The sequence below is a fragment of the Eumetopias jubatus genome, unplaced genomic scaffold (genome assembly GCF_037043125.1).
Source record: "Eumetopias jubatus isolate StellerSeaLion01/CBP00866 unplaced genomic scaffold, mEumJub1_p1.0 scaffold_1, whole genome shotgun sequence".
Taxonomy (NCBI): domain Eukaryota; kingdom Metazoa; phylum Chordata; class Mammalia; order Carnivora; family Otariidae; genus Eumetopias; species Eumetopias jubatus.
This window is the reverse complement of record NW_028274807.1, coordinates 12,550,871-12,695,049: the sequence shown is the minus strand read 5'-3', so window position 1 is coordinate 12,695,049 and position 144,179 is coordinate 12,550,871. Positions and strand designations below refer to the sequence as shown.

Genomic DNA, 144,179 nt, shown 5'->3' with positions numbered 1-144,179 from the left:
GGTTTGCTAGGGATGTGGTAACAAAGTACCATAAAGTAAGTACCTTACACAACAATTGTTCTCTTTCTAAAATCTCTCTCTCTCAAAAAAAAAAAAATCACCTTCTGAGGGACTGGGAGATAGGACTTCAACATATTAACTTGGGAAGACACAATCTGACCTGTAAAAAGCCTCATAGATCTTCAGCAGGCGTGCTTACACTTGGCTGCATGAACTTAGCTGGGGAGAAATGACATCTTCATTTGCACTAACCCTTAACTGAAATTTTGAATTTGATTACAAATGTAGGGCACAAACCATAGGCATTTCCGCCACCGATCAAAATTGCTGATGGATTCAAGTCATGTTGTGGTTGTTGGAAATCTCTCAACATCCTGTTTACATGTTCCTATTTCAAAATCACAAACATATGAGACTTGCCACTGGATCTCATTTAATGTGTGTTTTTAAAGAAATACATAATTGTATATCATCGATGTGGCTTTTCAAAATATTCTCAGCCCTGTATTTCAATAGACTTGGCTTCCTTTGTCATCCTGAGTATTTTCATTTCATGCATTTGGAAACATGATTCTGAGGAGTGGCCCAGAAGATTCATCAGGCCACCCTGAAAAGGGGAAGCACCGGGCCCTATAACTACCGAATTTAATGAGGGGAGAGGGCTGTGAGTGCCTTTGCCTGCCCTTGTCACAGGGACCACAGGGAAATGGTCCCTGGCTGCTCTGGGGTACCTTAGAGGAGACAACACAACAGTCTTCACTCATGAGCCGGACATCCCACACTGACCTGGATGGGGCCTCCATACTCTGGGATCTGAAGAGTATGCCCTAACGTGGAAGGAGCAAACAGCTGAGCTTTCTCCTTTCCCCACCACTCCCCAGTTCTTCCCTGTACAAACCTCCATACTAACACCATGTATCCATGCACACTCCCCCCTCCACCCCAAAGTTAGTCCAACCGAGAGCAAGTGCAGAAACCACCCAACGGTCCATGCTGATGTCGCAGACACAGGGCCTGCCCCTCAGTGCTGGGGAAACGTGAGCCCTCTCCAGAGAGCCGTGGGAGGGAGGGTACCGGACCACATGCAAGGTGCTGGACATCACACCCTTAAGCACCCACAGGCATCCCTAAAACCACATGTGTCCCTCAGGCTCCTAGCCCTCTGGTATATAAGTTCTGTAATGAAGTGCCTTCATCCTGGTCTTTGGAAAGCTTTGGAAAGTTTGGGAATCCACAGCTTAATGGTGACAGGAAAACTTGGAGGTGCCCGCGAATGAAGGAAGAAGGTGAGGAATGAGGTAGTAGAAACAGGATCGTGACGGCCATTGAAAACACATGCTTAAAACCCACGGAGAGTTGCTATAATAGTTATGGGGTGTTTTTTGTGGGTTTGTTTGTTTTTTTTTACTCGGGGTGGGGGCAGAAGTTGCTAAAATGCACCAAAATTAATGGCTTTAAAATAGGAAGCATTATTCTTTTTTTTTAAGATGTATTTGTTTATTTATTTATTTGAGAGAGAGAACATGAGAGAGAGAGAGAGCACGAGTGGGTGAAATGCAGAAGCAGAAGCAAACTCCTCGCTGAGCAGGGAGGCCGACACGGGTCTTGATCCCAGGACCCTAGGACCATGACCCTAGCCAAGGGCAGATGCCCAACTGACTGAGCCACCCAGGTGCCCAGAAGCATTATACTATAGTAAGCCTTGGTCATTCTCCCTGGGAAAGAGCACTTGGAAACCTCCAGTGCATGAAGAGTAGATTCTGTGAAGGTTCCAGAGAAACAGCTGTCTGGTAGGTCAGAGGGTGTGGGGAGCTCTTCCCTGGCTGGCCACGTGTCTTCTGCAGCTATTTCTGCAGACTGCCATGCAGGGGGGCTGCAGAGTGGCTCCCCAGCACTGGGAAGTACCCCAGACCAGAGGCAGCAGAAGCTGCAAGGCCTCTCCCAGCCCACCCTTTGAGGATACAGGGCCCCTTGTATCCCAGGAGCCTGGGAAATGGGATTGGATCCCCAGACACCAAAGAATAACCCTCATGGCTGGGTCCAGAGAGGTCAGAAGGTGGAGGACAGAGAGGTCTGTGAAGCACGGTGTCCCCGAAGCTAAGGAAACAGACACTGGCAGAGAGGAGAGGCTCATGGGGCATTGGTCATCTTTAGTCCCCCACTGTGTGCGGTATGGTGACAAGAGCTTTGCACGCATGGGGTCCATGTGTCTCTGAAGTAAGTTCTAGGCCCCTCACTTACTAGATGAGAAAGCTGGGTTCAAAGAGATGAAGTGATTTGGCCACGTTAACTCAACAGATATGTGTCAGAGGCAAGCAGCACATGAGTTCTGCATGTCGCTAACCCACACGCTATTTAGCAGGCTCAGTGGGAGGGTGAACCCCAGAGGAAGGGGCATTTCCCCAATCAGATTGGAAAGCCTCTGAGGGCCTGAATTACCTCTTAGACTCCTCTTTACTCCCAAAGCCTGTCATGGTGCCTGGCACATAGTATGTACTCGATTAATGTTTGTTGATTGACTGACGGACTGAAGGAATGAATTTTGGTTTCCTAAGGGCATAGCTTGAGAAGCCTTATTTAAAAGTGCTCCATATTCCACACCTTTGAAAGATGTTTTGTAGCTGCCCAAAGTGGGGACAAGAGGAAACTTCCTCTGGAATTTGGGGGTGACATAGGTCCCAAGAAACAAAGAGCAAGAGCAAAGTGGTCACAGAGCCATAAACAACAGCCCAGGATTATTTTCATTTACTTGTTGAATTTATTTACACCAACTTCTTTCCAAAGAGGACTTTGAGATGACCTCCTGCTGTAGCTGGAGCAGTACAAAAGAGCAGGAGACAGAATCCACCAGAAGTACAAGGGCAGGAGATTTGCTTGGCAAGGGGCCCAGGTTCTGCGTGCAGTTCTTGACTCCCAAGAGCACTTGGAAGCTGGGTCTACGCCAAGGGAGAAAGCAGGATGGCAGTGTCAAGAGGGGACGAGAGAAAACACTGGAAGGGATGGGAAAGGAGCACAAGAGGCAGCAGCTACAGAGGCTGAAACTTGGGGGTTGGTGCAGGGGGACTGGGGCAGGTAGTTACCTGAGACTCACATGTGGCCAGTGCAGACAGGAGCAGTTCAGAGGGCACCTTCCAGGAAGGGCGGCGGCTATGCGGTGCTGGACTTCTCCCTACCCAGCAGGGTCTTTCACGATGTAGTGTCTGAGTGTCACCATGGGAGATCCTCCTCCGAAATTCCAGGTTCACAAGCGGACAGGACATTGATGTTCTTGGAACAAAAACCCTTGGAACTAGGGAGTCCTTCTGGTCAATTCTTTTCCCTTTTTATTTTGGGAAATGCAATCGAATAAGGGAGATTAGCATTTAGGTTGCAAGTTGTTGCCGTGCTTCAGTTGGCCGTGTGACTCTTTGGGGGCCAGCAACGTGTGTTCTGAGGCTCTTCCGCAAGAAGCTCAACGCACGATGGTTAAGAGCCTGAGCTTCAAATCAGACAGTCCTCATCTCTAAACCTCACAAGGCCCATCCATGAAATGGCATTAACACAGGCATAACACACGTGCAGCACTAAGAATGCCCAGCACGCAGCCATACCCGGTAAATGCTACTACCATTATCATGCTCATTCCTTAGAGCCCCTGGAATTATAGAAGTTGGAGGATAATTAATTGCTTGGAGGCTAAGGTTCTCCTTTGCACTGGACTTGCCACTAGGGTGATGGTTCTTCACCTGTTAGGAAGGCACCGATCTCTTTAAGAATCTAATGAAAACTATGCACCTCCTCCACAGAATAGTGCTCACATGTGGGTGCGTGCACACGCTTTTGCCTCCAACCTCGAGGAGTTCATGGCACCCCACCCCAGAACTCTTCCTTGGCTAGACCCCAAGTTGGGGTTACCCCATTAGGGAGCTGAGATATGGGTACCCAGTTTGTCCGGGGGACACTACTTCAACACAAAATGGCACTGCAAAGACCAAGCCCAAGCTCCCACAGGACATGAGAATACCTCCCTTCAGTCTGGGGTTCACAGTGGAGACGCGAAAGACTTTGTACATCGAGGTCACCAGGGAGGTAAGGAGAAAAGCATCCGTATGTGACTTCCAGCCTTTCATTTCATTCTACTCATATTTGGGGACAAGGGCTTATTGATATTTTCTGGCTTATGGTGACATATATCTCATTTGTTGACAATTTTCAGATAAATGTACTGCAACAAGATGAAAGAACATCCTCTTAAACCATGCCCTTAAGTTTGGGAAAGGGGTAAAGTACAAACATATGAGCGATTAGTGCTGATAGGAAGAAGGGAGGGTGACTTTTTCAACACCTTGAGGCCATATCGATGACCCTGGAGAACTCTGATTACGTGAAGCAGCGGGGTGATCACAGTCTTCTCTCACTTGGAGAGTGTGGTTCTGTAATCCTCCAATCTTCCGCCTCGAGGTCACACAGGCCCCAGCCGTAAACTTAACTGCGGGAGATCAACCCAGATGACATGGGATGCCTATAGAGTGCAACCTTATAAACCAGTTGAAAGTCTGCCTATTGGTCACCTTTCTTTTTCTGGAGATTTTCCTGGAGAAGCAGTGAAGAAACTAAGGACATAGATGTTCTGCCCTTGGTGAATTTGCAAACTATTTTGGACAAGTGAGTGGATCAGTTTGCCACTGCTGTGTAGTGAACTAAGAACTCGGTGGCTTTAAACACCAGTCATTTATTATCACTTATGTGCCTGCCGGTCTCTGGGAAGCTTGGGGTTGGCTAATCTGGGCTGGCTCGCCCGGACGGCCGAGTCTCGGGCAGAAGCAGCTGGGGTGACTCTGTGTCCCAGGGCAGGTCTGGGGCTCGGCGGAAGCAGCTCTCCTCTACATGTCCCTCTGTCCCTCAGCCTCCTTGAACCCACAGGCTGGCCACACAAGTTCTTCTTACTAGTGTTACCATTTTTACTGTTGTTCTGCATGAGTTGTTTTTTGTTTGTTTGTTTGTTTACTGTTCACAAAAGCACAAGGGGGCAAACCCAAACTTGCAAGGGCTTTTCAAGGCCCTTGATTGCTTCAGGTCCACCAACATCCCATGGCCAAAGTCCCAAGGCCACCTCCATTGCCACACCTACCGCCAGGGGGGCTGGGTGACAGTAGAGGTGGGGGAAGGGCTAATATTTCTCAACAGCAGATTTCTGATCTAATCGACCACAGTGGGAGACAGGCGGAAGCTGAAGGGAAACAGGATGTTTAGCAGTGGTTCTCAACTTTGTCTGCACCTTGGAATCACCTACAGAAGTTTTAAAATTACTAATGTGTGGGTCCCACCTCAGAGACTCTGTTCTGGGGTGCAGTCTTGGCGTCAGGGTCGCAAGATGCAATAAGTTTGAAAACCACTCTCTTCAAGACTCCTCAGAGCCCTTCCTGAAGAACGGTGGCTCTCATCCCTGGCTGCCCATGAGAATCACCTCCAGAGCTTTTCAAAACTACCAGGGCCAGAGACCCTCTGGCATGACACGAACATCCATTGATACTATGTGCCACGCACTGTGCTGGGGACCGGGGACACCAAAGGCAGCCAAAATGGACAGATTCTTCTCTCACAGGGCTTAGTGCAGGGGAGGGACAATTAAGTAATCACTGTAAAGAATGAGCCAAGGGCTCCCATGGAAAAGAACCCGGGGCTGTGAACAGCAACAACAGAGAAATCTACCCTGGGGGGGGGGGGTGGGCATCACAGAAGGCTGCCCTGAGGAGGAGCCCTGGGCACGGTCCTGGCTGTAAGTGAGCAAGCTTAAGTAGGTACAAATTATGAGCTGTGTCAGCTTTGCATCCTACTTCTGTCCCAGACTTGTATGAACTTCGTATGAACAAAGACATCCCTTACAGAAAGACTCAGAGAACCTAATAGGCTGAGAGACACAAACCTGACCTGCAGACCCATCAGTCACCACACGGTGAGAGGGGGGCAGACGATGCCTCCCTCGCTTCCCCTTCCCCAGACGGCTGTCCTACCTAGCTGGACACTTTGAAGGGACCAAGTCCCCACCTAGAAGTGCTGGAGAGAATGGGGGACTGGGGTTGGTGAGGTCACAGGGACGTAGATTTGGATGGTGAGGGGTTGGGGGCCGGCAGATGTCTGGGGCTGGGAGATTTCCCCATGAGGTAGGTGGTTCAGCTCTTTAGGGACTGGGGTGGTGGTATGTGGAGTCGGCTCGCACCGACACCAATTGTGAGCATCTCTTCCCAACTCCAGATTTAGGGACATTCTGTTAAAGGCTCAAAAAAAAAAAAAAAAACCTCCATGGTGGGAGTATTTGCACCACAGAAAGGACTAAATGCTAAAAATCTGGGTTCTCTCTACTCCCACCCATGGAAAGGCATCATTAAACCTTCACTGCATACCACTGGCTGAATGGAAATTTTAGCTTGGGAGTCTTTGGTTATTGAGTTCTGTATCAATCAAGTTAGGGTTCAGAGGGCAAGAGAAGGGAGCAAACATAGAACCTAAGAGGTAGAGGAGAAAACAAACCTAAGGATAGCTTGGGCATTTGACAGGAAGTTTCCATTGCCTCAGCTGTTCAAACCTGGGAATATGGACATAATGACATAGGGTCACCTTCTGCAATGGGCACTTGAGAGGTAACTTTTCTAGTGTTCAGAGCATCATCTGTAAAATCAGGGTAAACCCTGTCTTATTTCAGAGCCAGGCATTTTTTGAGTTCCCCTCCAGTGCTAAAACTTACGATTCTAACCATATCCATCCATCCATGGACAGTTAACTAACGTTACACGAGGAACCCCATAGGCCACACCACTGGTTCTGTCCACAAGCATGGGTAGTGAAAATGATCTGGATTTATTCATTCACCACATTCAAAGTTTAGGGGTGTTGGAATGCAGTGTCTCTTCTTAAGCATACTAAGGAAATGTGTCAAAAGGGAGTCTGGGAGGGGGGTGCAGTCCGTTAAACGTCTGACTCAGGATGTGATCTCAGGGTTGTGAGATCGAGCCGGACTCCACCCCGAGTCGGACTCCATCCTGAGTGCAGAATCTGCTTGAGATTCTCTCTCTCTCCCTCTCCCTCTGCCTCTCAAACCCAGGCGAGGAATCCAGAAGGAAATCTCCCTATTCTGAAAATTCCTCCGAAGACTCCTCCTTTAATGGAAGGCTTTTTCTGGCCTTCAGGCCACACTTGACCTGCATGGACCAGAGCATGATGTCCCAGAAGCAGTTTCAACCAATGAAGACTTTGAGGTTGGAATAACTCTGGGGACTTCTTCTGTGCCCCCAAGAAGGTTCACCGGTCCCCCCACCTGCCCCTCTCTGCGGTAACTCACCGAATAAGGCATTTTTAATTGGCTTCCTTCTCTTTCCCCATCCCCGGTCCCCACTCTCCTGCAGCATTTCCCGGGATCATCTCCCAAATAAACTGTTTGCCTCAAAGCTTTGTCTCTGAGTCAGCTTCTAGAGGAATCCGAATGAAAACATCAGGATTCTAAAAATGTGCTGTGAAGCTTTAACCGAATTGCTGAGCCTTGTCTGCAGCTTGCTTTTCTCCTCCATAAATTGGGTACGCATAAGAATGCCTGCCCCCCCACCGCCCCTCTCACAGGGATGATGCAAGGGCAGTATGAGATGGGAGAAGCATGGGGGGGCCGAAGAGAAGTCAGAACAGACACGGCAGGAGATGTCTCATGTTGCTTTGGAAGACATTGCTCAGAAGGAGAGCTTTCATTTCCTACAGCGTTTCTGGGAAAGCAAAGATTTATTTGACCGAAAGTGGTTTTGGAGCTGGATCTTGCCCCCAGAGAAAGAGAATGAGACAGAGGAAGAGAGGAGGAAAGGAGAAAGAAAATATAATGTCTACCATCTTCTTGCTTATAACCCAACAGAGTCACCCAGGAGATGTGGTGAGGACGTGAGGGCGTGACACTCAGGACCACGAATGCAAACCTATGCCAAAGACTTTAAACAGGACTTTCAGTTGTCCAAGTCACAGAGCCGCAAACACATAAAAATAAAACTGACTGGATGTATAGAGGTTGAAAAACTCCCCCCTTTTCAAAGGAGAATCCTCTTTTGAGACCTATGCCATTATAACAAACAAAACTAGAGAATGAAGAGAAATGTTCGATTGAATACTATTTGGATGAGAAACGACAGTAGGAGGGGAATGTGTGATGGTCCCGGGTGGGTTCTTGGTTTACCCCATTGTCTCTGGGCTCTGCATCCCGGCACATATGGTTCATAAAATTAGCCAAACACTGTCACACATGTGGACAAAGGGGCGGCGGCATCCCCAATTCTGCTTCTGTGCCTGACTTTGAAAGAGTCATCCCCTTTTTAACACTACTTTTGTGCTGCAAGAGATGAAAAGAGGAGGGAAGAATTGCAAATAACCGGTTTCAAACACAGTTCTCACCCACCCTCCAGAACCTCGCTTTGTGATTAGGGAAGCGTGGACACACAAAGTCCCCTTTAGAGACTCCCGGGACACAAGCTATGGCCCCAGGAAAACACAGTCCTTCACTCGTCAGCAGAACGATGAACGCACAGCCGGAAAGAGATCCTGATTCATTCCAGGTGCTGGAAAAACCAGGGAGATTCACACTCCAGAGCAATGGATTGTACTCCTGTAAGCCTCAAAACTTTCTGGTGAGCCATTTAAGATAAGGGATTGGAGCAACCGAGGAGCACAAGATTCTTCTAGCAATGCCACCCTGCTAACACTTTGCATACTCCTGAAAGTTTTTTCTTCCTATTTTTTTTTTTAATTCTTAAAAGCTCTCAGTAAGCCAGGCAAGTTTCAGTCCTGTATACATTCAGATGATGCAGCAGCACAAAGCCCCAGAAGATTTGCAATGGACGCGGCACCTGGTCCTTAACGACAGAATCTGATGTGACGCTCGCAGCATTATTATTACGGTGTCTGATTTGGAATTCAAATGCCACTCAAGACAATGGCCCTTTATTAAGTTCCTGACAGTCATTACCTTGCTCTCTGGCCAGCCACAGCTCATGCACCCCTTATCCTGCGAGATGGACTCATTCTTCACCCTTCCCCACTTAAGAGTTGAACTGACCCAGGGGCCACCCAGGGAGATGCAACGTACAAAACTGAACCCACCCTGCACCCCTGCACCCCGCCACCCTGCACGCCACTGTCCCCGGCTGGCTGAGCCGCAAAACCAAAAGGGCTGTTTCTACGGCTGAGCCAGGTACCTGTTGACCAGCAACCCCCCGCACCCCACCCTGCCATCCAGTTCAAATCCTCTGTTGCTGTCACTGACACATGCCTCCTGGCTCATCTGGGTGGCCCAGCCTCATTAGGAAGGGATTTGGTGCCTGTTAGTTAATTGAGGCCCGTTCCCGCCACCTGCCACTCGTGGGCCTCATCTGCACACTAACAGCTCCTAATTGTCATCATACGGCGGGGTCCCTGCAACAACTTGAGAACAGATCCCGAGCAGCGCGTACAGGCTCTGTGCTGGTCCCAGAGCACTGTCACAATGTATCAAGGGGCCAGATGTGTGCGGAGGGAAGGCACCTTGCGCCAAAGGTGGTGTGCAAGTTTGCTGTTTATTATAAGCCAACAGCAGTGTGCAAGTTTGCTGTTTATTATACGCCCTAGGATAAGAAGTGCAGAGATGGTCTTCTCCAGCAGAGTTCACTTAGGGCAAATAAAAACCCTCATCCGGACAGGCACAAACTCAGCTGAAAACAAATGGCTCAGGCACCCGATTGCACCCGATTGCACAGCAGTTAGAAATACTGTTGCTCATCCGTGTGCAATTCGAGCCCATGCATTTGTTTGTTTTCTCCTACTCAGAGACCAAGAAATGTCTACGGTGTCAGAGCACTGTCCCATGTCCCATTTTCAAAGAGTCTGAGTGGGAAAAAGCGCAAAGGGGAGTACCAATAGCTGACCCAGCCCCTTAGAAATGGAGAGAGAAGCAGGGAAGGAGACACAGCAGGACCAGAGGGCGAGTGTGAAACACAGAGATGAAGAGAGAGATGGGGAAAAGCAGCCTTGAGCCGAAGAGCCTGACGGGACATTGGAGTAGGTCTGGAATATATATGGAGACAAAGTCTAAGACAGAGGGCATGAGGACTGCATCTAAAGAGAGAAAATCAGGAAGAAGGGAAAGGGGGCAGGTTCTCTCATGACAGGAAATTCTAGGATTTGGGGGCCCAGGAATCCACACTTGTAAGGAATCAATCTGGGCTAAACAGAAATCAGACTACGGGGACGCCTGGGTGGCTCAGTCGGTTAAGCATCTGCCTTTGGCTCGGGTCATGACTCCAGGGTCCTGGGATCAAGTCCCACATTGGGCTCCCTGCCCAGGGGGGAGCCTGCTTCTCCCTCTGCCTTTGTCTCTCTGTCTGACAAATAAATGAATAAAATCTTAAAAAAAAAAAAAAAAGAAATCAGACTACGGTAAGAACTAGGAGTAGGTTTCGTTTGTTTGTTTGCTTGTTTGTTTTTCAACTATAAGCACGACACCAGCACAGGTCCCCGGGGTTCTGAGACAAGGCCCCTAGAGAATTCGCATCCCCAGGGTGTTTGTCAGGGTCTCCTCACCCAGAACTGGGAAGTCGTTTTTGCCTAGAGATTTCTAACACATGTCTGTCTTATTATTCTCTCCCTGCTGGACGAGGAAATAAGAAAAACCCAGAAGGAACACCACAAGGGACGTGACACTAAAGGGGAAAAGAAAAGGGGGGGAGAACAGGAAAAGCAAAACACAAAAGCTTCCAGTATGGAATGGAATGTTCGTGAGACACGTGGCCTTCACCAACACAGACTCCACCAATGGATAAAAAATATTCCTCTGAGAGCCGGACCGCGGCAACGTCTCCTCATCCCCCATCTCTGGGCTTTCAGAAACAAATGGAAAGTAACCTAACCCGGTCGCCTAGTTTTTTAAATAAACCAAGTTATGGCAATAATTCTCTCCTTCCGGGGCACCCGGGTGGCGCAGTCGGAGAAGCATCCGACTCTTGATTTTGGCTCAGGTCGTGGTCTCAGGGTCGTGCGATCGAGCCCCGTGTTGGGCTCTGTGCTCCGCTCAGAGTTTGCTTGTCCCGCTCCCCTCTTCCCTCTCAAATAAATAAATAAATAATCTTACAAAAAAAATAATAACAATTCTCTCCTTCCTAAGGAGAGAGAGGGAAACTGAGCAAAGCCCAAAGAGGAAAAAGGTTTTAGAATTGTTAGCGGCAGAGGCCCCACCTCCCCACGGACAAACCTTGGGGCGAGGGCAGTCATATCCATTAAACACCCCAAAGGGCTGGGAGAGCAAAGTGACACTTTTGCCAGAACACAGAGTCTCTTACTCAGACATACTGATTCTTTCGGTTTCCTTCATGAACACATGGATTTATTTATTTATTTTTTTTAGAAACTTGACACCACAGCTTTTCTCCCTAAGTTTTGATAAAGAACATTTGCAGTCTTTCCCCGGGGCCGGGGCGGGGGGTGGGGGGGGCTGCTGCTTACACCTCACAGGCAAAGCCTCAAAATGTCCTTCTGCAGAATCTGCTCACGTGTGCCTCATCCACACTCCATTCTGCCCAAGAGGCCCCCTCTCTCTCTGCCCCGTCTTTCCCTGCCTGCCCCTGGCTTTGCCGCTCGCCCTCCAGCGTCCCTCTCTGGATGTCACTCACGGCTTGTCCCTGCCCGCTTCCTCCAGCCTGTGAACCCCGGGGGCCCAGTCGATGCTGCTTCCGAGAGCTGGCAGATTTCAGAGGAAAAAAAAACTGCCCCAGGAAGAAAGAATGGCAGTTTGACACTGCACTGTCACAGGGAAAACGGGCCCCGCGCGTGACCCAGGCTTGGACACCGATGCCTCGTGCCCAATCACAGCTGAGGCTGCATCTGCCACGGTTCACGGACCCGCCGCTCCATGCTGGGGGACCAGATGCCTCTGTTTATGCTCCCCTCCTCCCAGCCTTCTGCCGGACGGCCGCAAGACAGAGCCGCCAGCCGTCACCGGACTTCATCTGTCTCCGAAATCCTGTCTTTCCATATATGTTCTTGCCTCCACCCCTTTCGGTCTCCCCACCCCCGCCCCCCAGATGACCAGAAGGGGTATCTCTCTTTTTCAAGTTTGACCCAAGAGAACAAAGTGGGAGGAAGGGCTCACCAGGAGGATGTGGCTTCCTGCCACGGGGTGGGACAGCGTGGAGCATGTGGAGGTCCAGCCGGGAGGCCGCCAGCACCCCACTCTGCCTCACCGCGACTTCTGGCTGTTTAGGACTATCACACTGAAGAGCCAGCATTGCATGCCGGCGCTCGGCCTTTTCAGCAAAACCGACCTGTCGGGCCACAAGTCAGAAGCTTCGAGAAACGGCCACAGATTTGAAGTCAGCAGCCAGCTGCCGTTTCTTAAAAGACCCTCAAGATGGGGTTGGTTTTGCACTGTGACTAAGTCATCCCGGGCACACGTGTCACCCCTTTCCTCTCACTCAGCCTAAGGCACGTGACTGCCACAGAGAAATGTCTGGACATCCCTTCCTGACTTGGTGAACTGAGCACACAGAGTATCCGTCCCCAGGGCACAGAGCAAACCAGGCATCCAGGGGCTGCCTCACGGGCTGCCCAACCTGCAGCCCCAGGGAGCCAGGCTGGAGCCCTGGAGTCTCCCACGGGGGACCCAGCCCACCACTCCCTGGCTCCTCCAAACACCACACGCCCGGCAGAGAGGGAGACCGAGTGGATTTGCATTGACAAACACTCTGGTTTCCAAGTGTGGTGGCTGTCCCTCACATGTCAATGGTTGTCCTTCTTGAGGAACACACATCCTCATGCCCGGTCCCGAAACTCCTCCCCTTGGTCATTGTTATGACTCTTGGAAGTGCCTGGGGTTTGTTTAGGTCCTCTGACTCCCCACCATACCCCACACCCCTTCTATCACCCCCTGCCGCGCCCATCTGGACATCTCTCTTTCCAACATTGAACTTCAGAAAGAGTTTCTGCCTAGAAGTTATATCACCCACAGTGGTAGGTTTTATGGCCATTAGAGCTCAGGTACATCACGGGTTATACTACTTTTTCCTGAGGTGGCATGCAACTCTAACAAATACGGATGTGTTCAACTAATTCGTAACACGATAGGGGCGCCTGGGTGGCTCCGTCGATGAAGCGTCTGCCTTCAGCTCAGGTCATGGTCCCAGGGTCCTAGGATGGAGCCCCACGTCAGGCTCCCTGCTCAGCCAGAAGTCTGCTTCTCCCCCTGCTCTGTCTTTCTCTCTCAAATAAATAAATAGAATCTTTTAAAAATTTTTTTTAAATTGTATCATGATACAACCAGGCTTCAGGTACTCGACTAGGTAGTAGGCATACACGGGTAAGTGAATCAGGGCCTCTTCCCTCAAGAAGTTCACAGGGGCACCAGAAAAATGTCACCAATTCATGGAAATGAAACGTGATAGGAGTCATCTGTTGAAAGTGGGATTCTGAGAAGGGACAAGTAAGTTCTGCGGGGCGGGGGGGGGGGTTCACTGGAGGAAGGCTTCCCTGAGATTGTGACATTTGAACTGAACCCTGACGAGTTCAAAGGAAAACGGGAGGTGGGGGAATGGAAGGGGACATTCACAAGGACAGAGAGTGTCATTCTTTCCACTACCGAGCACGTACCACAAGCAAACATGGCACTAGATGCTGGAGACCCAAAAGTGAGTAGGACTCTGTCCCTGCCCCCAGTGAGCCTCTGACATTTGTAGAAAGTGCGCATAATGGTACTTCTGTTGAGAAATATGCTGCGAATGCCACATGGTGATTTAATGGGGTTTTGCAAAACAATTCAGGTGTAACTGAGCAGTTGCCTAAATGTGAATGTCAAGTACGGACCTATACTCTGCCACATGTAGTCCTTCAAGATTCCTGAGAACTGGTATGCATGCCACAGAAAGCAAAAAAGATCCAGAGACAAAATGTATAATCCAAATATTCAAATAATACTTACCATGCATGGAGTACATACAAAGCACCTAAGTGCTCAGCAAATTAAAGAGGTGTATGGATTGGTATATTTGAGTTCATACAAACCAATTTATAAGCATTTCATATGATGTTGTTTTCCAAACTAGACTCTATCAGTAATAATGTAGGTATTATTTTTTAGCCCCCAAATCTTCCTTCAGACCTGGGGAGTTTTTAAATGACCAATAGCATTTTCAATGAACTACTTGAAGATGCATTGTACCCTGAGGATTACCTGGGACCAGCCTCAACCAGGAAACAAATCTGCTTCTTCAGAGCAAGACAGGAAAACAAGGAAGCATCTTTTCACCTTGGAAAAATTGAACTAACACGCAAAACCTAACTAAAAACAAGGGCAAGATAATTTATATCACATATAAACAGAAACAACTGATGGTCATGAGGATCTACTTTGAATTAATAAAAACAGATGCATGTATCTGGTGCATATAAAAGAAGCTAAGAATTTTACAATTTTTGACTTTTTGATTTTACATTTTTTGATTCAAGAAACCAATCCACTGGTATTGCAGGGGCCCCTACTCCATGGGAGCAATGAATTGAAGCTCCACAAGACATCACTCTGTGCCCAGGGACTGGCACAGAGGGGGTGGTCAGTGAATGTTTGTTGAATGAATGAATGCGATGCAATCCTACCTGCCCTGATGACTACAGAGATAAATAAGTCACATCTAGTGCTGTGAATGGGGAAGATACGGAATAAGTAACGGTTAAATAAACAATCTGCCAATAAAGACTTTTTATCATGGAAAGCTCTATCTTTCTTATGTAGACTCAGCGTAAGAAAGTAAAAGGAGCTGTGGGGAAAGAAGAGAGGAAGGACACAGAAACAGAAGGGAACTTTCTTAAAAGATCCCACTGACTCCAATTCTCCCTACATTTCCAATGTGTTCTTCTGAAACGTCACTTTGCAAATTTAATTTCAGCTTAAAATGTTTTAGCAAAAAATAGTCAATATATTTTGGCAAAATGTCATTCATAGAGTTCAAAAGAGTGCTCTGGAGGTGTGATTTCTCATGAAGGGGGCCCCACCACTGAGAGACCCTAACACAACACTTATCATTTTGAAAATAGTTTAGCATCTGAGTCTTAGCTCCCCATACATGCTTAGCTCAGAGTGACACAAACACTGACTAATTAATCCCCATGACAACACAGGGAAGCCCTGAACAGCTCTGGGCAGCACACACCCCATGGGCATCACCACAGCTGTATTTTTAAGAATCTTGTTCTTTCGAGGACTTTCTCTGATCAGCACCTTCTCTCCCTCACTCCCTCCAAAGAAAACAAAACAAAATGAACACCCCAGGAAATGTGTCATGTGTCTGATTTCTGCTCTCTCTCTCTCTCTCTCTCTCTCTCTCTCTCTCTCTTCTCGTCAAAAGCAGAGATGTTCATCTTGAGTGTTGATTACTGGATCCGAGGCCTGTGGTTCAGCACCAAGGACACCGCCCATGCATTAGTGAGCTGCTAGGACAGACCACTCTATGGTAAAATGAGAGCTTTGGTCTAAACACTGCCAAGAAAACAGTCCACCAAGAAAATTACCTGGCCCCAACATAATTCCAGCCTACTCTAACTGCAGTGACATTCAGGCAAGAAAAAAAAATGCGTGCGTCTTAAATGTAATCTATACTGAGCAAACAGCGAGTAAAATGTTTTCATTTATAGTATACCGTAAAAGGCACAGGTATCAAGGTATATGGAATTTCAGAGGGTGGTCAGTACTCTTCATTTCACAAATGATGAGATGGAGCTTCATCAAGATAGTGGGACTTTCCTTGAGTCCAGGGACAAGGAACTGTTTTCTACTGACCGCTCCTTCTAAACTTTGCTCAAATACTAGAAAATCAGCCTGATGTTAAAAATTTTTCCATTTCCCTCCTAAGAAGCTTTCCCCTGTTGATAAATTTTTTTTAATAAGTATGCGTTTGAAAGAATATCTCTTTGGGGATTTATTATAAATTAACAACTTACAAAACTTTTCTATCCCCTTCTCCCAATCCCCACCCTTGCCTCAAGATCCAGAGTTTTCACTTTTGAGACCCTCCCTGTAGTGCTATGCCCTCCTCACACACCATCACATTAATTCTCATGGCCACCCTATAATGCAGAATATATTATTCTTATTTTTACAGGTGAGGAAAAATAGACAAAAACAGCTAAGTAACTTGCCCAAGAGCACACAGTTAATAAATGGTAAAATAAGAATTCTCATCTGTTCTGCCTAGTCCCAACCTCCTTCATCTCCCCCATGACTCCCCAAAAGTTATTAACTGCACATGGATCCATGCCTAAAAGGGTCAGTGATGTATGAGGGAAAAAGAAAAGAACTATTTTTTAAAGTGTCTGCTATTAATGCCCATTTTACTTTAGAAGAGAACGAGTCTTCAGTTTTAAGAACTACTCTAATGAACCTCTTGGTTATGAAAGGTAAGGTCAAGGGCAGGGCTGGGAATGGGGAGGGAGAGACAAAGAGAACCCAACCGTTCTGCATAATAATAAAAAAAAAGTGGATGCTTCAGTTTTCTCTGGATTGGCACAAATGATGGAAGTTTATTGAGAGGAATAATCTAAGAATAGTGGCAGTCGACGGGGAGCTCACTGGGAGCAACAATCCCAGGAATCCAGGGGTGATAGCCAACAAAGGAGTGAGCTTTTGGATGATGCCAGCCCACAGCATTCAAGCCGCCCTATCACTGAGAGGATATAAGTGAAGAGCTTCAACAACAGCGATGATGGAAATCCAGTTTTAAGTTTTCCATTTGTCTGTGCTGGAATTATACTGTAGTATTCCTAAACCTCCAATAAAAATTCACTATACACTAAAATTCATTAGCATCATGTTAAAGATGCCTTGAGAAGTAGAGGAAGGGGGCTGTGTCCATGCTTTGGGGGAGCCATGGAGACAAGGCAGTAGACAGAGTACCAGTGAGGGAACCCTCAGACATGCTGGAAGGGAAAAAACCAGGGGCCAGGGCAGAGAAAGAGGTGACGGGCACTGACATATAGGATGTAAGCTTGTCCCCCCCTCCATCACATACACACACACCAGGAATCCTCGGAAACAATGAGAAGGAGACTGCATTTCTTCTGAAAGAGAGTTCTTTTTAAACTACTGGTTCAGAGGAGTGAAGGCCCCAGTAAACTTTGAATTAGTCAAATGTATTCGGTAGCCTCCACCTCGTAGGAAGAACCGCTCTGGTCTGGGGCAATTAACACAAGCAGGTAAATTTTGAAAGGATAAAATGAATTTACAAATTAAAATTAGGTTTAGCCTCCAGTAAGAAGCCTGGGGGGGGGGGGAAATGGCTTAGAGGAGATATCAGCTTCTTTCTGTCGTATGAGACTCCGGATTCAGACATCCCAGTACTGATGTAGCTTCTCCCAATTTCCTACTCTGCCATTTTAGGGAATGGACATCATCTTCATGGTGGGAGAAAAAGGGGAGGTGGGATGCGGGGGCCAGTTACCTCTTAAGCAACGTCCTTAGAAGCTTCCGTGTCACTCTTCCATTGACATCCTAACCAATGGGCCAGAAATTAGTCATATGACCACACTTATCAGCAAGAGAAGCTGGAAAATAGTCTTAATTCCAGCAATCAGGTACCCTCTGGAAATCAGGAATTCTAAGAGGGGAGCAAGGTTTTTGGGCTTGGCAACTCAAAAGCACTGTCAATGTGACCAGGAAAGTGTCTGTTAAGGTTCAAAGCAGGAGACGTTGGGCAGAGTTACAGCTCAGCCCTCATCCTCCAAATCCCAACTTCTCGTTCACCACAGCCAACCAAAACCAGCATTGAGCCAAGTTTCCCTCACTCTGGGATTGAGGAAAGTTATTTGACAGGTGCCAGAATACTTTTGCTGATCTCTCTAGAATGGCCATTCTTAGCCTTGGCTTTATAAAACCCCAAACATCCCCAAAATTCCTTAGGCAGTATAGTAAAATTAATAAAACATTTTCACAGGAAAATTACATCCATGTTGCTTAAATTGAAATATACACATGCATTAACACACACATACACATTATATATACATATATATATTATAATAGCCCTTTTTTAAAAATAGGGGGACACCAACCCAAATAACCAATAATTGGGGGTCACAGTTCCATGATGGTAGGAATCACAGCTCCAAGGGAAAGTCAGATTTGTTTTGGTCACTCACCCAAATGCCATAAGGCTTCCCAAATTAAATCTTTGCATTCAAAATTTCTGGTGATTATTTTGCTTTTAATTTTTTGTGAATATTGACTTAGCCACGGGTCTTATTTTTTGCTGTAGCATTGAAAGAAACTTAAGGGAGGCAGAAGGCAGTCTTAGAAGAGCCATATTTGCCAAGGCCACAGCTCTGCAAAAATGGTAAAATCAGGAAAAACCGAAGCCACCACTGAGCTGGCCAGTGCAGGATCAGTATTTCCAATCGCCCATGACTCAGGGTTCCAGTGATGGCGGTGGTCATGGTAGCAGTGGTGGTGATAGTAGTGATTTCCTTTTTGTTTCAAATACTCTTCTGGCGGCAAAGCCCTTCTACCACTTTGAGGTTTTGTACCTCATATATTTTTCATCAAAATCACTAATTTTCTTTATTCACCTCCATTACAATCCAGGTCACATAGACTCACTTAAAATTAGGTGGAATTCCCCAAAATGGCGTTACTCTTGCCAGAAACAGCATTGTTAACATGGCTGTGATTTCTGGACCTCGTCTGACAGGTTAACAAGAAATTGACAAAGGATAAGAAGCGTAAAGCTTAAAGATAATACCAGAATAATCATAAATACAAGATACTACCAAAACAGTCATAAAAACAGACCATCGAATGCTGGCTCAAAGGTATCCTAGTGTTGAATCAAATGGATAATAATCCAGAGGAACACGTTTATACTATCCCACATTTATGAGAAACACCGAGAGAAGTCTCAAGGTATTTAGGGACTACAAAGTAAAACCAGCCATCATTTTGGAAGCCAGGCATTTTCCCATGGCTCCTCTATTCCTTAGGGACATCTTAGCTCATCCTGGGGATTCAGTGACAATTTAGAAGACACATTTCCCAAATAGATCAGCTGTCATAGACTGGAAAAATAGGGCTCATATTTTTCATTTATTTCCATGTACTTAATCCAAGCTTTCAGTATAAAAGAATAGGGCGAAATACTTTCAAACAATTAAAGCAGTTCATGTTCCATACATTTAAGCTTCTGTCCCACGAGTTCAAGACTAAAATAAGACTCCATCCACATCATTTCTTGAAGCCCACAGGACACACCTGTAGTCGCTCCAGCTCATTCAGACAGAATTGGAAGGAACTGCCGTGAATTTCACAGAAGTCACTGCTCTGTGACAAAGTTCACGGCTCCTCATACCACCTGCCTTCCGTTCCCACCAGAAGCCATCATTCCTGATTAAAGCAAACACTGTCAATTCGGCTGCAGCCTGAGCAGCTCCAATCCCCCCTGAAAACATTGCCAAAACAGATTTCTGATTGGGTCACATTAGGTCACAGTATCCACGGGTGGACAAAATGTAGTAAAATTTTTATGGGCCACTAGAGACATATTGGATCGGCGTGGAACAAGCACTGTTCAAAGAGCGCTGTTGGCTTCGCCAGCTCCTTGGCATATGGAAACTTCCCCAAGACTTCTCCAGCATCCTCTGCAGCCCATTGCCTCCACCCCCCTCGCTCCTCTGTCAGTCCAGACGGTGAAGCTGATTTTCTTTCAGCTTCATGCCTCACACGGAACAAAAGAAATTTCAAAGTGGGTCTCTCTCTTTTGTTAACACCAGCAAGAGCTCTTTGAGGAAGAGTGGGTGGGTGCTGGGGGGTGGGCAGGGGGAGCAATGAGGCAGTAGCTTTTCCAGAAACCGTAATTTTTATCGAATGCCTGCCAGCCCCCACCAGTATGCATTAATTTTGAGAACTGATACCTAGGGGAAACCTTACCATTTCGCCCCCTGGTTTTCTGGAAGGTGTGGGTGGTCAGCAGGGTACCCAGTCCTCCCACTGGGCCTCCCCCTTCGCAGGCAGACACTGAGGGGAGTACTCCGGATGATGGAGGGCCTTGAACATCCTGCAAAAATATCTATACCTGATCTGTTGGTCCTGGGAGCCACTGAGGATGTCTGAATGAGGGGGAAGACTGCTCTCAGGCTCACTAGAGCTTTTAAATGTCATCAGCAAAATGGCTCCTGAAAACTGCAAATACCTTCCCCACATCTATAGGGTCACCTGATGGGGGCTTCAGTCATGGGAACCGGAAATTTTTTTTTTATTGTGGTAAAAAACAAATAACATTAAATTTGCCATCTTAGCCATTTTTGAGTGTATGGTTCAGTAGTGTTATTGTTCACATGGAATGTTCACATGAAAACCAGAAGTTCTTAATCTTACTTACTTACTTAATCTTACTTAACTTACTCAGTTCTGTTATCTTGGACCTTCAGTCTCTTCCCTGAACCTCAGTCTTCTCACCAATAAAATGGGCAGAAGTGTTTCTTAGGCCCCCATCCATGCTCAAACAAGCAAATTTTTTTAAGTGATATCTGAAGAAACACCATTTACGGCTTAGGCCTCAAAAATCATTTGACATATTTCCAGAAGGAAGATCTTCCAGTTCCTTATTTTCAAAATGAAAGGCTCTGGCTCCTTGAGAACAGTCCAAGGAAAGGCAGCTTCACTGACAGACTGATTGACAGATGAACTTCCTATTTTTAAAACAGTATTTTGATTCACAGTGTGGCATATTTTACATATATAAAACTTCCAAGATGGCTGCAAGAGTATCTCCCATCCCACAGGATCTTCTGTTATTCCTCTATGGTCTGTGACTTTGATAGTCCTTGCATCAAGAGGCGGGGGTCTGTGCCAAACAGGCTTGTAACTCACTTGTAAGCAACAGAATGTGACAGAAGGCTGAGTCATAAAAGGTATGCACCTTCCACTCTGTCCACTGGGCCTGAGCCGCCATGCTGCAAAAAGACCCATGGGGTAGCCATTTTGTAAGGAAGCCCAAACGATCTCACACAGAAAAAGCTCCTGGAGAAGCATGTGAAAACACATGCTCACCGAGACAGAAAGAAGTGTAGAGACTGCTCCCAACTGTTCCAGATGCCTGAGGTTCCAACTCAAACCACTATCTGATGACAAGTACATGAGTGACTCGAAGACAAAACCACCCAGCTGACCCTTTCTTGAATTCATGACCCACAGAAACTGTGAGAGAAAATAAAATGATGGTTGTTGAAACCACGTGGTTTGGTTGGGGTGATTTGCTGCTCAGCAATGATAACCATAAGTGGCAAGACAACAGGTTGGTATCAGGACCAGAGAGGTTTAGTGACTAAGGCTCAAGTCATGGTTCCTGGCTGTCTTCCCCAAATAGCCACTAGCACAATGGCACACCCTCCACCCAACCTAGTGTGTGGCCCTCCTCCTTCAAAGCCACTGGAACTGACTCCCTTGCTCCTCAAGAACTGGCAACTTACACCATCTTCCCCAGCCTACCTCTACCCCGAAGCTTAGAGTGATGGATTCTACACATGCCCCAGTGTATATAACAATCACCTGCAATACCTCTAGCCACTCCCTGCCTCTACTCAGACTCTGATACAGTGGGTTTAGATGGAAGCCAGGTACATCTGAATCCAGGTGGAGAAATCCATCCCAAGAAGATCAGGAAGAAGGATGGGTTGTAGAACTTTTGCTTGAATCCAATCTTCAAATGCTTGGCAGCTCCCTTCCCCCTCACAACAGGGATCTTTTCCTGGATTAATTCTGAATGCATAAGCGTTAGGTCCCCCAGGAAAATGTTTTCTCTGGAAAGTTCTTCTTGGATAGAGATCACTGTCTGGGGCTAAGTGGGCAGAGAGAGGCATGAAAACCTAGAGCTGAGAGCATCCAACGGCTCTCCCAGGACATCTGGGACATCTTTGGCTGAGAGCTAGGGAAATGGGGTCACCAACTGCCCTGCTGGCCTGCTCTATATGGACCCCTCCCCTTCCTGACGCTCATACGTATCACCTGACCCACTGGTCATTGTGCAGTGAGAGATTTTTTGTGTCTTTCCAGCAGAATGGTGCCTAGCAACGCTTACCTTTGCTCATTGCGTGACCCACACGTTCTTCTCTCTGTGGTCCCATATTCAGCCCCAAACCGGAAGGAAGCTCACATTCCCAGAGGGCCTCACTTCTCAGGTTTTGATGTTACCTCCAATTGAGGCTAACCACTCTCACATTGTGTTTTTGACATGACAAATTACCAGCTCTTCAATGTAAACATTTAAAATGTCCCGTGCTTGACAAAACCCTGTTTGGCATCCTTTTTCCCCACCCCCCCCATATGTTAGGAGCTTCAGAAAATAAAGGGAGCCTCACTCAAGCTCTGATTTTAAGATACTCCATTCATAATTGCCTATCTGCTTTCCTCATACAGATTATCCCTTTTTCTTCAGGTTTTTGGATGTTGGCTCCACCATCAAACTTAAGCTTGCTGAAGATGAAGCCCTGAACCCCTTTTTTTTCTGTATTGCCCTGCAAACTGTCACGTTCACAGTGCCCATGGAGCTGCTGATGTATGACGCACACCACAAGGTGGTCTCATTTCTTAACTAGCTGGGCAGCCTCTCTGAGCCTCAGTGTCCTCGCAAGGAATCAGGGTGATAATGTGGCCTACGAGAAGGGTTGTGGGGCCCCTTAAGCATGATTCTATGGGCAATATACCTAAAACAATGCCTGACTCATAGAAGATGTTTGTTCAGTGAAGCATAGTTATGGCTTGAATGTGTCCCTCTGAAAAGATATGTTGAAATCCCAACCTTGGCCTCTGTGAATGTGATCTTATTTGGCAATAGGATCGTTGCAGATGTCATCAAGGTAAGATGCGGTCCTACTGGAGTAGCAGGGTGGGCCCTAAATCTAAATTTCCTTATAAGGAAAAGGCAAGATGGAGACACAGACCAGAGAGGGAAGAAGGCCACGTGACCATAAAAGCATAGACTGGAAAGATAAAACTACAAGCCAGGGGACCCTAAGGACTTCTGGTCACCATCAGAAGCCAGAAGACACAAGGAAAGATCCACCCCTGGACACTCTGGAGGGAGCATGGCCCTGCCAACACCTTGATTTTGGACTTTTAGCCTCCTAGAACGTGAGACCATGGCTTTCTGTCATCTTAAGCCACTCAAGTTGGTGCTACTTTGTGATGGCAAAATTAATACACACTTTGGTATTAGGGAGGAGGGTGTGTTTTTGAAAAAGAGGAGAGGAGCCTGCTTGAGAAGGGCCTGGGTGATGAGGGCAGTGTTCATGCAAAGCAATGCACAGGGGAGGTCCGATCCCCTCCTTGACCTGGGAGCCGAGGACACCCGTTTCTCCATCCTGGCCCTTCCTCCCAGTACTTCCCAGCAGCCTGATTGCCCACCGGACCAAAGACCATGAGAAATGCGGGCAAACTAAAGTTTGTAGCAATGCTGATTTAATTTAGAATTTAGCCTCAAAAGGTATTTCAGGGGCACCTGCTGTATGCAAGACACAGCGTTAGTGGTAGTGATTTAAAGGCAAACAGATGGGGCTCCTCCCCTGGAGGAAGTCAGAGAAACAGAGAGCCCTGCTCTGCGGAGGGGATGAGCAGAGCGCTCTCGCCGGCACGTTATGTCCAAGTCTCAAAGAACTTAGGTAAGATCAGCCAGGCCAGAGAAGGCAGCGGCATCCAGGCCGGCGTATGAGTGAAAGCACCGAGGCGTGAACCAGTGTGGCAGGTGCAGAAACGTGAAAAGCAGCTGGGCATGAGCAGACCAGTAAAGAGAAGGGAAAGAACAGGTGGGGCTGGAGAGGCAAGTGGGGGCTACGGGGCTTAGAATTCCGTCTCCGGGCATCGGGATTCTTCTCAAGGACTTAAAGCCAAGCAGCCGCAAAGACAGATCCTCGCTTAATCTCGATCATCCTGGCTACAATGTGGAGGACAGGGAAATAGAACTGGAGTAGAGGTGAAGCAACTGCAGGAGCTGCTGTAACATAAGGGGTGTTGGACATGGGCTCCCCCCGCCAAAAGCAGGGCCTATGACAAGCGCTTATTCTGCAGACAGTGTAGGAAGTGATCCCCAAAACAGCAATGGGGGGGTTGCTGGGAGAGGAGAGAAGGAGTCAGGTCAAGGGGGGTGTCATTAGGCGGGTTGCCGTGGTGGACAGTGGGGGCTAGATCCCCTGGGGCCCTGCGGAGGGAGTGTGTGGGAACCCCAGAAACATCCACTCAGAACACGGACGGAGGAAATATTTACCCATCACCTCCCACCTCCTACCGGTCAAGGTTCTCCTGAAGGAAGGTTAGCTTCCTTGAGCTTCCAAGTTTACACACAAGCCAGAATGGCCAAGCGAAGCCCCGCCAGCTTGGGCAGAAAGCAGGAGGGTCCCACTGCGCGGCTGTCAGGCCACACCCGAGAGCTGGTCGTCACAGTGACGCCCAGACCCCAAAGGGGAGCCAAGAGAATTCGAGAAGGGGCACACAGGGGAGGTCAGGGAAGCCGGCTGGGTGGGGGAAGCGAAAGGAAGACCAGTTTGTGGATTAGGTAATCATGTGGGTGGTGCTCCGTCCCCTCTGTGGATGCGGCCCTGGAACAATGAGGGGCTTCCTTCGAGAAATGCTACATTGAGAGGACTATGGGACCCTCACACGATGGGAGGTCAGAGAGGTCAGGCCGGAGGCGGGGCTCAGGATTGGAATGAGAACCCCCAGGGAGGGCGCAGACAAAGCCAGGAGCCTCCTGACCCCAAGGCAGGGCCCGCAGCTACCTGCAGGCTAACAGGGCAGAGAAGCTAATGAGAAACAGAAAAGAAACAGAGCAGAACCATGTCACAGAAGCCAACTGAGCTAAATGCAAGGTACGGTGCCCTGGAAGTTTTCATGTGTAAGACCAGATGAGTCAGCTTTCCTTCCCTCTCCCTTAAAAAAAAAAAAAGCCCTTTATCTTTCTTTTAGGTTCTCAGTCAGTGCCTGGCCCCACCTTCCCTGCCACCAAGTCCTGTCGCCTTTCCCCCAGGGTGACATCCATTCTTGCTCCCTCCCCGCTGTCCGTTCTGAATGAGTCCCGAAAGGCTTCCTGCTCCCGCCTCCCTACACCTCTCCCTCAGCCCTAAAGAAGCATCCTGAGCAGGGTCTCCTCCCTGCTCTTTCTCTTGCCCCTGAACATTTTCTTTTTTTCTTTTTTTTTTCTTTTTTTTTTTTTTTTTTGCCATCATTAACAGTGCTGCTCTAAATGCTGATGTATTTGTCTCCTGGTACACTTGAGGAAGAATTTCTCTTGAGAACACACTTAGGAGTAGAATTTCTGATTATGTTCTTTGCTTTTCTAATTCTCAACATTTTTTCTTCTGCTCACCCGCAAACTCCACATTCCAGACAAGTACAATCGCTGCATTTCTAGGACAGCCTGAGCCTTTTTCCACGTTGTTTCCGTTGCATGGAGTGCCTTTTCCCTCCATTTCCCAGTAGTCCAAATCCTGCCATCCTCCGAGGCCAGCTCACATACCATCCCCTCTTCCAGGAAGGCCTCCCTGACTCCTTCGCACCAGAATTATTCTCTCCCTCCCCTGTGCTCTGGGGCACCTGATTTGTTCTCCCCCTCCTAGTTTCCCTTGCTATTACTGCTTTCTCCCTGGATGGTGCGTGGGGGTTTTCCTCTCCCAGGAGCAAAAACAGTTTCTGTATCACGATCCCCCTACTACTAAGGTGCAGTGGACACCGTGCCTGTCCCAAGACCAACTTTGTTTTCATAGCTTTCTCATCTCTGAACTAGGAAAGTGTCTTATATTTGAAAGGGTACCATGGTTTAATCGGCAGCTTTTTTTCTTAGTGCTTCCTAAAATAGCAGCATGCTTTAAGAATCCCTGAAGATTCCATTAAATAGAGTAGGAGTTGCTCAACCAATATTCGCTCAACTAGATGAGTTTAGGTCACTTTAGGTAAGAGAGAGAATCTGGACCCACTGTCTGGATTAGAACTCATCACAATGCAACTCAGGGCTTCCGTACAGTCCCCCGACCCTCACCTGTCCTCACCTGTCCATCTGGATGATGATGGGCATGCCCAGAAAGACTTCACACATTCTGAACCCACCTGGGAAATGACTTTCTTCAAGACCTCCTTCTCACCTGCAGGATCCCAGCTGCAGCCATCAGCAATCTCAATAACGGACCTTCCCCTCTGTTTGGCAACCCCTTCTCCCTCACCCCTGCTTCCTGGAGCCCCTTCCCCACCCCAAATAAACCACCTACACCCAAGCCCTTGTCTCAGGCTTCGCCTTGGGGGAACCTAACTGAGACTTTGGGATTGCCATAAAACTGTCCTCATGGGGGCTGTGCCTGCTCCCAACAAAGGGAAGTGGCCCCGGGGTCTGCGGGCAGCTGAGGGAGGGCCCAGCGCTCACCGGAGAGAGCTGCCTCCCTCCTTGTCCTTCCCACCCACCCTACCTGTCCCTGCCTGTCCTGCGGGCAGGCTAGAGAGCAGGTTTACCTAGACTTGCGACAGCTGACTGTGGCCCCATGACGAGGCACCAAGGGAGGGAACATCTCCAGGGACTGTGGGGTGGGAGGCCAGGAATCCTGCCTGGTCTGGGAGTCAGGGAGGTGGGGGACTGGGGCAGCACAATGTGCTGGGAACAGATGGGGCTTTCTGGGTACCAGCGTTAATTAACCGGCTCAGCCGCTCGGGGCCCCGGGCCCAAGCATATTGCCCAAGGCCCCAGGAGGCTGAGCACACGAGGCCGCGCACACAGGCAGGAGCCCCCCAAGCCCTGAGACCCCAGCCCAGAGACACGGAGAGGGCAAGCCCCAGGAACTGGTCAGGTCTCCACTCCCCAGGCCAGGGAGCAGCAGCTTCTAACACGGATCTGGTCTTCTTTTTCCACTGGTGCCAGGATCCGAGGGAGGAATAGAGGGGAGGGAATCAGGGGTCAAAGTGGGGGACCCCTGCCTAAGGGGTTGCTGCCACCACCCACTCGCACTAGACTGATGGGCCCCAGATGATAAAAACGGAACTCTCAGAGACTCGTGTGTGTGTGTGTGTGTGTGTGTGTGTGTGTGGAGTGTGAGTGTGTGTATGTGTGTGTGTGATAGGCATTGGACAACTCTTCAGTCACTCCATCTCCAAACCCAGGTGGCTGCTAGCACCCCCGCCCCACCACCCACCGCTCAGGGAGGCCCCTGCTACCTCTCAGCGGTCCCCCCCGCTGTGTTCCCTCTCTGGCTCTTCTCTCACTTCCAAGTACAGAATTCATTTTCAGTGTTTCTGCTACCAAACCAGAGACAACATGTGTGCTGTTTGGGGAGGAAGCCGAAAGGAAATAGTTCAAGCCTTTCATTGGAGTTGAACGCATTGAGAAAGACATCTCTGGACTGTTTTTTTGTTTTTGTTTGTTTTTTTGTTTTGTTTTGTTTTTGTGATCAACCCGTAGACATGGGAAATGGGCTGTGTATTATGTATATCAATTAGTTAATAATCAACACTTGAAATTTGACCAGGATCAAGGTACATTTTTAAACTGTGAGCAAGATTCTCCTAGACACAAAGCAACCCATACACACCTCTGCCAGGGAGCTTATCAAGGCTGATTTGCCTGATTCTCTCACAACTCTGGGTTTTTATCTCTGAGTCCACAGGGCATAGCACATTTGTAGCTCATAGTAGGAATTAGTACATTTTTGTTGAATAAATAAATCCTCTCCTCAAAATACAGTCCCAGAATTTACAAACAATAGTTAATGTATCCACTGTTACTGAATGGGGCAAGCATGTCCCAAGGAGCAAGTCAACAGTAAGTGATAAAATAATGCTGGAATTAGCATTGGTCCACAAGCCAGGATCCAAAACACATTGCCCTTGTTCTATCTCGTTGTGTGTGTGTTTTTAAAAGTTCTTCCCTTGTCCATACTAAAGTATTTTTTTAAGATTTTATTTATTTTTTGACAGAGAGAGAGACAGCGAGAGAGGGAACACAAGCAGGGGGAGTGGGAGAGGGAGCAGGCTTCCTGCCCAGCAGGGAGCCCCATGCAAGGCTCAATCCCAGGACCCTGGGATCATGACCTGAGCTGAAGGCAGACGCTTAATGACTGAGCCACCCAGGTGCCCCAATACTAAAGTATTTATGGATAAAATAATCTCTTGTCTGGATTAGCTTCAAAACACTCAGCAGGCTGGGAGTAGGGATGGAACCAGACTAGCTGTGTGGATATTTGCTGGAGCTGCCAGATAAGAACATAAAAATTCATAAAACTGTTCTCTCTCTGTTTGAAGCTAAACGTTTGAAGCAAAAATATATTGGAAATTTTTCACTATTTTATATATATATTTGTTTTTACCTGGTCCCAGGAAAAATTTAATTGAAACCAATAGAAATTTTAGAAAAAATTAAGCACACAATTCACAAGGTTGGTGTCATACCCTTCTAGGACCCAGATGTTCACCCCCGTCGCCCAGCCAAGGAAGGATACTATGCACAACACCCGTGTTCAGAAATGTTCTTTGCTGCTTTCCTTCCAAGCCACCGTGAGTGATCATACATTCCATGACTATTTCAATGACTTCTTCTACTGATTAAAAAGCAAAAACCAGCAAACAATCCTAAAGACAGGCTTCTATTTGTGGCTCCACACTGTGGGAAATAATTAAACCCTCTTGGAAAATCATTCTCAGAAACAAGTGTAACAGGAGACATTCACAACCAATTTCTAGCAAAGTTCCATTACTTCAAGAAGTCCGTGCACAAAAATGTGAAGCAGGGAGAGTCAACGCAGGTGCTCTTACTTTCGATGATGCTGGGTTAGTGTTAGGAAGCATCTTCCATGTTTGGTTTGTAGGATGCTTTCAGCTTTGGCAATTTATTAAGGTGTTCAGTCTACATCTTTTCTGTGCAGTTTGGAAATTCCATTATTAAAAACAATTTTAAAGTATCTGGAAATGTCGACCTTGATTATAATTTCAAAAGACAATTCAGTACCTAAATATTTACTATGTAAATAGTATCCAAATAAGTACCAATGACCTGAATGGTAAAATAAGTCCTCATGCTTGGGCATTTTAGTGGGCTCCCAAATGCTCTCTAAAAGACTCAGGTTGTCCTGTTAAAGTGATCATCAGCAGATTTCCAAAAGGTAGCATATAGCAATGTCACATAACCCGTCTTTAGCCTGGGATTTGAGCAAGCAAAATCATTTCACAAATGCTGAGACTATATTTCTAAATGCATTCCAAAATGACCTTGGAAATCCAGTGCAATGAATATCATGTTTCTGGAGTTAGGAGGGACGGGATTACGAGAAAAATAGATCCCAGGGACTGGGGGTGAGGAATAGGAGAGATGTCATTTAACGGTACAAACTTGCAACTTGCAGATAAATCCGTGCTGGAAATCTAATGCACAGCAGAGGGATTATGGACAATAACATTGTATTATACACATCAAACTTGCTAAGAGACTGGATCTGAATTATTCCCACCACAAAAAAAGAAGTGATAAATATGTGATGTGCTAGAGGTGTTAGCTAACACTATGATGGCAATCATATGGCCATATGTAAATGTATCAAATCTGGGTCACCTGGGTGGCTCAGTCGGTCGAGCGACTGACTCCTGGTTTCGGCTCAGGTCATGATCTCAGGGTGATGAGGTGGAGTCCTATGTCGGGCTCTGTGCTCAGTACAGAGTCTGCTGGAGATTCTCTCTCTCTCCCTCTCCCCCTGCCCCTCCCCCTGCTCTCACATGCTCTCTCTCTCTAAAATAAAATAAATAAATAAAATCTTAAAATAAATAAATAAATAAATGTATCAAATCAACCTTAAACTTATGCCATGTTATATGTCAAATGTATTTCAATTTAAAAAAGGAAAAGCAGCACATCCATATTTACCACTAAGACAAAATCAATGTAAGAGAGAGAGCTCAACTCCGAAGGATGGAAAATTAAATTTAGTTTTCACATATTATTGTTGATCTCCCAGGCCTCTTCTTCCTTAAAAACCTCATCAGCTCAAGTCAGCTCTGCTCGGAACCCTCCAGGGGTTCCCCTACCGCATTCGGAGTCAAAGCCAAAGTCTTTGCAATGCCCTGAGGCCCTATGAGATCTGCCCCTGTCCACCTTCCATCCCCAGTCCCTCTTGCAGGTCCCTCATCTGGGACCTACAACTCTCCCCCAGCTGCCTCTGCTCCCTGAATACCCACCTCCCGTGTTCCTCAGACACACCAGGGCTCTGTCCTGCCTGGAGCACACACCCCAGGACATCCCCATGACTTACTCCCTCACCTTCCTCCGTCTTGGCTCAGCAGATGCTTTCTCAGTGAGACTTTCGCACTTAAAATTGTGACTTCCACCCAGCACTCCCATCCCCCAGACCCCGTACCACTTGACCCCATCAACACTTATCCCCTTCTTACCTAAGATACCATGCGTACTGGTCTCCCTCCACATGCCTGACACCCTCACAGTAAGTAGGTAAGCACCAGGAAGACAGTACTTTTTACCTCCCAGGGCTTAGGATGGTACCAGGCACAGAGGAAGCATAATCTGTGAATAAATTAACTGAATGAATGGATGGTCATGAAAGAAAGACAAAAGCTTAAGATGAACATTTTTAAAAAAATATTTATCTATTTATTGAGAGAGCACTAGTGGGGGGAGGGGCAGAGGAGAGGGAGAGGGACAGAATCTCAAGCAGACTCCATGCTGAGCACAGAGCCCGACTTGGGACTTGATCTCATGACCCTGAGATCATGACCTGAGCCGAAACCAAAAGTTGGATGCTTAACCAACTGAGCCACCCAGGTGCCCCTGAAGATGAATCTTTCAAGAACATTTCCTATCTCCCATCCCACTCCTGCTCTCACTGGGAAGAGGAAGTTGACACAGTAGAACGAAAGATCTCGAATTTCCCTGAGGAAAGAGTCATCCATTAAGACTTTGCCCAAAAACTATATTAATAGTAAAACATAAAAGTGGACATTTACCGAGGATCTCCTACATCCCAAGTCCTGTGAAACCTGCTGTACCTGCCTCAACTTCTTGAAACCCAGCCTCTGAGGTACTTGGGTCTCCTCTGTGGATGTGAAACTTTGTGTTTGTGGTAGCTATTCTGACACCAGCTTGTGCCTTACGACGCAATTCTGACACAACCACCCACAGTTACCATAAGCTAAAGGCTCTGTCCTCCACGGGACTGCCCTGGCTGCAGATACCAGCCACGCTTCGGGGGTTCCCAGGCCACCTGCACTCAAGTGGCTACAGACTCAAGCATTGATGTGGCCCCTTCAGGTTTGATGACTCCCTAGAAGAGCTCACTGAACTCAGGAAAGTGCTATACTTAGAATCACAGTTTTGTTATAAAAGATACAAATTGGGACCGGCAAAATTAATACACATAGAGGCCAAGGTCTGAGAGGTCCCAGATGCAGAACTTCTGTGCTCTCTCCCCATGGAATCAGGTGCATCACCCTCCCAGCACATGGATGCATTTGCCAAACAGCAAGCTCCGCGCATCCTCAACGTCCAGCTTTCCACTGGGGTTTCATTGCATAGGCACGATTGATCGACTCATTGGCCAAGTTTGAACTCAATCTCCAGCCTCCTTCCCACCCCCAGAGATCAGGCTTGCCCCAAACCCAACCCTCTAACTCCATGACTGGTCTTTCTGGTGACCAGCCGCTATCCTGAAATCACCCTATCTCTTAGTATAAACTCAAGTGTGACCCAAGAGGCTCACGAATAACAAACCACTCTTGTTACTCAGGAAATTCCAAGGATTTAGAGGCTCCCTCTCGAAACCAGAAAGAAAAGCCCGTCAAATTCTTTATTATACCAACAGGAGCATCACATCATCTAAACTCTCTCTTTTTTTTTAAGATTTTATTTATTTATTTGACAGAGAGAGACAAAGCGAGAGAAGGAACACAAGCAGGGGGGGTGGGAGAGGGAGAAGCAGGCTTCCCACTGAGCAGGGAGCCCGATGCGGGATTCGATCCCAGGACCCGGGACCATGACCTGAGCTGAAGGCAGACACTTAACTGACTGAGCCACCCAGGTGCCCCTAAACTTCCTTTCAAGGTGCCATTCAACTGGCAGAAAGGCACCCCAGTCCATCTCTTGGCTAAATTGTCTCCAGGATTAAGTCCTGTTTCCAGAAGGGCCGGGGGCACATGTGGTCCCAAGGTGATAGGGAAGGTGGAAACATGCTTCTGGTCATTGGCCACCAGATGTTGCAGCTACCGTACCTGTAGCACTTGGCCCACAGGGGCATCTGTGAGGCTTCTGAGGCTGAGCCCCCCTGGGCCCCAGCATCTCATTTTCTGCCTGGGCTCTTGCCACCTCTCTAGGATCTGTCTAGAGCATGGCCCAAGCTTCCTGGACTCTTTCATTCCACAAACTTTTTTCTTGACCCCCTGATGGTTAGGGGAGAGGGGAGCAGAGCCCTTCTCTATCACGAACCACAGATATCTGTGCACCCATTTCTCCAACTATCCACTCCCCACAGCCTGAAACATCCTTTTTTATTTCAGAAACAAAAACCTGGTCTTACATCATGTTGCTTTTTCCTCGATCTGAGAGCTATGTGTCTGTGCATTCCAGTCCTCACCAAGGACTGGCTTTAGAAATCCAAAGGCCGGTTTTCAACCCGGTATCGTGTGCCCCCTCCCCCACGAAATGCAAATGCACACACACCGCCCATGAAATATCCTGACCACAAAAAAGATGAACCCGAGTCTAATCAAGCCTCCAGCTAACACTCACCTACTGACAATGTGACAAGAAAATGGCCTCGTGAAGAAGCAAACAGACAAGTGCAGAATGTGGGACATTCTCCAGGACCACTAATCTGGGTTGTACAACAAATCAAGGGGAGGGAGATTAAAAGAAAAAGAACAATGGGGGCTTCTCTAGATTAAAAGCCACTTAAGAGTCATAACCACCAAATGCCAGGTGGAGGCCTTGCCTGGATCCTAATTTGTACAAACCAACAACAAAAAGACACTTTGGGGACAGGAAGGGAAATCTGATTATTGACGGGATCTATTGACCGGAGGATGCACCCAGCATATTACCAAAAAAGTGGTATCCATTTCGTGAGGTAAAATAATGGCATGTGGTTATGTAAGAAAATATTCAGTTCTTAGAGTCATAGATACTGAACTATTTAGAGATGAATTGATGGGAAGTCTGGGATTTACTTTAAAATACACTAGCATATTAAAAGGGGGTAAATAAAATAAAAACGCCAAGATATTTTCTAAAAAACCAGTTTCACTGATGTATAATCGATACACAATAAAGTTCTCTCTTTTAAAGTTTCACTAGTTTTGACAAACATAATACGGTTATGTAACTGCCACCACAGTCAAGATAGAGAGCATTTCCTTCATCTTTCAAGGCTCCCATGTGTGCGGCAAAATGTTGGTAACTATTGGATGTGCATGATGGCTATATGGCATTTACCGTATTATTTTTTTTTACTATTGGGTATGATTTAAATTTTTATCATTGAAAAATGCCTGATTTCTTTACTTTCTGCTGACACCTGTCTCTTGGAGCATGAAGAGGCCTCTCTGCAGATGAGTTGAAAGAGTGAGGGGAAGGGAGGGGAGGAGATGTGCTCCCACTTTGAAATGGGAAGGAAATAGAAAAAACAGCCAAGGTAGAGTGAGCTTCTGAAGTCCTACAGTCTGATGGTGCAGGGGTGCTCTGGGGCATGAGGAACACCTTCAGTTGCCCCACCTGGAGGCAAGCAAGCTGCTGCACCTGGCTAAGGGCTGCCCAAGGGAAGGTGCCAACTCCAGGCCCCTCCCAACCTGCACCTGCCCATGGGCAGCTCTGATACACTCAGGACAGTCACAGCTGTGTGTGTCAGAAGCCAAGGCACAGAGAAGCCAGGTGAGAATCACCCAGGGACAGAGATTTCAGGGGATCGTGCAGAGCACCTGTAGTGTCCCTGACACGAGGTCAAGGCCAGACGTACCTATTTGGGGGTCATCTGGATATAGATGGTATTTTAAGCCCTGGGACCAGATGGACTCCCCCAGAGAAAGAGCGTCGAGGAGAGAGACTGCTTTGAGGAGCTCTCCTATTCACAGGGAGCGATCATGCCTGACCCAGGCCAGCCCCAGGAGCTCCTCAACTGTACTTCACTTCCTTTTTCTCGGCCATCTTTGAAACAGGTAGGAAGTGTTTACCGTGATCCATGCACTCATCCCTCCCACAAATTCCTCCCACTCATCCCATAAAGCGCCAGCACTGGACTAGCCCCGGGGAAGCCATGACCAGTTTTCCTACACTTGTCTGTTTCTGAGCAGCTCGCAGTCCTGAGGTGAGTGACTATGTGGTAGGTGTACTTACGGAAGTGAAGAGGGACATTTGCTGGCACACGGCGGAGAGAACCCCTGACTGGTCCTGAGGCTTGGCCCTCTGAGGTGACAGAGCTGGGCCCCAAGCATCTGGCCTGGCCACTGGGTGGCTTGAAAGCAAATGGGCCAACTGACTTCCCCACCAAGGGTTTAATCTGAGTTGAGTCTCCCCCCACCCCCAGCCGCCTCAAGCCCTGCAAGACCGTGTTCCTCTTGCCTCACAGGCAAAGGCCAATTCTGACAGGGCCAAGCTTGTCTGAGGGCATCATCTGGCCAACCTGTCGACAGGGAATGTGAGAAACCCTATCTGATATGGGAGACTGGCTCAGATTTAGGTTCCCCGCTCTCCTGGGTTTTGTGTTTTTCACTTCTTTCTGGAACAGTTCTTAGATATCATTGCATTTAACACGATGACTGGCCCAGTGCCTGGGGCCTTCTGGGCTTCTGTGAAAGTTAAAGGAGGGATTAGAGCACGAGTCACGGTGGGTGATTTCCTGCCTGCACCAAAGACGGCAGAGAAGAAAGTGAAATGTCTGTTCAGGAGTTCCTGGGACTGGCCTATGGCAGGCATGGTCATTCCTTCAACTCAGGGACATCTGGTCACGATCCACTTGGCATTCTCAATATCCCACATGCCCCAGGCAAACTGTGTAACTCAGGGAAAATTTCCATCTACTTACGGGATGGCCACCTCCTCTAGTTTCCGGCCCACATTAAGGTAGACTCAAGTACGCAAGAGAGAAAGATGGAAGGTCAATGGAAATGAAGTCAACTTTGGAAAAAAGAACATTTTGAGGGCAATGGAAGTTTCTGAAAATCTATTTCTACCATGAAATCTCCCCAGGGGGAAGAGAACCTACTTCTCATGTGCAGAAAGGCCCAGAGGACAAGAAGCTTTTGGACAGGTTCACACTCTACGGAGGCAAAAGTGATTCACCCCTGTTTCTCTGTGAACTTACCTTCACGGCAACTACCACTACCATGTACTTACTCCTCCCTTTGAAGACTAATATTTCTATTTGCTTTACATTTCCCCAAGCACTTTCTCATACATTATCTTCTCTTGTGAGGTAGCAACTACACGGTCATCTCCACTTCACCAGTGAGAAAATGAGCTCAAGGTCATAGAGCCGTACTCAGAAGTCACCAAAAATCAACTCACTGCATGATCCGTTGGCTGAGTGACCATCTTCCTGGATGCTCGTGTTGTAATTTGCTGAATTTACAGATGATTTATGGAAGTCTATTTCCCTGTAGATTTATTTCTTTTTTAAGCCACATAGACTTTTTTATTTTTATTTTATCTTTTTTATTTTATTATGTTATGTTAATCACCATACATTACATCATTAGTTCTTGATGTAGTGTTCCATGATTCATTGTTTGCATATAACACCCAGTGCTCCACGCAGAACGTGCCCTCTTTAATACCCATCACCAGGCTAACCCATCCCCCCTCCTCCCCTCTAGAACCCTCAGTTTGTTTCTCAGAGTCCATAGTCTCTCATGGTTCTTATCCCCCTCCGATTTCCCCCCCTTCATTTTTCTCTTCCTACTATCTTCTTCTTTTTTTAAACATATAATGTATTATTTGTTTCAGAGGTACAGGTCTGTGATTCAACAGTCTTACACAGTTCACAGCCCTATAGATTTGTTATAGCTTCATTCCAGTTAAAATACTGCCGTTGGTTTGCCCAAAATTTGTGGGTCTGGCACAGCTGAAGGCTGGCACTGGTCCTTCCCATTTCTGGGCTCAAGCACTTGCCGGTTGCATCATATTTCTATGCAGATGCGTGAGCTGTGCCGTGTGTGAATTTCACCATCCTCTCTCTGCAGACTATGTCCTGCCCCTGCTTCTGCTTCTCGCAGCAAAAGCAGAATCCACTCAGACCTATTTCAGCAAATGGGTTGTTTTCAGAGTTAATTTTCTGCAAACTGACCTTGAGCCTTAGTAACTGGCAGAAGCAGAAGAACTTGAACTCAGAATGCCAGGCAGTGGGTCTCCAACACTAAGTCGACTTCACTGAGCCTCCTATCACATAAGCCCTTCGCCACCCCACTGGGCCTTCGGATGCTCATTCACGCTTCCGGCCCCGGCCTGCCTGGTGTCCCCCCCCCGGAGTTCTGGCTCCTCCACTCTGGCCTCAAGCACTGGCCATGCAGGCCTGCACTGAGCCTTCCTGTATCTGCTCTACATCTTCCAGCACTGCACCACATGCAATTAGGTGCCTAATAAAGGCTCAGCGCTGCTGATGACGGTAATGATGATGTGACACCTACGGTGATGATCACAACTGGGAGCAATTGAATGAAATTATGCAGAGGGAATGTGAAGCTAAACGTCAAAATCTCCTGATGCTGAAATTTACAGAACTGCTGATTCCTCCCTCGGGTTTGTTGGAAAAACTCTTCCCTGGAGACAGCCAGCCTGTCTTTCTATATCTATAGGAGGGCATTTATAGCCAGTATTGCTAAGCGCAGGAAAGGGCTTCCAAAGTGTGCTTCCAGAGCCAGGGACTGGCTTTGTGTCCTCTTTTATGTGCTTCCAATAGTGATTCATCAGAAATCTGTAGAAGGCGAGCATCGTGGCTGCAGTGATTTCAGCTGGATTCTTCCTACTCCTCCACTGAAGGGTGTGTTCTGCCTCCCCTCGACTCTGAGTTGGTCTTATGAGTTGCTTTGACCAACAGCATGTGGCAGAGGTTATCCTGTGCCAGTTCCAGTACTAGATTTTAAAGGGTTGGGAACCTGAGTGGCTCAGTCGGTTGGGCGTCTGCCTTAGGCCCGGGTCGTGATCCCAAGGTCCTGGGATCGAGTCCTGTGTCGGGCTCCCTGATCCAAGGGCACCCTGCTTCTCCCTCTGCCTCTGCTTCCCTCCCTCTTTCTCTCTCTGTCTCTCATGAATAAATACATAAATAAAATCCTTTTTAAAAAATAAATAAAGAGCTTAGCAGTTTCTGCTTCCTTGCCCTAAGCCAGACTCTGGCAGGATGAGAAGCCGTGCAGAGAGGACCCACGGGATGAATGGCCACATGGACAACTCAGCCCCAAGTGAACGTAGCCACACGTGTGATCCCAGCTGACATCACTTGGAGCAGCAGAGCGGAGTCCTGTCGGACCTCCTAAACTGTGGAATCCTGAGAACGAATACATCATTCCTGTTTCCAGTCACGGAATTTTAGAGTGATACGTTATTGCCAAAGTACACATGTTATTGCTCTGTTGGAACAAGAGAACCCACTGCAGGGAACCCTCTGCAGAATCAATGCCTCTAGAGGAACGCCTGCGCGACTCAGTTGTTTAAGTGACTGCCTTCGGCTCAGGTCATGATCCTGGAGTCCTGGGATCCAGTCCCACATCAGGCTCCCTGCTCGGCAGGGAGTCTGCTTCTCCCTCTGACCCTCTTCCCTCTTGTGCTCTCTATATCTCATTCTCTCTCTCTCAAATAAATAAATAAAATCTTTAAAAAAAAAAAAAAAAGAGGAACTCCATTCAAAAGCCCTTCCCGCCAGGCCTGGTCCATCCTGGGCATACATGCAAAGAACAGTGTAGTCAAAGGAACCCTGGTTTCTGTTGGAAAAGCTCCTCCCAGGAGAAGACCACGAATTAAAGAGCACCCCTGACTCCAGGCTCTGCCCAAGCCTTCCCAGGGGTCATGCGCCCCCATACTTACAGGGGCTGGGCAAGGCATATGAATCAGTGGAGTGGGTGCGGTGTTTGCAAATTGATCCTGTAGAAATGAATAATCTTCACTTCCAAAAGGACCAGTGTATTCTCCCATTTTTCTTGAAACAGGCATCCTTCCCTGAGTGCTTCATGGTGACTTGTGCCAAAGGCAAAGGTAAAAGAGAAACAGCCTCAACCATGAGACAGCAGCAGGGGGTCAACTACGCATGACAAGTGGCACTTGGCCCCGGGCTGGGGGAGGGGGGGGAACAGGGGTGGTGGGGTGGGCGATGCTGTGGGGTGCTGCCCAGATGCCCCTGCAGGACTGACACACTGCTGTCTGGTGTGGCTCTCGGCTGTGCCTCTAAGCAAGGTCACTCTCTGGGGACTGCCCTCAACAAAAAAATAGCTATCTTGCCCAAGGTCATGCCCCTTCCCAGGAGGGCCCACATCCAGTAATGTTCGATAGGGGATGTAAAAGTCTGGCTTCCGCCCTCAGGCAGAACAACGCAGACAGACCTTCCTACCTTCTGTGGGATGGGCTGAGCTCTTGGTTGTGACTGGTCTACCCCATCATCACGACTTAGCTTCTCCATCCAGTCCTTCCCCCCTCCTCCCCACAAGCTCCCCACTCTCCAAAAAAAACTCCTGACTGCAAATCCCCATCTCAGAGTCAGCTCCCCAGGGAACCCCACCAAAACCAGACGGGGACTAAAATGACCAGCCATGGGAAGCGGCTGCTCAGTCATTTTCACCTATCATGACTGAGTTAGATCTTGCCATCTTTCAAGAGAAGTCATAAATCTAAAGTTTTATGTGAAATCCTGTAATACTTAAATGTGGACTTGCTTCGTTTGCTATCGTATTTGCCACCTCTGAATTCCGTCCTCTTCACCAAAGACCCCGAGGTTTCCCCATGAAATCTATGCAGCTTCTGGAGCTCAGTAAAGCAAAATGTATGTACTCCTGCATTCCACATTATCGTCTCAAATTCTCAGATGATCGATCAAATATGAAAACAAACAGTAACAGGTTGACCTCAATGCAGGCTAGCAATCAAGCCATGCAAACTAGCATGTCCACTGCTGAAATGAACTGAATGTTCTTGTCCCCCAGAGTTCATATGTTGAAGTCTTAAACCCCATATGGTGGTATTTGGAGATGAGGTCTTTGGGAGGTAATTAGGGTGAGATGAGGTCATGAGGAGGAGGTGCTCATGATAGGATTAGCACCCTTACAAGGAGAGGAAAAGACACAAGAGAGCTTGCTTCAAAAACATAGGTGATGCTTGCCTGGTCTCAAAAAAAACATAGGTGATGCACCTAACCTGAGGAATTGGAGATTAAGGAAGGTGTCCTAGGGAAATGACATCAAATCTGGGACCTGAAGAATGAATATGAATGAATTAGGCTAGCAGTGGTAGTGACAGTGGTAAAAGAAAGCTCCAACACAGAGCAGGATGTGCAAAGGCCCTGGGGCAGGGCCCCCCCCCCCATACAGGAGTGAAGGGAGTTCTATGTGGCTGGAGCACCATGGGTGGAGGAGGGAGAAAACAGACATAAAGCTGAGGACATGAGCTTAGCACAGGTCATACAGGTCTGTCAGTAGCCTAGTCACTTAATTTAAGGACTAACACCATGTTGAACATCAGAAATACATAAGGAAAAAAGTAGAATTATTTGATAAAGTCAGGGACTGATATTTAAATTCCAAGTATTCTAATAATTATATCAGGGCATCTGAAACTGCCTGAATTGATACCCATTCATTCATTCCACAGATTTTTTTGACACAGATTTATTTGACAGCCTACTACATTCCAGGCCAATCCCAGCTCAATCTGATGAAAGAATAGATGGTATAGCCATGTGTGTTTCCTGTGACCTGTTAGGGGGATGCTGCTGTCTTTTCAATGGAAAAGTCCGGTCACCTTGTGGTCAGGAGGAGGTGCCAAAGTCATGCCATCAGGGTGGTGACAAATGCTAGATGGCCAGAGTCACAGAAGTGGTGCCATCAAGCTACTCAGTCATCACCGTCTTGGCTGTAAACAGGCAAAGCCAGCCGGCGGCCTTCTTGCTGTGGAAGCCCCAAGGCATCAGCGTTTCTTCACATGGAAGGGGAAGAACCAACAAGCCTTTGGATGGATGGCTTGAAAGAGGCAGATGTATGTGAGAACTGAAGAAGGCCTCATGATGGGCGCAGACCTTTGGGGAGACCGCCCCCATCGTGGCTTCCGGTTTCTCCTTGACTCTGCTACTGGGAGCATCTGTAAGTTACTGCCGGCAAGACACCGCAGAGGATGCCTGAATTCTGCTTTGTGGAGATGTGTGCACTGGTCCCAGACCATCGGTTTCAGAAACAAGTTAAAATATAAGGCGAAAGCTCCAGAGTTGCCTTGCTCAAGATGGACATGGCTAGCAACTTTGCGTTCAAACAATGCAGGACAAGGTTGGAGGGCAGACTAGTGAGAAGCTGGGAAACTGAGCTGTCCTCACCTCACAGGAGCTGTGCCGTGTGACCCACCTGCGATTCTGATGTGGTAATTTCCAGTGCATGCAAAGAGGGAACTGACCCATGATTTGAATGATGCAGTGTAATGATGCAGAATAATAACGGGCTGTCAGCTTGGACCTCTGTAACGCAATACCACGGACTGAGTGACTTAACCAATGGAAATGTATTTCTCACAGTTCTGGAGGCCGGGAAGTCCAAGATCAAAACGCAGACGAGGTAGGCTTCTTCCCTTGACTCGTAGGTAGTAGCTACCATCTTGCTGTCTGCTTACATGACCTCTTCTTTGGGCACTCGAGGAAGGCGAGAGAGCAGGCTCTCTGGGCTGGGTTTGCCTATCCAACAGCAGGCAATGCCTGTCCCCAGCAGCCACGGCCAGGTTCAGGTGCAGCCACACAGAGGGCCTGACTCAGCCCCAGTGCCAAATTCCGCACTGATTGGCCCTCCTGGGTCACGTGCCGCCCCACCCCCACTCCCACCCCGCGCCGGTGGCTTAGAGTCCACCCATCTGAACCAGCTCCCGGGACTGCCCCGCGCCCATAAAAGGTGGGTTATTAGAAGTGAGGCAGATGCCTCGAGTGTGTCTACTGTAGACAGGTGAGATCCCATTAGCAGGGAATGGGAAGAGGCAATTGCAGGGGGAGCCACATGAACGGGTAATGGGACCAAAGTACAAACCACTTAGGAGCGGGAACAATGAGGTGGTGACATGGGGATTGATTTAGTGGAAGTGAAACCCCAGTCAGGCTGGAGGCAGGTCATGGGAACTTCAGGGGCAGTATTTGCATGTTATCTTAAGTGTGCAGGGGCCAGAAAAGGTTCTGAAGCAAGGGTGGCCGTGATTAGAGCTTGTGTCATGAGGACTGGCCTAGAAGCCCCGCAGGTGGCAGCCTGGGAATTAGCATTTACTGAGCTAAATGCTCAGGGGGACCAGGCCTTCAGCTCGGTACTTACACACAGTGTCACTGGGTCAGATCCTTACAGCAACTCTATTATTAGCCTATTTCACAGATCAGTAACCTGAGACTTGGACTGGGAAACCACTGACCCCAGAGGAACCTTAACCCTTGTCTGGTGCTCAGGGTTATCCATCCATGTTACTGCATGGCAGAGACAAGGAAGGCTCAAGACATCTAGGTGAGCTGGGGCAGGATGGAAACGGGTGGTAGGAGAAGGTGGGGTCAGATGGCGCTTGGGTCCAAGATGGCAGCCAGGGAGTCTAAGGGACACAGGAGAGTCTGATTCCATCCCGTAGGGTGGCTGGCTTCCAGGGGCCCACGAGCTTCCCAGGCATAAAGGACCTCCAGCCTTTTGCAGGTATCTGAGCGCTGGCTGGGCCTTCCTGCACTGCCCCCAGGCTGCTCTAAGCAGCCCTGCTCCCCTCTGGCCAGGCCCCCGCCCCCACCACTCAGAGGGGTTCTCTAGAGTCAACTAGAAGGCGTGGGGGAGGGGCTATCTCATGAGTTTTCATCTCCTCATCCGAGCCAAATCCCTCTAAGACCTGGGGAGCTGCCCAACCACTGAAACTAGGAAGACGAGAGTGAGAAGGGCCGAAGCCTTTCACATCTACAAGGTCCCGCCCTGTAGGCACTGTTGTGGCCATGACTTGAGGAGAGGGAAGGAAGGTGACCTTGGGAGCACAGTGTGGGCTGAAGAGTGTGACCTGGAAGCCAGACTGCAGGGTTTTCCTGTTGACTTAGCTGTGTGACCTCAGGCAAGCACCCTAACTACTCTGAGCCTCTGCTTCTCTACTCTAGAATGGGATTACTGATGGCACTTAAATCCTAGCATTATTGTGAGGATTAGGCAAATTAAAGGTAGAAATCATGACCACAGGGCTTGCTCAGTGAGTGCTCATTATTACTTTCTGAATTAGCTCCTTCATCACCCGATCTAGTGATGCCCTTTCCTTCTCAGCTGTTATCACTCTGTGACCTTATTACATCTGTGGTCGGTTCGCTCGTGTGCTGTCTGCCCTCCTTCGTGCGTGCCTGGGCTGGAAGCTCAGTGTGGTCAGGAAACTCTTCCTATCTTCACTGAATCTCCAGCGCCTAGAAGAGCACAGATCAAGCACCTGCTTAGCCACTTGTGCAGAGGCTGCTAATATCAGGGAGCTAAGATAGTGCCTCGAACAACGTTAATACAAAACAGAACACAAGAAGGCTCTGCAGGATGGGTTCGGAAAGCTACGGGACTTCAAAGGAAAGAGAAATAAGTCAAATCAATGGAGAGTTCGAGGAAAGGTTTTGGCGAAGGAATACCTTGGGAGAGGGGTCTCAATTAGGAGGGGAGTCCCAAGGGATGAAGATGTGGTGGGAGGTGTGGCTGGGTGGGGCAGAATTAGTAAGAGCAAAAGCTTAGCAGGTGGCCAGTGGTGGTGTCCTTGGGCTGGTCCGCAGGGACTGGCCAAGGCTGAGATTACATAGGCTGGTGGCGACAAGCTTTCGGTGTGCGCTTCAAAGGGTAAAATGTTCTCTGGGTCCCAGGAGGATTGGGGGTGCAGGCGCCTCCTGCTCAGCTGCATCTGGACCTGACCCTTCCCTCGAGCGTGCTTGAGTTGGGACTGATCCATGGGGCCACACTCAAGTGGTTGAAAAGATCTCAGTAGCTCTACATGTTTTTTTTTTTTAAGAACATAGAAGCTGGGTTTTCACTTCTGAGTTCTTAAACAGAGAATACATCCCACCTTTAGGGCAATGGGGCTCCCCAAACGTATTCGGCATTGGGACAGACAAGCACGCTCCCCAGAACACCCAAGAGCATAGTGCACTCATGTCTGGGGAAAAAAAAAAATCTATCTCTTCTGCATATATTCACCAAAAAAGGACTCAACGTTGTCTGTATAGAAGGCAGAACCAGTTTCCTAGCCCAGGAGCGGATGTTTTGTCATTCATAGGGTAGAAAGGATGCCCTTTTCATCAGTGTGTTTAATGCCAAACAAGCAGTGAAAGTTAAAATAATTACCTAGGAACCATTGTCTATGTTTCTGTCATCTAATTAGGTAATCTGCCCAGGTGTTTAGCACCAAGGCCTCTGTGCTTTAATTGGAAAAAGTCAAGGACAGAAACTAATTAGCAGCAATAATCCAAACCAGAAGTCTAATGATATTAACCACAAATCACCATTGCAATCAGGAACCTTTCTTCTAAAACATTTTCAAAGTAGGGGAGGAGGAGAAAACAGAGTAGTTTTGAGCTTTAGAACACTGACTTCTAACCACCAATTCCCAGCAACCTTGATCCGCTCTCTCCAAGAAACTGAAAGAATCATGATTGACGACAAGACAGTGGAGATTTAGTGAATGAAGACCTCATCCACACCTTATTTCAGACGAGAAAGAAAGAAATACCATTGTAGGTTCGATAGTGCTCAGTTCTGTTCCTACTTTGACACCCCGCCCCCCCCCCAAATCCTCCCCAAGTTAGAGATAAGGACCTACATGTACCCAAAACTTTCAGAGGGCAGATAGATTTTTATGATCTTGAAACTCTCCTAATATTTCCCTTTCTTTCATTACTGTTTTCATTTCAGTATGAGAGAAAAATAATCAAATTCCACAAGAAGAATCCCTAATTCCAAGGTGGCTTAGTGGACTACTGGGTCTCTAGAAAGCACCACCAGGTTGTTTTTATTATGGGCCTTTTCTGCTTGTATCTCAGTCTCTTTTCCAGAATTGTTCGTTTCCTGTGGCTTTTTCTTTTTTTTAAGAGACCTGCTGGTTTGAAAACACAGGGAGAAACAGAGCACACAGTCCTGATTTGTTTTGTTTTTATCAGCTAGCATAAAATGATCTTGGAATAATTTTAGATTCCTAGCACTCTGACATTTTAAGTGATTAATTAGATCAAAACCCAAACTGGATGAAAAGCCCAATTTGGGATCGGGCTGAAGACAAAAGAAGCCCTCCTCCAAGGACTCGGAAATTCAAACACAATCCTTATTTGTCTTAACCGGAGGGTATCTTTCCACCCCCTGTTCCCTCCGTTGGTGACTTGAGTTTTGTTAGGATTGCTTCCAGATCCCTCGAGGTTAGCGCAAACTAACTCAAACTTGGGCCCCACCCGGAAAAAGAACTCGAATTATTCTGAGGTCCATTTCTCCCCCGATATGCCTCTTCTCGTTCGCCACCTTCATTTCCACTATGCCTCCTCAAAGCAATGCCCCACAGACAAAAATTCTTTCACGAAAAACCTAACTTTTCAAAGAGCAAAATCTAGAGATCTGCACAAGTCAATATCTGCCTTTTAGAAATAAAAAGAAAGAAAGAAAGAAAGAAAAAAGGGTTTTCACCGTCTTTTCCTGTAGAATGTCATGACTCCGCTTCGTGAAAACATCCCTGCGTCCCAAGCACTGGCCCTCTAGAGGTTGCGGCTTAGAAACCAGGGTGTAAATAAAACGTGTGTATAAGGTAATGCTCCCAGCAGCTGCCTTGGGAGGTGCTCCTGGCTTGTGTATTTATTTATTTTTTTTTCAGCCTCTCTTTGTTTGACCCGTGCTGGGTTTCTCCCGAGCCTCGCTATCAAACACAGCTCACGTTGAAGGGTTAAAATAATGCGATCATCATGGGACTGTTCCTGAGGACCAGGCAGAAGATACCCACAGCCGACTTGTGGCAGTTGTTATGGCCCCAATTGCCATCCACCAGGGAATTTGCTTATTTCTATATCACAATCTCCCACCTTGATAAAAAAGAAAAAACACACCCATTTCATTTGGACTGTGTACTAAGAATAATTGCCACCAATACTGATTGGTCCTCAGGGACCCAGCTGAATTTAAAAATGGCAGACTGAAATCCCAGCTGAGGTAGCCGCGCAGAGATTGCTGCTTATTTGTGACATGTTCCTATGTTTAAAATTATCTGTGAAAACTGTGAAATTAACATCCCCATGTTGAGAACAATATGGTGACATGCCCAGCTGAAACACACAGCTGTTTTTGTTCTGTTGTTAACACTGGCTTCTGTCGAGTGCGCCCCACTGCAGAGCTTTCTGATAATGCACAGCCTAAGTTCGTTTGTTGCCTATGTATTTTCAGGATTTGGGACAAATGTATGAGGTTTTTCACTTTCTTCTGCCGCACATTTTGTTTTCGCGGGTTTTTAACCTAGAAAGGCTCTCGCGGTGGCCTCTGGCTTGGGTGTAACTGTTGGGCTCTCGTGTTAGCTTCTCCTTCATCATGCACGCCTCTAAGGCAGGAGGCTGGAAGCAAGACGTTTCCTGACAAGTGCCTTCATCTGGGAAAAACAGAGAAGAAAATGTGCTAGAATCTTAACCACTAAATCCGTGTGATTATGGTCGCAAGGTGCAAACGGGACAAGGATGGAACTTTCACATGTTTCTGCAATTAATCACAGCTAAAAAAGAATGCCTACTCATTCTTTCTTAAATCGTGCAGAGATGTGCTTTTAACCCACACAAAACATAAATGACTGTAAGGATGGAGAAATTTCAGGACACAGATGAAAACCGCAGAGAACTACGGCACTCTGCTTTCTGTTTGTCCAGCGGTTCTTTGTTTCCTACGTTATTATCAGCTGTTGCAAAATCTCATCTTCTTTCCTCTCTGGTGTGCTCCCTTTGCCGCATCGTACACAAATTAAATGATCTGAGCAACACCACTTTTTAAAAACACGTGCATACAGAGAAAAACTGGAAAGATATACACCAAAATTCCCAGAGGCCCTCTCTGTCTACTAGGATTACCTGCGATTTTAATTGTTTTCTTTTTGCTTATCCCTGTGTCCTCAATTTCCTACAATGTATATGTATCGTGATTGCAATAAGGAAACAACTGTTTTAAAAAATGCAACTGGGATGAGTAGCATGACTTCTGTAGTTTGTGTGCAAATTACATGTAATTTCACTTTACATTATTTAATGTGACGATATTTATAAACAAAATAATATTCTCACCAATCTTCCTACTTACATTTTATATTTAAAAATTCGCTTTTATGTTACATTTTTTCAAATTCAGCCTGATATAGCCCAATGAGTAATTAAAATACAACTGTCCTTTCTTCTTTTTATGTACTTATTGGTTGGTTGGCTGCTCTGTTGGTTGGTTTCATTTGATCTTTGGTGGTAGGTTTTCCTGTTTTTCACTTTTATTGAGCATTTTCCTTTATTGTGATCTTGAAGTTTCTAACAAAGGGTCCCAAATGCACAAATCCAAGTTGTTAAGTAATGAGCAGGAAAGCCTGTAGAATGTGAAAAATACAAATGCAAGACACACACAAACACACACACACACACACACACACACACAGTAGGTATGATTTATTTCACGATCCGAAATTTTGAAAATGGTTTTTTAAAATTGCAAACCAAGCCAGCTCAACGGATGTGCTCCTGGTGCCCTAGAGAATTGCAGAGAAGTCTCCATTCACTTATTCTCCCATAGAGCCACGAATTAATGTGAACAGCAACTTAATTTCTTTTCATATAGGCCTTCTCACTTTTTACTGAAAACAGAGCATAAGAAACCAAGATAAAGTTTTATTTATTTATTTTAGTGAAAGAGAGCGTGCGCGTGGTGGGAGGGGCAGAGAGAAAGAGAGAAAATCCTTTTTTTTTAAAGATTTTATTTATTTGAGAGAGAGAGAGAGAGCACGAGTGGGGGGAGGGGTAGAGGGAGAGGGAGAGAATCTTAAGCAGACTCCCCACTGAGCACAGAGACCAATGCTGGGCTCCATCCCAGGACCCTGAGATCACGACCTGAGCCGAAATCAAGGGTCAGATGCTTAACCGACTGCCACCCAGGCGCCCCAATAAAGTGTATTCCTAATTACTTGGGAAAAGCCACTAGCTCCAGGGGTACTTTAGAATCAACGTATTTAAAACTGTTCTGAAGCTGAGCTCACAGTGTTGATGTTACTTGTACAAAGTATTTCTGCAGAGCTTGTCCTCGGGTGGTTTGGCCCAACCCCCAAACTCCCTCCCCACCTCAAAACTGTCCCATTTGCAGTTTGGGACCTGTAGACTCACTGCAACAGGCTGGCCTCCGTCCCTGCTGCCTGCCACTCACTGCCACACTGGGAGGTTCCAAGCCAAGAGGCAAGGAGAAAGCTCTGTGCCTAAACTCAGCTGTAACGACCTCTCTCCTTGGCAGGGCTTGCTCTCATGAAATGCCGTGGAAGCTTGGCTTTGTTGGCTGTTATTGATTACCTTACCTTGTAATGAGAGGTGTTTGGAAGTACCAGAGAGAAGACAGCAAAGTGGCCCCTCGGGTTATCTTGGCTCAGTCAGGTGGTCTGTTTGCAGTCACCATGCCCTAATTAGAAAACGCAAAACCTTCAAGTCCTAGAACCTCCCTTTCCAGCCTGGGCTCTGCAAGAGGTCAGTTGCCAAAAAGTGATATAACCCGGTTGTTATGTCAGCAGCTACATCCTTGCCAGTTGGTGTGGTTTTGTAAAAATAAATAAAGCAGAGGAGGAGGATTTCCCCTTATTTAAATTTGTAAGATTAACAGCTTGACGATGAGCACTGACCCACAGAAGTTACGCCAGAGACTCTTCTGGGAAGAAGCGGGAGGGGCTGCCCATCTCACATCAAAAACAGCACTTGGAAAACTGCAAACACTGCACTGTGTTGAGGTTGCCTGCAAAATAAATGACAGGTTTCTCCTAGACATATTAGACCCACAAAGGAAAGATTAGCTTCCCCCCCCCCGCCAGGAGTAGATGTACGATACATTCACGATGCAATGTACATTGCATTGGGTTTTCTTTTTTTTACTTGAAATGACTTTTTTAAGGAGTATTTAACTCAGGAAATTCTAACCTGGCAACTACATCCAGGTGTCATCTATGGCAGTAACACAACAAGGCCACCAGCTGCCATTGTGTCCTGGTGCCCCTGCCCAGGGCCCAGGAAGCAAGGTGAAGGTTGACAGAAAAGGGACGTGGTGATTCGGCTGAGAAGGCCGTCTCCTCCAGCCATGGCCTGTCCAGGGCCACTGGTCACACAGAGACTCACCAGATAGAATACAGAACACCCAGTTAAATTTGAACTTCAGATAAATGAAACTGATCACTCTATGACATACCACATACTCTAAACAAGTAAAGTTTATTTTCTGTCTCCCCCCCATAAGCTCCACAAGGCCAAGACTTTCATCTTTATTCTCAAACCTTAGACAAGTGTTGGCGGTACCACAGGCCTCAGTAAGTATCTGTGGCTTTGCATGACTAATGATGACCACGTGAGGAAAAAACAAAACTCTGACATGAAAGTGGAGACTGAACTAAGTGCCTGGGTGGCTCAAGTGGGTAAGTGTCTGCCTTCGGCTCAAGTCATGATCTCAGAGTCCTGGGATTGAGCCCCACATCGGGCTCCTGCACTCCCCTTGCTTAGGCTCTCTCTACTGTCAAATGAATAAATAGAATCTTTAAAAAAAAAAAAAAGTTTTAACAGGTGCCGAGAGCAGACGTCCAGGGCCTGCCTTTTGTGGTGACCTTGAATTCTGTCTGACAAGTTCCAAACACCTGAAGGCCCCTCACTGACCACACCTTGACAGAGCGTAGGACACAGATTCGCCTTCTTCCATTCTATCCCTGGAAGGTATGCCAAAGCTTACTTTAAAAAAAAAAAAAAAATGATTTTCACAGTAGAAACCTTCTAAAAGATTGAATTCCGAATCTGTATGTGCCTGTGGGAAGGTACCCGTGACATCCACTCTCTAATGTACTCCATGTTCTATGAATTATGAAAGGTGCTAAAAAGAACTAACTTGGGATCATTTCCATTATCAGGCTGCTGCTCATGAGCACCTTTTAAAAATTCGCATGAAGTCTCAACCATGACCATTAAACAGAACTCATGCTTACCTACATTTCAAATAAGTCAGAATGGGATGAATTTCCACCCATACCAACTATTTCTCTTCCCTCAGGTGTATGGGAAAGGAAAGTAAATCATCCGTGAAGCACAGATATATACAAATGCCCTTTTATTAGAAAAACCAAAACAGGGGCCGCCTGGGTGGCTCAGTTGGTTAATGGTCTGCCTTAGGCTCAGGTCACGATCCTGGCCTGCTGTTGGGTTTCCTGCTCAGCAGGGAGTCTAAGCAGATTTGTCCCTCTCTCTCTGCCCCTCCCTCCCGCTCATGCTCCCTCTTGCTCTCTCTCTCTCAAGTAAATAAAGTCTTTAAAAAACAACAACAACAACAGTTTAAATCTGGCCTGTGATTAAGAGTAATGGGCATTCAAAATTCAATGACAATTTAATTCTTTGGAAATATCACCAACTAAGTATCAATGATTGATTTGGTTTGGTTCTAAACATAATTACTTGCTTAAAGCTATGTAGGACCAGGGCACCCTCAGTGGAGTGAAAATAGCAGAAGTTTATAATCCAGGAGACCCATGTTTAACCTCACCTCCGTGGCTTGGCTTCAGGAAAGAGATTTTTTTTTTTTAATCTCTGGGTCTCCATGTCTTTGCCTAGAAAGTGAGAGAATTGAACCAAATTACTTTGTAGATTCTCTCCAACGCTGCCAGCCTATCAACACTCCCTTTAAAATAAGGTGCCCGCGACCCCGAGCCTTTCTTCCTTGAGAAACAGCGCCACCTTCAGGTCACAGTGACCATAACAGAGGGGTTGCGGCGTTGCTGGTCCAGCCAGCAGGGCAGGTATTTGCCAGACCCACAGAAGCCCATCCCCTGGTGTCCTCCGGGACGCGGTCACACATTTGTGAGCCTGCCAGCTGGGCTAAGATCACTGTGTATGGACATGGAGCCAAGCTGAGCTAACTGGCCCACCGGGGACAGATGCATGACCTTAGTCTAATTACCATAGCTCCCGCCCCCGCCAACAGAGCTCACCCACAGAACAATTCCTGGTGGAAGGAAAGGAAGCAAGGAACATACCGGATTAACTGAAGCCTATGGACCAATGATAAGCATTTAGCCAATTCCACTTGAGACAGTTTCTGCCTGTTCTTATCTTAGGACGATGACATGTGGAGATATCTCTTGTTTACTTTTATTAAGAAAGATGACATAACAGAGTCTTTAAGCAGAGCAAATATTTATTGAGCGATGGCTCAAGGCCAGCACTGTGTTGAGGGCTCTCATGAAATCATTTTTATCAAATTCCCACAACAGCCCTTGCAAGATAGGCATTAGGATCCACGTGTTTTGACACAAGGAATTTGAGAGCCAGAGAGCCGGGAATGACAGTTCTGGCCCCCAACCTTGAACATGCAGACACACGCAGATGACACATGGTCCTCCTGAGCAAGGAGGGACCCCAATCAACCAAGAACATGGGAGCGGCTTCCCCTTTCCAAGAGCTTATCTCTGGCACCATGTTGCTCTGCCAATTGCGATCAGCAGTTTGGAAGCCAAAGCAGTTGAAGGACATGGTTTATTTCTTTGAAGTGTGACCTGTATGCAGAATAAGGCCCTATCTTTGCCAGCCGTGCTCAGCTGCAGGGACCCAAGCCACTGATGGACACAGCCCAGTAGAAGTCGTGAGACGGTGATTTGTTACTAAGTATCCATTTCTAAATGACGGCACTTCTGAGAAATAGAGTAGAGAACATGTAAGATTGTCCCTTTGATAATATCCCATCACTCCCTAAATTCCAGAGGTTTTCTTGGTTGGGCAAGGCGCAGAGAAAGTGCCCGCCCAGGGAATGCATCATATGTGGAAATGGGTGCCTTGTGCAGCACGAAAGAGAGAAGTAGGGAGCCACGGTGCTCTGGGCTGTGTATCTCACACCTGCCTATATTCACATATGCCTACGTGATTTTAGTGGGCAAGACCGATTTTCAGTCTTTGTATCCCCCGCTACGCTTGACAGAATACCAGGCACAGAAATATTTGCTGATGCGTTAAGGAAAGAATGTATGTTCTCTGTGCAGAGAACAGGAAGTATAATATCTGGGGAGATCAGACCTATTTGGGAGGACAGCTGAGTTATTTGAGGACAGAGCCCAAGGAAGGAGCCCAGCTGCCAAGGGGCTGGGGGGAAGTGCCTATGAACTTTGGATTCTGGTTGGAAGTAGGAGGAAATAGAAGGGAGCCAGCCTCGCTCGGGGCTGCCCCGAGCCCACCACAGGGGCACTCATCGAGCATGAACTGGAGCAGAAAAGGAGAAATGTCTATGTGGCATGTGTCCCTGAAAGAGTGAGGTGCAGCAAGCCCCAACAACACCAGCAGCAGCTCAGCTAATCCTGATTGGAACCTGGTATGACCCTTTCTCCAGACCCACTAATGACAGTAGCTTCACAGTCCGTTGTCATCCATCAGTGCCATCATGTTTCTCGTCCTGCTAGCCTTCTCTTTTTCTTCTTTCCACCCCACCCTCAATCACCCCTGCCTCCTTTTTAGAATTTCTGCTCTGCAGGAAACTAGGACAACAGAGAATCAGTGAATATCTCCCTGAGGGGCAAAGCCAACCAATGGAAACTGGTTTAACCCAAATGGAGAGACCAGTGCACGGAAATAAACAGGTGAGGATGAGAACCGTTACCTATGAGGAGGAGGGAGTAACTGGCAAAGGGGCTTTAGCGCTTCGTGATTGGGCATACTTGCCATTCCTTGAATGAGCCAGGCTCCAGGACCTGCCCACCCACAAAGCCACGTTGGGAAGTTTGGGAAAGACATACACTGTGGACCAGTGCAGCCCAGGTGTGGGGTTGGCATGCAGAGGATGCCTTCATGGGAATTGGGTCAAATAGCCCCACAGCTGGACTTGAGCCCCATGCACCACCCCCCCCCCCCACCCCGCAATGCTCTGATGGTGGTGCACGCCGCCTTGGGCATTTACTCGGGCTGTTCTGTCTTCAAGTCTCACCTTCGAGGTGACTGTGTCAAGTAAGCCTTCCCAGCCCCTCACAGCTGACCTTGCTCACTTTCCATTCTCTTGTCACCCTGCCACCCTGACCTTCTCCTTAATTAGCCTCATCACAATCACAATACCTGTGGGATTGTCTGTCTCTGGTAAGTGTGGAAGCTCCCAGAAAGGAGGGTTTGTGTTCCTCGTGCTCACTGCCGGAAGCCCTGCACGGGCCAGGCACATGGGATGCACTCGGTAAATGCTTCCTGAAGACGTGAATGATGAAATGAATGGAGTTTCAATTCAGGAGTCATCAGAAGCTACCTGATCCTTCTCAGGGGAATGGTTTGACCACACTCTCCCCTCCGTGTAGCCTGGACATGCCAGGACAGTCCCTGTATCAAATGCTGGGTCCTCTGATCGGAATGGGATATGGAAGCTGAGGCTGAATGGGCCAGCCTCTTCTGCACGTACACCCCTGCCTTTCTCATTCACACCCAGAAGACATGCACTGGGCGCACATTACAAAAATGTGCTTCCCGGACTTACCAGAGAAGCAAACTCCTCACATCATCCAGGCAATCTAGAACAGTCGAGTGACTACCCAAGTTTGGAACACACAGGCTGCCTGTGTTTTCATGGTGTCCAATCAGCTTTTCCTCCTTTGAAAAGTGTTTATTGGGTACCTACTCTGTGTACCAAGCACAATTCTAGGGGCTGATTTTTCTAATCTCAGGGTAGCTTTGGGGAGCACAAGCTGGGCAGATTGCCCTCTGAAAGTGGTGAAAAGCTTGACATTCTGACTGCAGTACACCAGACTTGGTCCAGACGTGCTGTCCTGTTCACGCCTTGAGCAATGCAACCTGACCACCACAAGGAGAGTGCAGTTGATAGCATTAATCTGATTTACAAGCATTAACCTGTGTGTGTTGAACAGCCACAAACCACAGCAGGACAGTGATTTCCTGCTTTGAAAAGGGTACTTGCTTGTGGACTATTTCCAGGAGCTCTAGACCAGGTTAAAGATCGGCAGTTTTATAAGGAGGCATTAGGAAACTATGTGTAATATGATTACAGACTGATTTCAGCCTGATGCCCAGCACAGCTTCATCTTCCCTACAGGTTGGTGCATAGTTGTCTCCGAGCCCCAATCCTCCCCACACTGCCCTAGCCATGCAGCACCCCCCCCAGAACCCCCCACCCCACATCTCCTCCTCCCAGCCCCGCACCACCCCTCCCCCCACCTTGGCACAGTAGGGAGCTACCCCAGTTGCTGAATATTTTTAATATCAACCCCGATTACAGGTGAAGAATTCTATAAAGATTCCATAGTCTATTCCATAAAGATTCTATAAAGGATTCTATAAAGTAGCATCTAAGTACTTTGTGTTTAATTCTGTAAGGCGGGAAGGGGAAGAAAGTCCTTGTTTTCAGGGCGTTTGGCCTCTAACATGACGGCCAGCAGAGGGAGTCATTTCCCAGCATAAAAGTTGCTCCGAAGCCCAAGATGGCCACTGTGTTAGGGCGTTGGTAACCAAGTGCGGAAGACGGAGAGGCTCAAACAATAGAATTGTATTGTCTCACACTTCTGGAGGCCAGAAGTCGGAAACCAAGGAGTCAGCAAGGTTGATTCCTTCTGGGGCCTCTCTCCCTAGCTCGCAGACGGTCACCTTCTCTCTGTGTTACCCAGTCTTCCCTCTGCGTATGTCCTGTCGCCATCTCTTCTTCTAAGGACACCGCTCGTGTTGGATTAGAATCCACCCTAATTGCCTCATTTTACCTTAATCACCTCTTTTTTTTTTTTTTTAAGACTTTTATCTATCCGACAGAGAGAGAGCAAGCCCAAGCAGGGGGAGCAGCAGAGGGAGAGGGAGAAGCAGACTCCCCACTGAACATGGAGCCCCACAGGGAACTCGATCCCGGGACCCTGGGATCATGACCTGAACCGAAGGCAGACCCTTAACTGACTGAGCCCCCCAGACAACCTCCCCCCCCTTAATTACCTCTTTGAGGCCCTTATTTCAGTTATGGTCACTTTCTGAGATACTGGAGGTTAGGACTTCAATATGTGGATTTAGGGCAGACACAATTCAGCCCAAAACAGCCACCTTGTTTTCAATTCTGTTACCTTTTTAAAAAGATGTATGTTTTTTTAAATGTTTTCTCCACTATTTTCTAAGAAATTTGCTCACCTGAGGGCGCCTAGGTGGCTCCGTCAGTTAGGCTTCTGTCTTCGTCTCAGGTCATGATCCCAGGGTCCTGGGATCGAGCCCCGCATCAGGCTCCCTGTTCAGTGGGGAGTCTGCTTCTCCTTCTTCCCTGTCCCTCCCCCCACTCGTGCACTCTCGCACTCTCTCTCTCATAAATAAATAAGAAATCTTTTTTAAAAATTTGCTAACCTATACCGTTTTTACTCCTGTGATGATAAACACATGGTTCAAAGGTCTTGTCCCACCACCGTACTGGCACACATGGATGGTTTGCTCAGATTGACAGAACGCGGGGACGCAGGCACCCCTTGGGGGAGTCACGCAAGTTCAATATCTAAGGACATAGAAGGAAGTCAATGATGTCAAGACACAAGGATAGTGGCTGGCGGCCACCTACAGAGGCCAGGTCAGGTTCCTGAGGCACGGAACGGGGAGTTGCAGATGATGCCATGATAATAAGAGCCGTCCCAGACATCCTCACACCTATTCTCAGAAACTCTCTCCTCCCTCCTGATTTCCCCTTTCTTACTGCAGCTTCAAAGCCACAAGGCTGGGGCAGTTCTGCTGCTTGGTTAGCCTTGAGTCAGTCAGGGAAACCTCCTGGGCCTGGGGTGCCTCATCAATCTTCCAGCTAGACCTTAGCAATCTGACTATAGGGGAGCATGCTCTGCTCCCCAGGCAAATGGAGCCTTGTCTGATCCACTCTGACTTAGAGCCTCAGAGCTGAGACAAGCAAGGGCAGTTAGAGGTTCTTGAGGGGTCATGCTAACTGGACCCTAGACTCAGAACATTTTACCCAGCAGTCTTAGAATGTGGTCTACCCAGTTTAAAGATTTGTCTTAAGGATGAACAAATGCATCTAAATAGTAACCAGTTGTCTTACCCTATAATCAATTCACTGGAAGTAAATATTATTTGAAAATTATTGTATGTACTTCCTTATGCGTTCGTGCGAGTAAATATTATTTGAAAATTATTGTATGTACTTCCTTATGCGTTCGTGCGTCAGGGATTTTATGCAAAATACACTGTTACAACCCCCAGTATAGTAGATGTGATCAGGAAAGGACAATTATTTGCTTAAAGTGCACTTGTACTTACTGGGCATACAGGACATTTGAGGTAGAGTTTAATTTTTTAAAGAGATTAAAAGCCAGAGTCTGGATCCAGAGGCCAGCAAGCCTTACCACACCCTTCCGACTCCCCGGGGGGACAGGGAATTGTTCTAATGAATTAAAAGTTCTGAGTCAACATTGATTCACCCAGCCATTCATTCTAGATCCCAGAAGTCAGCTGGGGCCACTTTCTTTTTGGAGATCGAAGTGTGATTGGCTCAGGTCCATCAATATCATGACCCAGGTTGTGAGGTCCCTGGACCTGTGTTCTTAGAATCTCCCTCTCTTCACCCCAGTATGATCTTAGGACTTCTTTAAGCTCTGCCAAAGGAATCCACTCACACACACAAAAGGCATGATAAGCCCTCTGGAAAATGTACTGTGGCAGGGGGAGGGTAGTGTTTGGTGATTGCATTACATATTCCACAGCAAACAACCTCACAATATGTGCTTAAATATTCAGCCCTTGCAGGGCTAGGGGGAGGGGGGAAGTAGCTCTCTCGTGCCTGAGTGCCCTTTTCCTCCCTGCCCTTCTCCCACTTCACTGGAGACCCCCTCCTCAATCCTGGACCTGCCCACTCCCAGGGCGACGTCCAGCCCACAGAGCACGATGGTGGACATATACAGAGAAATCCAGCTCTCCCCAGCGCCCACGCCACAGGTTACTTCCAACCCCATCTAGGGGCTCCCCTTAACCTTCTTTCTAACATGATCCGCCCTCTTCAAAGAGTAGCTAAGGTTCTGTAGAGCTTTTAAGTTTTCTGTTTCTCTTAACAATCCACGTGACCAATTCTCATTGAATGCCTTCTACATCATGGTCACTATGAGGGCTCTGGAGCCAGACTCTAAGGTTAGAATCCTGGATTCACCACGTCCTGTGTGACTTTGGGCAAGTTACTTGTCCTCTCTGGGCCTCTGTTTTCTCGCCTGTAAAATGGGGAAGGTGCTAACAGCTCCTGGCCCTCCGGGTTGGTGGGGGCAAGTGACTTAGTATGTTGGGAGCGCGCAACAGCGCCAGCATGGAGTAGGAGCCTCGGTGGCGCTGTGTGGTAGGCGCGGGATGAGCCGGGGAAACACAGCCCAGGGGCAAGTAGCCCCTCAACCTGATGTCAATGCGCTGTGATGGGGGAAGTACAGGGTGCTGTGGGCTTGACAGGAGGGTCATCCTGCCCGCATGTGGGGACAGGGACAGCTGAGCAGAGTCCAGGAAGGGAAGGAAGAACAGAAAAGAGGAGGCTGAGGGTCTTCCAGGGACAGGGAAGAACAGTTGCATGCACACCCCCACAGGGACAAGGGAGAACAGAGGTCAAGAGGGGACACTAATTTAGCCTCGCAGGGCAGAGAATGGGATGGGGAGTGGCCCAAAGACTGGAGCAGGAAGTGGGGACAGGAAGAGGTGGCCTTTGGCCCGGTGGAGGAGTCTGCCTTTCATTCCAAGGGTGATGGGAGCCTCAGAAGTCTTATGCAAGGGAGCAAAGGGGTGGAATTGGCATTTTAGCAAGATGGCGCTGGCTGCTGTGTGGAAAGTGAGTGAGAGCGTGGGATTATATGGGTTTTTCATGTTTGCCTGTGACCCATAGGACGTGAAGCATGCTGCCCCACAACCAGAAAGAGGCCCAAGGTTTGAGGGGAATGAAGTTTATTCATCTTGAAGAAAAACAATATGAGGGGCATCTGGGTGGCTCAGTCAAACATCTTCCTTGGACTCAGATCATGATCTCAGGGTCCTGGAATGGAGGCCTGCATTGGGCTCCACGCTCAGCAGGAAGTCTGCTTCTCTCTCTGCTCCTCACCACACACACACACACACACACACACACACACACACACACACACACACACCCCACACCCCACACACACCATTCACCACACATATACTACATGCACACATGCACCATATACACCACACACATACCACACCACACACATACCACACCACACACACACACCGTTCACTGCACACACCACACATATGCCATATGCAATGCACACACTTGAAACAGTTCAATATTTATCATTATTATGTTCAGTGTGCTGCGCTATGTTCTATTCTACTTTTTTTCTTCTTTCCATTCTATTCCATTTCATTTTTTTTTTCTAATGATGTCTGAGACTCACTAAATTGGTTTCATAAACTATTAGTGGTTCCCAAGCTACAGTTTGGAAAACACTGACTTAGAGGGAGGCACGGGAAGCCCACAGGCTGCTGTGAATGGGGCTTCAAAGCAGAATGGGCCAGAGGGTGTGCTGTAGGCATAGGCAGGGTCCCAGCCTGGGCCCCAGCTCTGACACACAGCCCCCTGCCATGGTGGTGCATGAATGGTGGGACTCAGGGCCTCATAGCTTGCTGGGAGAGCTGAAAGGACAGGGCCCCTTGCTGTATTTGCATGGCTAATCTGACCCTAAGAAGATTTGATTTTTTAAAAAATTTTTATTTAAATTCAATTTAATTGGGCGCCTGGGTGGCTCAGTTGGTTAAGCGACTGCCTTCGGCTCAGGTCATGATCCTGGAGTCCTGGGATCGAGTCCCACATCGGGCTCCCTGCTCAGCAGGGAGTCTGCTTCTCCCTCTGGCCCTCTTCCCTCTCGTGCTCTCTATCTCTCATTCTCTCTCTCTCAAATAAATAAATAAAATCTTTTTAAAAACATAAATAAAATAAATTCAATTTAATTAACATATAGTATATTATTAGCTTCAGAGGTAGAGTTTAGTGATTCATCAGTTGAATATAACACCCAGGGCTCATTCCATCACGTGCCCTCCTTAATGCCCATCACCCAGCTACCCCATCCCCCCACCTCTCTCCCCTCCAGCAGCCCTCGGTTTGTTTCCCACAGTTAAAGTCTCTTATGGTTTGCCTCCCTCTTTGTTTTCATCTTATTTATTTTCCCTTCCCTTCCCCTATAGTCATCTGTTTTGTTTCTTAAATTCCACATATGAGTGAAATCATATGGTATTTGTCTTCTCTGACTGTTTGCTTAGCATAATACCCTCTAGTTCCATCCATGTCATTGCAAATGGCAAGATTTCATTCTTTTTGATGGCCGAGTAATATTCCATTGTGTGTGTGTGTGTGTGTGTGTGTGTGTGTGTGTGTGTGTGTGTGTGTACCACATCGTCTTTATCCATTCATCTGTTGATGGACATCTGGGCTCTTTCCATATTTTGGCTACTGTAGACATTGCTGCTATAAACATTGGGGTGCAGGTGCCCTTTCAAATCACTATGTTTGTATCCTTCAGATAAATACTTAGTAGTGCAATTGTTGGGTCATAGGGTACCTCTATTTTTAAATTTGAGGAACCTCCATAATGTTTTCCACAGTGGCTACACCAGTTTGCATTCCCACCAACAGTGTAAGAGGGTTCCCCTTTCTCCACATCCTCGCCAATACCTGTTGTTTCCTGAGTTGTCATTCTGACTGGTGTGAGGTGGTATCTCATTGTGTTTTTGATTTGTATTTCCCTGATGCTGAGTGATGTTGAGCATTTTTTCATGTGTCTGTTGGCCATTTGTATGTCTTCTTTGGAGAAATGTCTGTTCATGTCTTCTGCCCATTTCTTGACTGGATTTTTTGTTTTTTGGGTGTTGAGTTTGAAGAGAACACAGGCAGCAGCCTCTTCAACCTCAGCCACAGCAGCTTCTTGCTAGACACGTCTTCAAAGGCAAGGGAAACAAAAGCAAAAATGAACTATTGGGACTTCATTAGGATAAAAAGCTTTTGCACAGCAAAGGAAACAGTCGACAATACTAAAAAGCAACCTATGGAATAGGAGAAGATATTTACAAATGTCTTATCAGATAAAGGGCTAGTATCCAAGATCTATAAAGAATTTAAGAAAGTTTGATTTTTAATTGCACTTTGCTTACAGTGGCCTGTGGGTTTCCTGTGCCTACTTCCAAATCAATGTTTTCCAAACTGCACTTTGGAGTCTATTAGTGGGTAATGAAATCACTTCAGTAAGTCTCAGACAGCATTAAAGAAAAAGAAGGAATGGAGTGGAATGGAATGGCGTAGAGTGGAATAGAATGGAGTGGAGTGGAGTGGAATGGAGTGGAATGGAATGGAATGGAGTGGAGTGGAATGGAGTGGAGTGGAATGGAACGGAGTGGAGTGGCATAGACTGGAATGGAATGGAATGGAATGGAGTGAAGTGAAGTGGTATGGAGTGCAATGGAGTGGAATAGAATGGAATGGAGAGGATGGAATGGAGTGGAGTGGAGTAGAATGGGATGGACTGGAATGGAGTAGAGTAGAGTAGAGTAGAACGAAATGCAGGGGAATGGAGTGGAATGGAATGGAGTGGAGTGGAATGGAATTAATAGAATAGAATAGAACAGAATAGAATAGATAGACTAGACTAGAATTGAATAGGCACATTTCATGGCACATGGGAAGGATAAGTACTGACTTGTTTGGGATGTGTGTGTGTGTGTGTGTGTGTGTGTGTGTGTGTGTGTGTAACTTTTACTTCAAACCAACCATTAAGTAAGTAAAATTGTAAATACAGGGCAGAGAAAATCAATCATGTCCAGTGATCCAGACACAGAATTTACAGAATGGAGCAACTCAAGAAACTAGAGACTGAAAACTAAAGAAAACATCCAGTGCCCACAGCCTGTGACTAAATCTGCCAGATGATGCCTCAATGAGAGATGAGTAGTTTCTTCCCTGGGCCAACTTTCCTCGTTAATGTTCAATCCAGCTGTCCTTTCCTCCTGTTTCCAGTGGGCCTGAGTAGGACGGGGCCTACAATAATGGAGTGACTCACCCTCCTGAGAATCACCTCAGAAGACCTCAGGCCAAGATCATTCTTTGCTTTCCTTCACAGATGCCTCTACCAGCAATGGGCCATTGCTCAAAACATGTGGGAACCTGCTCTGGGAATTTTCCACAAAGTTGCAACTCGGTCCTTACTATGTCAGGGGTTTTCTGAGAAATGGCAGCATTACTGGACTATTATTCAGCAATAGTTGGGTTTGTCTCTTAAAAACAAAACAAAGGGGTGCCTGGGTGGCTCAGTCATTAAGCGTCTGCCTTCGGCTCAGGTCATGCTCCCAGGGTCCTGGGATCGAGCCCTGCATCGGGCTCCCTGCTCAGCGGGGAGCCTGCTTCTCCCTCTCCCACTCCCCCCGCTTGTGTTCCCTTTCTCAATGTGTCTCTCTCTGTCAAAAAAAAAAAAAAAAAAAAAAAAGCTAATAGTCATCATCAGGGAGAAGGAAGTCAACTCCTTATCTTCCCCACAAAGCTACTTCTCCTCCAGGCTGTGCTTCCTCACTCCTTGGCATCACCCCTTGGCCTCCTGCCCTCAATGCAGTCACCATGCCCTACCTTGCGCAGCTCCTAAATACCTGCCAAACCCATCTGTGTTTCTCCTCCGCCAGGACCAGGGCCAGCGCTCAGCCCCAGCCCCCATCGTCTCTGCCAGGACAACCGCAGCAGCCTCCTCACACATGTCCCTGCTCCCAAGTCCCTGTCCTTACAGCAAGCAGAGTCGCCTTCTGGAACAGCAGCTCTGGTTCTCCCACTGTCCTGCTCCAACTCGCCGATGATGTCTTACCGTTGCTCTCAGCATCCAGTCCCAGATCCTTCCCTCCTTGATGGTACTATACATGCTAGCTAACATCATCACTTTTTCATCACTTAAAATAAAAACTTTGGTGACAAAGAAACATTTTTGAGACTTATCAGCTAAAAAATATCTACTGCTTCTGATCAATAAATAAATAAACTATAATCATTATTTTTTAACAAAGAACATTTTATTATGTCAACCAAATCTTTACTCCATGATTACACAAGCAAACACCAAAATCTCAAACACCCACACCTTATCGAATGCACCGTCTCTTATCCCCTCCCCCACCCCAGTAGCTAATGCTATTTCTCTGGTATCCCAGTATTTGTTTGATTGTCACATCGTCCCTAACTCCCCAGGATAAGTGCTCCCATACATTCTCATGGCTCCTGGTCTGTCTCCTTTCTAGAACAGATCACAACTGTCAGGAATTGTCTGGTTGCATTGCACTTTATTGAATATGTTTCTTCGCGGCTCTGGAAACAGCTCCGTGGGATGAGGAATGAGCCAGCCTCACTCACTGAGGGTCCTGTGGCTCCCGGCGCAGTGCCTAACAGAGTGGACACTAGGGAAATAGCTAATAAGTGGATTCCAGTTCTAGTTTCAGATGCTGACTCAGCAAGAGTGCTGATTCACCCGAGATAAAGCCAGGGGAAACTTTAAGGAGAAAACTGATAAAAGTATGAGAAACTCCTGGGGAACGTGGTTGTGAAAGCATGGGGGGCTTCGGCCAGAAGGCAGGAGGAGTTGGTAGGCTGGCTCTGAAAAAGCTTACACAGAAAAGAAACCACGGGCTCTGGGCTTCTTCCTCCCCAGACAATGTCAGGGGCAAACAGTGACTTCCCTACACCCATCCCGACCCAGACCTGTGGCCTGGGTCCTCCTGGTTATCTCCAGGAGGAAAATCAGGGCACCTCAGTAGTCCTGTGCTTATGAGGAGTTAAGAAAAACAAGTGGGGAAACACACATATAGTTGATTCCCTTCTCTGACAGCTCCCTTTTCAAACCTCCATGCCAAAGGAATCAAAATCCAAAACTCTTCCTAACACTGTTTCTCCCTGGGACAAAGGGTGGAGAGCTAACCTGAGGAATTTGTTTTGTTGAGTATGGACGGCAGGGACTGATCCATCCCCACCAACTCCCTGGGGCACATGGAGACTGGAGGCCAGCCTTCATGGGTATTGCCGGAGAGAGACACCAATCCCCCACAGCCCTCCATGGAAAATAAGCTCACAGGTCAAAATAGAGATACACACGTGAGAAGCATAACCATTTTCAAAACAAACAAGCAAGCAAATAACAACAAACCCTGGATCAGAGATTCCATCAGAAACGGAAATGTTGTTTAAGGTAAGATGTTAAAATTAGCCTAATAAATTATTAAGAAATAAGAAGTGGGACACCCGGGTGGCTCAGTTGATAAGTGTCTGCCTTTGGCTCAGATCATGATCTCAGGGTCCTGGGATCGAGTCCCACATCGGGCTCCTTGCTCAGCGGGGAGCCTGCTTCTCCCTCTCCCTCTGCCGCTCCCCCTACTTGTGCTCTCTTGCTTGGTCTCTTTCTGTCTCAAATAAATAGAATTTAAAAACAAAACAAAGAAGTGAAACAATAATAAGGCAACATAAAAAGGGAACTGAGCCTAAGGAATAAAAACTATAAATAGCTGAAGTAAAGAGCACATTGATGGAAATAAAGAGCAGACTGGATGCAAGTCAAGAACGAGTTGGTAAGTTGGAAATCCATACTGAGGAACTTCCTTAAAAGAAGGACACGATAAAATAGAAAATATTAGAGAAAAGCAAAGAAATATGGGTGATTTATGTGTAAGTGCTAATATCCCAATAATGAGACCCAGAAAGACAGAGGAATGAAATGAAAAGAAGAAAATGGTTGAAGGAATAATGGAGCTAGATTTCCTAATTAAAAAGAAAAAAAAAGAAATATCTCAGAATTAAAGGGCCTATTCAATGAGAAAAAGGAAAAATAGGGAGCAGGGGGACTCACACCTAGACACCTTAAATAAAACAGGGAAATATTGTTAAAAGTCATATATGAAAACCCCACACCTAACATCATCCTTAATGGGGAAGAACTGAGAGCTTTTCCTCTAAGATAAAGAACAAGACAGGGATGTCCACTCTCATCACCTCTATTCAACATAGTACTGGAAGTCCTAGCCACAGCACTGAGGCAAGAAAAAAAAAAGGCATCCTAATGATCAAGAAAGAAGTTAAACTTTCACTAATTGCAGATGACATGATACTCTACATAGAAAACCCTAAGGATGCCACCAAAAAACTGCTAGAACTGATAAATGAATTCAGTAAAATCATAGGATACAAATTTAATATACATAAATCTGTTGCACTTATTTACACTAAAAATAAAAGTAGCAAAAAAGACAAGAAAATAATCCTATTTACAGTTGCACAAAAAGAATAAAATACCTAGGAATAAACTTAACCAAGGAGGTAAAAGACCTGTAGTCTGAAAACTATAAATCACTGATGAAAGAAATTGAAGAGGACACAAACAAATGGAAAAATATTCCATGCTTATGGATTGGTAGAACCAATGCTGTTAAAATGTCCATATTACCCAAAGTAATCTATAGATTTAATGCAATCCTTATCAAAATACCAACAACATTTTTCACAGAACTAGAACAACCATTCTAAAATTTGTATGGAACCATAAAAGACCCCAAATAGCCAAAGCAATCTTGAGAAAGAAGAACAAACGTAGAGGTATCACTATCCCAGATTTCAAGATATATTACAAAGCTGTAGTAATCAAAACAGTATGGCACTGGCACAAAAGTAGACATTTAGCTCAATGGAATAGAATACAGAGTCCAGAAATAAACCCATACTTACATGGTCAATGAAATTACAACAAAGGAGACAAGAATATCCAATGGGAAAAAGACAGTTTCTTCAACAAATGGTATTGGGAAAACTAGACAGCTACAAGCAAAAGAATGAAACCAGACCACTTTCTTATACCGTACACAAAAATAAACTCAAAATGGATTAAAGACCTAAATGTGAGACCTGAAACCATAAAACTCCTAGAAGAAAACATAGGCAGTAATTTCTTTGATATTAGCCATAGAAATATTTTTCTAGATCAGTCTCCTGAGACAAGGGAAATAAAGGCAAAATTAAACTATTGGGACTACACCAAAATAAAAAGCTTTTCCACAGTGAAGGAAACCATCAACAAAACAATAAGGCACCCTACTGAATGGGAGAAGATATTTGCAAATGAAATATTGAAGAGGTTAATACCCAATATATATCAAGAACTTACACAACTCAACACCAAAAAGTAAATAATCCAATTAAAAAATGGGAAGAGGACCTGAATAGGCACTTTCCCAAAGAAGACAAACAAATGGCCAACAGATACATGAAAAAATGCTCAACATCACTCATCATCAGGGAGAAGCAAATCAAAACCACAGTGAGATACCACCTCACACCTGTCAGAATGGCTAAAATAAAAAATATAAGAAACAACAGGTGTTGGCAAGGATGTGAAGAAAAAGGAACTTTCGTGCACTACTGGTGGGAATGCAAACTGGTGCAGCCCCTGTGAAAAACAGTATGGGGGGTTCCTCAAAAAATTAAAAATAGAACTACCGTATGATCCAGTAATTCCACTACTGGGTATTTGCCCAAAGAAAACAAAAACACCAATTCAGAATGTTATATGCACCCCTATGTTTATTGCAGCATTATTTGCAATAGCTAAGATATGAAAGTAATCCAAGTGTCCACTGATAGATGAATGGATAAAGAAGATGTGTGTGTGTGTGTGTGTGTGTGTGTATACACGGTACTATATGTACACACACACACACACACACACGCACACACACACTGGAATATTACTCAACCATAGAAAAGAATGACGTCTTGCCATTTGTGACTACATGGATGGACCCAGGGGGTATAAGGCTAAGTGAAATAAGCCAGATAGGGAAAGACAAATATCATGTGATTCCACTTCTACGTGGAATTTAAGAAACAAAACAAACGAACAAAGAAAACAAGAGAGACACGAATAAACAAACTTAATACAAAACAAAACTTAAATACAGAGAAAAAAAACTGGTCATTGCCAGAGAGGAAGTGGGTGGAGGGATGGGTGAAATAAATCAAAGGGATTAAGAGCACTTTCATCATGATGAGCACAGAATAATGTGTGGAATTGTTGACTCATTATATGGTACACTTCAATGAATATAACACTGTATGTCAACTATACTTTTAAAAAAGTACTCAAGAGTTGAGATTTAACAAAAATAATTTTTTAAAATATAGAACTATCAAAGACAAAGAAAATTCTGAAAGCTTCTAGAGGAAAAAATCATTTTATACAAAGGAAAAAAATCCGATTCTTGGTTTCAGCTCAGGTCATGATCTCAGGATCACGAGATCGAGCCCTGCATCAGGCTCCATGCTCAGTGGCAAGTCCGCTTCAGGTTCTCTGCCTCTGCCCCTCCCCCTGCTCTCTCTTTCTCTCTTTCTTTAAAAATAAAAAAAAATGTTTTAAGAAAAGAGTTACAGCAGGAAAAGAGAAATAAACCAGGACTGTCTTAAGCAAATCAAGATGTATGGTTAACCACGCCTTATAAAATAAATCAGAAAGTATTATTCAGGATGAGGAAGATTTTTAAAAATTATAAAAGTTTTAATTCCCCAATAATATATGAAGCAAAAAAAACTGAGAAACAGAGGAAAAAAGAGACAAACAAAAAAACAAACTTTCGACTCAGAGAACGAATAGGAGGTCACCAGAGGGGAGGTCAGTAGGGGGATGGGTGAAATGGGTAAAGGGTATCAAGAGGTACAAACTTCCACTTAGAAAATAAGTAAGTCACAGAGATGAAAAGTACAGCATAGGGAATATAGTCAATAATATTGTAATAATATATGGTGACAGATGGTGACTACACTTATCGTGGTGAGCACTGAGTAATGTATAGAATTATTGAATCATTATATTGTACACCTGAAGCTAATATAACACTGTATGCTAATCGTACTTCAGTAAAAAACTTTTGATAGAAATACAGGGAGAAATTGATCAAATCCACCCTCACAATAGGAGATTTTAACACACCATTCTCAGTGAATGATGGGTCCAGGAAACAAACAAAAAAATCAGCTAAAATATAAAAGATTTGAATATCACCTAAAAAATACAGAGGGTCATGCAACCAAAACTTAAAAAACACAGTTTTTCAAGCAGACATGAAATATTTACAAAAACTGCTCATATACGAGGCCATAAAGAAGCCCCAAGCAAATTTCAAAGAATAGATATCACACAAACCAGACCTTCTTGACCAAACATAACTGAGCTAGAAGCTCATATAAACAGAAGTAGTTGCATGTTTGCTGTTGGGGAATAAACTCATGTAAGAACACTGGGGAGAATGTTTGGCACATCCTTCTAAAGTGAAATATTCACATACCTTACGATTCAACAGTTTCACTCTCAGAAACATCCCTGAAGCTTGTGCCCCGTCAAATAGGCAAAATATACAAGGACATTTGGAGCACGACTGCTCAATAAGAAAACCCTGGCGGTGCCCAGCGGGCTCAGTCGGTAGAGCATGTGGCTCTTGATCTGGAGGTTTTGAGTTCGAATCCCACGTTGGGTGGAGAGATTACCTAAATTTTGAAAAAAAACCTTAAAAAAAAAAAAGAAAAAGAAAAACCTGTAAACAACCTAGATACTCATCAAGGGAAAGTAGATTCGATGATTGTTGTGCTTGTTTTGTCCTGCTGCATAACAAATTAGCACAGATTTAGTGGTTAAAATGACACCGATTTATTACCTCAAAGATCCATAGGTTAGAAGTCTGGACAGGCCGGAGCTGAGTTCTCTGTTCATGGTCTTCCCAGTCTGGTTCAAGGTATTGCACGGGGCAACCAGCTCATCTGAGGCTGGGGTCTGCTTCCAAGCTCACTGGTTGTTGGCACAGTTCAGTTCCTAGCCATGGTAGGTCACAGGCCGCACTTGCTTGATGGCTGTCAGCCAGGGCATCCTCAGCTTCTGTAGGCCACCTGTCACATGGCCCTGTCCACAGCATGACCGTTTTCCTCTGCAACGCTAGCAGGGAAATATCACTGCGGCTTGAAATCTCTGGCTCTAGCCCCAGATTTAAAGGGCTCGTGGGATTAGGTCAAGTTCCACTGATTTGGGACCTGGATTACATCTGCCGAATTCCATCACAGCAGCACCTAGATTAGTGTTTGACTGAATAAGGTGTGTGGACACCAGGGCCTAGGCGGCCACATTAGAATTCTGCCTTGCACCGTGGGCTGTCCGGACGATGAACATTATGTTGCAGCCGAATGGAACGAATTATAGCCACCTGCAACTGTTGAGATGATCCTTAGCAATTTTATATTATATGGAAGAGTACAGTCCCAAAGACCCTAAATTAAAAACAACTAAAAATTGTTACGTGCTTTCAAGGGATACATGCTCGTGTAACAAAGCAATATAAAAGAGAGAAAGCAGGGAGATGATAGGCCCAGGTTTGGGGAAATCAGGTGAGTGGGATGTGGGAGGGTTAGATGTAGGTTACTGTTAGGGGCAGAAATGAGAGCGGGTAAGTGGGTTCATAGGATGTTATTATATTATTTAAAATAACTAATTTGAAGCAGGACAGATACGGTCCAATGATGGGAAAATGTCACGAAGCATTACAATGATTCCGATTCTGCATACCTGAGGCGTAATTAAAATTGAAGACAAAAAATTGTTAAATGAAAGAATATATTATGGAATTAAAAAGTGTGTTCCCTCAGTGGCAGGGGAAGCAGCTGGGTCCAGACAGCACCGAAGAGGCAGTGACTTATTTCCACTCTGGGAAACTTCCAAAATACAAGTAGAAATTACCGTTTGTTAGGAAAGCCTTGTCTGAAAATATCTGTGATGATCAGGTACCACTCTCATCCGCTCAGACCTTGAACTCTTGTCTTAGCCCTGTTTTCTGTTTCCTCTCCTCCCCAACGCCGATGGTTCCTGGGCACCAGCATTTAAACACACCCAAGGGGGCACCTGGGTGGCTCAGTCGGTTAAGGGTCCAACTTTTGATTTCAGCTCAGGTTGTGATCTCAGAGTCCTGAGAACGAATCCCAAGTCGGGCTCCAAGCTCAGCGCCAAGTCCGCCTGAGACTCTCATTCTCTCCCTCCGCCCCTCCCCTGCTTGTGCTCGCTCGCTCGCTCTCTGTCTAAAATAAATAAATCTTTAAAAAAAAAAAAAATTCCTTCTCTACCCCTCCCCCCACTTGTGCTCTCGCTCTCTCACTCTCAAAAAGTAAAAATAAATAAAAACTAAACTAAACACACCCAAGGCTCTCCCGTGTGGGGGGAATAAAGCAGGACCTTTCTAACCCCTAAAACCCCTCCAGCAGCAACACTATCTCTTCCCACACTTTCCTGGCAAAAATCCATTGCAGGGCGCCTGGGTGGCTCAGTTGATTAAGCGACTGCCTTCGGCTCAGGTCATGATCCTGGAGTCCCGGGATCGAGTCCCGCATCGGGCTCCCTGCTCAGCAGGGAGTCTGTTTCTCCCTCTGACCCTCTTCCCTCTCGCGCTATCTCTCATTCTCTCTCTCAAATAAATAAATAAAAAATCTTTAAAAAAAAAATCCATTGCAAACAAGTCCTCTGCATTCTGCGTTTCAGTCCTCAGGCCACCCACGGCCACCTGGTTTTCCCCCTTCCCCACCGCACAAAACCTGCACTCCACCAAGTCACCCACGACAGCTAGGCATTTAATTTTCCTGACATTTTGGCACCTTTAGACTTATCAACCACTTCCTCCATGAACCCTTCTCCCGTGGCAGCTGTGGTTTTTCTATCACTTCCCTGACTGGTCCTTTCCTGTCTCATCGGCCGGTTTATTTTTCTCCACTGTTCCCTAAAGGCTAAGGCCGCTGGTAGCTCTGTCCTCACATCCCCAGGTCCCACTCTCCAGGCTCTCCGGAGTAGCTCATCTGTACTCAATGTGACAGTCTCATCTCCAAATCCTCCCCTGTGCTAAATCTTCCTCGATGTGGGTGCATAGAACCAACTACCCCTGGAAACGTATGCAAAGCCCTTGTACCTTGAACCCTCAGTACCCCAAACTGAGCTCACCATTTCCTCCACCCCCCAACGTCTGCTCCTTCCTTGATGTATACTATATTAGTCAGGGCTGTCCAGAGAAACAGAACCAATGCAATATGAAGAGAGACAAAGACAGAGAGACCTGTTTTCAGGAACTAGTTCACGTGATTGTGGAGGCCAGCAAGCTGGAGATGTAGGGAAGAGTTGACATTGCAGCTTGAGTCCAAAGCAGTCTGGAGAGAGCACTCCTTCTTCCTAAAGCGACCTCAAGTCTCTTTTCTTACCACCTTCAAGTGATGGGGTAAGGCCCACCCACAGTATGGAGGCAGATCAGCTTTACTCAGCGTCTACTGATTTAAATGGTGATCACATCTAAAGAATACCTTTACAACAATATCTAGACTGGCATTTGGCCCAAACCCAGGTACCACGGCCTAGTCAAGTTGCCGGAGGAAATTACCCTTCACACATAACACCTTGCAAAATGGCACCACCATCTAACTGATGCCTAATCCAGGATCCTGGCAATTTGCCCTGACTCCTTATGTAACCATAAGTCCACACCAAGTTCCACTTACTCGTCTCCTGACATATTTCTAACCCATCCCTGTCACAAACGTCCTGGCCCCAGGGCCCCATCACATCTGAGCTACTACCAGAACCTCAGCCCTGCACTCTGCCCTCGCGGCCTCACCTGCCTCAAACCCTCGCTAGACACAGTGAGGAGGGAATTTGCTCATCTGTACATTGGACTGTCCTGATTTCCAGTTCCAGACTCACCAGCTGCCACAAAGTCTGATACAAGCATGATCCCGTGTTGACTCAGATACTATGAGTGGTGTTATTGGTATGTGCTTTTCCAGAATACGGAACAGGTGGTAAATTTCTACACAAAACAGAGTACAATTGTTCCTCAATTTACACTGCAGTTACGTTTCTAGAAATTTCAATTATATGAAAACCATACTATCTGAGTCTGCTTGGGCCACTAAAACAAAATACCTTAGAGTGGGTGGCTTACACAACAGGTATCTATTTCTCATGGTCATGGAGGCCAGAAGCCCAAGATCAATGTGCCGGCCAGTGGATTCCTGGTGAGAGTCTCTTTCTCTTCTTCTAAGGGCACTAATCCCATCATGAGGGCTCCATAGTTCCCTGCAGCGTTCACTCTAGGGGACGCTGACTGAAACCTCCCCAGTGAGATCGGGAACCTCAGAGGGCTGCCATACCCAAAGACATAGCTTAGCCAAGGTGCCAAAGGAAATCACCCATCACACATAACACCTTGGAAAATGGTACCACTAGCTACTGTTCCCCAGCATGCACCAGGACCGAGGGTCAAGTCTGGGCAGTTTGATAGGCTCTTGCCAGCCTCCTATGAGCTGCCTGCCCTGTTGGGCCACTCCCCTAGAAGATCAGGGTTTCCTGGGAACCCCTCAGCTCCCCATGCTCATAGTCCTCCCAACGGATGGCTGTGTGACATTGGGAGAGTCAAGGTATGTGAGAAAACAGTGAGGTTGAGGGATTTTTAAAAAATGAATCCACATTTGCATAGTAGCTCACTAGATGAGATTCAATAACACTCATGCAAAATTAACTCATTGCCATAGTATTATCTCAATAGACTCTAGGAATCACTTGGTCCATCAGCATGTTCTGGATAAGAAAGTTGTTTCAAATCCCCTCACTTTTATTTGTCTTTCCCTTCGAGCCCTGGTGGCACCCATTTCTCAAGCAAGCTTGGGCGATGGTCTGGGCTCCACAGGACTGCAGCTGCCCCAGGACCTTGGGACCTTACTCATAAAGAGCCTGGTATCATGAAGGTATGACAGAGCCAAGCCCTGGAGAATGATGCTAGTCTAAGAAGAGAGTAAAAGAGGAAGGAAATGACTCATTCTGAGAACCAGAGGTGGGGAACGGAAAGTCATGTGCATATGCATATTAGTCTCCAAGCTGAGGTTGGTGTGAAGGAGGCAGGGCCTCTCTGTCACACCGGGCCAGAAAATGCCAAAATGCCGAGGCTGCAACACCCTGAACTATTAGCAGAGAGATTTTGCAGCTGAACCGGAAGCAGCAACCCCTCCATGCCGCATTTCTCTCCACCTGCCTGGGCTGCAGAAGGCAGCTACATGCAGAGAGAGAGAGAGAAACCAAGTGTGGTCAAACAATGGTTTAGTCAGTCTCGGGGTGGGGGTGGGGGAACGTGTGTGTTTTTGGGGGGGGATTGGCCCTCACTGTCCTCACATGTGCAAGTTTGAGCAAGAGCTCATGGCTTATAATGGGCACAACAGCCATCAGCAACCTCAGCCAGGACCTGCCAAGAGGAAGCTAGAGCTGAACATTTGGCCTCAGAAGTAAACTTGGCTAATGACACGTTCATGCTAGAGTTGAGACCAGATCCTGTTCTCCAGGCCCCTGATTTGGTGTTCCTTCCAGTGACCCCCTGGCAGAGTAGAAAGGTGTAGGAGTATGGATCTTATGAAGGGAAGGATTGAGCTCACTAGGACTCTCTTCAGCCCAGAGAAATGCCGTCACTGGGTCACCTCTCATCATGAAGCCTTTGTTCTATGAGGGTATTTCACATCTAGAATGTTCTTTCTCCACAAACCTCCTTCATGACACTTTCTGCTTATCTCATTAGCAGATTTTGCCACATACTTCCTACAAAAAGCATACTTCCTACAAAAAGCCATATGTCAGATAAACTCTTGCCTTTGGCCTTCAACTCTGTCCACTCTTTCTGTCTTCCTCTCTCCGTTTACAAAGGACAAAAGGTCCCTGCTCCTTTCTAAAACCAGCCCCTTCAGTGTTCTGGATTCCCCTCCCATCTCAACAACTTCACTCTTGCCTTTATCTCTTTTTTTCCCCATTATCAGTTTATCACTCTATGGGATCATCCTCAATAGACTATGAACATGCCTGGTAATCTCCCATCTTAAAAATACCCACCCCTGGGGCGCCTGGGTGGCTCAGTTAAGCGTCCCACTCATGGTTTCGGCTCAGGTGGTGATCTCATGGGTCGTGGGATCAAGCTCTCCATCAGTCTCTCACTCAGTGGGGAGTCTGCTTGAGATTCTCTCCCTCTGCCCCTCCCCCCACTTGTGCATGCTCACACTCGCGCTCTCTCTCTCTCAAATAAATAATCTTTTTTTTTTAAAATATCCACCCCGGGGCGCCTGGGTGGCTCAGTCAGTTAAAGCATCTGCCTTTGGCTCTGGTCATGATCCCAGAGTCCTGGGATCAAGCCCCACATCCGGCTCCCTGCTCAGCGGGGAGCCTGCTTCTCCCTCTCCCTCTGCCGCTCCCCCTGCTTGTGCTCACTCTCTCTCTGCCAAATAAATAAAAAAAATCTTTAAAAAATAAAAATAATAAATAAATAAATAAATACCCACCCCTTTACCAGAGGGGAGGTGGGGGGGGTGAGTGAAATAGGTGATGGGGATTAAGGAGGGCACTTATTATAATGAAGACCAGATGTTGTATGGAAATGTTGAATCACTAAATTGTACACCTGAAACTAATGTTACACTGTATGTTAACTAACTGGAATTTAAATAAAAACTTAAAAAAAAAATGCCCACCCCTTAAAACAACGGCGAGATATAACTGCACACCTATTGGAATGACAAAAATTCAAAACAACAATACCACCAAATGCTGATGAGGATATGGAACATTCAGTCCCATGGTGGGAATGCAAAATGGTATACATCCACTGTGGAAGACAGTTTGGCAGTTTCTGACAAAACTAAACATACTCTTAAAATATGATCCAGAGATTACACTCCTTGATATATACCCAATTGAGCTGGAAACATGCTCATACAAAAACTTCCACACAAATGTTTATAGGCTTTATTCATAATTGCCAAAACTTGGAAGCAACTAAGAAGTCCTTCAATAAGTGAATGGATGAACAAACTGGAATGTGCAGACAATGAAATATTATTCAGCACTAAAAAAAAAAGGAGCTCTCAAGCCACGAAAAGGCATGGAGAAAACTTAAAGAGCATTGCAAAGAGAAAGAAGCCAATCTGAAAGGGCTAGGTGCTATATGATCCCAACTATACATCATGCTGGATAAAGCAAAACTACGGTGACAGTATAAAGATAAATGGTTGCTAGGGGGTCGAGAGCAGAAAAAGAGGGATTAGTAAGCGAAGCACAGGAAATCATACTCTGTGTGATGCTATAATGGTGGATCCATGTCGTTATTCATTTCGTTATCCATGGATCCATGTCGTTATTCATATTCAACTCATGGAATGCACACCAAGAGTGACCCTAATGTGAAAGATGGACTTTAGTAGATAATCATGATTCAGTATTGCTCAGTTGGAACAAATGCATCACACTAATGCAAGATGTTAATATGGGAAACTTGAGGAAGGGGTAATATAGGAATGCTCTACTTTCCACTCAATTGTTCTGTGAATCTAAAGCTGCTCTAAAAAAAAAAAAAAATCTATTTACTTTAAAAAAATAAAGTAAAACTATTCACTGTGTCCCATGGGCCACCCTGGCTCCCACCTCATTTCTCTGCTCACTTTGACACCAAAACATTTTCAAAGCTGCTTTCTCTCTCCTTTTCCACCGGCTGTGTTTGTTCACAACCCTGTTTCTCTTTCTCCATATTCCTCTCTCTCTCAGTTTTCTGTGGCTACTAGAAGAAATGATCACAATCTTAGTGGCTGAAGACAACGTAAATGTATTACCTTACAATTTTGGAGGTCAGGAGTCCTAAAGTCAAGGACAGGCCTGCATGCCTTCTGAAGACTGTAAGGGGAAATCCATTTCCTTGCTTTTTCTAGCTTCTGAAGGCCACCTGCATGCACATGCACTGGCTCATGGCTCCTAACCCCCATATTCAAGGTCAGCTGTGCAGCCTCTTCCAATGTCTGGCCCCTCCTCTGTACTTAAATATTCTCTCTCTGATTTTGACCCTCCTGACTCTCTCTTATAGGGATCTTGTGTTGACCTTGGGCTCATGAAAATAATCCAGGATAATCTGCCCATCTCAAAACCCTTGGTCACATCTGCAAAATCCTTTTTACCATCTAAGGTAACATAGTCACAGATTCTGGAGATCAGGAGATGGATGGATTGTGGGGGTGGGAGGGGCAGGTGGACATTATTCTGCCTGCCATACTCTCTAACTGGACTCCTGAGACAGCTCTTGTCAAAAGGTTACTGGAATCAATCTCTTGGTTTTCTCCCATCCAAGTAACCATGCATGACAGTTCCCTTGCCTTACTTCTCTTCTGGATGTCTAAACATTGGTGAGGCATAGTCCTTGGCTCTCTTCTCCATCTGTTCTCTAGGTGACCCAACACATCTGATGACTTAACATTCCAGTTCTATGCCAATCATGTGCAGTTTTATAATTCCAGCTCATACCTTTCCACCGAAGTCAAAAATTGTAAATCTCCCTATCTTCTTTGTATGTCTTCCATAAATTTTCACTTTTAAACCATCGCCACGTTACAGAAAAGTCAAGCTATGATACAAAGAACTTTTTTCTGAGCCATTTCCTGGTGCCCCATCATCCATAAATACTTTCATGTTTATTTCCTACAAGTAAGGACACTGTTCCACATAACTACAATACACCTTCACAATCAGGAAATTCACTTTGTTGCATTAATACCACCTAATCCCCTGACCCCCTTCAAGGCCACCGGTAGCCATAAAAGGATCCAGTTCAGAGTCACAAGTTGTATTTAGTTGTCAAGTCTCTTTTATCTCCTGTAGACTTTGAGCTTCATGACCTTGACCTTCATGACTTTGGGATACTATAGGCCAGCTATTTTCTAGAATATCACTATATTCGGTTATGCCCCTTTGGCAGGAGTGTCACGATGAGGTACTGCCGTATTCTTCCTGTTGCTCCCAGTTGAGTAGTGTGCAATTTTGCTTCGTCCCAACATTGAGGGTGTTCGATTATATCATTTGATTAAGAGGACCTCTGCCAACATTTGCCACTGTAGAGTTACTCTCTTCATCTTTGTGATTAATAAGCATTTTTGTGGAGAGATGCTTTGAAACTTGGTAAACATCCTGCTTTTCATCAAACTTTCAATTTATTCAATATAAAACAAGGAAACCACCACGGTGGACTCATGATTTCCCTTTTTATTCAGTGAGTCATAATCCATTACTAGCTTTATTTTGATACTCTAGTTATTCCCGATTGGGCCAGTCCTTTTGAGATGCCCTTATCATTCTTTGAGAACTGCCTTGCTTTCCTGAATAAGATGTTCTAGACCTACTTGTGCTTTCACCAACCCCCCCCCCACCCTGGAATCAGACATTTCTCCAAGGAACCCAGTTTCTGTTACTGGGTAATTATATTTAGAATCAAAGACTTGTGAACGAGGTATGCCTGATTGGAATGTCGCCAGGCCCCTCTGAGGGCAGAGCTAGGGAGGAAAATACACACATATGTGCATGCATTTGTATCTTAGACGGCAGAGTTAGGGAAAAAAAAATATATCTTTATTTTATAATTATAGATATATTATCTATAAAAATATATATTCATACATATATTTATATTATATAAGATATATACATTCTCACGTGTGCATTTATATCTGTATTATATATACTTTATATATTATAATATATAACATAGTTATATAAAACATCTAATTATATTATATACTATTACCTCTTTATATTGTATGTGTCTATCTTTCTTTTTATGGATCTATCTATCCATCTAAAGAAAACCATGGGTTCACATCAACACCTCCAATTCTAATCCAACACCACAAAGTTGGTTCTAGGTTCTCCCTCTCAATATTGTAACTTCTTGGGGTGCCTGGGTAGCTCAGTCAGTTAAGCATCTGCCTTCAGCTCAGGTCATGATCTCAGGATCCTGAGATTGAGCCCCACATCAGGCTCCCAGCTCAGTGGGGAGCCAGCTTCTCCCTCTCCCTCTGCCTGCCCCTCCTCCCCCACTTGTGCTCACTCTTTCTCTGTCAAATAAATAAATCTTAAAAAAAAAAAAAATACTTGTAACTTCTTTCTCCAACAGTGAGAACCCTAGCTCCCATTAGCCTTAATATATTTATAGTGTGATTGATCTCCCCCAGTCTCCGATCTCCCCTGCCACCCCCTTCCCAGCACGGATGCCCTCCTCAACCCAACTGGGCCCGAAGACCCCACTCCAGGCTGTCCCCATGAGAATTCCTTCTTTACCCCTTTGGTGCTTCATACTGCCCCCTACCCCAGTGTGGATGCAACCCCCATTCTCTGGCATGCTCTGACACCTCATACAAGATTTCCCCCATAGATGTCCGCCTTGCCCTGTTTAGAATCTGATACCCGTGATGGATCTCCATGGCTCCCCCATCCTTCACTGACATGGCCCCTGCCCTGCTCGGCCCCATTTAATGGCTTTAGGACTCTATCTGCCTGAGTATCAGTAAGCCTCTCAAACTCAACACTACAAAACAGAATGCTGGGTTTCCATCCTCTACCCGTAGATCATTTCTCTCTCTTCCATGTCAGTTCATGACCCCACTAGCCAGCCCGTTGCTCCAGCCCTCAACGTGGTCATCCATGACTCCATGCTAGACTGGCTCTTCCCTTTCCTTCTCTGGCTGATTCCTGCCCCACGGGCTTTTGGACTTAGCTCTTCTTCCAGCCTGGCTCTCTAAGAACTCTTGGCCTCAGACTTCCATTGTTCGGGTCTCAGCCTAGATGTTCTCAGCTGAGGGAGGCCCTCTCACACCAGCTTGTCCTGGAAGCTCTCCCAGGCACCCTCCAGCTTACCACCTGTTGCTTTGTCCTCATGTCACTCTGAAATGATCTTATTTGCTTATGGTTTGTGTCTGCACTGCCACCCTCCACCCACTAATATATAAGCCCCACCAGAGAGCAGGAACTTGGCCTGTGTCTAGATACTGTGCTAGCTCCAAAACACACAACAGTACTTGGCATGCGTGGTTGCTCAATAAAGATTTCTGAGTTAATAAACAAATGTGCATTTTTTAAAATGTAGTAGACTTTATTTACAGATAAATAGAGCATATAGTACAGTGATTTCCCATATAACCCTCCTCCTCCACACATTAACATCTTGCATTAATGTCATACACCTGTTAAAAATGATGAGCCGATAGTGATACATTATTATTAACTAAAGTCCGTAGTTTACATTAGGATTCACTCTTTGTGTTATGCAGTTCTGTGGGTTTTGACAAATGTATAAAGTTATGTATCCACCATTACGTATCACATAGGATAGTTTGATCACCCTGAAACTCCTCTCCGGTCCACGTATTCATCCCTAGCCTTTTCATACCAGAACACTGGAAACCACTGATCTTTTTACTGTGTCTATCATTTTGCCTTTCCAGAATGTCAAATCATTGGAATCATAGAGTATGTAGCCTTTTCAGACTGACTTATTTTTATTTAGATTCCTCCATGACTTTTTGTGTCTTGATAGCTCATTTCTTTTTATTATTGAATAATATTTCATTGTATGGATGTGCCAGTTTGTTAATACATTCACCTGTGAGGGAAATCTTGGTTGCGTCCAGATTTTGGCAATTATAAATAAAGCTGCAATAGATTTTTGTGTGAATACAAGATTTCACCTCATTGCAGTAAGTTCATGGTTGGTGGATCATATGGTAAGAGTATTTCTAGCTTTGTAAGCAACTGTCAAACTGTCTTCCAAAGTGATTATACTATTTTGCATTTCCATCAACAAGGAATGAAAGTACCTATTGTTCCACCTCCTCACCAGCATTTGATGTTGTCCGTGTTTGGGATTTTAGCCATTCTAATAGGTACATAGTGGTACTTCATTGTTGTTTTAATTTGCAATTCGTTGATAACCTATGATTTTGAGCATTTTTATATGCTTATTTGTCATCTGTATGTCTTTTTTGGCGAGGTGTCTGTTCAGATCTTTTGCCCATTTTTTAATTTGGTTGTCTTCTTATTATTGAGTTTTAAGAGTTCTTTGTTCATTCAGATACAAGTCTTTTGTTAGACGTGTTTTGCAAATATTTTCTCCCAGTCTGCACCTGGTCTTTTCATTATCTTAGTCGTGGCTTTCACAGTTCAGAAGTTTTTATTTGAATGAAGTCCAACTTATTGATTTTTTTCTTTCATGGATTGTGTCTTTGGTGTTGTATCTAAAAGTTACTACCAAACACAGGGTCATCTAATTTTCTCCTGTGTTATCTTATAAAAGCTTTAAAGTTTTGCATTTCATATATATACAGGTCTGTGATCTACTTTGAGTTAATTTTTGTGAAAGGCGCAAGGTCTGTATCTAGCTTCTTTTTTCTTTTCTTTCCTTTTCTTTTTTGTTTTTTTGTTTTGTTTTGAATATGTAGTTGTGTCAGCACTGTCTGTTGGAAGACTATCCTCTCCCCATTGAACTGTCTCTGCTGCTTTGGCAAAGATCACGTGACTATATTTGTGTGGCTCTATTTCTGGGCCCTTTATTCTATTTCATTGATCTATTTGTCTATTCTTTCCCCAGTACCACACTGTCTCGATTATTGTAGTTTTATAGTAAGTCTTGAAGTCAGCTAGCTTCAGTCTTCTGACTTTGTTCTTCTTTAGCAATGTGTTGGCTGTCTGGGTCTTTTGCCTTTGCACAGAAACTTGAAAATCACTTTATTGATATCCACAAAATAACCTGCTGAGATTTTGATTGGGATTGCATTGAATATAAACACAATTGGGAAGAACTAACATTTTAACAATAATGACTTTTCCTATCCATGAATATGAAAATCTATTTATTTAGATTTTTAAAAATTTCTTGCATCAAAATTTTGTGGTTTTTCTTATGCAGATCCTCCATTTATTTTGTTAGATTTATACCTAAGTATTTAATTTGGGGATGCCAATATAAATGGTACTGTGCTTTTAATTTCAAATTCCAGTTGTTCATTATTGTATATAGGAAAGCAATTGACTTCTGTATATTAACCTAGTATCCTACAGCTTTGTTATAATCACTTATTACTCTCAGGAGTGTTTTTTTGTTTGTTTGGGAGTTTTTTTTTGGTCAGTTCTTTGCGATTTTCTACATCATCATGTCATCTGCAAACAAAGACAGTTATTTCTCCCTTCCCAATCTGTATACCTTCTACTCCTATATTCTTTAGGACTTCTAGTGGGATGTTGAATAGGAGGGAGGAGGGGAGACATCCTTGTCTTGCTCCTGATCATGGGAGAATGCATCCAGTTTTTATAATGTTAGCTGTAAGCTTCTTGGTAAATACTCTTTATCAAGTTAAGGAAGTTTCCCTTTATTCCTAGTTTGTTAAGAGTTTTGTCAGGAATGAATTTTGGATTTTGTTAAATGCTTTTTCTGCATCTATTGATACACTCATGTGATTATTCCTTAGCCTGTTGATAAACAGAGCATATCAATTGATTTTTGAGGGTTGGACAGGCTTTACATAGCTAGGATAAATCTCACTTGGTCATGGTCTATAATTCTTTTGATACATGGTTGGATTTGTTTTGCTAATATTCTGTTGAGAATTTGTACTTCTATATTCATGAGAGTTATTGGTCTGTGGTTTTCTTTTCTTGTATTGTCTTTATCTAGTTTTGGTATTAGGGTAATGCTGGCCTCACAGAACGAGTTAGGAAGTATTCCCTCTACTTCACTTATCTGAAAGAGATTATAGGAAATTGTCATTTCTTTAAATATTTGGTAAAATCCACAGTGAAACCATCTGGGCCTGGTGCTTTCTTTTTGGAAGATTATCAATTGTTGATTCAGTTTCTTTAATAGATATAGAATGATTTCAACTATCTATTTCTCCTTGTCTGATTTTGGAGATTGTGTCTTTCAAAAAATTGGTCCATTTCATCAAAGTTATCAGATGCATGGGCACAACAAATTATTCATACTATTCCTGTATTAACCTTTTAATATCCATTAGATTAGTAGTGATGGCCCCTCTCTCATTTCCAATAGTAGTAATTAGTGTCTCATCCCTTTTTTTCTTGGTTAGTCTGGCTAGAAGTTTATCAGTTTCATTTATCTTTTCAAAGAGCCAGCTTTGGTTTTGTTGATTTTCTCTACTGATTTCCTATTTTCAGTTTCACTGATCTCTGTCCTAATATTTATTAATCTTTTTCTTCTACTTGCTTAAGCTTATATTGCTCTTCTTTCTCTAGTTTCCTAAGGTGGAAGTTTAAATTATAGATTTGATAACATTCATATATATATATATATATATATACACATATACATATACATATATATATATATATTTAATGTTATAAATTTTCCTCTAAGCCTGCTTGCAGTGCTTCTCACAAATTTTGGTAAGTTGCATTTTCACTTTCATTTAGCTAAAATGTTTTTTAATGTCCCCTAAGGCTTCTTCCTTGGCCCATGTATTATTTAGAAGTGTGTTGTTTAATCTCCAAATATTTGAAGATTTCCTGCAATCTTTCTATTACTGATTTCTAGTTTAATTTCATTGTGACCTGACAGCATACACTGTGTGATTTCTATTTTTTCAAGTTTGTTAAGGTGTGTTTTATGGCCCATAATGTGGTCTATTTTGGCAAATGTTCCATGTGAGATAAAGAATAATGTATATTCTGCTGTTGTTGGATGAAATACTCTATCAATGGCAATTAGATCCAGTTGATTGGTGGTGTTGGTCAGCTCAGCTATATCCTTACTGATTCTCTGACTGCTGGATCTGTCAATTACTGATAAAGGGGTATTGAAGCCTCTATAATCATGGATTTGTCTATTTCTTCTTGCAATTCTATCAAATTTTGGCTCACATATTTTGACACTTTGTTGTTAGGCATTCACACCTTAAGGACTGTTATATTTTCTTGGAGAATTGATCCCTTTATCATCAGGTAATGCCCTCTTTATCCCTGATAATTTTCTTTGTTCAGAAATCTACTTGTCTGATCCAAATGGCCAACAGACACATGAAAAGGTACTCAACATCACTCGGCATCAGGGAAATAAAATCAAAACTTCAATGAGATACCACCTCACACCAGTCAGAATGGCTAAAATTAACAAGTCAGGAAATGACAGATGTTGGTGAGGATGTGGAGAAAGGAGAACCCTCCTACACTGTTGGTGGGAATGCAAGCTGGTGCAGCCACTCTGGAAAACAGTATGGAGGTTCCTCAAAAAGTTGAAAATAGAGCTATCCTACGACCCAGCAATTGCACTACTGGGTATTTACCCCAAAGATACAAATGTAGTGATCCAAAGCGGCACATGCACCCCAATGTTTATAGCAGCAATGTCCACAATAGCCAAACTATGCAAAGAGCCTAGATGTCCATCAACAGATGAATGGATAAAGAAGATGTGGTATATATATATATGATGGAATATTATGCAGCCATCAAAAAAATGAAATCTTACCACTTGCAACAACATGGCTGGAACTAGAGGGTATTATGCTAAACGAAATAAGTCAATCAGAGAAAGATAAGTATCATATGATCTCACTGATATGAAGATTGAGAGAAACAAGACAGAGGATCATAGGGGAAGGGAGGGAAAAATGAAACAAGATGAAACCAGAGAGGGAGACAAATCATAAGAGACTCTTAATCATAGGAAACATGGGGTGGCTGGGTGATGGACACTGGGGAGGGTATGTACTATGGTGGGCACTATGAATTGTGTAAGACTGATGAATCACAGACCTGTACCCCTGAAACAAATAATACATTATATATTAATAAAAAATACACATATTTAAAAAAAAAGAAATCTACTAGTCTGAAACTGACACAGCTACTCCAGCTTTCCTTTGATTAATGTTAGCCTGTCATATATTTCTCCAACCCTTTACATTTAATCTATCTGTGTCTTATATTTAAAGGAGATTTCTTATAAACAATATGTAGTTGGGTCTTACTTTTTAATCCACTCTGTCAGTCTCTGTCTCTTAACTGGCATATTTAGACCATTCACACTTAAGGTTATTATTCATATAGTTGGATCAAGGTCTACCATATTTGTAATGGCTTTCAATTCATTGCACCTGTTCTTTGTTTCTTTTTTTAATCTTCTACTCTTCTGCCTTCTCTAGTTTTACTTGAGTGTCATATAATTCCATTTTCTTTCCTTGGTTAGTATATCAATTATACTTCTTTTAAATATTATCTTCAGTAATTGCCCTAGAGTTTTCAATATATATTTACAACTAATCTAAATCCACTTTCAGATAACACTATACAACTTCATGAGTAATGCAGGTACCTTTCCACAATATATTCCCAATTCCTCCCTCCCATCCCTTATAACCTTACCATTATATATTTCATTTATCCATAAGCTCTAATCACCCAATACAATGCTGCTATTATTATTTTGAACAGTAATCTATTAGATCAATTTAAAATAAGGAAAATAAAATATTTTATCTTACTTTTATTTATTCCTTCTCTAACACTCTTCCAATTCCCACATAAGAAAAGTTTCCAATCTATATTAATTTTCTTTTCTTTCTGAAGAACTTCTTTTAACATTCCTTGCAAGGCAGGTATATTGTGACAAAATCCATCCATTTTTGTTTGCCTGAGAAAGTATTTCTCCTTTATTGTTTGAAGGATGATTTTGCTGGATATAGAATTTTAGGTTACTGGGTTTTGGTTTCTTTCTTTTTTTTTTTTTTTTTTTTTACATCACTGTCTTCTTGCTTGAAGTTTCTGAAGTGAAATAAGATGAAATTCTTATCCTTGCTCCTCTATAAGGTAAGATGTTTCATTCTTCTGGATTCTTTCAAGGTTTTCTTTTTGTCTTTGACTTACTCTGGTTTGAATATGTCAAGGTGTAGATCTTTTGGTATTTATTTTTACTATTCTCTGTGCTTCCCGGATCTATGGTTTGGTGTCTCTCATTAATTTTAGAAAATTCTCAGCCATTATTATTTCAAATATTTATTCTGCTCCTTTCTCTCTTTCCTAACTTTCTGATAGTCCTACTACGTATATGCTATGCTTTTGTAATTGTCCCACAGTTCTCAGATACCCTTTTTCGTTTGGGAGGTTTCTAACGACATATTTTCACACTCACTGGTTCTTTCCTTGGCTGTGTCCAGTCTACTGATGAGTCCATCAAAAGCATTCTTCATTTCTGTTACGGTGCATTGTTTTGTTTTGTTTTGGTTAAATTTCTAGCATTTCCCTTTGATTCTTTCTTAGAATTTTTGTCTTTCTACTTACATTACTCATCTGTTCTTTCTTGTTGTCCATGTCTCCATTAGAACCTGAGAAGTTATGTTTCCTCCTGAACACCAACCCATTCTGACACCAACTGGTGTTTTAGAAGTCAATTCGATTCTGACACTGACTACCCAGAATCAGCATCAGACTTCACAGGTTTAAAGCTCAGTCCTGCAAGACCACCCTCACTTCAGATACCAGCCACAAGTATTGGGTCCCCAGTTTACCCACAATTCTCTCTGACTTGGCTTCAAAGTCAGGGGTTGCCATGACCACCCCCTCAGGTTTGATCATTTGCTAAAATGACTCACAGAACACACCAAAGTGCCTTTGTTACTATTACTGGCTTATTATAAAGGATACAACTCAGGAACAGGCAAAGAGAAGAGATGCATAGGGCAAGGTATGGGAGGGGGGTGCCCAGACCTTCCATGTCCTCGGTAAGTGGTTCACCCTTCCAGTTCCTCGATGTGTTTGCCAACCCAGAAGCTCTCCAAAACCTGTCACTGATGGGCTTCTGTGGGGGTTTCATCATGTAGGAATGATTGATTATTAACTCAATCTCCAGCCCTTCTCCCTTCCCCAGAGGTTGGTGGGAGAGTTGAAAGTTCCAGACTTCATTTATTACAAGGCGTGGTCTTTCTGGTGATCCATCCTGAAACTACCTATGGCCTCCAAGTGTCACTTCACTGGAACAAACACCTTCTTCGCACCCCTACCACTCAGGAAATTACAAGGGATTTAGGAGCTCGGCATCAGAAACTAAAGACAAAGACCAAGTATCTTTCTATGATAATACAGAACCCTTACTATATTAATCACACTGCTTTTAAATTCCTAGTCTCATCATTCCCAATCCTCTGCCACATCTTAGCCTTGTTCTCAAGCTTACTTTGCTTCTTCAGATAGTGTTTTTTCCTGCCTTTTAGCATGCCTCATACTTTTCACTGAAAGCTGGACATGATGTATCAGGTAACAGGAGCTGAGCTAAATAATCCTTTAGTGTGAGATGCTATGTTTACCTGGCCAAGAAGCTGTGTTTAATGTTTGCTGTACCTGTAGGTGCTAGAGGCTTTGATTTCATCTAGTGTCCTCATTTTTGTTTCCCCTGTGGTTTTTGGGTTTCCCTAGAAACTCCCTCTTAAATAGAATTGTAATCTACTGTTATCATCCTAGAGTCCTGTGGTTGTGGTGTTAAGATACCGTGAAGGGGAAACATCCTATAATCTTATGATTAAATCTCAGGGCTTGTTTTTCTTTCTGATGGGCCTGAGACTGCACTGTGACCTTCAGAGGAGTTTCTTGGAATCCTCACCCCCTTATTTTCTCTCCTCTTGTGGTAGACAGGAAGGCTCGAAGGGGCTGAGCTGTCTCATTAGCTTTGAGCTGGATCAGATTGGGCTCTGGTAGAATGACTGATTCCCCTTGAAGGCAGGCTTTTGTACGGAACATTCTGGGTGTATTTCAAAATGGTTTCTCCCTCCCTCCCAAACAGGAGGGGAATTTCATGTTCACCAGGAGAAGCCCAGCGGAGCACCTGGTGGCAAAGATCAAGAAAGCGGGAGAACCCCACTAAGACTAGGCTCCGAGGAGTTTTTAACTCTCGAGTTAGGCCATACTCAGCCTTCAGCAGTGAGTCAAATGCAGTTTAAGTTTTCCCAAGTTGTCGGAGATTTTCGCTCCCTGTACACTGATCCTCTACATCTATCTGTCTCTCCAGTTTTCCCACTACAGTTTGCCCTGTGACCTCCATTCACTGATGGATCTAAGAAGAGATTTTCAGTCGGTTCAGATTTTTTCTTGTGAGACATGGAGTGACAATTTCTAAGCTCCTTACATCGTGAAACAGACTGTGTTTATTTTTTAAAACCTTTTCCCTCATCATATGAGTAAAAATATTTACTTAGAAATTTGGAAAGTAAAAAAGAAGAAAATAAAAATCAGCTCTAATAGCCTCGTCTGCAATTAATCATTGCTATCATTTTGATATATTTCTATTTGTTGTATTTCCATTTGCATGTATGTTTATGTTCATAGTTTTATTTATTTATATACAAGGATGCATAAAGTGCCTGGAGTTTTGTATCGACTTTCCCCCACTGTCAGGGACTATTTCTGCAGCTTCTCTGAAACTGCTACTGAAAATATTTTGAAAATGTCCTCTTTTCCAGCTACAAGAAGTATGAAGCATCCTCCCCCCTTTTCCTCAGAGGCCAGAAGGCTGACAGTGAGATTGAATGCTCAATGAGAATAATTTAGGGGATTAGTGTATTTTTCTTCTCTTTCAAAAGGATTTTTAACATTTCCATATTAGTAGCTTTAATGTTTAAAATACACACACATTTTGGAAATTGACAGAATATAAACAACAAATAAACAAAATAATGAGGACTATCTATCTTCCCCCTATACCTACCCTGAACACGTAGATCAGTGGGGGACTGGGGAAATAGGAACACGGAGGGAAAGACCCACAGATAAGGAGGAGGGAAGTGAACTGACAGTATTTGCGAAGGCCTGCTCGAATCTGGAACTATACCAAGCCTTTACAATCCAATGGTGGCTATTTTTATCCCTGTTTTATTGATTTGAGAATTAGGATCAGAGCGTTTTATAGAACTCGTAAGTGGGGGAGCCAGGAGAAAATCCATTCGCTCATTCATTCATTCTTTCTTTCATTCTTTCATTCATTCATTCACTCATTCATTCCTTCATCGCATTTTAGAGTGCATGAAAGGTACTCGGCGTGGTTCCAAATGCCACGCGCTGTTCTAGCCCCTGAGGATCCCGCAGTAAACAAAAAGCCCAAACCCCTGGTCCCTTCCCCTACTCGGGAGGGGAGGGTGCGGTGGGAGTGGTGAGAGCCGACTCGATCAACGTCAGTAGAGGAACCAGTCGGTGCTCCGCCCCCGGCCCGCGCCCTAGGTTTCCACCAGCCTCCCGAGGCCGGCGCTCGGTGAGCTCCTCCGCATCGTACCCTGCAGCCATCCGGCGGGAAGGAAGTCCCGCGGCTCGACCCCGGTGTCCTCGCCCGCCCCCGGGCCCTCGGCCCGCTCCACCCACCCGCGCCCGCCGCCAAAGCCGCCGGGGCCGCCGGCAGCGCGCATCCGAGTGGCTGGCGCCGGGGCCGGAGGCGGAGAGGCGGCGGGCGGCGGCCCCGAGGCTGGCACCCCTGCGGGGAGCGGCGAGGCGATCCTGCCGAGGTAAAGAGGCTGGCGGGGGCGGGGGGTGGGGACCGCTGGTGCGCCTGACTTCTTGGCAAACGCCGCTTCCCGAAATCCCCGGCGGACTGCCGGCCTCCCGCGGACTCCGCCTCCGCCCGCGCAGCTACTTCCCCGCGGGGCCCCCGCCCCCTCCATTCCCTCCGCCCCCCACACCCTCCTCCCTATTCCCAGCCCCGGCCGCCGGGCGGGTCGACCCGGGCGTCCCCCGCTGTCCCCCATTGCTGCGCTCCTCGCCGCCGCCAGGAGCTCTCTGTCTTTGCACCCCGTTCCCACCAAGGATGCGTGGGACACCCGGGCACTGGCGGCTGCGACATGTGAGCCGTTGTGAAGTGTGAGGGTCAAAAGCCTCAAGATCCACTCGGCCTTGCAAAACTGGGTTACCCTCTCGGGCCTCGGGGTCGGGGTCCGCGGCGCGCCCTCCAAGAGAACACTTGGAGTTCCACCAGCCTTTGTGGCTGTGCCGAGAGGGTCCCCGCGGGGCGGCGAGGGCTGGGGTGTCCGGCGTCCTTCCAGACCCCTCGCTTGGAAGCTGGGGTGGGGGGAGGGAGAGGAGACAGGAGCAGCCCTGCCCCGGGGCTGTGGCATAAGGGGAACCCGGTGCCAGTCGATGCTGGAGTTTGGACCGGGAGAAATCAGCCGGTTAAAGCATCAACACACTTAGGTAGTTAGCGACGGCTTTATTGAGCAACCCTCGGAATCCCGGCTCATTTTTTCTTATTTATTTATTTATTTATTAGATTTTATTTACCCATTTGACGAGAGAGAGAGAACAAGCAGGGGGAGCGGCTGGCAGAGGGCGAAGGAGAAGCAGGCTCCCTAGGGAGCAGGGAACCGGATTCGGGGCTCGATCCCAGGAATCTGGGATCATGACCTGAGCCCAAGGCAGACGTTGAGCCACCCAGGCGCCGCTCATTTTTTTCTTTTAATATTTGTTTGATTTCCTTGCTTTTGTTTGGGAAGAAGTCTAGAAGCTAGTATAACAGGCCAGAGGGGTCAGATCTGAGCCAGTTTGAGCAGGGAGGTGCAGAGCAGGCCCAGGGAACCTGGAGTCCGGCCATGCTCCCCAGGTATCCTACTGAGCCTGGGGGCTGAGATAACTCAGGCCGTTCCCTGTCCCACACCTTGGCAAGGTTTCTAAGTACCCTCCCCTCCTCTCAACTTGCTGTTCAGATTTGGGGAACAAAGCGGTGGAAGCAGAGGCCACACCGAAATGAGCCCTAAAGAAAACATCTTTTAAACTCTCCTAGCTGTATGGGCTTCGTTGATAAGGTTTGACCAGTTTGTTCCAGGAAACGGCTTGATCTTTCAAGTTCTATAGTTCACAAGCTGGCTTAACATTGTTTTAAAACGCCAAAAATCTTCGTGGCTCTTTTATTCTTACCCGCATTTCCTCTAAAGTTCCTCATGTGTTTATTTAAAAGTTAAAGAAAATCTCCCTGAAATTTGGTTCCTGTGATTTGACAAATGGTAATTTGTCTAAAAAAAAAAAAAAAAAAAATTAGAGGGACGCCTGGGTGGCTCCGTAGGTTAAGCGTCTGCCTTCAGCTCAGGTCATGATCCCAGCGTCCTGGGATGGAGCCCCGCATCGGGCTCCTTGCTCAGTGGGGGGCCTGCTTCTCCCTCTCCCTCTGCCTGCTGTTCACCCTGCTTGTGCTCTCTCTCTCTCTCTCTCTGACAAATAAATAAAATCTTAAAAAAAAATTAGAATCACAACCCCAGAGATAGTCTTAGAGGTGACACTTTTATTAAAATATATATTTCATCCCTCCCACTTGCATACAGAGCCAGATTAACTCATTTTCCTGTTATATTTATAAACCTTCAAGCTACGGAAGAATCAATAGCATTTATCTTTTTTGACTATCAGTCATCGTATGTCACCAAAACTAAAATGCCAAGATGCACTTTTATTTTATGTAGCCAAGTAAGAAAAACACACATTCTGGTTTCAGAGATGTTGGGATGTAAGAAAAAAATGTGCATTTTATAATCTGTAAAATGTAATCTGAGCAGAAGCGGAGCCTGACAGTATTTTCCCTGAGGACTCTTCATTCCTTTCAAGAGTGAAACTGGTTGGTATGCAATTCGAGAAGAATAAAGGAAAACTAGTTAGTTGAGAGAGCTAGTGGGCTGGAGTAAGAGTCCTGAGAAGTTGAGAGAAGAGGAAAAAAGTTACAGAGTAGTTGAGAGCCACTGAACATTTTCTCCAGAGCGGGCAGGAAAATGAGGACACTTAGTTTCCCCATAAGTCCAAGTACATGGGAGAGAGAATCGTAAGCATTGTTCTTCTTCTTGTTGTTTTAATTATGAGGGTTTTTTTTTTTTATATATATAGTTAAAACCTGGGGCACCTGGGTGGCTCTGTGGGTTGAGCATCTAACTCTTGGTTTCGGGTCGGGCCCTGATCTCAGGATTGTGGGATCGAGCCCCGAGTGGGGCTCCGAGCTCAGCACAGAGTCTGCTTGGGATTCTCTCTCTCTTCCTCTCCCTCGCCCCCTCCCTCTCTCTCAAATAAATAACATCTTTAAATATATTTAAAATTTGAGTGTACCCCCCCACCAGAAACCATACTGGTGAGTCAACAACAATCTTCAAAAGGCTCCTTAATAAACAGGACCTTGGCATACTTGACTTTCTCCTTCTCTGACAAAGGGGCAGTGGTCAGAGGCCATGAGATGGGGAAAGTCAGCTGGGTGAGTGGGAGCAGAGCCAGCCAGTGCCAGAATCGGGAGAACCAGCCAGAGGCCCGGTGGTTGACCCTCCCTCACCTCTCCACCGGAGGCAGGGAACAACACCTTCCAGGAGAAAGCAGGGCCCGGGTATCCGACATCTGGCTCCCTCCAGCCCAGAGCCAGTCCTTCAGGCTCGGGAAACTGCCCAGTCTTTACCGAACAAACTGGAATCAGATGTGGAAGTTAAGGAGGCAAGGACGTTAAGATTTCACTCCACTGTATCACAGTAACAGATGACAGAGTCATCCAAGTACCAACAAGGTGACCAGAAGTAGTTGGGGGGGGGGGGTTGTGGAGGGAGGGGGAAAGGAAGAGAAAACAAACAACATAGCTTGCAAGGAGTCTTACTAAAAAAATAATATGACTCCTGGGTTAGGAGAAAATTTCTTCCAATAGCCTTATATCCTACAACTTGATAAAAATATGAGTTCCATAGAATAAACTCAAAGACGAGACTGTTTTAAAGTGGGATAGAACAGGAGATTGCAGACTTTAGGGGGTAAATTGAGCACCATGGGAACATAATCACAGAAGTCAGAGTAAGAATAGATGCTGCTGAAAGTAAAAGCATTTTTAGTAGAGAAAAGGTTTGATTCAAGCCAGTGAATGCAAATGAAAAGAAAGGTCAAGTTAATTAGGAAGAATCTGATGTGGAAGATAAACAAAGCACAAGACCAAGCATTAGAATAATTGGGATCCCTGAGATACTGAAACCAACAAATGGGACAGAAAATGCACGTAAAGGTAAGAGAAAAGAAGTTTTCTTGAAATGAAGAAAAAAATGGTCTCTAGGCCAAAAGAAAACTTTCCAGGAAATTGCCACCTTCCAGGAAATTTTCCTATGGGAATGCTCAGCAGCAAGATACCTAAAACAATTTAAAATAATTTTTAAAAGGAAAGAATTATTTAGGAATCCAAGAAGAAAAAGTAAACAAAAAAGGAGCAAACCAAATCAAGCTGGCCTCCAACTCTCTGGTGCTTAAATGCCAGAGTATGGGGGTGCTGAGAAGTGTTCTCAGTGGAGGACACTGTCCCCAGGAGGGCATTTTATCCAGCTAAGATGTCATTCCAGGTAAGTTCAATTGGCAGGCCTTCTCAAATATGAAAGAGCCAAGGGAATTCAAGACCCAATGAGCCCTCTTTGGGGGAAAACTGCTGGATTAGAAAAATCCAGCAAATTAGCAAATTAAGAGAGAAATGAAAACAAAGAACCCAAGCGTAGAGAACTCATGCTCGAAAAGATTGTTGGTGACTATTGATCGGAACGTAGAATTAATGCCAGACAGCTTTGGAATTGTAGGTAAAATAAAATGTGATTGTTATATCAATCCAGACACGAAAAACAAGCAAAAAAAAAAAAGAAGGAGGTAGGGAGGAAGATGGGAGGAAAAGGAGAATAAAGTTTTCTAGTTTGAAAGCGTGGATCAATAAATATGGTTTAATAGTAAAAGATGCTGTGAACATATAATCCCCCAACTTCCTAATGTCTTCTTCCGTAACTTTTTTTTTTTTTTAAAAACATTAGTAGGCTATCTTAGGGAAGTTATTCTTTCCTAAAGAGAAAAATAATTCAAGCTGCAACAGTTCCTTCAGTCTTTCCTTCAGGGTTTTTTTTTTCCCCCCAAGTACAGTTAAATTTAGATAGAAATGCTGTCTGTGTGTGTGTGTGTACTTGCGTGCATGTGCATGCATGCACGTGCATAGAAAGATCTCTGGGATCATGTTCACCTGTTAATGATGGAAATATCTGGATGCTGGAATTTGCACTTTTATACATTCTTAATTTTTTTAATGAGCACACAAAAGAAGTGCTACAGAAACAAGAAAGACATTTGAAACATCAACTAGAAACAAACATGCCAAGATATTAACAATGATTGATGCTGGGCAGCAGAAATAAGGATGCTTGTTAGTTTCTTCTTTCTACTTTTTTGTATTTTTTTCCTAATTTCCGGGGGGGGGGGGATTACGTAATTGCTTTTGTGTAGTATTTCTGAATCCAGTCCATTCATTACTCGTTGACGACCAAAGAAAGACCCTTATGTTCCCCACTAGGAGACTGGGAGGCAGGCTCCTTGAGGGCTGTCTGTCTGTCTGTTTAGGAGGAGTTGGAATTCAGGCAAGAATCACTTCACCCCATAGGGTCCAATTGAGCGGGGTCCTGAAAATCAGCCGTGTTGAGGGATCAGAGACAAGGGTCGCTCCAGGAGGAATGGAGAGGAGAGCCAGAGCTGGGTGAGAGGCACCCCGAGCTGGGCGCCCTGTGCAGGGCAGTGGCTCCTGGGAAAACTGGGGAGGCTGAGGACAGCCTTGAATTCAACCCAGGGCACTTGATGCCTTGTTAGATGACAGTGAGCCACAGACTGCGTGGGGCCCGGAGCAAAATAGAAATGCAGAACCCCCATGTTTACAGAGCAAGAGGCACAACTGAGGGCCCTAAACTATAAAGCTTTTTCTTTTCTTCCATTGTCTCTGTCTCTCAACTTGTCACTTTTCGTATTTACCATTTAATGTCGTCCTGAGTAAAAAAAAAAAAAATTTACATTAATAGCAGGAATTTCCCCCATTCTACTTTATATTGTGCAAAACCAGATCTAAGAGCCTTTCATTCACATGGGGGAATCATTGAATTACACAATTGGCATCTCAGGGAACATTTGGAGAGGGTACCTCAAACTATCCAGAAGAGACAAACACAGGCCAAACTCAGGAAGGAAAAGGGGGTTCCCCAGGCCCACAGCCCCAGAAACATTCCCTTATGCCCAGGTGTATGGTAGGGGCCAGTGCAGCTCCCGGCAGGTACCCAATGCCACTGCGCCCCTTGCAACTCTGGGCGCATGTGCCCTGGGGCCTGAGGGATGCTAGGATCCCCCTCCCGCTAGCCAACCTGCACCCCAGTTTGGGCTGGGCTCTGGGGAAGTCCAGCCCTGAATCCCTCCTGCCCAAGGACCTGTTATCTCAACCCACTGCATACTAGCAATGTCTAAAGGTCTTTAAACCTCTGCCCTTGGACATGCTAGGTACCTGGATCAAGGCTGACCTAGATGCCCACCCCCACCAGTCCAGCTAGCTGCCCCCCTGGGTGAGGCAGGGCATGGCCAGCCTGGGGGGAAGGGCAGCTGGCCCCCTCCTGTCTAACACACCAGGAGGGCATCCAGGCAACACGATGTGACCCAGCTGCCGCCCCCACACAAAGTTCATCAGGGTAGAGAGAGAGGCCAGACAGGGCCTGGGACCCCATCCTGCAGGGGAGGTGGGGGCGAGACCCAAGTGTGAGCTGAGGCTACCAGCTCACCGTGTGTCCCACTGTCCCATCAGACTTCACTAACAAAACACAAATTCAAAGATAAAATTATTAAGAATTTCAGGACAGCCACGGGAGAGCAGCAAAGCGAGTATGGATCCCTTCTGCCTGCGAGACCCAGGACGGGGGAGGTGGGGGAGGAGCGAAGCCAGCCCTGGCTGGCTAGGAGATGGGAGTGACAATAGCTGTGCTTTAGGAAGGCTGATTGGTAATCAGGGAGAGTTTCCAGGCACTTCATTCAACAATTCCAGGAAGGATGTTGAGACAGGAAATTAGATTTTCCAAACAACCAGGAATCTAGTTACTAGACGTTGGGTTGGAAGTGGGGTATGGGTCATCAGGAACAAAGAAGGAGAGGAGACATCCCCTGGCCCACAGAGGGTGAGGGACTTATAATTGTGTAATTTTGTGTGTGTGTCCGCCGCGGAAGAAACCAAGTGTTCTATAGATGCAGAACAAAGGTGAAGATGTACCACCATCAGGAAAAGACAGAGGGGCGAGGGGCCACAGGGCAGATGGTCAAGTGCAAGGGAGTGTCTCTCCCCACCCCTCCATGTGGAATTCTACACTCTAGATGTGCCCAGCATCTTAGGGAATGCCCACAACCATGCAGGCCCTCTGCTGGGGAGTAATGGTGGTAGACAAGGTCACACGTCACAACGATCTCTATAGATGTTCTAAATGGGCACGGTATAGTGGGGTAAGTTATAGGCAGAGGTGCCTGGACATCTCATGGGTGGTGGAGTCTTCAGCAGGGACAGCAGTTTTAACCTGGAATGTCTTGGATTCCTCCAGGAGAGCACCTTGGGTGGGACCTGTTACCCTGATAATCAAGAGGACTTTCTTAATTTGTGTTGAGCTCGAACTCAAGTCTGCCGCTTTGTGGTCCTTTTTCAGTTTCCACTTGGGGCTTGATGCTGCTACAGTGTTGGGGGGGACAGAACACCCAGAATCGATAGGGCCCAGTTGCTTGTGTGGAGACAAAAGCCCCAAGGCAGAGAAGGAACAAGACCCATTGCGGGGGGTGGGGGGGCTCCATAAAATTCACAAAGAATTTCTCACCATAGAGTGAGGAACGCTTTCGGACTATGACTCAAAATGCAGATGCCAAGAAAGAAAATAACTTTAAATCTGAAAACATACAACTCAGAAACTAATGCATGAATTTTTTTTTTAAGCCAGCATGAGGGACACCTGGGTGGCTCAGTTGGCTAATCGTCTGCCTTCAGCTCGGGTCATGATCCCAGTTTCTTGGGATAAGTCCCATATAGGGCTCCTTGCTCAGTGGGGAGTCTGCTTCTCCCTCTGCCTGCCGCTCCCCCTGTTTGTGTTCTCTGTCTCTGACAAATAAATAAAATCTTAAAAAAAAGAATCAGTTTTCTGATTCATATTAAAAAAATAAAATAAAATAAAAAAATAAAGCCAGCATGAGCAAATCAAAGGGCAGGTTGACAACAGAAGGGGAAAAGATGTGATTTGTATCAAAGACAAAGGGCCACTTTTGCTCATATTTAAAAAGTTCCTGCAAACAAACCAGTAAGAGAAAAAAGCTACACAACTCAGTAGAAAAATGAGCAAAAATACAAACAGTTAAGAAAGGAAATGCAAGTGACTCTTAAATGTATGAAAACGGACACTAACTCAGAATAAGAGAAATATAAATTTGTATTAGTCTGAAGAACATTTTTTATTTATGAATTTGATTTTAAAAAGTCCAAGAGCGGGGCGCCTGGGTGGCTCAGTCGGTTAAGCGTCTGCCTTTGGCTCAGGTCATGATCCCAGGGTCCTGGGATCGAGTTCCGCCTCGGGCTCCCTGCCCAGTGGGGAGTCTGCTTCTCCCTCTCCTTCTGCCCCTCCCCCTGCTCATGCTCTCTCTCAAATAAATAAATTAACAATCTTAAAAAGCATAAAATAAATAAAAATCCAAGAGCTTGATGGCAGCCTTGGTGAGGAGCTTGTGGCGGAAGGAAAAATTCTCACATATCACAGGTGGTCATGCAGCCACCAGGGCAAGAGAGTGGCCATTTCTATTCAAATTACAAGTGCAGAGCCCCTCTGTGTCAGGTGTCTTCCATCTACCCCTCCAGACCCAGCCTCCCCACTGTCACCCCGTACTTTGCTCTGGGATCCTGTCTTGTTAGGGCGCAGCCCCCAGCACCCTGGTCCTATGACTTCTAATCGGGATCAGCCAGTGATGGGCCCCAAGTAAGAGAAGGGAAGAAAGATGGTGAAGGGTATTTACCCTCCCATCCCCTGCCACTTCCCTGCACTATCCTTTTGGGCTCCCACAGGGTTTTCTCTTACCAAATTCCAGCACCTTCCCTTTGCCCAAGCCCAGGATGGTAACAGCCTCCACCGTTATTAGCTCCAGGTACTACCTTCTTCCTTCTTGTTTGCCTACATCCTGCTCACACATTTGTAAATAGTCCCTTGATTAAAGTCTTCCTCAAAATATCCTAATTCAAATATCTTTTTCCTGCTGAGACCGTGAGTGGTATGACTTTTTGCCTGCAATCCTACTTCTGGCAAGTTTTCCTACGCTTAGACTCGCACACGTGCAGAATGGCGCGTGTCCGAGATAATCCACCGCAGAAAAGACTGGAGGCAACTCAGACATCTATCGTGGGGCCTGATTACCTAAATGGTCCTGTGTCCATAGAGTAGACGATGCAACTGCTTTAAAAAAAAAAAAAAAAAACGAAAATTCTCTTGGGTGCTGATGATCTCCCAGATATATATCGTCCAGTAGAAAAAGCAGGAGTAGGGACAGGGAACGTACCTCTGATCTCTTGTGTTAAAAAAGGGGGAGAAATAACATATATTTGGTTTTGCTTGTGCTTAAAGATATTGTGAAGGACTCACCAAAGCATTAATAAAAAGTAGTTTTCTGAAGGAAGCAAGACCCTTTGCTATTTACTTTTGTGTGTTTTTGGAAACAGATAACTCTATCGCCTATTCCAAAGTTAAATTTAAAACCTCTTCCTGGGGGCTCCTGGGTGGCTCAGTTGGTTAAGGTCTGCCTTGGATCCCAGGGTCCTGGGATCGAGCCCCGTGTCCGGCTCCCTGCTCAGTGGGAAGCCTGCTTGTCCCTCTCCCCTCTGCTCGTGCTCTTTCTTGCTATCTCTCTCTCTCTCTCAAACAAATAAATAAAATCTTAAAAATAAGAATAAAATAAATAGGGCGCCTGGGTGGCTCAGTCGGTTAAGCTACTGCCTTCGGCTCAGGTCACGATCCCGGGGTCCCGGGATTGAGTCCCGCCTCGGGCTCCCTGCTCGGCGGGGAGTCGGCTTCTCCCTCTGACCCTCCCCCCCTTCTCATGCTCTCTCTCTCTCATTCTTTCTCTCAAATAAATAAATGAAATCTTTTTAAAAAAATAAAATAAAATAAATAAATAAAACTTCTCCCTGACCAGACAGGGAATTGGTCCCAGGTCTGGCTCCCAGGAGGGCAAAGGAATCCTAGAAGTGGAAACATCCTGCTCCTTTCTTGTTGTCCTGTCTTCGTCCACTTTTATCTTTGTCACTTAATTACATGCCTCAGCATTGGGATCACCTAATACCGATTTCCTTTCAGATGTGAAAGTAAAGAAAAGACTTAATAACCAAGATGCTTTGGAGCCAGAATGCTTCCCCGGTTAGATCACTGAATCTGTTTCTCGTGGGTAAGTGTTACTTTTGTTGGAGCTCTTGTAGGAGCAAGCCAGCCAAGTCGCCATCACCTGGGGTCCTATTGGGGAGTGGCAAATGGATGTCCCTGACTAGGGGCCCAACATCAGCCTGTCCAATGCCAAGAGCCAAATGGAACGTAGATACGAAACCTGCACTGAGGGTCTGGAGTTTCCACCCTACTATTAATTTTAGGAAAACAAACAAACAAGAATGACTCCATAATGATGGAGAGGCACTTTGTGTGCCTCCAAGGCACTTTGAAGAGGAATTTCTCTTAATACCCTCATTCTAATCCAGGGCGGAGCTTCTCACTCTACTCCCCTACTTAGGAAGAGGCCAAACCCCTTACCTCCCACTGCTTCGCCAGACTGAAAAGTTGGCCCTGAACTTTGGTTTCTGGGCTTCATTTATTCTTGACTTTTTTCCTGTAGTCTTATGCCGCTTTTTCTCTACCTTTCTTTTGATTCTATTTCAGCGTCCCTGGGTCATCTGTTCCATAGTTTACCAGTAGGGGATCCATGAGGGGGACACTTCTCCCCTATGCAGGGCTGCCCATGCCTGTAACCCCTCCCTTCCCAAGTCACTGTGACAGCCAGAAAGCAAAGGAGAGTCCCCAGTTCCCATCACCAGCGATTTTCTTCCTACGCCCCCCTTGACAAATGTCTTAACCTTTAAAGTGTATTAACTGACAATATGCGTATTCATGTTCTGAGACTTTTTCCAGACACAGCTAGCTGCTTCTCAGGGCTCTCTCCCAACCCATCAGCCCTGTTATTCACAGCAACCCCCGGATAGATCTCATTTTGGATTCAATCAAGTTGAAACCCATGGACCATGTGCTGATGATACCCACATCAATCCTCCAAGAACCATTTGCTTGAGCTTTTTTTTTTTTTTTTTTTTTAGCACAAGGAAGTCTCAATCCAACGTTAAGATGTGTACAAAAGAATGCCAGACTCAGAGTGAGAATTACAAATTGAGGCTGGAGAGAGTATTTTTGCTTGTCTAATATATTTTTCTTCTTCCTAGTGTGTATCAGCCTTGTGTTTGGTGTGGTATCTTCGTTGCCTGGTAAGAGATTTTCTTGGCTTGACTGAATTTTGTGGAAGGGCCAGAGTACTGGGGCGACCGTTCAGAAGTCTAAAATGTGGGGAATTTGATTTCTGATCCCAGATGTGTTGCCAATTTTGTTTGAATCCTTTTTCTTAGATTTTCTCAAATACTCTCTTTTTTTCCCCTCTGTCAAAGGAGCGAAATTTAGCCAAATTTGCACATTTGTCTCTCAAAACTCTTGTAAGAAATTAATACCAAAAAGAAAAAAGAGAAGAAAACACTAGAAGTCATTTTAAAACTCTTTAAAAGAATATTCAGTTTCAGACCCCTTAATAGAAGAATGAGGAGGCACAGACTGTCAAACAGAAAGCGATCCAGAAATAATTTCCCCTTAATTTGCATTCTTCCCCGTGCTCTCTGGTACCTGGTGCCAGATAAAGGAAAATACTCTTTTTAAACCAAACATCTTGCCTACACCTATAAATCTGTCCACATAATCTCACTCTGCATTAACTCTATATCCAACCTTGTGATGAGCACAGGGGATGAAGAGTTCGCAGCCGAGAAGCAAAGTCCTAGGTCCAAACCACAGGCAACTTAGAGGATCATAAAAATTGAATTTGAAAAAAAAGAAAGAAAAGACCTGAATTTGAACGGGATTTGACCACTATAGCTTTCGAATCTCACTTGCCGCTGCCTCTTCCCAGCTACATAACATTATCTAACTCTGCTTCTCAGTTTCACGGTCCGTAGAATGGGTCTCTTCCTAGCACTGACTTCAGCATTGTTGCTCAGATTAAGTGCCTGGAAAGGGCCAGTCTTGACATGCATTATCTGTCCTTTCCTTCGGTAACCAGGGAATAAATGCAATGGGAAGTTTAGCAGAGGGAAAGCAGGTGGTGGGCCGAGCCACTTAGGGGACTATAAGAGGAGTTGGAGTTGAGAGAATGAGGTGGACACGGATCCTTTTGATCTGAGGAACCGCTGAGAGTCCATGATAACCACTGAGAGTCCATGAGGGAGCCCAAATCTTGTTTCCACAGTGCTGAGTTCTGGTTCCTAAGCTTGCCTGCCCTAACAATGTGTTGCTCATGAATTAGTTATGTTATTTCATGTCTCGTGTCCACTAGAACCATGTCCTTCCCATGTTCCCAAGACCCTGGGGTTTCTCTGCTGGGCGTGTGGGCTCCAGATCCCAAGGGACCGATTGGACAACCCTGGGTTCCAGATTTCAGTGTTCTTTTTTCTTTCCTGTTTCCTCTAGATTTATCAGATAAATCTTGCACTTTCAAGGTGACATTACGCAATTTCCGGGTCATCTTATCATGGGAATTAAAAAACCATTCGATTGTACCAGATCACTATACATTACAGTACACAGTTATAAGGTTGGTTTGACATTTCATTTTTTTCTTGTTAAATATATTCTATTTCTATTAATTGGGGAGTGGGGAAGGGTCGTGGTCTTCCTTGTGATAGAGCTCCTCTCTTCTCTCCCTCTCTCTCTCTCTGTTCTGAGTTCAGAGCTTTAAAAGTCCAAGTCCACTTTTAATTGAATTGAGTATTTTAACAACCTCAAACTGGTTTTGACAAAGCTTGTATTTATAGTCATTTCTATGGGTCAGAGCTGCAGAAGCAAAATAATTACTATGAATGGTTTTCACAGTTATTTCTCTAACTCAGTCAGTCTGGACATTTAAAGCACAGTTTTTCAAGAAATAAATAAATGAATGAATGAATGCACTGTTTTCTGAGGACAGGAGTCCAAAGATCTGGTGACCATATTGATGTTAGGTTCACTTTTCTTTACTCAGGGAGCCATGTGGCACATCAGAAAGCTGCCTGGCCGAGACCAGGAGAGGCCCAGGTCCACAGTCTGGCTTGATCACTGATCGGCCGTGACCTTGGGGCACAGAGCTCAACTTCTCTGAGCCGAGTGTCCTACTTAGGGGTGCCTGCAAAGATGAATGACATAATGGATGGAACCCTCGATGGCTCACTTCTAAGTTGTTACTTTGATCCAGTTGCCCCTCCAAGTGTTCTTTTGTTTGCTGTTTATTTGGCTAATAGCTGTTACTACCACTGACTGACCCGGTAGAAGACCTCTTGCAAGTTTCTCTGGTGCCTGCCAAAGTCTTAGTTTCTCTCTGTGTTAGGCGGTCCTGTGTACCACCCACTTACCTTTCTGAAGCTCAAGAAATCAGATGTCTGTCTTGTCCCTACATAGCACAGTCTGACTTGGGACTGGACCATGTGATCCTCAGCTGGAGAGAGGGTTTCAGGGAGGATACTCGTGGTTGTTCTGTGGCGTCAGGGAGATCTGGGGCCTCTACCACGAAAGCGTAAGGTTTGCTCATTCATTCATCCAGCAAATATTTACTGAGCACCTACTGCCTGTCGGGTCGAACCATGAACCAAAGTCCTTGACCTCCTGGGGCCTAGAGCAGATATTCTGAAAGTAGGCAGAGATATCAGTAAACAAATAAAGATATAGTGTGGTAGGTGCTGGTAAACAGTGTGCAGAAAAATAAAGACAGACAAGAAGGATTAGGAGAGAAAGGGTGGACACGATGGGGTAAGGTGTATTTCCATTTTAAATAAAGTGGTTAGGGAAGACGACTCGATACAGTGATATTTGGGCAGAGCCATAAAGAAATGAAGAAGCTGGGCATGCAGTTAGTGGATTCTCATCACATAAATGCTGAAGTTTTCCTTTTATCATTTCTTTTCCTTTCAAAGTAGACCAGACCATGTGAAGATTGTGGAGCACTGTTCAAATATCACAGCATCATTTTGTGACCTAACGGATTTGTGGGAGGTCCTGCCCGAGACGTATGCCGTCACAGTTGATGGATTCAGAGGGAACACAGCACTGGTCACGTGTTTCATCGATTTCTTCCTGGCAACACACAGTGAGTGGATCTCTGTTTATCATCTTCAGCAGCAGCAGCAGCAGCAAGTTCATCAGTATTCGCTTTGCCATGAAATAGAAAGGTCTGCAAAGGGTGTCTCAGACTCAGGCCTAGGTGCACCGCCTGACCCTGCCGCTTTCCTAGCTCTGAAGTAGTTACTTTGCTTCTCTGAGCCTCAGTTTTCTTATCCAGAAGGTGGGATGATGATCTGTACTTTGCAGAGGATTCCTCTATGCCTGACTGAGGCAGGTATTCCGGCAGCAATGGCCACTACTTTCTGGTATATTTCAGAAGCTGACAGGAAGTAGATAGTGAGGTCCAGATGGCCTGTATCTGAGCTGTCGCCACTCTCTGGGCCAGTGTTTTCCTTAATACTGCGACCCCTCCCCCGGATCATAACCCAGTAGCTCTTAATCTCTGTCAGTTCCCAGACTCAGAGAAGACCGGAACCCGAGAGTGGGTCTGCCTCTCTCCTCTTTCCCTATGACTGGAGTCAGCTTGCTACGGCACTTGCCTTAACATTCCCGGTGTCAGTGGTCCTCAGCCACACTCCAGCACTTCTTCAGTGTCTTATTGTGCAACCTCTTTCCAAGAGAAAGATTCTATTTCAGCTCCCCGTTAAAGGCTGTGTGGGTGTGCACTCACACGTATGTGCTTAGCAAAGTGATAATGACCGAATCCCACTGTCACAAACAACCTAGATAGGAGAATCACCGGAATTGTGTATATATGTTTGTGTGTGTGTAGAAATGTACATATCTGTGTGTGTATAAAAAAAAGAAAAGAAAGAAAAGCACAACTTCTAGATCATGGTATGCAGACTATTGCAGAAACGATATTAAAGTCAGAAAGATGTCGTTTTTCAAGACTCAAGATGGTAAATATAAAAAATATGTAAATACCCAGGTTTAGGGGACATGCAGTGAGTGTACTGTGGTGAGGTCTTTCTGAAAGCATTTGGTAGTATGTGTTAAAGCCTTAACACCTGCTTGCTCTAATCCAGAATTCCTCATTAAAAATTCATCCTAAAGAACAATCGTGGATAAATGTCATAGTTTAGCTCCTAGAATGTTCATTGATGCAATGATTCTATTCAGAAAAGTTAGAGACAATCTCATGTTCAAAACAGCAAATCAGTTAAATTATGGTACAATCAGTCACTTAGGGGAATAGAATCAACCATGAAAAGTCGTGATGAACATCAGGGGTCAGCCAACTTTCCGTAGAAGGCCAGAGAAGAAATACTTTGGACTTTATGGCCCACACATCATACACTATATCACCTATTCTTCTTTCATTGCTTTGCAACCCTTTTTAAAACTAAAAACCACTCAAAACTGGCAGGCTGTGCAGAAATCCAACCCACAATGGAGATAAATATGCATTAATATGTTTATGAAATGAGTTAGGTGCAATATATACCATGCAAAACTGTGGGTAAGAATGATTTAATTTTAGTTTAGATGGGTGTGTGTGTGTGTGTGTGTGTGTGTGTGTGTATACTAGTTCAGTTTATATACATATGTATACATGTTTACACACACAATAGACAAGACAATTAACCACATTCAGGGACAATTGCGTACTGTGTTTTCGGCTATTTCTACAATGGTTGGGTATTATTGTAATACAAAAAGAAGTCATTTTTACTTTCATGTTTAGAATACAGCCTGAAAATTGGGAAAGACTGACTTCCATCCCAAAACCTGTCCTCCATTTCTCCATTAAGCAAATCACATCACTTTTATTGTTCTCAGTTTTTCACCAATTAAAAAAAAAAAAAATACAACCCATGACTCAACTAGGACCATAGGCGGGTTAAAGAGAATGTAATTGTCAAGAAGTCAGGTTGTGTTACAGCACGGGGAGTGGTATGGTTAGACATTGGGATTTGTTTCTGATTTTGTTTTCTAAACAGTATCTTTAGAACCACCAGGGTTTGATATTGTTGACTTTATGGACCACATTAACGTCAATGTGAATTTCCCACCTGTCATTCCCAAGATACTACGTGGAGAAGTATTACAGTTTTACTTATCACTCATCATCGAAGAACAGTCTGGGGGGATTGTCAAGAAGGTAAGTGGTGAAAACAGTTCTGAGTTGGCCATGAATATATCTGACTCTTTTCTTTTAAAAAAAAGACATTTGTAATGACTAGAACAATTAAGGCTAAAGGGTCTGAGGCAATGGGGTCTGACTTTAGGGAAGAAGTCTCCATAGTTCTCTCATTGTGGAGATAGGTTGACTTAGCCTAGCAGTGTGGTCTTCTTTCCAAGAATAAGTCACATGCACAACATCAGGGGACACACAGGAAAGAGAAAGGAGTGTGGTGTAGACCCAAGAGGACAGGCTCATTTCAGCACACACTAGGGCAGAATTCCAAATGGTAAAGTGAGTGCAAGTAGACTCTGCCGTGAGAGCAGCTTGCATGGGCGTAGCCCTTTGCCAAGTATAAACCCTTGCCCGTAATACCAGCCTGCAAGTTATCAGGGGCAGGGGCTTTTCAGGCAGAGGGCACCAGAAGTCAGAGGTCCTGAGGCAGGAGTGGACCCAGTGGATTTGAGAAACAGCAGGGAGCCGGAATGGAGTGACCAAGACAGGAAAAAGAAGGAGGTGAGGTCAGGGAGGCAGTGGGGCCCGGATCTTGTGGGGCTTTGTGAGTCTATGTCTTTGGAGTGTCACGAAGCTACTGAAGGATGCGAGGCTTTACCAGGGCATCCTGCCTGGTGTATTGAGAAGAGATCATAGGAGCCACATTGGAGAGAGGGAGGAGAGAGGTGGGAGACCAGTTAAGAGGCTATTATGATGGCAATTACTCAGTAGGAAGTAACAAATCGTGTAATATAATATCCACTTGGATTATAATCAACACCCTAATCCTTTGATTAGGAAAAGGGTACAAAAATAACAGAGGGAAGAAACAAGCTTATGTAGCTCGGAGACTGTATCAAGTTTCTTTAAATTCATAATCCAGTCACATCTAATTTATATTCAACCCATGAGCTACTAACTCTGTTTGAGATTGTTATTTCTAAAATAAGAGCAGTATGCTTATTAAGATATTGACAACACTATAAGGGGGAAATGGTGGTTAATGAGCATTTTCTTCATTAAAGAAAAATGGTCTTTGGACTAAATTAGATCAAAAAAAAAAAGAAGAAGAAGAGGCTACTGGTGGAATCCAGGTGACAGCTGGTGGTGACTTGGGCCCTTGGCAGTAATGAGAAGTGGTCAAATTCTACATATGTCTTGCAAGTGGAGCCGACAGTATTTTTGGATGGATTGGACGTGCAGCGTGGTGAACAAAGAGACAAGAGCATCTGGATAGATGCTCTTCCATTCATTAAAATGGGGTAGATTACAGACGGAGGGGATGGATGGTTGAATCTCAGTAGCTTAGATTTGGATATGTCAAATCTGAGGTGCGCACAAGGCATCCAGGAGGAGATATTGAGCAGGAGTTAAAGTCTCCAAGTCTGGAGTCCAGGGGAGAGCGTCTAGCTGGAGAAATGTCCGGGGGAGTCATCGGCTTCTTTGAGTATATTGATACCTTGAGGAGAGATGAGATCACCTGGAAGCGGAGATGCAGAGAGAAGATGTTCAAAGTCAGAGCCCCAGAGGACTCAAAATGTAGAGATCTAGCAAATGAGGAAACAGCAAAAGAGACTGGGAAGGAGCAACCAACAGCTCTAGGAGGAGAAGTAGGTGAGAGTGATAGCCTAGTAGCTGAAAAGAAAGTTCCAGAAGGAGAAAGTGATCTACTGGGTCTAATGCTATAAATGGAACATGTTAGACATGGACGGTGGATTGATGATTGGACTTAGCAACATGGAAGTCCTGGTGACCCTGCTAAGAGGGATTTCGATGGACTGTTGGGGTGAGGATCTGGTAGGAATAGATTCCAGAAAGAGAAGGAAGCGAGAAATTGGAGACAGTGAAGGAAGCTAATTAATTCTTCTCAGGAGTTTTTCTATAAAGAGAAGGAGAGATACTCTGTGGTGGAAAGTGGGGTCAATGAGGGACACTTTAAAGTGGAAGAAGTTACAGCACGTTCATGTGCAGATGGAATGTTCCAGGGGGATTGGTGGAGCCATGTTGTAGAGAAGATGAGGATGGATGGAATCTCATGAGCACAGGAAGGGGTTGGCCTTGGCTCAGAGCAGCGACTGGGCATCCGAGGCACAGTGGGGCTGGCAAAATTGTCAGGCACGGAGGCATATCTGTTTGCTTAGGGAAACAGGAAGCAAGCATTGCAGACTTCATCAGGATCACACAATGGCAACACCAGGTGTGGGACCCAGATATTCTGACTCTCAGCTACCATTGGCTATTCCTCTTTCAGGCAGTTTCTACTTCTCTCCCCCTTTTCTTCTTCATTGCTTCTTGGCCATGCATGAGATTTTAGTTCATTAGGACTTTTTCTTTTTCTTTTTTTTAATTCTTCCTCCTTCTAAACAGAAAGTTGAGAAAAACATTATTACAGAAGGCTGTATTTGAACTGCTGGAAATCCTAATTCATAGAACCTACGTTATGGAGAAGTTGTTTTTCTTGAAAGAACCTTCATATCGTCTCTTTAATTCCAAACTGGAACAGAACTACCTGGGAAGGAAGAGGCAAGGTGTTTTAAGGGAGAAGATAAGAAATTAGACAGCAACCACAGTTCTGCCACAAACAAGCTGTGTGGCCTTAGAAAGTTAACTAACCACTCTGAGCAGTAGTTTCATCATCTGGAGAATGGGGATAATGCCAACTTTGCAGACCATTTTAATAATCACATTCATTAATATATATGAAAGTACTTCTGAAGTGTAGACACATATCATTAATGAAAAAAGATAATCTTTTTTTATTTTCTCACTTTTGCTAGGTTATCTTAACTCAAGACAAAATAATCTTATAAAAATGACATCATGGAAACCTTTATTCCTCGTTGAAACTTTTTCTACTCATTTATAAAATGAAGTCGCTAGACTAGATTTCATGGTTTGAAAGTGTGCGTGGTATACACCTACATGCAGTTTTGTGATCAATTGCTGGCCCCAAATAACTTAAAAATCCTTTTTTTCTTTCAAACCCACGATATTTCTATCCCTGTTTAAGATTTGAAGACGAATCCCCAAAGAGACTTTTCCAGCCTGCCTCTAAATGAAATTCTCAGTCAAAGTCTTCCGATTTTTTGCTTCTTTTCGCAGCATAACCCCACACTAAATGAAAACGTCATTGGAAATTTCACTTACGTCATCGACAAGTTACTTCCAAACACAAACTACTGTGTATCTGTTTATTTTAAGCCTAGAAATCTGGGAGCAATCCATAGATCTCCAGTAAAATGTACCCTCCTTCAACCTGCACAGGAGACAGGTATAAGTTTTTAAAAATTCATGTGTTGCTTTTACTCTGCGGGAAAACCTATTTAATGAGAAGAATCTGAAAGTCATGGAGCATGGACGGAGATGTGTTCTATTGGTCAGTCTCAACCAAGTGCTGGAGTCACTTTGAAGGTGCCATACCAGAGGGACAGTCCCATATCTACCTTTATAAAGTCAGATCCTCCTGAAGTGGAAACGCTTCTATTTCAGGGAGTCAGGATGAAATTCAGTTCTGGGTGCCGGTAGCGTGGCCATTACCCAAGCCAAGGGCTGGAGGAGGCAGAGTTGTCGGAAACAATTGCAGGCAAAGATATCAGAGGGTCAAATTATGGAGGTTGGGTGTGGCTCATTGATGTGGCCTGCCTCTCAGGAAGGTGGGCTGTAGCTCGAAGACGGAAGGAAAACTCACCAGTGTCAATGAGATAGTCCCTGATGAAGGCTGAGAAGTCCTTCTGTTGCAAAGGCATCAGAATAGTAAACAGTGTAGTCCCTCATCCTTCCCTGCCAAATGGAGAAATTTGCAGTGAGAACAATGAGGCTTAGGAACATTCACTGCTGCTGATTTGCCTAGGAAGTAACTAGGTCTCTGACTGTTTTGCCAAAAGTGAAAATCTCCACCAAAGAAGCCTTTCTGAATGTCCCAACCCCGAGGAGAGTTTCTTTAACATTCTGATTTGCCAGATGACGACAATAAGGTGAGACAGAAGGAAGCACAGTCAACGAACGGTAGGGCTGATTTGTGGGTTAAGGGAACTACACTCCACAGTGCCTGGCACCTGGTGCATGAAGGTGCTCCCTGTGATTTTTACTCTCCTGTGTTTCTCAGGGTTGGATGATGCACAGACCAATTTTAAAGGAAAAAGTATCTCCTTTAGAGTATCTTTAAAGGGGAAAGCATTAGCTTAAATCATTATTATAGTGTCAGTTAAATACAGGCAAACCTAAACTTGCATATAGATTCTTTAGGCCTGTAGCTCTTACAAAAATGTGAACCCCAAACAAAGTTGCATACTTACTTCCTAATACCTATTCTCCAACATGAGCTACGTGTCCAACGATGCGATTCATTTCTGACACTCTCTGGAGTTAGTGTAGGCCCCCCCACACAAAGGGGCTCAGTCCCCCAAGACTGCTCCCTTCGGGTGCCGGCTGCAAGTCTGGCCACCCAAACTTCTGTCCCTCCTGGCTACAAATCCAGAGGTTCCCACAACCTCCCTTCAGACTTAATAGGGCAGGAACTCCTGTCCCCTTGGAGTTAGGGGGCACCACCCTCCCAATACTTTCATGTGTTCACCGACCCAGAATCTCCCCAAGCCTTGCTGTCCAGAGTTTGTACTGGGATTCATTATGTAGCCATGATTGATTAAATCATCATTCATTAGTGACTAAATGCAATCTGCAGCCCCTCTCCCCTCCCTGAAGGACAATGAGGCCAGAAGTTCCTAATCTCTAACCACTAGGTTGGTTTTTCTGGTGACCAGCCCCCATCCTGGAGCTATCCAGCACCCTGCCTTACCTCACCTCGTTAGCATAAACTCACATATGGTCCCCAAAAGACACTCCTATCACTCAGGAAATTGATGTTCTGTGCCAACAACTAGGGACAAAGAGCAGATATTTTGTATCATTATTATTATTATTATTATTATTATTATTATTATTATTCCATTGTCCTATAAACAAAACCAATTGAATGGAGAAACTATTTTTCTCCTCTCCTCATGCACGGAATACTCCTGTGTTCCATCGGTGTGGGGGCTTTCCCCACACCAAGCAATCCTCCCACACCAGCTCTGTGTCTTCCAATTTCACTCAGTCCTGCTACCATCTACCTGGAGGTAGAGACTCATTCTCATAAGACTGCCCCTACCGCCCCTTCGAACACCAGTTGCAACTCAGAGTTGCCACCTGGGTGTCAGACTGGCTAGCTGTAAATTGGAGATTCTCACAAGCCCTTCCCTGGGTTTGATAATTTGCTAGAATGGCTCACAGAACTCAGGAAAACAATTTCTTTACTGGTTGATTACAAAAAGATACAACTCAGGAACAGCCTGACCCAGGCTGCATAGGGCCAGGTATGAGGGGAGGGGCAGGGAGCTTCTCTGCCCTCTTAGAGCAAGCACACCACCCCCCCCTGCAACTTCCCAACCCAGATGCTCTCAGAACCCTATCTTTTGAGGGTTTTATGCAGACTTCATTACAAAGGGAGGACTGATTAAATCCTTTGCCATTGACAATTAATTCAACCTCCAGTCCCTCTCTTGCCCCCAGAGGTCCAGGTGTGGGGTTGAAATTTCCAGCCCTCTAATCACCAGTTGGTTCTCCTGGCAACCAGCCTCCATCCTTAGGTGCTTTCCAAAAGTCATCTCCTTAATAGTAAACTCAAGTGTGGTCACAGGGGGCTTGGGTATGAACAATAAGAGACATTCCTTCACTTTCCTTGCTCTTATCTCTTAGGAAATTCCTAGGAAATTTCAGAGCCCTATGCCAGGAACTGGGGACAAAGACCAAATATATATTTTTTTATTATTATAAATCACAATCTCACCAATAAAAACTCAAAGTAGTAATATGACACGACAGACGGTGGTTTGCAGAAACTCAGTCCCCACCTGGAAGACCAATGTAAGTCCGAGACCAAAGGCATGCGTTCTTTGGAGGTTGACATGCTCTGTGGTGACTCAGTTTCTTCCTGACTTTTCTGTCTCACCCGCTAAGAAATGGTCGTGCAACAGCACCTTGTCATGTCGTTTCATCTTTACTTGGTGTGAACACATCATTTTGCATATTAAATCAGTCTTCCTTCTTGTATCGTTACCCAAGACATGCAAATGCAGGTGTCCCTCACAATCCAAATAATGATGTCTCAATTCTTATTGTCTGAAACTCAGGAACCGAGTAGGTACACATAACATGGACTCCTCACTGTCCAGATTTGCCATCTGAACTACCTTCAACTAGCCCAGCTTGGGAACCAGACAGGTTCAGATGGTGGGAGATTCTTGACGGACAACCTGGGACTGGTGTTAACTTCCTCAGACTCGGGGGTGAACACTGCTATCTTAGGGGAGTGCTCATCTGGGGAGAGTTTAGTCTAGAGATCTAGAGAAATGTCTCCCCTCTGGTCAAGTCCTAAATTAACTGGTTGGCTCTTTCAGGAAGGCCTTGAGGGAGAGCGGTGTCCATCCATTTGACAGATATTTATTGGGACCTACTATATGCTGGATTCTCTTGTAGATTCCGGGGAGACAGCAGCGAACAAAACAAAAAAAATTGAACATCCCTGACCTCGTGGAGCTTACATTGCCGCAGAGAGATGGGAAAACAAAATTTAAAAAGCTACTTGCAGTCAGAAGGTTGAAATTTTCCAAAAGGAATTTTGACGAGAAACTTAAGGGGCACTCAGTAGGACAGAGTGGGTTCGGTAGAACCCTGGTGTGGCCGAAGTCCAGCCTCAGAATGATCCAGTTCTTTCTTTCAGACGAATTCTTCTTCTCCACCTCTTCCCACCTGTAGGGCATATTGTTAAATAACAGACATTCAGGTATATTTTAAAGACCTAATTAGCTCTACTGAACGATTTGGGAATTGGGCAGCATCCCATCTAGCAGGTAGAGAGGTGTTCCAAAGGGCTACGGAAAAGGAAAGGTTTTTAAAGGCAGGACAAGGAAATCACAAAGAAAGTGAAGTCACCTCCCTTTGGGGGACAAAGGGGTCTTATATTAGGTGGATTACCTCATGGTGCAGAGCAGGAAATTCCAGAAGGACCAGTTAAGATTACAGTCCTGGGGGAAATTGAAAATGCAATCAGGTTAGCTATTAAGCCCCAGTGTGGTGGCCTGGGCCAGGCATAAATGACTCCATTTTGGGCCTGGAGTTTTGTTTTTTAACAATACTAACAGGTGGCGACTGAGCATTTGAGATGTGACCAGGATGACTGAAAACTGAGTTTGGTGGGGTTTCTTTTCAATTTTGGTAATTAATTTAAAGTTTTTTAAGATTTTATTTGTTTGACAGAGAGAAAAAAAGAAGAGAGGGAGCACAAGCAGGGGGAGTGGGGGAGGGAGAAGCAGGTTTCCCACCGAGCAGGGAGCCCAATGCGGGGCTCGATCCCAGGACCCTGGGATCATGACCCGAGCCGAAGGCAGACGCTTAACCAAATGAGCCACCCAGGCACCCCTCAATTTTGGTAATTTAAATGTAAATAGTCATGTGTAGCTCATGGCTACTGTGGTGGAGAGTGTTGTCGTAGAACATCATTAGAAACTGGAAGACAGGGGCGCCTGGGTGGCTCAGTCAGTTAAGCGTCTGCCTTCAGCTCAGGTCATGAGCTCAGGGTCCTGGGATCAAGTCCCACATAGGGCTCCCTGCTCAGTGGGGAGCCTGCTTCTCCCTCTCCCTCTGCCCCTAACCCCCGCTTGTGTTTGCTCTCTGTCTCAAATAAATAAATAAAGTCTTTAAAGAAAAAAAAGAAAGAAACTGGAAGACATTTTACTGTGAAAAATCTGCCACTTTTACCCTTGGAAAATATGTATACTTGGATTACTTTCCATTCCTCTGTGTTGAACAATAGTTTTTCGAACGTCTGCCCCTTTGATACCTCATTCCATCATCAGCCCGACGTGCGTTCATTCCCATCTGTGATCATTAATTGGAATTTATTTTGAAATAAAGTCATTTCATTTTTCGTCAACAGGGTCATCAGAATCTGCCAAAATAGGAGGAATAATTACTATGTTTTTCATAGCTGCTGTCTTCATAAGCACCATAATAATATTGAAACGGGTTGGTTATATATGCTTAAGAAATGATTTACCCAAAGTTTTGGTATGTAGTCTCTTTTTAAGTTTCTATCTTTATTTTTTATTTTAATTTAAGGATTTTTATTATACTCTCAAATATCTTCACAGCAGAAAAAAAATCCCATTTTCTAAAAACACCAAGCTGTTTTATCACTGAATGATACCCCAATATATATGTGTCTATATTTCCATTTTCTGTTTTCTGTTTATACTTTGCCCACGTAATATTTTTAATGATCACCTCATATTCCATTGTCATTAACGTATTATCTTTCCCTTAATCATTTTCCAGCTGTAGGGCATTTGAAATGATTTCTTTTCCTTTCTTTTTCTTCTTTGGCCTTGGTGAATAACGCAACATGTTTCATTAACATTTTTTGTAAAGATCATCTTTCAGTTTGGATTATGTCAGTGGAACGTGTACACAGGTGGATTTATCTTAAGAGATATAAAGGATTAATTTATACTGCCAGTGGTGACGTGTAGGTGTACACATTTTACACATTTCTCCAAAGCTCTGCTGACATTGATTAATCGTTTTTACTACTTTGGTTCATGTATCGTGTGTATAAAGGTCACCGGCAGTTGCTCTCATTTGTGTTACTTTAATTATTAGTGCAACCAGCGCCTCTGTTTGTCTTCCTTTTTCCGTCTGTGCTTCCCAAGGTGCACGCTTTCTGCTCAGAGCCTCGACCACTCAGACAAGTCTGGGGATTGATCTTACATATTTCCAAAAACTCCTCATGGCTTTTGACACATTTGCCCATTATGTATCATTTTCTCTACCCCATTGCTGTCTTTCCATATTTGTTCTATGATTTTTCAGTCAGAAAGATCTCATGTTGCTCTGAACTCATTTCACCTTTTCCTTCTCATTTTTTTAACAACCACATATTTAAGTATTCCTCCACGGTCGATAAAATTATACTCTTCTTTTCCTTGTTCTTATTTGTTCCAGTTGGGGGAGGGATTGTTTATTGGGTAGAGTGTTTGTGCTGTGGGAGATTTTAATTACAACTGGTATTTGAACCCAGCCAGCATTTGGCTGTGCCTTAGGAGATGTAGATGGCTCTGTACTGCGTTTCATCCACACTGTGATCCCTGCCTTTCAAGAATGGACTTTTTTTTAATTAATTAATTTATTTATTTGAGAAAGGGGGAGCAGAGCATGCATGGGTGCGCAAAGCGGGGAGGCGCGGAGGGAGAGGAAGAATCTCAAGCAGACTCCCCACTGACTGGGGAGCCCAGTGCAGGGCTCTGTCCCATGACCCTGAGATCATGACCTGAGCTGAAACCAAGAGTCAGACACTTAACCGACTGAGCCACACAGGCACTCCAAGAATGGACATTTTTTTATCCTCGGTGTAAAATATCTTTGGTCTTAGGCAAATCCTACTCCAATTCCTATTTCTCACCACAATCTTGAGATAAAAAGGCCTTTCGCACCACACCCATTCCCTCCTAGATAAATTCCTGCCTGGATTACCTAAACTGGTTACTAATCCTCACTCCAGGTCTCCCTGGAGTTCCTCCCCTCCCCTCCCCTGCATCCAAATTATATGCTAAGTATGTATGTATATATATATATATATATATACACACCCCCATTATTTATTGTGTTGACCCAAGTACTGGGAGGAGGTGATGATACCTTGTGTCTTTCTAGTATTCCTCCATTAAAAATTGTTACTCTGACTATAGACGTGGGGAAACAAACTGAGGGTTACAGAAGGGAGGGGGTAGGAGGATGGGGTAACCAGGTGATGGGTATTAAGGAGGGCACTTGTTGGATGAGCACTGGGTGTTTTATGCAACTAACGAATCATTGAACGCTACATCAAAAACTAATAATGTATACTATACAACGGCTAACTGAATGTAATAAAAAAATAATAAAAAAATTAAAGGAAAAAGGGTAAATGACTAAAAAAAGTAAAACTCTAGGAATGGCAAAACAGAACACTCAATGCCTAGTGTATTTGTGTATATGTGTTTACTCAAGAATACGTTAAAAATTTTTAATGGCATCTTTTTAAATTTTTTTCTTCTTTCGTTTTTTTGTGGGTTTTTTTGGTGTTTGCATTTAATAAATATTTATTGAGTACCTACCATGTGTCCACATGCTCTAGGCACTAGGGATACAAAAGTGAACAAAACAGAGGGAAAATCCTGCCCTCGTAGATCTTAAAGTCTGAGGAGTAAGGGTAGAGACAATGATAACTTATAGCCCCAAGGGGCTCTCACTTCTGGCGCCAAGTGCCTGGCCAAAAAAAAAAAAAAAAAAGAATTTATAGATGATATAACCAGTGAAGTAAAAACTTCACATGAATCTAGAGATCAATTATTAAGATTAATAAGTCTAACAGAGTTAGTACATACGAAATAATCAAAATAAAAATAAACATGAAGCTGCTTTTCAACTTCCAAGAAATTAAGTACACAAATTATAGTGTAAAACTCTGTGAATTTTCACAAACTCACTGCATCCATGTAACTCATGCCTAAATCGAGAAAGAGACTATAATCAGCCTGCCCAGAAGTCTCTCTCCTGACACCTTCTAGTTAGTACCCCCCCCACCAAGAATAACCACTGTCCTGATTACTAACAGCATAGATTAGTTTTACCTGGTTTTGAACTTGGAATCCTACAGTTAAGTGGAATCCTATAGTTTTTTAAAAATACCATTTCAGGGGCACCTGGGTGGCTCATTTGGTCAAACATCTGCCTTCAGCTCGCTCAGGTCATGATCTCAGGGTCCTGGTGTTGAGCCCCACATCTGGCTCCCTGCTCAGCAGGGAGTCTACTTCTCTCTCTGCCCTTCCCCACTGCTCGTGCTCTCTTGCTCGCTCGCTCACTCTCTCTCAAATGGATAAATAAAATCTAAATTTTTTTAATAAATAAAAATAAAAATACCATTATAGGAGTAATAAAAAATATTCTTAAAACATTTAAGGAATCAATCTAATAAAAGACATTACAGGTCCTTTGTGGAAAAAATTATAAAACCTTATCGAAAGACCATAACAAAGATTTGGTCAAGTTGAGAGCCCAGAACCAGACCCACACATATGGAAACATGACTAATGATGAGTAGATATTGCCATGGGGAAAGAACTGGCTGGTCAATAAATGTATCTAAATGGGAGAAGATGAAATTGGGTCTCTACCTCACACCATACACAAATATCAGTTCCAGGTATATTAAAGACTACTGCGAAAGGCAAAACTGTTAAAGGTTTAGGAGGCACGGTAGGAGATTCTATATGACATTGGGATAAGGAGGATTCCCTCCGACACAAAAAGCAGAACCATAAAGGAAGAACACTGATACTTTTTTTTTACATTAACATTAAGAATTTCTTTTCATCGAATGTCATTGATGATGTAAAGCAATAAACCACAGGCTAGGGGAAAATATATGTAACAAATAATCATAATAACATAAATAATCAACAAATAATCAGCATCCAGATTATATAAAGAGCTCCTATGAATCAATAAGAAAAAAGATGAACAACCCGATAGAAAAATTCACCCCAAGGCTGGGTTGGGTAGTAGGGGAAGAGCAGGTTTGTCAAATTGGTCAACCCGGGTAGGCACAGGAGAATAGACAGGAGGACGGTGCCGATGACGATTCAGGATTGACCACCTCCTCCCCATTAGCCTCACCATAGTTGTCCTAGAGACAGAATCCACCAACACCGCAAGACTCAGCCTGCCTTGTATTCTCCAGCGCTCGCCCTGCTCAGCTGTATCCTGGCAGTGTTCTGTTCCAAGAGCTGGAACAGAATGAGCTCTGTGAGTCTCGACATTCTCACCCCCTGACTCTTTAGGGATCTTCTCCATCTTTGAGGTCCTCCAGTCCAGGGAACCCCGATGGAATTGGCTCCCCAGTGACTCTCCTCACCCATGGTTCCCTGACACCCCTCAAGAATGTCTTGGCAATCCAGAATCTAAATGGATCGATGCCCCTGACATGCAAGAAGCAGCGAGGGGAGCGGGGTAGGAAGGAGTAGAAGCCAGAACCTCGTCCCTGCTGCAGGCAGCCTACCTAGCTTGAAATCCAGCCTCCCCCACTCACTATTCATGAAGCTTAGGCAAGTTTCCGTACCTCTCGACCTCGTTTTCTCACCTGTAAAATGAGGAGAAGAAGCGTAAGCCCACTTCATGGCACGGTTGTGAGGGTAAAATGCATCGTAACACGTAAGCACTAGGACCAGTGCCCGGCAAATAGTAAACACTACGTAACTGTTAGCTCTTGTTACTGAGTTTTATTATGTCAAAAAGTTCAGAACAAACAGAATTGATACTTTCTCTCTCTCTCTCCCTCTCTCTCTTTTTTAAGAATCTTTACAACTTGTCAGCCTGGGTTATCCCTGAGATGCCACCAGTGGAAGCAGTGGCTTTCGTGGAGATGATTCACGTTAACCGGAAGAAGAAGGTGTGGAATTACAATTACGACGATGAGAGTGACAGCAATGATGAAGCCGCAGCCCCTGTGACAAGCACCGGTGGCTATACCAAGCATGGGCTAATGGGTGGGCTTCTCCGTCCCACCTCTGCCTCCTTGGCCACGTGCGGGGACTGCCTGGAGTCCGACACTGAGGAGCCTGACCTGTCCGAGCGGGACTCTGAGGCCCTGATGATACCAGGGCCCTGCCCCGGGTGGTCGGAATGCGCAAGTGGGGCCTACGAGGGGGGACGGAAGCTGCTACAGGACCCCCTTTCCGAGGAGGACAGCAGCTCCATGGAAGAGGCTGGGGACAAAATTATCTTCAATGTAAATCTAAGCTCTGTGTTCGTGAGCGCCCTCGATGACGACTCGGAAGTCCCTCCAGGGTTACCAAGTTTTCCAGAAGAGACGTTCGACCCAGACGATTCCCACCAACTGGAAACAAGTTTTCTGGCGGCCCACGGGGAAGGGACACAGCCACCCTCCCCCACCCCCTCTGCAGAGTGCCCGTGGCCTGAAGATGTGCTTTCTGATAAAAGTGACAGTTCTGAGTCGGATGTTGACATCGGAGACGGCTATATAATGAGATGAACCCCCAAAATATTTAATGAACGTGGACTGACCAATACCTTCAGGGTTTCCCCCCCTGCACTGTCACTTCCTCCCTTGTGGTCTGCAATGTCCCCCAGGGAAGGTGTTGGAGACTGTGGCCTGCTCCTGGGGGGCGGGGGGAGGGCTGGTGACGTCATCTATGCAAATTATATGCAAATAACCAGTTGGGAGGGGAGTCAGAACCGGACCTGTGGATCCTTCAGTGCGTTGTTTACATGTGGTTTGCAGGGGTGGTCCAGGGCCCTGCAAGATTTCTGGGAAATAATGAAATTAGCCAGGGTGGGAGTGGGGAAAGCAAAGAAAGACGCTCAGCAGGGTTCCAAGCAGGTGCAGGAGCAGTCTGCAGTTTGAGTCCAGCAGGCTCAAGGAAGGAGCCAGAAAGCAGGCAGGAAAAGAGAAGAAAAGGAAGGCGGCCAGAGGGAAAGGCAGGGGACCCACAAAGAAACAGAAGCACATGTTAGAAGGAGGGAAAGTCCAGCCCAGTCTGGGGCTCCTCCCACATGTCACATTCTGTCACCTACGCTCAGAGAATTCGGCTCTTGGCCACTTGACCAGCCCTTCTCAATTTGAGTGAGGAAGACAAACTCACACACATCAATAACTCTAGCATCAGGCAGGTGACTAATAGGAAACATTTGCATGAGAGAAGGGGATAGAATCTCAGTGCCAAATTTTAAAATTAAAAAAAAAAACGAGAACAAATGCAAAATTGTTTCAAGGTCTTCAGAAGAGATAAGTCACAAAATTCCTGGAGAGCCTATTTAACAATTTAAGAAGTGATATGTGTGCTGATTCCAAGTGTCCTATGTGGGACCAAAGTTCCTGTGGCGCTGTGGGGAGGGAGGGAAGTTCTAGAACATCATGTAGCAAACCAGACAAGAACTGGGGCTCGGGTCTGACTCTGCTGCTATTTCCCTGTGTGACCCTGGGTACTTTGCTTAGCCTCTCTGAGCCTCAGTTTCTTCATTTAGGAAATAAAAGGATTGGACTAGGTAATCTCCAAGATCCTGTGGTGCTAGGAGAAATACTAGAAAATACACAGGAATGAAGACTCCAGTGGAGGTGCTACAACCCTGAGAAGACCCCAGGGTGAATCAACTCTATGGGACCTCCTAGCTCATTCCGCTCGCCCCAAGAGCAGGCTTCTCAGACCTTTCTTCTAGATCAATTCAAAAAGGGGAAAACAACTATTATGCATCCTAGTTCAAGGACTTTGAAGAGATTATTTTTATAACTGTTCAAAAGTAACTCAAAGGAGAGGGATGTGAGAGGAGAAGAGATTATTTAACAACATGATGAAATTCCATAGGAAAGGGACTTTTTCATGTGACCAGTTCAATTCTCTGCCCTCTTAAATCATCTCTCATATTTTGAAAGCTTTCCAGAGTGATCTTTTGGAATACCCTTTTTATGGCAGCTTTTATGTGTGTGTGTGTTTTATATTTTGTGTAATTGAAGTTGGTGAAGGATAAATACTTTTTAATACAAACTTGGTAATGTCCTCAGAGTTGTTTCTCATTAGAGAGTATAAAAATGCAGCCACTTTGTGGTTCTGCTGGCATCTCTAGGGTTAAACAAAAGTCCCTCTGTGTGCCAATGCCAGTAGGGGCCAAGGGAACAGTCATCCTCAGGGACTGTGTTCCTGGTGGTCAGACCTTGAGCAGTGCCTTACATCACTCTGTATTTACCCTGCTCTGGGTTTTCCAACCTCACCACTGCCCAAGCTTTGAAAGAGGAAATTAAACTTCTCTCAAGCAGTCTTGTGAGAGTAACAAGTTTTTGCCCCATAAATGACTTGGTTTTGTGGTGTTTATCCCTGGGTGGGAGGGGGTAAAGAAGACCCTTTCAAACTGTCTTTGCTAATGGAGAGCTTTAAAATCAACCTATTTGCCGGGAGAGGAGATCATAGAGAAAACTTGGAGAAAGTTTTCACTGGAGAAAACTTGCGGAATACTGAATGGTGTCAAGAAAAACCGCCACCACCCATAACGCCAGATAGAACCTCTGGGTGGGCGTTGTAGTGTATTTATTTAACCTCGAAAAGCATGCATTTAATGTTGGGGGAGGCGTCTCCCCAATCGGGGCACTGTACGTACAGTCTTGCTACTAGTCTTTTGCAACCCCCCCCTTTGGGGGAAGCAAGGTCCCCTCCCTTCGCGTCTCCCTACCACCCGCCAGGCCCCCCGGGACACCGCCCTCTTCCCCAGCAAAGCGCGGCGGTGGACTCCGGCCGGGGCGGGGCCCAGGAAGGGGGCGGGGTCTGGCCCCGCCCCGCCCCGCCCCGCCCCTCCAGTACCCGGAAGCGGCCTCCGCGAGGGGTGGGGAGGACCGGCCAGCGCTTCGGGGTGCGGGCTCGGGGGCGCTTGCCCGGCTGCTGGCGCGCCCCACCCCCACCCCCCCGAGCGCCCTCCCGGCTCCCGGCGCGGCCATGCCGCGGAGCCTGCGGAGCTGGCTGGGCGGCTGCCTCCTGATGTCAGGTGAGGGGTCCGCGGGGAGGGGACGACGGCCCGACGTGCGCTTGGGAACTGAAGGCCGAGCTACGATGCCGGCAGCGATGGCCCCAAGGCGACTCCTGAGCGGACCCCAGAGGCGCACTGGAAGTGATCGGGTGCCGGGTCCGGCCGTCAGGGCTTCCCATTAAGTACTCAGCACCCCAACATCTGAGGTCTGCCCCTCAACTCCACAGCTCTGTGTCTTCGGAGTTCTAAATCCACTGAAACCTTTTCTGCCCTCCTCTAAATTTCCTGCCCGGGTTCAAACAACGATGGGCCCCTCCTTGCTTTCTGATGAATTCATCCCCAGCCTTCCAGGATGCCACAGGCTCCTGGTTTTCCTCCTACCTCTCAGGCTGTTTCTACCTAGCATCTTCCACCTCTGCCAGATCTCTGTATAGCCCAGTTCTTGCCCGGGCCCTCCACCCTCCCCTCTCGCTATCCCTGTAGGGGATACCAGCAGAACCCAGCTATAGGCCCGTGACTCAAATGTGAATCTCTGTTGGCACCCTTGGGTCATGGGCCGGTGGTGGTTTATCATACTCTTCCGTCTGCTTTTGTTTATGTTTGATATTTTCTATTAAAAATTTAAAAATGATTTCTACCTCTAGCCCAGATCTCTCCTTTATGCGCAGGCTCCTTTCTCCAGCTGTCTGGGACATTCCTGTGTGCATCTCTCTGCAGCATCTCAGACCTAATGCAGCTGAAATGGGACTGTTGATGTCCTTGCCCCCAGCCCCAGTCGGCATCAGATGCTTAAGCCAGGAATGAATATTAACTTCTCCACACCAAAAGTATCAGCAAGTCTAGAGTCTGTACCTCTGGAAATATATCTAAAATCCATCTACCCCACCTTTCTCCCACCACCCAAATCCTGGTCACCCCTATCTGTCCCCACTTCATTCTTGCTCTCTGTCCCACCCCAACCTCCAACAGCCCCCCCACCCCAGCGGTTCTTCAGATAAAATCCAGACTCCTTAGTACAGCTAATGCGTGTCTCTTTTTCCTTCACCCACATGCCCATTTGAAGACATGGAACCATAGGGGAGACCCAAGTGTTGGATATAGTCATTTACTTGTGCAACTTTTTTGAGGAACAAAGATGCAGACTTTTCCCTTTTATTTTTACAGCATTAGGAATCGTGCCACCTCCTGAAAACGTCAGAATGAAGTCAGTTAATTTCAAGAACATTCTACAGTGGGAGTTGCCTGCTTTTCCCAAAGGCAATCTGACTTTCACAGCTCAGTACCAAAGGTGAGTCTGGGGTGCTCTTGGTGGGAAGGCCCTGAGCTGGTCACTGGGCCGGACCACAAGAGAGTCTGACTGCCCTCACCCGCATGACCATGACAGCCCATAGGGAACCTCACTGCTGACCTTTTTCTTTCTGTCCGGGAAATTCTTGTGAAAGTTCTGTTCTCTGAAAAGAGACAAGTCTTTTTTACTTTTTCTTGTTGGGATGGTTCATCGTTTGATGACCGCAGAGCCACTGGTATATACCGACATTTGATCATGTGGCTAAGGATGTCATTGGCCATAGTGGTAGCCTGTTGCAACACAAGCATTTGTCACAATTGATGTTTTTTAAGAGAAAAAAATGTCACTGAGATCATCCCCACTTAGGAGAGCAGTATTGCTCGAAGTCAATGATTTGCAAGTGGGAGCCATCCAGGAAAACCGAGGTATGCAAAGCAGGTTGGCCCTTGCCGTGCTACCACCCATCCCCTCCAGCAGATTATAACAGAACACCACCGTGCTGTGGGGTGCAGATGATTTGTATAGTGGGTGCTCAGTTACTCTGGCTGTGTCCTAAAATTGAAAGTAAGACAGCTAGCTACTGGCTGTGAAAAGCTCTAGCCCCTGAAAGCATCAGAAGGAAGGGTGAGTGTCAGCAAGACAATTATCTCAGTGGTGTTCTGACCTCCCAGGACCTGCCCTGCCAGTTTTTCCCTCTGTCAGCCCTCCCTCAGCAGCTTGCCATCATACACCACCGGCTGGATGCAGGTGATGCACCTTTAGGCCAAGTGCAAACAGCAGCAGGGGGCCAAAGGGTGATGAGCCAACACACCTGCTTCCAACGTGACTCAGACACATACAAAGATAGGCAGTCCCTTCGATGAAGCAGAAGGAACCATAGGTCCCAGATCCCATTAATCCCACACTCCTTCTCCTCCAGATTTCTTTTACAAACATATCCCAGGCCTGCTGATGCAGAGAAGACGTAGGAAGATGAATAAGCTAGTCTTTTTTTACTTTTTTGGGCACTTTTTAGTTCGAAGTAATTCCCCACTAACAGAACATTTTAAGATTTCAAGGACAGGGGCGCCTGGGTGGCTCAGTTGGTTAGGCGTCTGCCTTCAGCTCAGGTCATGATCCCAGGGTTCTGGGATCGAGCCCCACGTCGGGCTCCCTGCTCAGCGGGGAGTCTGCTTCTCCCTCTTTGCCTGCCACTCCCCCTGCTTTGTGCTCTTTCACTCTGACAAATAAATAAATAAAATACAGTGCAGAGAACTTCCAAATAGCTTATGTCCAGCTTCACCAACTTTTAAGGTTTGCTACATTTCCTTTCTCCCTCTCTCTCTGTCTTACATCATGCCCTTTGTCACTTAATATTTCATGGTGAATTTCCAAAGAGCAAGGATAATCTTTTACATCACCATCTACAGCTATCAAGGTTGGCTATTTAACATTGGGGCAGGACTTTCATCTGACCTACAGTCATTAGTCCAATTTGTCAGTTTACTCAAGGGTTTAGGACAGGTGATTCTGCTGCCTATTTTTCCCTGCTGTCTATTTTCTACCACTGATTGGTTTGATAATTTCATGTCTGTGTCTGCAGTCTTGACAGCTCTAGAGATTTCACTGTGCAAAATTAACCTCCCTCTCTCTCTCCCCCCATCCGTTTATCCTTTGTTGTTCCATTCTATGCCCTTGTAGTAGAGGTGTTTGGTTGGGATGTCCATCTTGTAGGTACGAGTTCCTAGTGGCTTCCCAGCAACCGAGAATCAGGTATCCTTAGCACAGAAGTGCAGACTGAGCATGAGATGTGCTGGGAAAAACAAAGCATGTGCTGGGGGGTGTCCTTGTGTCTAGATCAAGAAAGTTGATCTAGAAAAATCTGATTACTGTTTTCCATAGCTTGTGAAAGATTTGTTTAGAATTCAGCTTGAAAAAAAAATTTAAAAAAAAAAAGAATTCAGCTTGAGAGGTTGGGTAGCACAGACTCTCTTATATGTGTACGTGGGGCCGGGGTGACCAGAGGAGCGCTTGGGAGGATGGATTGGTGATTTGACTACAGAAACATCTTTGAAAACCTGAGATGTAAATGTGGAGAATGGGTTATATGACCTATTTAATGGGGAGAAAAAAATATATATATTTTTAAAGATTTTACTTATTTATTTGACAGAGACACAGTGAGAGAGGGAACACAAGCAAGAGGAGTGGGAGAGGGAGAAGTAGGCCTCCCGCTGAGCAGGGAGCCCATTGCGGGGCTCGATCCCAGGACCCTGGGATCATGACCTGAGCCAAAAGCAGACGCTTAACCATCTGAGCCACCCAGGCTCCCCAAGTGAAAAATATTTTTAAATGCCATAAAAATGACCTGGGGAGAGAGAAGTTATTGCAAAACAACTGCTGGAATATTCCATGTTCCAGCCACTTGACATGCTAGTTTAAATGAAGGAAGTGGCCACGTGTAGGGAAGCCCCCTTCATGCCGTGACCCCTGGAGTCTCCAAACGGTGGGATGTTAGGCAACCCATGAAGAGTTGATTGACGAATGTTTGTGGTATAGTACGTGAAAAGAGCAGATTGTAGAATAGTCTGAGCCCAATTATCTCTACCTACTTTTAGCCAGAAATTGTTCTGGGCATCGCCAAGAATGTGGTGAGGTGTGGTGCTTAAGACTGTGGGCTCTGCAAGATGTCCATCGACAGATGAATGGATAAAGAAGATGTGGTATATATACACAATGGAATATTATGCAGCCATCAAAAGGAATGAGATCTTGCCATTTGCAACAACGTGGATGGAACTGGAGGGTGTAATGCTGAGTGAAATAAGTCAGTCAGAGAAAGACATGTATCATATGACCTCACTGCTATGAGGAATTCTTAATCTCAGGAAACAAACTGAGGGTTGCTGGAGTGGTGGGGGGTGGGAGGGATGGGGTGGCTGGGTGATAGACATTGGGGAGGGTATGTGCTATGGTGAGCGCTGTGAATTGTGCAAGACTGATGAATCACAGATCTGTACTTCTGAAACAAATAATGCAACATATGTTAAGAAAAAAGAAAAAGAAGATAGCAGGAGGGGAAGAATGAAGGGGAGTAAGTTGGAGGGGGAGACGAACCATGAGAGACGATGGACTCTGAAAAACAAACTGAGGGTTCTAGAGGGGAGGAGGGTGGGGGGCTGGGTTAGCCTGGTGATGGGTATTAAAGAGGGCACATTCTGCGTGGAGCACTGGGTGTTATGCACAAACAATGAATCATGGAACATTACATCAAAAACTAATGATGTAATGTATGGTGATTAACATAACAATAAAAATTAAAAAAAAAAAAGACTGTGGGCTCTGAAGTCAAGCCGATCCCAGCTCCATTGGGCAAGTTTCTTAGGTTCTCCATACCTGCGTCCCATCTATAAAATAGGAGTGATCCCCATTCTGCCCTCCTGGGCTTGTGAATTCAGTGACGTAATACAGATAAAAAATACTTCCTGCCCTGCCTGACACCTAAGTGCTTGACTAGTGGGCTGTTACTATTTTTATCACCTTCATTGTCACCCCTAAGGGCAGCCAAATCGGTGGAAGGTACACTGAGGAACCAGTCAGACAAAACCTTCCCTTTTTGCGAGACAGGAGCCTGGGTGTCCTTGGGTCAGGTGGAGCTGATTACACCTCAGGTGGTTGTGAGGTGGTCACACGCACCTGCCGGTCTTCCCAGACATCCTTTTCCTTCTTCAACTTCACGTTTCTGCCACCCTCCCTTCAGGGGTGGGTGTCTGGGCTGGAGCTCTGTTTTAAACATATTGTATAAAACAAATCTGTATAAGAACAAATCGTTGCATAGTGTTTCCAGAGTAATTGCAGCAATAGTCATTTTCGGGACACTATTTGGCTAATCTGTGTACACAGTATTCACAGACCATGTCCCTCTGCTTTCATAAACAGCATAATCAAGGAGGGAAGCTTTCTTGGTCAAATATATTGAATACTCAACCCCATTTTGGAGAGGCACGTGCTCATTAAGATATGAAAGTCGCTGAGGGAGTTCTGTTATGAAGACAGACACTTCTTTATGTTTAACCTCGATTCTGCCCCAAATCATTTGACCATGGGACAGATATATTTTTTAAAGATTTTTATTTATTTATTTATTTATTTATTTATTTATTTATTTATTTGAGAGAGAGAGAGGGAGAAGCACACTCCCCACTGAGCAGAGAGCCCGATGCCGGGCTCCATCCCAGGACCCTGAGATCATGACCCGAGCCAGAAGCAGTTGCTTAACTGACTGAGCCCCCCAGGCGCCCAGGGACAGATTATTTTTGAAATGACTTATAATATCTCAAGAATCACTGAAATCCCATGGAGCACAGTTGGGGAAATGCTCATATAAATGATGCATGCTATTCATCAAAAGTGATGATTAAGAATTCAGTTTATTTTTCTCTCATTATCCTCCATTATCCTTTGGTAGTAGGGATTAATAAAGCACCAGTCAGCCCCAGAGAGACTGAAGTGGGAATTTTCATGGTTTTATTTTTCTGATTTTACAGCTATAGGAAATTCCAAGATACATGCACAAGTACTGCCTTGACAGAATGTGATTTCTCAAGTCTTTCCAAGTATGGTGATCACACCTTGAGAGTCAGGGCTGAATTTGCAGATGAGCATTCGGACTGGGTAAACATCACCTTCTGTCCTGTGGATGACAGTAAGCCACTTTGTTTTCCATTTCATTGTAATGCCAGCATTGTGCCTTGGTTTTCTTTCCCCATGGGGTAGCCTGGTCAGGGAGGATTCTTTGAGCACCCACAGAGTGGGTGGCCTTGCACAAGGAGCGTAGGGAGTATAATAAGGAGGGCTATGGCCAGAAGGAAGTCTGTGGGAGAGACAGGAAGGGCTGGTCATAAAGTTAATACAATAATTAAATATAAATCTATTAACATTAATGCCTTGTGGGTAAAGAATGAGTTGAGGCCAGTGTTGTTAATGAGAAGAACTGGAAGGATTAATGTAGTACATTTTCTGGGAGGAAGTCAGTTTGGAGTTAGGATGGAAGGAAATGTGACATGACAGGCAGAAGAATAAAGGTTATTCGAGGCAGGTGTAGAGACAGGAAGACGACCAGGTGCAGACAGCCAGCCTGCCCAGAATGAAGGCCAGAGCAATGGATTCGACTAATGACAGATGTGTTGGGTCAGGCTGGCTGGTAAGCATCCAAAAGAGTGTTCCCAGGTTAGATCTGGAGGGTCATGGGGATTCACCAGACGTCATGAGGTGAACATAATTAGAACATCAGGAATTGGAAATGAATGAAACCACCTTATAGCAATTGAGACAGTAAGACAAGACTCAAGTTGCAGCCTTCCCAGGAGCACCTCCAGGGAAGCATTGGAGGGATTGTGTCTGTGTGGTGTGGGGTGTTTATACTGCTCCCTGCTCTGGACCCCCATGGCTCCCACAGTTTTGCCTCCCCTGGTGGGGAATGCAGCTAGGATACCCTTCTGTTCTTTCCCAATTCTGTCCCAGGCTTGACAACAAAACTCTTATTTCTGGAGTCAGAAATTATCAAGGTTATATTATCTTTTCTAAAGGTATCTTTACAAAAGCTAAGAAAAATCAACATTAAAAAAATACAAGCAGCTTAGCAGTAGTCAAGTTTCCAAAACATAGTACAGGTTTCTGCTCCTGTAATTGCTGACTGACTTACCAGGTCCTGACTGGTTCCAATTCCTATGTTGGGCCCATCTGCAGAAATTCCCTTTAGAAATTAATACAGAATAGAAAAGCAGCTTGCCCAAAGGTCATACAGATAAGGAATGGCCCAGTAAGGATTCAGAGCCAAGCCCCTGAGGCCCCTGTGTCCATGCTCTTAGCAACCTACTTTAGATCCTTGCCTCTTGAAGTTTATATGACAGGAAAGTGCTGCAAGAAGTCACATAGAATCTGTTTATACTTGCTTTGAAAAGTATCTAATAAATTTTCTTATCTGGTTTTTAGCTACCAGCAGATCAAAGACAAGGTAAAATGCTGGAAGCAGTCCCATTTACAGCTTCAAAAAAAAAAAATAAGAATAACAGCAGTCAGAGAAGAAAACAGGATATAACTCAAATAGCACAGTTGCCCAGAGATATTTATTATTCATTGTACAATTATTATTGAGCACCTACTATATGCCAGGCACATTCTTAGTGCAGAAGCTATAATAGCAAGACAAAATCCCGGCCCTCAGGAAGCATACAGTCTAATGGGGGGAAGACAGATAAACAAATAGATCAAGAAAATAAGGGAAGGTACCAGTGCAGGATATGTTGGGAGCTGCTCTTTACATAGGGTGGTAAAAAAGTCTCTCTGAGGAGGTGACATTTGAACCGAGACCCAAATGAAGCAAAGGGGCTAGCCACGTGAATATCCAATAAAAGAGCATTTGGGCAGAAACAGCTACAGACTTTTTTGGGAAGTGTGTATGATTAATTATGTATGTTAGGCACTAAAAGTAGTAGAAATACCATCTGTAACTTCCAACCCAGCAAAGAAAATAAAGAAAATTCGACCCAGTAGAAAGAAAAAAGAGGAGAGGAACAAACCACCAAAAAAAAAAAAGTCTTTATAGAAAATACAAAATAATATCAAATATATCAGAAATCACAATAAATATAAATGGGCTAAACTTGATTAATAAAACAAAAAAGGCTATCAGATTTTTTTTTAAGAAACAAAATCCAACTACCTTCCTTGACCATGTCAATCAATGTCATAGCAAACTTACATCAAAGACAGGGTCCTTCAGTCGACCAGTTGGTCTGCACAGTTATGAGAAATAAGTGTTGATGTTTTTAAAATGTGATTTGTGACTGTCATTTTGCTTTGTTCTCTTCCTCTTAGCCATGATTGGACCACCTGGAATGCAAGTAGAAGCACTTGCTAATTCTTTACATATGCGTTTCCTAGCCCCTAAAATTGAGAATGAACCTGAAACATGGACCATGAGGAATATTTATAACTCGTGGTTTTATAATGTGCAATATTGGAAAAATGGTTCTGATGAAAAGGTAAGCTCAGCAAATCATATGCATTTCAGACATAGGCTCCCCTTCTTTGCCTAGTGTTAGTCTGAGGCCATGATGATGGAGAAAGGAGGCTAGGAGGCCATCCAGTCAGGGTCTTGCAAGGTGGTAGCACCTTATGGTCCACAGGATCTAAGGCCTGGTCATCTGAGTGCCAGAAGCTTCCCAGTCTGAGGGATACCTGGTATTTGGCTCATGCTTCCCAGGCCCCAAGGGAAATGCATACAGCAGACTTCAGGGTGTTAGCACAGTTAGAGCAGGCCTTTCTCTCCCTGAAGGGAAGTTGCAGGAGAAGGTTGAGAGAGCTGACTCAACAGTTGGCTGGTGGAAGTTGCAGTCAGCTGAATCAGGTGACATGCTGCATGACTGCTATTTTATGGTCTGAAACGCTGTGCCTCATGTACACCATAGAATAGTCCAGTCCATGGTCTGGGCAGCCCCATCCCTGGACGCTAGATGAACAGTGTCACATTTTACCTGTCTGACCCCAGTTTTCGCCATTGCTCTCCTCCTCTTCAGGGGATGGTTCCTTTAAAAACATGAGCTAGGAGTCTGACCTGGTTGGAATGTTGCTCCTGCCAATGTGACTCTAGTCACATTCTTGACCTCGGCTTCCTCATGCCTACAAGATGGGCATAATAATGCATTTCATGGGGCGCTTGGGTGGCTCTATCAGTTAAGCATCCGACTCTCAGTTTCAGCTCAGGTCATGATCCCAGGATCGTGGAATCGAGCCCCACATTGGGCTCCACACTCAGCACAGAGTCTGCTTGAGATTCTCTCTCTCCGTCTCCCCCTTCCCCCACTGGCACACGCTCTCTCTCTCTCTCTCTCTCTCTCTCTCAAAATAAATAAATAAATAAATAAATAAATAAATAAATAAATAAATAAAATCTTTAAAAAAATAACCCACTTCATTAATAAAGTGGGGATGATAACCTACTTCACAGGATTGGGGGAGTTTAAGGACATAATGAAAAAAATAAACTTGTCCGGTTACCTGAACAACATGTGTGGTCAATACATGGGCTTTTCCTTCCCCTTATGTAGACAGAATAAGGCTATTTTCATTCATCCATGGTCAGGTTTTTCCTTATACTTAGTGCTTCCAAGCTGAATGCTATTTGTGGTCCTAAACTGACTTACACATATGTTAATGTAAGTTAGGTTACATATATGTCATCTCCTCTATATTAAATGTTGGTTCTATCATTTAATTCTCAAGAGTTTGGGAGGAAAGGGTTACCCATGTGTGTTGTCTTAGAAATTATGTAATCAAATTTATATGTACATACTGCACAAGCCCCCAAAATCTCAAGCTAATTTCCCCCCCAAAATGCTCCATTAAATGATGCAGGATATCAGCCTTCTTCACCGACTAGATGAGTTTGCTTATAGTTAAGCCCCCAGGAGATGTGTGCCTAGAAAGCAATACAGAATGAGGAGTTTTTAAAGATTTTATTTATTTATTCATAAGAGACACAGAGAGAGAGAGGCAGAGGGAGAGGCAGGCTCCCCGCTGAGCAGGGAGCCCGATGCAGGACTCGATCCCAGGACCCTGGGATCATGACCTGAGCCGAAGGCAGACGCTTAACTATCTGAGCCACCCAGACGCCCCAGAATGAGGAGTTTTATAGTCGCGTGCCAAATGCAGGTATCTCCACTAAGCTCTGGGATGCAAAGGTAAGACAGGATTGACCCACTCAGGGGCTTAGCAGCGTACTCTTATGAAGGATCCGTTTCCACAGTCTACCATGTCTGCATGCCTCCTGTACCAAGCATGAAGCGCAACACCCACTTTAGCTTTAGCTCCTTATCTAGAACGTGCCCACAGGATAGGCATCTGGGGACACATTGGTCCTGTCACTTCCGCCTGCTGTGTGGAAGCCTTTGGTGTGGCGCGGCAAGTGTTGGAAAGGCTGCCTGTTCCCTAGGTCCTCCCTCACGTGGAAACCTAATCCCCAGTGTGACGGTGTTGGAGGTGGGGCCTTTGGGAGGCAGGGGATTAGCGGCCTTATAAAAGGGACCCCAGAGAGCTCCCCGGGCAGGCCCTTCTGCCCTGTGATGCAGACACAGCATGAAGACTGGCTGACTGGATCCAAGTTTGCCAGTGCCTTGGTCTTGGACTCCTCAGCCTTGAGAACTGTGAGGAGTACACGTTTGCTGTTTAGAAGCCGCCTGCTCTGTGTTCTGTTACAGCGCCTACACGGCGTAAGACGATTAGGGTTCCCTTTTAGAACGCAGTGTTAAAAGGCTGCCGTATCCGGTCCCTAAACTCATAGCATAAAAGGCTTCAGGAAACTCTGTTTCTTCCTGGTGGGACAATGTGAACAGATAAAACCAGAAATTCCCTGGGTGTGAAAGACAGCTAGAAAAAGCAAATAGAGGGGACTTGAGCAGGGCTTTTCATGTCTGTCCCTCCCTGCCTGCCACTGTGGGTCAACCCTGAGCTGAATCCCTGAAAAAATAGCATTGCAAGGTTTTAGGGGTATGGGATTTCTAGGAATGAAAGCCCGGATTTTTTATTTTTAATTATTGGAAGTTATACCATACTCTTCATGTAGTCAATGGTAGAATCCAATTCTTGTCATCAATGAGCTTGGCTCTCTCCTACAGTAAAGGAATAGAGACAAGTTGTCAACAAACCCAACGCCAAAAGAAAAATAACCAATTACTGAAGTAAAAAAAAAAAAAAAAGAGTTTGTGCTCACTTTCTGTTGAAGTTCCTATTCACCTGACACATTTTGTTTTATTTTTTTTTAAGATTTTATTTATTTATTTGACACAGAGAGAGAACATGAGCAAGGGGAGTGGGAGAGGGAGAAGCAGGCTTCCCACAGAGCAGGGAGCCCGATGTGGGGCTTGATCCCAGGACCCTGGGACCATGACCTGAGCCCAAGGCACACGCTTAACGACTGAGCCACCCAGGTGCCCCTCATGTAACACATTTTAAATAGGACCCTTCTATCAGGAAATAGAACCATGATGGAAATATGGGTGACGTATGCTCTTGTAGTTCCCTTTGCCTTGCCGGAAACTGTTTTGGTTTACCAAACTCAGGAATATATCATGAATGAGGAGAGCTTACATTCATACTAAGCAGAGTCAGGGAGGCCGAGGTGTGTGCCTTGCAGAGGAGGCCAGCCACTGCCAGGTGAGGGCATTTCAGGTACTCACGCAGAGGACAAGTCTAAAGAGAACCCCGGGCTGCCAGGGTCAGAAACCTGCTCTTGGAAGGAAAAATCACATGGAGTGTCACTCGAATGGACCCATGTCACAGTTCTGGGGCTGCTGTACCAAACTCCCCAAACCCAACAGGAGCATGTTGTCTCAAGGTTCTGGAGGCTCGAAATCTGAGATCCAGGTGTAGGCAGTGATAGTCCTTCCGAGGGTTATGAGGAAGAATCTGTTCCATGCATCTCTCCTAGCTCCCAGATTGCCGGCAATCTTTGGTTCCTTAGCTTGTAGAAGCAAGAACCCCATATCCGGCTCATCTTTACGTGGCATGTGCCTGTCTGTGTCCAGATCTTCTCTTCCTACAAGGACGCCAGTCATGTTGGATTAGGGCTCGTCCTAATGAGCCGATTTGCTGTCATTACCTCCAACTAACTCCCTTCCCAAGGTACTGAGGGTTAGGACTTGAACATATGAATGGGGAAGGGGACACAGTTCAGCCCATACGACCTAATTCCTCTTAAAAAGGGAGTAGGTTGGTTTGTACGGCATCTAAACTAGAGAATTCAGGAAATGAAGCGGTTTGTCAGGACCACGACCGTTCCTTGCCCCACGCCTTAAGATGCTCTCAGGGTCCCCAGAGATGAACCAGGCGGAACACCTGCTTCCATCAGCTTCCTCTTTTGAGCCCAAAGTAAAGATCATAACTGGTAAGATTGGGGCGGGGGGCAGAAGAGAAGATGGTGTCCCTTCACTGCGGAGGCCTGTTTTTATTTTTGTCTTCCTTCCTAGTGGCCAATGACCTGTCAATATGACTTTGAGGTCCTCAGAGATCTTGAGCCATGGGCAACTTACTGTGTTCAAGTTCAAGGGTTTCTTCCTGATCGGAACAAAACTGGGGAATGGAGCAAGCCTGTGTGTGAGCAAACAGCCGATGACGGTGAGTCTTGAGACGCACCAGCTGTAATTCTGCCTCTTCCGAGCCTTTCAAATCGCTTTATAGACACCCACCAAGTGTTAGCATTGGAATGTTCCTTAGACATGAACGCATCTGGCTCCAACTTCAAGCCAGGTCAGCTCTGACTGATCAGCTTCCTGTTGGAAGGAAACCACCCCCTCCTGAGGCAGCTCGTTCCCTCTTAGACCTAAGGGATGGATGGACACGTTTTCCATTCGTTGGACGCTGCCTCCTCACACCCACCCGCGCTGTGCTCATTCTGTCCTGTCAGGCCTCCTGATACAAGTCTTATCAGCCAAGCAAGGTCGAGCCCCGCCACACTGCCCAGAAGCCTCCCCTCCCTGGGCTGCATGTCTCCAGCCCCCTCAGACACACGAGGGAGAGCTTAGAGACCTTGATCACTGTCCCCACCAAGGGCTACTTGTCTCGGCTTCCAGGACCTCAACACAGTCGCTCACAGTGCTCCCTATTTTTTAAAAAAAGAGAGAGGGGGAGAGAGTACCACTGGCCCGGACACTGTGATCATTTACATACAGACACATGGCATTTGCATACGGGGTGATCCAAACTTGCTGCCTGGATGTCTGCACACAAACAACAGGCCTTTTTATTATTTAAAGACATCGTGCAAGGCTCAGCCAGCTCAGACCGTGGAAGGATGAATACACGCAGGTCCACTCCTGGCTGTTTTCATTTACCGAGGCTCTCCTGGAAGCGAGGCACTGGTCTGGGGGCTGCAGAAATACAGAGGAGAGTAGTAATGAATTCCCTCCAGAGAGAACATAACTTCTCATCCTCTGTGTCACAGTGCAGTTCGGAGAAAATTGCAATGCTTCAGTCTCACTGATGCGTCATTTCTGCTTAGCAAGCTCCTGAGTGTTGCTTTCTGGCATTGAATGTATTTCTCACCCAGTTTTGCTTTGTCTCGTCTCATTTGCCAGAAAGAGCTTCAGGATCTTTACCCATTTGTTGCACCCCAGGATGCACCTTCCTTTAGACTGCTTACCCACTTGCCTGCTGATCACTGACCCATCGGAATAGAGTGGACTATTCTATAAGCTGTGTTGGGTTTTTTTGTCCACAAAGTCACTGTGAGTGTAAATGTAAAAAAACTGGTAAATACCAGCTAAAATGGACACACCCAGTGCCAAGTGCAATGCTGTCTCCACTGTGCTCATGACGATTTATGGATAGTTCTCAGAATAAGAGCCCCATAATCAGGTGTGCTTGGAAATGATGGGGCCCTCTCAGAAAAGTCGCCACTGTTAGCATATTTGATCTTTTGGCACCCTTTTTGAGGATCAGCATTCCAAGGAACACAGCCCGGGAAAAACCAGCCCATCGTACCCCATAGTCTAGCAATGAATCACCCTATCCAAAAAAAGGAAAGACAGCCATTTTGAGCTCATTTCTTCTTGGTGCCCGGATGTTGTTTTCGGTTATCATTCTTATCCTTTTTATGTGTTGGTAATTAGCCACTTAATTATCCGTTCTGGGATGTTTGTTATTTTTTCTGGACATCAGCCTCAGGATCACTGGCCTGGAGTTTCTTGAATCTTGTTACTGTTGTTGCTTCCTTGTTTTGTTTTTTTGTTGTTGGTGGTGGGTTTTTTTTTTCTTTTTTCTTTTCTTTTTTTTTTTTTTTTTTTTTTGCTTCCTGGTTCTGTGAACGCACAAAGTGTTTGCCTGAACCCAGGATTCTCTCAGGATCTTTGTGGTGTCATCCAGAGCTCTTCTGCAGTCGTAGTAGCAAGTTTTCTCAGGGCTACAGAGCCCCATAGAAAATCCTGCTATCCCCCTGGAGGGAATTCTCTGTCGTTCTTTTTCTGTGGCCCCCAGTTCAATGCCTTGCATCATCTGTAATCCCAAGGTCAATGCCCCAGTGGACCTGCCTATGTCTGAGCTGGCTGAGCCTCTCTGCAATGCCTTTAAATAAGAAAAACCCCTCCCTTCGTGGGCTGCAGGTTATTTTGTAGGCTACACGTTATTTCTACAGACATTCTCTGTGTTTTTTCTCATTTTATTCCTCTCCTGAATCACTTTTACTTGGATCAGAATTCTGTACCTTGGAAGCCCCCATTCCACTTGAGTCACTAGAATCCCTGGTCTTAGAATTATCCTTCTTTAGGGGCACCTGGGTGGCTCAGTCATTTGGGTGTCTGACTCTTGGTTTCCACTCAGGTCATGATCTCACAGTCGTGGGATCATGTCAGGCTCTGTGCTCAGTGTGGAGTCTGCTTCAGATTCTCTCTCTCTCCCTCTGCCCCTCTCCTGCTCACATGCCCTCCTCTCTCTCTCTCTCTCTCAAATAAGTAAATAAATATTTAAAAAGGAATCATCCTTCTTATCTCTAAACACCTGTCACCTGCTTTCCCAAAACCTTGAGTGTATTTTGGGATCACCCAGTGCCCTGTCCTTCCCCTGTGAACATAACATGGGACATGGGACGAGTCCTGGACGGCCCTGTGTCTCAGCCGCCTCATCTACAGAATAGGGAGACCCAGATCGTGGTGCCACACGCAGGGATGGGAGGGCTCAGAACAGTGCCTGGTACAAAGTGAGCCCTTAATGCATTAGACATTATGGTTATTAGTAATGACATTCTCAAAATCACATTGTGAAGGATTCCTAGTGGTCCTGAGACCTTTATGTCACAAGACATGCTTTGAGGCCTACAATTTGGCCTACAAGAGGAATATTTCAAATATTTTGTGACTATAAATGATGACCCAGGAACTGACAAAGCCCAAACACTTTATGAAAGAAAAGTATAACCCATTGAAAACCTGCTTTTGTCAAACATCATTTTAGTCTTGTGTAAACATAGCTATCTCCTTTGAACCTCACAACCCATTTTTCCATGAGAGCCCTGTAAGGATCGCCCCTTTTACAGACTGGGAAATCAAGGTTCAGAGAGGCGAAGTAACTTGCCCAGAGTCGCTCAGCCAGTAAATGAACAGGGACGGAGCAGGTCACCTGTCCAGTGATTTACTGCCCACGGACTCATTCCACAGGTGAGCACAGGCACAATTTCCCTGCGGGTGAAACAGGGAGAGGCAGTCCGCCTGGCCACGTGGTCAGGTAGGATTGAAAGAAGTCAGAGAGCTTTCTGCGGAGGGTTCTGCTCCCAGATCCTCCCCTAATTCCCAGCCCATGGAAAGCAATGACCCTTTCTTTCTTGGGGTGAGTTACAAAAGCATCCCCTGACTTCACAGGGGGTCTGGGAGGAGGTCCTTTGAGCTCAGCAAGGGCACAGGCCCGAAAGATGATGAGGTCACTGCTGGCATGAATGAAAACACAAGGGGACAAGGGAGGAAGGCAGGCCCGTCCCAACCCCTGCTCCCCCTGCAAACACCACATCCATTCAGACATCTAAGGACTGTCTTGTGGGCCACGTGCTGCTCAGTGTCGGCGGTTTGGGGGGGGGGGGCGTGCTTTGGTCTGCCCTGTGCAAGTAGGAATCGACACTTTCTCTGCAAATAAAATGACTCCCTTTTAAAAGGACTTGCTGTGAAAGGGCACGGTTCATTGGCTTGTCCTTTCTTGGCACCAGATGCTTTGGGTTTTAATCAGGAGGGTGGTGCCGGCTGCCAGGCCCTGGGCACTGGGAGGGTGGGTGACCCCGGGCGGCGGGAGAAGGCACCTGGTGCTGAATGAGGGGAGCCAGGACCCTAAATGCCCTGGTCAGAGATAAAGCCGGATGTTAGAGCAGTAAAAACAGATTTGATTCAGTAAGGACTTACAGGAGGGAAAGAGCTACCTGGGGTGTTTTAAAGGAAGAACAAGGGAAGGGCAGAGAAGAGAGAATTGGGGAAATGACACATCACAAAGCAGGTGAGGGGGTGGGTCAGTGTCCCTGCATTTGGGCCATCGGTGTTGAAAGCCAACTGGCCTTGAATCAAGTCAGACTTCCCCTCCCCGCCGGGGCTGGGGACAGGGTTCCTCCTTCGTGAAGATTGCAGTTGAGAGGAATGGCTTGCAGGTCCTTGAGAAAGACAGCCCTGGGTTTTAGGAGATATGTGTGCATCTCAAAGGGGCGGAGGAAGGATTCACACGCATAAGCTTCGGATAGCAAAGGCTCTGAGAAAGGAAGGCCAGGTGTTGTTGGAAGAAACGCTAAGTTCTTTTGGCAGCCTTGAGTTTTTCCAGACAGAGCCCACGGTGGGTGCTGGCTGGTGCCAGCCGCGTGGAATTTGGGCAGGTGTCTGAGTGCCGGGGGCTTGGATGTGTTGCCATGCCAGGAGCTTTTGCCCTTCTCGGTACAAAGCACCGTGGTGCGTGTGTCTACTTGGGGCTCTGGGGTCCCGTTTCCTGCTTTAAGGCCGCAGAGTCTTCTCCAGCATGCAGAGGCTCATTGCTCATTGCTCACAGTCCCTGCTTATGGTTCTCATCGTGTGTGTCAGCAGAACACACGTTCTGGTTTCGTGCCAGAAACCAAAGCTGGAAAAAGATAGGAAGCGGGGGCAGGGGAGGCACTGGCTGGAAACCCCTGGATCCTTGAGCAGGTGTCCCGTGCTTTCTCCTCACCCCTCCCGAGATAGGCACCCAGCCCCATTTTTGGGGATTCCCACCGGATTGCCATGGTGGCAGAGTGTGGAGGTCAGGTGACCCCAGGTGTCCTTGACCTGAACCTGACGCAGCCCACCGCCCCGTCCCCCTACCCCCGCAGAGACGGCCCCGCCCTGGACTGTCGCCGTGGTCCTGGCAGCCTCGGTGTGCGCGGCCTTCCTGCTGCTCGGCTGCTCCGCCCTGCTGTGGTGTTTGTACAAGAAGACTAAGCACGCCTTCTCCCCCGGGAACTGCCTGCCACAGCACCTGAAAGAGGTAGGTCTAGAATGGGGCCCGGTGGACCCAAAAGCCTTGCCTGGGAGGGCTTCTCGTTTTAAGTCAGGGCCGGCCCAGACCACGTGGCGGGCTTTCCTGGAGAGTGACACCCGTCTGTGTGCAGGTCCGTGCCCCGGGGCCCGCTCCGGGGATGCCCGTGGTCACAGATCAGCCGGCCGGGAGGAGGCAACGCCCTCCCTCCCAACCCGGACTTCGTTCCTTCTCTGACCTGCCCTCCCTGAAGCCCCGAGTCATCGGGGGCCCTCAGCTGGGGCCTCGAGGGCCTCCTTCCTGAAGGAGATCTGGGGGGCACACCTCAGCATCTGCTACCGTGCACCCCTTATACCACAGGGACCCACTGGAGCAGGGCCTCTGAGACTGAAGTTGTTCCTTCTTCCTGGGGAAAGTTACAAGAGGAAGGTTGATGGCACCAGCCCCAGCCACTCTGCTTCGGCTGGTCTCCAGGACGCAAATGACCCTCATGGTCTCTCCTGGTCCCCTGCAGGCCCCTCTCCCCTCTCCTGTGACTAGCCACTGCCCATCTGATTGGGTGACCCAGGCCCTGCGCTCTGAGAAGTCTTGAGTCTCCGGTCACGGGCACCAGAGGTCTGGGCTGCCCTGCGTCTCCGCTCGCCATAGGGATTGTGCAGGGGAGCCCATGAGTCACCCGATGATTCCTTTCCTTGCCAGCTAGGCTCTTGACATGAAGAGGGGGTGGCCTTAACTGAAAGTTTACCAGGACTCTTGCTGTGCCCCCCCCCCCCCCGGGAGAAAGGCTCTCCCTCTGGGAACCCTCTAGACCAGCAGTCAGCAAACTCTCCCTTGAAGGGCCAGATAAAGCAAATATTCTAGGCCTTGGAGGCCAAGAGGCAAAACGAAGATGTTATATAGGTACTTATACAACCACTTAAATGTAGTCATTTAAAACTCTTAAAACCATGCTGAATTCCTGGGCTGCACCGTAGTGTGCTGACCCTGCTCTGGACTCACAGAGCCTAAAATGGCATGTGCAGGGGGCACCAAGTTCCCCGAGTGGGTCCCTGGGAGTGATGGTAAGCGGGGCCACTCCTGTGTCTACCCCGTGGTTCCTGAACCCATGCGTTCTAGGCATTGAGGATGCTTCTGGTGGTTGCTGGCACTCTCTGGCATCCCTGGGCTTGTAGACGCATCACCCCAATCCCTGCCTTCATCTTCCCATGATGTCCTCCGTGTGTGTGTCTGTGTCCACATTTCCTGTTCCTCTAAGGACACCAGCCATATTGGATTCAAGGCCCACCCGAAGGAGTTCATTTTAGCTCGATTACCTCTGTAAAGACGCTGTCTCCAAATAAGGTCACGTTCTGAGGTGACGACACTGGGAGGGGCAGCAGAGCCCCTCGACAGGAGTTGACGCTTGTTTGAGGAATGATTTGCTGTCCCTGTTCCGCAGGGCCTTGGTCAGCACTGCTGAGGCCTGACTGACCCAGGGCCCCGTGGCGGTCTTGGAGTTCATAAATGATACAGAGACACTTGGAGCCATTCCCCTGAGTCCACACACAGGCCTCTCCCACAGACTTCCTCGTCCCTGACCCTCCAGTCTCCCTTCTTCTGGGTTCCCTGACCACCAGCCTAGCCATTAACCTCTGCCGGTGAGTCCACAAGGAGCCCAATCTTGGGCCACTTTTCTTCCAACACAAGAGGACAGCCAGATGCACGGCCCAGAGCTCTGCCTGGTGGAGGGCTTCCTCCTCTCCACTGCCATTCAGGGCCCCCTGGTTCAGCCCCCAGTGCTACCGCGGGCCATTTTGGGTTTGCACCTGCATGCTGCGCCAACCTCCCCATGAACCATGTTTGACCTTCTGTTCCCTCAGCTGCTCCCCGCCCCCCGTCGTCACGGTGTGAATAGAGGTAGAGGTGCTGGTGCAGCAGGGGTGGACGGTGCGGGAGGCTGGGCCCCATGCATATGCATCCTCTGACCTCATTGTAGGACCTAGTGGGTCCAAAAGGCCTTGTGGTGGTTGGTCACTTCTGGGTGGCCTGGTCTCTCAGTGTCAGAGTGCTGCAGGCTCTGTCTCGACCAGCTCCCTATAACATCTAGAAGCCGTTTTTCAAATAGGGCTTAATTGTCTGCCGCGTGATGGCCTAGCCTGGCCCCCAACCTGTAGTGACCTGCCCTGTGATTCTCCCTTTAGGATTTGCCAGACACTCCAGCATCTTTTCCCACCACAGACCCTTTCCTACCACAGACCTGCCACGTCACATAGCCAATTCATGTTCAACTGGTGTGTCGTCCGTGATCGATCATGCTGGGCCTTGGTAGCCCTGCACCAACCAGCCACGGGATGTGGCTAGGGCACCCTGCTCCATGGCCCTTACCTTCTGCAGGGCCCTCTCCTGCCCTCAGCGCTGTCCTGTGTCCCTCTTAATTGTATTCCCAGGGGCAGAACGTGCTGCCTTTACACCCACAGAGGCCCACCTAGCATCCTGCTAGTTCTTAGTGGTGGGAGGGGTGAGATGTGATCATTGGTCCTTTACTTTGGAGAGGATGTCCAGCACGCCCTACTCCATGGGAGCCCTGAAACTTCGCTGATACGGCAGGCCCCTGAATGTTCACCCAGGGGGTGTCCCACGCTCTGAAGTGCATGTGCCTAATCAAGGCCTTGCCACTTCTTTCCCTTCTGGTCCTCTTACCATATTGTCACCATAGCTGATGTCGGGCCTTGTCCCCAGACCACCCAGAGGTTATAGACTGCCCCCCGGGAAGGACATAGTCCCGCGGCCGAGCCAGGCCAGCCCCAGGGTTCCGAGGCTACCGCAACTCCACCATGAGGGCTGGTCTGGGCCACGCAGCATCCACAGTGGGTGGAAAGGGAGACACGTGACCACAGGCAAGCCCTTTTAACAAGAGGTGTTAACCGAGACTGCAGCACCAGAATGAGCCAGGAAGTCTCTGCGAGCTCTGGAGAAGCGGGAAGAACAAAGAGGGGCAGGTCCATTGTTCAGGGTAGAAAGTGTTTTGTAAGTGGAGACCCAGCAGGAAGCAGAACTATTCACCTGCTCTTTGTGCTTCTGGCTCGCCATCACAGACTGGTCAGACAGGAAAGGACAGATGGGGCTACGTGCTTCCAGGCAAATCAAAGCCAGAGACGGGCGTAGGAAAGGGGCCCTTGGAATGAGCCCCCCCTCCGAGGCTAGAAGACTTTGCAGACCAGCCTGCAGAGCCCGCCCCTGTGATTCATCTGAGAAATGCTGGCAGGTGCTGGAAAAGGGCGGGGCGGGGGGGGTGAGGATGAAGGAGGGGCCAGGAAACTATGCAGACTGGGGTCATTGCATCATGAAATTCTCCAGCCTGATGCCTGATGTAAAGGTCCACTAACCATGGCCCAGAGAATAATTACGAGTTCCGGGAGACTTAGTGGGGATGGAGACTTGGCGTTGAAGCCATAGGGAGGTTTATCCAATAGGATATATTGAGTTTCTGTGTGTGTCCCACCCGGAGACCAGCCTGATCCTTGCTTTCCTGAGGCTCACAGCGCATTTTCCTCTGTTCCTTCCTGTCCCCTTTCCCTGGAGAATCAAGAATGGCTCTAGTCCATTCTTACGAATCCACTGGACCCAAGGGTTTGGGGAGGTTCCTCCTGCCCCCAGTGCCTTCTTTTGTGCAACAGAGATCTGGACATAATTCCTCTTGCCCCCCCGCCCCCATCAGCTGGTGGAGACCCAGACGGTGGGAGGTAGAAATCCTGACAGGTCCACACCAGGGGCAGTACCACTCCAGCAGCTTAAGTTAAGTCCCATCAAAGGGCTGAGTGTGGAGATGGCATTAAGAGGGCAGCGGACTGTCAGGGGTGAAGCTACAAGTCAACAGTGGAGGGGAGAGGGAAAGCTGCGGAGCCCGGAGACCATCTCTACGATCCTGAAGATCAAGAGCATTGGTGGAACTATGAGGAGGGACAGCGGGAAACACGAAGTCAGCAGATGTTCTGGGAACCACATCCAGGCATCTTTCATGGTCCAAAGAGCGGGAGAGACCCAGATGGCTAGACTCGGGTTCCCGCCTTTAACCAGCCCCTGTTCCCGGGGAGAGACAAACCCGACGATAAACCGAGTCCATAAAATGCACTAGACAGAAACATAGCACAAGCCACGTGTGTTTTAAATTGGCTAATAGCCACGTTTTTTGAGTTTTTTTTTTAAGTAAAAAAGGGCAGATGAAATTAACATTAACAATATATTTTATATAACCCAGTATATACAAAATAATCATTTCAACATGTAATGAGTATTCTTTTTAATTTTTGAAATATTGACGCTCTTTTTTTCCTACAAAGCCTTCGAAATCTGGTATTTCTCACAGCACAGGTTGATTCCAACTAGCGACGTTTCAGGTGGTGAGTAAGCCACCCGTGACACGTGGCTACCGACTGGGCGGGCAGTGCAGGGCTGAGGGCTGAAAGTGGGGACACATTGGGTCCTGGCGAGCCCCCCAAAAGGGCCCCTAACTCAGCCTGAGGACACGGTGGGAGGTTCTGCTCGTTATTCCAAGATACATTCATCCCGTTCTTGTGATGTGCTGCTTCCTAGAGGAGGTGACGCTCAGGCCAAGTTAGTGCCACAGCACTGGGACCGGTCTAAAAATAGCTCCCTCCCAGTTTAAGAGAAGAAGCAATCAGAGGGGGACCTCATTGCACCGTCAGAGGGTGGTTCTGAGGTGCAGATTTGTCGTCACATTTTTAGAAATTGTGGTAAAGCACAAGGAACATAAAATTTGCCATCTTGGCCATTTTTAAGTGCAGAGTTCAGTGCCATTAAGTGCATTCACGCTGGGTCACATTGGTGGGCAACCGGCACCGCTGTCCATCACCGGAACTTTTTCATCATCCCAAACGGAGTCTGTCCCCAGTAAACAAGAACTCCCCATCTCCCCCTCCGCTGCCCCTGGTACCTCCCCCCATCCCACTTTCTGTCTATGAATTTGACTCCTTTAGGGACCTCACATTCAGCAGAGTCATACAATATTCGTCCTTTCAGTGTCTGGCTTATTCCACTTAACATGACATCCTAAAGGTTCATCCACGTAGCAGGTATCAGAAATTCATTCCTTTTCAAGGCTGAATCATTTTCCGTTGTATGGATAGACCCATTTTATTTATCCACTCCAGCGCTGAAGGACACTGGCATTGTTACTACCTTCTGGCTTTCGTGAGTAATGCTGCTGTGAACAGAAGTTACGAGTCAACAATGCAAATATGTCTTTGAGACCCAGCTTTCAGTTCCGCTGCGTGTGTATTCAGAAGTGAAATTGCTGGGTGCCTGCGTGGCTCAGTTGGTTAAGCGACTGTCTTCGGCTCAGATCATGATGCTGGAGTCCCGGGATCGAGTCCCACATTGGGCTCCCTGCTCGGCAGGGAGTCTGCTTCTCCCTCTGACCCTCTTCCCTCTCGTGCTCTCTGTCTCTCATTCTCTCTCTCTCTCAAATAAAAATCTTAAAAAAAAAAAAAAGGAGGTGAAATTGCTGCATCATATCGCCATCCTGTTTTTAAATTTTTGAGGAACTCTGATGCTGTGATTGTCAAATGCTTTAAACCAGGCTTCTCCAGCCAGGAGTTCTGTATAAATCTGTGTAAGCCCAGAAAAAGAAATGGGAAAATTTTGATCATTAACTTTCTTTCTTTTTTTTCCCCCCCTTCCATAGTTTTTAGGCCATCCTCATCACAGTACTCTTCTGTTTTTCTCCTTCCCACCCTCTGATGAGAATGAAGTCTTTGACAAACTGAGTGTCATTATGCAAGTCTCCGAACACAGCAGGCAGAATTCTGGCGATGGCTGCACCCCTGGGGTCCCGTCTGGGCAGGGGTCCTCCGAGCCGGTCCCTGAGGAGGGAACACATTCAGCAGGGTACAGCACCCCCCTCCTTCTCTCGCCCACCTCTGACCGTCAGCGGAGCGGGAAACCCCCTGAGCAAACCCCACATCTAGAACTCTCAGACTCCAGGACAGCATCTAAACAACCAAAGAGCTAGATTTTAAAGGCTTGCTTGGCAAAAACACTCCATGGTGGGAATGTGCTGCTTTATAAAGGCCTCACTGATTTAAAAAAAAAAAAATTGTTGATCACTGGGGAGTATAATTTTCAGCCTCTTCTGCTCACTAATATAAGAAACAAGTTTTAATTAGAAGAAACAAAAATAGTTAAAATGAGGACTAACCAGAGGGCCAAGAGACGGATCCAAAAAACAGCCTCAAGTCAAAAGTGGTCAGTGAACTTTCTGGATTCTCAGGGATACTTGGACTGGATTTATTTTGCTATCTGTGTATGTTTTATATAGTGCTGGTGCTCTATTAAAGTTTTATTCTCTATTTCATCTGTGTGCATGAATGGTACTACATTTGGGTAATTGGCAGATAATGCATGAGGCTCTCATTTGCCGTTTCTGGTGGTGTTCTCAGTCCCTTCCTGCTGTCACCCGGGAAATGGTGCCGGGGGTGAGGGTCTAATGGTATCTGGGAGCCATCAGTCTAGGAAGACTTGGATTCCAGACACCTACTAGCCTGTGACTCTTCGGTTTCCTCATCTGCACGTGGAAATTAAAAGACCTAAGGATTGATCATATTGTATGAAATGCACTGCCCCCAAGGGCGCCTGGGTGGCTCAGTCAGCTCAGGTCATGATCTCAGGGTCGTGGGATCGAGCTCTGTGTCGGGCTCCATGCTCAATGCAGGGTTGGCTCGAGGATTCTCTCTCTCCCTCTGCCCCTCCCTCTACACTCTCTCTCTTTCTAAAATAAATACATAAATCTTGAAAAAAAAAAAGTGCTGTCCCCAGTGCCTGCACACCCTAAGCACTCGATAAATGGTAGGTAGTCTTTTTTTTTTAAATTTTTTATTGTTATGGTAATCACCATACATTACATCATTAGTTTTTGATGTAGTGTTCCATGATTCATTGTTTGTGCATAACACCCAGTGCTCCACGCAGAACATGCCCTCTTTAATACCCATGGCCAGGCTAACCCATCCCCCCACCCCTAAATGGTAGCTAGTCTTACCAGCAACATAATCTCATGGGTATGACTTTAACTCCACACACCGAGGTCAGCAACCAATGTCTCTTCCTCTGGGTCAGATTGCCCAATAAAGCAGATTTCTCAAAGGCCACAAAAATGGGAAAAACCCTTCGAATAACTTGACATATTTAAAATGAAGCATCACAGGCGGGGGTGGAGTGGAGGAGGCAGGGAGAAGGGAGATGAGATCATTGACCTCCCTTAAGTTCATTTTACATTTCAGTATTTTTAAATTATTTTCAGTAACACTGTCGAGGGAGGGATCACCGTATTTTCAGTTCTCAGTGCCCCAGAGATCTTAACTATAGTCTGGGGCTCGTCTCGAGGCAGGGGAGAGAAATTGATTCCCTTCCCCAGTTAAGCTCTTCCTCCCTAAACACATAGCAACAGGGGGGCTCTACTTGGGGAGGCATCTGGCTCTGGAGAGAAGAAAAGAGACACCTCAGCACCCACCCTCTCCCTGCTGTGGACACTCAGCATTCTTTTTGCCCCCCTCGCATCTGAATCTCCTGCACGTGTCTGAGGAATCTCCCACCTTGCAAATGTGAACCCCTCCCTCTCTCTGGGGGCTCCAAATGCTGTGTGTCCATTTCCCAGCCCCCTCACTGCTGGGCTATAGGCACGCAAGCCAGGCTCCAGCCCAGTCTGACTTAGAAGGCAGGCAATAGCAACAGAGGTAGGGGTTCTGGGAAAAGTGGCCAACGGCCAGGGGGTGTTCACACCAGCAGCAGTGACGTCCCCACAAGCTGGGGTCTGATGTGGACATTGTTCCTGCCTGGGTCCCCTCTGAGGCTGTTTTCCCCAATGCTTCCAGAGAATCGGTGAGCTCCTCTCCATTATATTGAGAAACTTCTTTTCTGCTTATATCAGCCCCAATCAGTTTTTCATGTTTGCATCTAAAATCCTTAGCAGGGGGCGCCTGGGTGGCTCAGTCAGTTAAGCGTCTGCCTTCTGCTCAGGTCATGATCTCGGGGTCCTGGGATCAAGCCCTACATTGGGCTCCCTGCTCAGCAGGGAGCCTGCTTCTCCTTCTGCCTCTGCCCCCCCCAACCTCCCCCAGCTTGTACGCGCACACACTCTCTCTCCCTCCCTCTCAAATAAATAAATAAAATCTTTAAAAAATAAAAATAAAACTCTGAGCAGGCACCAAGAGTGAAATGGAGTGGATGTGGATTTCCCAGTCCTAAAAATGCACCTAGCAAGTGCAGGAGGAAGGCAGACATGAGCCATCTCTTTCCACGGTTTCCTAGCAGAGGGAGCTGACAGATACACTTTCCCTCCAGAGGTGGGAAGTCCTGAAGGGTTTAAAGGAGAAGGAGTTGAAGCCCAAGATTGGCTAGCCGGAGCCTGGGGCACTAACAACCTCCTACCTAGGATGGGAGACCTGGGGTACGAAGACAAGGGGACAGAAAACCATGCATCTTTCCCGGCCAAGAGCTGACAACTGAGGCTCTGCCCTGCCCCACTGGGGAAGACCCAGGTATTTTGTGTGGTGGAGTGGAACCAGAGGCACCTCAGTGACCAAGGACTCTAAGCACACTGAGGAATGCATGTTGTTTGCTCCCCTGACCCTGCCCACACGCCCCAACTCCCACAGCTGATGGACATTCACTTAGTGCTGAAAAGCGCCCCCCTCCACATATTCCCCATCCTCCTAAGCACTCCTTTTATCTCT

At 45.9% G+C, this 144,179-nt stretch overlaps 1 protein-coding gene across 4 annotated transcripts; it reads left to right on the top strand.

The window, feature by feature from the left end:
• Positions 1 to 86,498: 86,498 nt before the first annotated feature.
• On the top strand, positions 86,499 to 141,802 carry IFNAR2 (interferon alpha and beta receptor subunit 2). 4 transcript variants are annotated; one of them, XM_088024052.1, is made up of 13 exons: positions 86,506 to 86,785; positions 96,416 to 96,503; positions 97,540 to 97,581; positions 98,828 to 98,951; positions 100,303 to 100,475; positions 102,394 to 102,554; positions 105,672 to 105,840; positions 119,340 to 119,463; positions 123,990 to 124,147; positions 126,322 to 126,488; positions 130,470 to 130,617; positions 135,305 to 135,459; positions 141,134 to 141,802. In XM_088024052.1, the coding sequence occupies exons 2-13, from the start codon at positions 96,449 to 96,451 to the stop codon at positions 141,458 to 141,460; spliced, it is 1,803 nt and encodes a 600-aa protein (XP_087880178.1). In that variant the 5' UTR covers positions 86,506 to 86,785; positions 96,416 to 96,448; the 3' UTR covers positions 141,461 to 141,802. The 4 variants fall into 4 exon arrangements, with proteins under 4 accessions (XP_027970005.1, XP_027970004.1, XP_087880178.1 ...); XM_028114204.2 differs by lacking the exons at positions 119,340 to 119,463; positions 123,990 to 124,147; positions 126,322 to 126,488; ... (1 more) ...; positions 135,305 to 135,459; positions 141,134 to 141,802 and adding exons at positions 110,545 to 110,675; positions 114,997 to 117,205 and having other exon boundaries at positions 86,499 to 86,785; positions 100,306 to 100,475; XM_028114203.2 differs by lacking the exons at positions 119,340 to 119,463; positions 123,990 to 124,147; positions 126,322 to 126,488; ... (1 more) ...; positions 135,305 to 135,459; positions 141,134 to 141,802 and adding exons at positions 110,545 to 110,675; positions 114,997 to 117,205 and having other exon boundaries at positions 86,499 to 86,785.
• Positions 141,803 to 144,179: the final 2,377 nt, after the last annotated feature.

Excerpts from the sequence above, each read along its gene's own strand:
- IFNAR2 (XM_088024052.1), top strand. The coding sequence starts at position 96,449 with ATGCTTTGGAGCCAGAATGCTTCCCCGGTTAGATCACTGAATCTGTTT. Across the intron at positions 96,504-97,539 it reads ACTGAATCTGTTTCTCGTGG|TGTGTATCAGCCTTGTGTTT; the intron begins GTAAGTGTTACT and ends TCTTCTTCCTAG. Across the intron at positions 124,148-126,321 it reads CTTCTGTCCTGTGGATGACA|CCATGATTGGACCACCTGGA; the intron begins GTAAGCCACTTT and ends TCTTCCTCTTAG.